This window comes from Eulemur rufifrons, chromosome 19 (assembly GCF_041146395.1).
Source record: "Eulemur rufifrons isolate Redbay chromosome 19, OSU_ERuf_1, whole genome shotgun sequence".
Lineage (NCBI taxonomy): Eukaryota > Metazoa > Chordata > Mammalia > Primates > Lemuridae > Eulemur > Eulemur rufifrons.
The window spans coordinates 102,949,228-103,071,854 of record NC_091001.1 but is presented as its reverse complement, the minus strand read 5'-3'; the positions used below and the strand labels follow the sequence as shown (position 1 = coordinate 103,071,854).

Genomic DNA, 122,627 nt, shown 5'->3' with positions numbered 1-122,627 from the left:
CAAGACTCTTGGATACCTGAGAATTATATTTTCCATTCTGTATTAAGAAGTACGACATTCAAAACTATCACAAAAATTCAGACACTTTAGTTCCTTAGCTAATAAAAATCGATTCATTTGGTATATTCTACTTCATTTTAGTTTGAAAAAGCACATGTATGTTAAAATAGTTTTAATACAAATGAGTTATAAATGTAAATTTAAAAATTAGACTTAGTAAGGTCAGTTGGAGATGTTTAAAACATTCAGCACACACTTTCCTCTTTCTGTAAATTCTTAGATAACAAAGTCAAGTTTTTGGACTTTTCATTTGGCAACTGATCTCAATTTAAGATTAAATTAGGCTTCTTCCCCCACCAAAAACAAAAACAAAACCCAGTTTTTCTCAATACCTATAGAAGTGGTTCCTGCTCTTAAAATACTGCCTTTGTTCTTAAAATGCTTCCTTTCCAATTTCATAAATATTTATTCTAATATTTATTGCTAGTAATATAAGGAATGCCTCTTGTTGATATCCAATGTGTTTTTAAATACTTTAGCACAAATTCTGGTATCAAACATAGAGAATACAGGCAGCAATCTTATTCATGTATTCTGAAAAAAAAGTTCTTAAATCCCATTTTTTACAATAGTCTACATTTGACCTTTCTAAGAAGCACAATTTTTAACATCTCTAAAATCAGTGTGTGTCCTATAATTGATGTCAGTCACCATCACCAGCTTGGCCTTGGACTCCTGTAGCCACTAGCTATTAATACTTCCCTGTTCCATGAGGAGCCACGTTCCACCCCCGGATTTCCCAGCCCTTCTCCCAACCTGGTCTGCACAGTCCCTGTAGCCTGTGTTCTCTTCTCAGCTGAGCCCAAGACTGGCGCTCTGGACTGCAAACTGAGGGCTTTTAAACCAGACAAGCATGCTGCAGGTTGGGGTGAAAAGTTGTGTCACGATCCAGTTCTGATGATGGTTACAGGCTCTGAGCTGGGTGGAGGACAGTTAAAGGATTGAGAAAAAAGTATGTCAGAGTTGGCCGTGCTGCACTGCTCTGTGGAAGTACCTTATAAATAGCATCTTAAATCTGATGAAATATAATAATTAAAAGTTACAGCCCAAATCTACATTTTTATCTTTGTGGTTAAAAATTACCTATAGGCAAGAATTTTACCTAAAGTATTCATAGTCCTGTGCAGGTCCCTCATAATTAATAAGCAAAAAATCCACCATAAACCCCTGTCCACAGACCTCCCTCGCACGCCACCCTCTGCAATGAGAAACCCCCCTCTTTGTCTATTTTTGATAATTTAACTATAGAACGTAATATTCTGGAAAAGCAAAACTAAATATAATCAGGTGCTCCAACTTTTATTTTCTTACAAAATACTATAGAAATAAACCCAAACTTAACAGATATGGACATGTATATATGTACAAAATTTTACTTCTGAAAAAGAATCTATAAAAGTAGATGGTTTAAAAAAAAACAAAAAAAAAAAAACTTAAAAAGATTTAAAACCAGTACTATGAAATTGATTTTCTTAAAGGAAAGTAATAGTAATTTAATTGCTGGTTGTAGTTAGTTTTCTAGGCTTATTTACATATTTGATTGTGGTCAGATACATAAATGAGTTTCTTTAATTTGGGAGTATTTTCAGTCTCATTTTATTATATCAAATAGTCTAAAATTTTTTTCCCTTCACAAATACTTCAATGTGAGGACAAGGCATGTTAAATTACAAATCAACTTTGGTCATCTTCTTCCTCTTGAGTCACAGGTCTGAAAGGCAATGTAGTTTGTCCTCTTTCAGGATCAGACATTCGAAGAATTCTTATCAGTTTGCTTGAAGGAAGTGAGCTAGAGAAAACAAAGTTAATTACTCAAATTTTCAGAAATGTTTTTACCGATTAAAAAAAATTCTAACACTACTTCATGAAAATATAAATTTAAATGGCTGTTACCTGCTAATAGTGGGATATGTCTATTATGTAGAGTTCTAGGAGAATTACTATTTGCAATAAGAAAATAGTTTGTTTTCATTTTTAAAAATTAACTTCCTGCTAGATTCCATGGGTATTCAAGTTTGAAGGAAAATAAAATGAAGATTTATGTACCCACTATTTTTAACTCTAGTTCTTATCTAACAAGGAAGGAGTCACCTGAATATTCCCAATTGAAATTTAAATCCCCGTATGATCACATGAGACACTTTAGAGACAGAATATTAACTCTAAGTAACATAGCGCCCAACACATTGTAGGTACTCAGTAAATGCTGACTGACAGCAGAGTAGAGCTCTTTGTTTAGAAAGACTGGTATTTGTAAGTCATCAAGAAAAGAGCCACAATGAGGGAAACCATGAATCGTTTCTTCAGTCTGAACAGAATTACTAAATTACTTTATATTAGTTGGTCGTAATAACCGCAAAGGAGCAGATTCAAAATAGAAATAGTAACAAGTTGGCTGGGCATGATGGCTCACGCCTGTATTCCTATATATACATATCAATCACAGAAAGTTTTAAAAAGTTACCTCATGCTTTGAGGGGTAAGCAAGATAAATTGTCTAAAACGCTGGGAATCTGCCATCTTAAGTATCATGTCCATGGCAATTCTTCTATTAACCATATCCTGAAGAACAAAGGCAAAAGTTAGGATTGTTGTTGTGTAAATCAATTTCTGTAAAAGCAGCATTCTGCTGGCTGATACAAACCCCTGGATTTTCATCCAGGGATTACCCATTACCTTATCTATGATAGCCAAAGAGTTTACATGGGAAAAGAGAATATCAGAAATTATCATGGGACAATAACTAAATAAATATATCTTGCAGGTGCTTTCTATAGTCAAAGTATTTATATATGCATGGCCCCCTCCCTCAAATACATGTAGCAATTAAAATAATTAGAAAATAGTCAAATGACAAAAAAATGTTACAGACTAAATCTAATTTGTACAGTAATGGTTACTCAGGGTAATGGCAACAAAAGTATCTAGTCTCAAATTCATTAAGTCTCTCATATTTTCCCTCAGTGGTTCAGGTATTTTTAAAAGGCTGCCCCTCCCCATTGCCTCTGTAATTTGTACAATGTAAACCAATTTGAATTTACAGATGAATTTCTCGAATGAATATTTAAGTTAAATAGCACATCAGAGTATAGAAAAAGAAAAATGCTTAGTTATGATAGGTTTTGAAATTAAATAAATTAGACCTATGCTTATATTTTCTGAGTTAAATAACAGTAAAAGAAAAAAGTCAAAGTATTCTTCAACCCTCTTGAAAATTCCTAAATGTTAAAATCATAAACAAATGAACACATACATTTTTAAAGGTCTTATTTGAAACAATATGTGGCAATATAGCATGGTGGCTTAGGACAAGGGCTTTGGAGTCAAAAGGGGACCCTCATCCTTGCTACATTGATCAATGGCTCTGACTATAAAAATTCCATCAGGCATATCTGCCCTGGGAGGTCTATCATTTAATAATAAAGCTGCCAATGCACCAAAAATTATTTATTTGTTTCCTTTGATTAGCTGTCAGAACTTGGGTACATTCTTCTGAATAATTCACAGGGACAAAGTGCCACTCTCATTAAAAAACTCTAAGATTCTGAAAGAGAAAAAAACCTGTTTAGAATTAAACTGGACATACAAGATAGGCAGTAAGACTGCACAATGGGCATTTTGGACAGAAACGCTGCATGGAAAGAATAATTACCTTCTGTGATTTGTGAATTAGCTTTGAAGACGATTCTCTGAGGAATTTCTAAACCACCTGCAGCGATGGTATCATAGAAAAAGTCTGGGATTCTGGACAAGAGGCTACTGCCTCAGGCACAATGTGAGGAGAAGGAGGTGGGAGCAACAGAATCTCAGTGAGGAAGGAGAAGAGGGCAGAGAGTAAAGAGAGGTCTTAAAAGAAGAGCAGAGGTCAGACTTAAAGAAGGAGGAATCACAGATAAATTAACGGTTTTGAAGTTAGGTGATTGGGTTGGTAACGAGAGTTTGCCATTAATCAAGGTAGGGAATTCAGGAAAAGGAAGAGGCTGTGAGAGGAAGACATCTTCACTCTCACCCCTGTTAAATTTGAGATCCTGGTTGTTTACGGGGTGAGGGTGATGTCTCAGGGAGCAGGGCGCATGGGTCTTGAGTACAAGAGAGGTGTCAGGATGAGGTGCTTCGAGTGGGCAGGTATCCACCCATATGCAGGTAGTAGTCTGGGGGACTGTGATTCTGTATATATGCAGGGGTAGGTAGGGTACAGAATCCAGGAAATCAACAACAGCATAACAAGCAAACAAAGAAGACCTCAAACATTCGAGGGCAATATAATTAGGGGAGGCAGCTTGGCAGATTGAGAACAAAGAGTAGGACACAGGAAAACCAGGGAAGAGGAAGGTGCGAGCTGGTAAGAAGATACATTTTAAGAGATGGAGGATAGGTCTATGGTGCCAAATACTCCAAAGAAATAAAGTAAGACTAAAAGAAAGCTCATTCATGACCTTTGTTGAAGTAGTGTAGTCTACACACAGATTACAGTGGATTCAGGAAAGGATGAGACATGAAGAAGTGAAGAAAATGGTTCCTTGAAAATTTATGAGGACTTACTATGTGCCTATACCACAGTAAGTGTATTACATGAAAGACATCATTTGAGCCTCACTCTAACCCTATAAGGTAGGAAATACTGATGACCTGCTTCTCTAGATAAAGAAACTGAGACTCAAAAGGATAAATATTTTGCCTAAAGTCATCTGAGTAACTGGTACAGATGTTGGTCTCAAATCCTGGGCATTTTAACCTCAAAGTCAAAAGCACTTGCTTCCTATGTTCTATGCACTGCTCTCCTGGGAAGTGTGGCCGGGAAGGAAGGGACAGCACACAGCAGCGAGGGGAGTGAAGCAAGGATGGCGAACTGGTTATAATACTGTGTTAAAACAAAAGAGCTTGAGTGTGTTAACAGGCTGAGGAAAATAGGCTAGGAAAGAGGCTGGAGGAGAGAAAGCCTATCTGACAGAGAGTAAGGGCGTCCATACTGGGAGAGAAGGGGATGGAGCCCAGCACAGGGTCTCCGGAGGCACCGTGTGGAAGCAAGGGTGAGAAGTCAAGTTCTTCAGTTCTTCTACCACTGACCGCAGACTAAAGTGTCAGGGCAGGATCTTTCTCTATGGGTAAAACTAAAGAAAGATTTGCTTCCTTTCAAAATGGATGTTTCAAACAAACAAACAAAGAAAATTTAGAGAATTTTAAATGTAACACTACCATATAGACATCAAACTCATCCAGGCATCTGAAAGGAGATTCGGCAATGGACCACAGGGAAAGAATGAAGCACACCGTGGAGAAGGATCGTTCACCCCCGGACAGGGCTCTCATGTCATTGAAGGCAGCTTTATTTCCCTCTCCAGGCTGAACCTTGAAGAGAATGAATTGACAAGGAACAAAAAACTAAATACGGAAAAAGATTAAATTCTTTACAACACAGGTAAAGGAAGAATGGGTTTACAGTGAAAAAAAAAAAAGAATAAAATGATTTAGTGACATGGAAATGATATCTATTCCATTCAAAATATTTTATAGTAACAGATCTATGTAATGGTGTTTTTGTTTTAATGCAAGAGAATCAAATGGAAAATTCTTTCTCATCATAACTGAATATAGCATATCAAAATTCCAAAGGCCTAATGATATGTGACTATTAGTCAAACATTTTGATCAAAATAAATAATTTAAACTACCTCTGAAACGGAGTTTCAAATATCTGAAACTGCTGAGATAATTTTTTGTTACTTGAATTACAGCGACATCTAGTGGTTAAGTTGCTTTAAAAGTAATTTTGAATGTCAAAAGGACAAAGGACCAACTTGTAGAGGCTTACACTGGCTAAAGAATGGATTGAAACACATTAAAAAACTTAAAAAAAATTCTTCTTTACTAAATAAAGGTCCAAGAGAACAATAACAAATCAATTAATAAAATAATAAAAAATATTTCACATAATTTCCTGAGAAGATAATATAAAGTAACAATAGGAAGGATTCCATTTCATTTTACAGAATTCCAGATATACATATATGCATACAACGTGAAAAAAACAGCACCAACCAGTTTTATATCAAATAACAGACACATAGCTCCCAAAATTCCAATTCACTAATTGAAAAATTATGTTGCTTTCAAGTGAGGATTCATTTATTTTTCATATTCTAATAAGGGTTATAAAAATTCTGAATTTAAACATATACTGAAATTTTACATCTACCAGCTATAAGTCTGAATCCTCTATAAAAACCCAAATGAAAAAACATTAATATTACCAATAAAAAAAACAAATCAAACCAACAACTAACCAAATAAAAATCCCCAAATAAAGCAAGAACTAAATACCAAGATGCAATCTTTTGCTCCAAAACTGCATTTTGCATCAATCTAATAAATGAAGCCCGACCTAAATTATGGAGATCTTTTACCTCTCATCTATTACTAACTCATCATGAGACTTCAGTGTCAAGTTTATCAGTAAAATAAAGAGCAGATAACTTGGAAGATTCTTAAAGCAATAATATTCTTTTGAATAACAGGGATGATAACATCAGAAAGTCTAGCTTGAGTTGTCTTGTACAGTTAGCTCTGGGGATAAATTATTCAAGCACTCCCAATACTTTCTCCCCCACCCCATTTTTATTAGAGTATAATTTAAATATAGTAAAGAACACAAAACTTAAGTGTATAGCTCAAATAATATATATACACACGCCCCTGGGTGAGCACTACTGAGATTAAGACATAGAACATTCCCAGCATCTCAGCAAACTCCCTGTATCACTACTATCCCCCAAAAGATAACCAATATTCTGACTTTAATCACTGTAGACTAATTTCACCAGCTTTTGAACTTCACACATACATACGGTATGTATATGTACACATACTATATATGCACACTGTGTGTGGCTTCTTTCACTCACCATTGTCAGTTCATCTATGTTTGTCCATTTGACTCTACAAAGACATTGGAGTTGCTCAGTTTTTGGCTATTATGAATAAAGCTCCTATTACATTTTCAAATACACCTTTTTGAGGACATAAGCTCTCATTTTTCTTGTGTTTTGCTCAAGAGTGGAGTTGCTTTAACAGACACTGACAGGTTTCCAAACTAGTTCTACCAATTATACTCCCACTAGCATTGTAACAGCGTTCTAATACCACATCCTTACCAAACAAGATATCACCAGTCTTGTTCATTTCAGTCTTCCTAATAGGGTGTGACAGTAATTTATTGTGGTATAAATTTGTGTCTCTCTGATGATTAGCAACTCTGGGTACTTTTTCATGTGCTTATTCATCATTCGAATACCTTAATTTTAAGTCTTTTGACCATTTTTATTATAAATGTGCTGTCAGTCTCTTTCTTAATATTTATTATTCTTTAAAAATTCTAGATTTGAGTCCTTTGTTGTATATATGCATTGCAAATATCTTTTCTCAGTTTGATGAAGAGAAGTTCTTAATTTTAATAAAGTCCAAATTATCAATCTTTTCCTTGGGGTAGGTTATTGCTTTTTGTGTCTTATTTTAAAATCTTCATGAAAGAACATGAGGACATTCTCTTCTAGAAGCTTCACTGTTTTACATTTAGGTCTGTGATCAATGTCTAAATTAATTTTTGTACATAATGTAATAAGGTAGGAGGGTCAAAGTTTATTTGCTATTTATTTCACCAAAAGAATATCAAGCAATTTGAACCTAATACCATTCAGAAGAAGACTGCCCTTTTTCCACAGGCTTGCAGTGGAGTCTTTGTCATTAATCAGGTAACAATATTATGTGTGGTCTGCCTTGGGGACTCTATTCTGTTTCATTGCTACTATACATTTGTTTTCTATTCTTCAATTTCTGCTCTTATATCTTCATTATATCCTTCTTTCTACTTGAGTTTATAATTGGCTTTTCTTTTTCTGGCTTCCTGATAGAACTTGGATCATTAATGTTCAGCCTTCCTTTTTTACTAATATATATATTTAGAGTTATAAATTCTCTTCTGAGAAATCCTACGGCTGTATCCTACAAGTTTTATTTTTATTGTTGTTTGGTTCAAAATTATCTTCTAATTCCCATATGATTTGTTTTTTGACCTATGGATTATTTAGAAATATGCTCCTTAATTTTCTAACATTTGGGAAATTTTAGGTTACCTTTGGTTATTACTAATTTCATTCACCTTTATAATATATTCTGTATGACATCAATCCTTTGAAATTTATCGAGATTTGTATTATGGCCAGGAAAATGGTCCATTTTGGTAAATGTTCCACAAAAACAATCTACAATCTGTGGTACTTTTGAACAGTGTTCTACATTGCTGCCAATCAGGTCAATTTGATTAATTATGTAATTTAAATTTTCTATAGCCTTATTGACTTTTAATCTGATTATTCCACCAATTACTGAGAAGTTCGTTAAAATTTCCAACTATAAATTGTTAATTCTTCTACTTTGCTTTTTGTTTCTTGACTTTTATGTATTTTGAAGCTATGTTATTAGGTACATACAAATTAAAATATCTTTTGAAATAACTTTCATCATCATGAAATGCCCCTTTTGGTCTCTAGTAATATTTCTTGCATAAAGTCTATTTTGTTTGTTATTATTACAGCTTTCTTTTGGCTAATGTTTTCACAGTCTATCTTTTCTCCATATATATATTATACTATATTATGGTATAATGTAATATACATATATATCATATATACAAATATATGTATGTATATACACCTTTTATAAATATATATATTTTTAAATAGAGATGGGGTCTCACTATGTTGCCCAAGCTGGACTCTAACTCCTGGGCTCAAGTGATCCACCCACTTCAGCCTTCTGAGTATCGAGGACTGCAGGTGCATGAGACCATGGCCGGCTTTCTTTTTTCCATAAGACCTTTCTCTGTCATTAAGTTAGTTTTTAAAGTGTCTCTTGTAAATAGCATAAAATTAGCTCTTACATTTTTCTACCCAGTCTGACATTCTTTTGTTTTTAATTTACTTAGTACACTTAAACTAGTTACTGATATATCTAGGTTGAAGCCATACCTTTGACTACTTATTTTCAATTTGTCCCATGTGTTTGTTTCTCCTATTTTGCCTTTACTTAATTTAATTTACTCTTCTTTTCCATTCCTTTTATTTGGTTTCCATTAGCTTTTTAATTATACATTCTTTTAAAATCCAGTGATTGCAATACATATCTCTAATGTTTTAGTTTATCTCAAATTAGTACTGGTATTACTTCCAGAAATGTGCAAGAAGCCTACAACAGTTCAACTCCATGTATTCCTATTTCTTTTCTGTGCTTCTGTCATATCTTTTACTTTTACAACTTTTAAACCTCTCAAGACAGTATTATTATTGCTGTTTTAGACAGCCAAAGTTAGTTTATATTCACCCACATATTTACCTTTTGCAGCGCTCTGTTTTTCCTGCAGTTCCACGTTTCCATCTGTGATCACTTTTCTTTCATCTGAAGACATTCTTTAGTATGTCTTGTGGGCCAAGCATACCAAAGAAGAATTTTTTCAGCTTTTATTTGTCTGAAAACTAAGATGTTTCATCTTCATTGTTGAAAGATAGTTTTGCTATTTACAAAATTCTTGATGGCAGTTTTTTGAAAAATCCCTTTAGCACTTTTAAGTCTGTCATGTAATATTTTACCTTCCATAATTTCCGTTAAAAGAGTTTGCCTTCAGTTTTATTGTTGCTCCTTGGAAAGTAATGCATGTATTTTCTTTTGCTACTTTTAATTATTTCTTTGCTTTTGGTTTTCAGTTATGTGACTACCTCGTGCTTAGATGTGCTTTTCTTTGTATTTATCTCACTTGGAGTTTGCTGAGGTTTCTGAATCTGGGCTGATGTATTTCAGTTTTGAAAATTCTCAACTATTACCTCTTCAAATACTCTTTCTGCCCACACTTCGTTCTATCCTACAGTGACTCCAATTACACTTATGTTAAACCTGCTGATTGTGCCCCTCATATCTCAAACTGTTTGGTGTTTTCTCTTCTGTTATTATGCTGCTCAATTTAGATATTTCCTTTTGACCTGCTTTGAATTCTGCTCATTTTGTTTTCTGTTGTGTCCAGTTAGCTGTTAAATTCTTCCAATGGGTTCTTAATTTCAGATACTGTACTCTTTAGTTTTAGAATATCCATTAATTCTTCTTATAGATTCTAATTCTATTAATATGTTGAAACTATAGATTCCAGTTCTACATTGAAACTGTATCTTTTTGTCCATTTTGTTTATTATTAACTCCATTTTCATTAACATATTAACCCTGGTTAAAATACTAATCTGCTACCTCTTGTAACTATCATCTGTGAGTCTGGCTCTATTTCCTACTTTTTAAAAAAATTATCAGTTACATTTCCATGCTTCTTCACATATCTGGTAATTTTTACAGCTTTCTGGTGAAAATGAAATACAATAAACTGTACATATTTTAAGTGTACAATCTGATACGTCCTGCATTTTTGTTCTTCCTTTTCAAAGTTGTTTTGGCTATTTCATGTCCTTTGCATTTTCCACATGAATTTTGGAATCAGCTTGTCAATTTCTATAAAAAAGCCTGTTGGCACTTTGATGGGAATTGTGTTGAATCTATAGATTAGTTTGGGAAGAAATGAAATCTTAACATTGAGTCTTCTGATCCATGAACACCATATATCTCCATTTATTTAGGTCTTCTTTAATTTCTCAGCATTTCTGTTTATGGTTTTCAGTGTACAGGTCCCGTATACTTTTTGTCAGATTTTTCCTGAAGTATTTTATATTTCTGATGCTAATATTAATATAAATAGTATTTTTTGAAATTTCAATTTCTGATCATTTGTTACAAGTACTAATATATAGAAATATTCATTTTTGTATATTGATTGTATCAGCAACCTTGCTAGCTGCACTTACTAGTTTTAGTAGCTCTTTTTGTAGATTCCATCAGATTTTCTGCATAGATAACCATGCTAGTTGTGAATAAAGAGAATTTCTATTATGTATGCCTTTTAGTTCTTTTTCTTGACTTACTGCACTGGCTAGAACGTCTAATACAATACTAAATAGAAATGGTGAACATGGACATGATTGCCTTGTTCCTGATTTTTGGGGGTGAGCACTTTGTCTTTTTTATCTTATGCTTAATATTTCGTATAAAAGGACAATGGAGGTGCCAGATGATATATTATTTCACCAAAGAGAGGCCCCTTTTCCTTCCATTAAGTTGGAGGTATGGTAGGGCTGACAGTCAATCAGGGAAAAAGCTGTGTTGGAGTTGAGTTTCACCTTTCACTCATCCCTGTTCCTTAGGCCAGCTGTGCACAACACCAGAACTCAGGAATTGATTAATTTAAAATTAGTCAGGTACCTCGCATTTCCCAAGTTTCTACTCCGTCTTGCCAGCGCTCCACTACCACCAAAAGTCCAGAATTGGCAAATGCTACCAGGAAAAAACACATCTAGTAATTGTCAGCTTACTGTGGACAGGCTCCCCAAGCCCCTGGAATTCCAATTCACCTAGTCACTGTCGCTTCTACAGCTTTCCAATGTCTTTAAAAATAGAATTTTTGTAATTTCCTTGGATTTCTCCTAGTTTGCAGTGACAACAATAAACTACCATGACATACTACCTCCCTACCAACAAGCACAATTCCTCCAAGTAGTGATTGGGTCTCCCAAATAAACGGTGGGCTCAAAGCAACACAAGTAACTTTGGAAAAAAAAAAAAAAGGTGGGTGAGGAGGATCTACTAAAGACTTATCAGTAGAAATTTAAAAAAAGGAGGGTAGGCTGGGTGCGGTGGCTCACGCCTGTAATCCTAGCACTCTGGGAGGCCAAGGCGGGAGGATCGCTCGAGGTCAGGAGTTCGAGACCAGCCTGAGCAAGAGCGAGACCCCCCTCTCTACTAAAAATAGAAAGAAATGATCTGGATAGCTAAAAATATATATAGAAAAAAAATTAGCTGGGCATGGTGGCACATGCCTGTAGTCCCAGCTACTCGGGAGGCTGAGGCAGAAGGACTGCTTGAGCCCAGGAGTTTGAGGTTGCTGTGAGCTAGGCTGATGCCGCAGCACTCTAGCCCGGGAAACACAGCAAGACTCTGTCTCAAAAAAAATTAAAAATAAATTAAAAAGGGAGGGTAAAAGTTAGCTTTCTAATATATTTAAAATGCAGAGGTTTCAAAAAACAAAGATGTTCCAAACACCTAACATTTATTCTAAGTATTAAAATAGCGGGATAAAATTTATAGTAACTAAGAGTAGGAAGCCACTATTCGGAAATTCTGCCCCAGATTACTTCGAGTGGATAGCTTCTCTTGACCTCCTGACTATACAGCTTTAACACCATATCCCCAAACCATGGCCTTCTTATAACATACATAACTACGAAAGAATCCATAGTTATATAAACATCACAAAGTTGAATGTGGTAGCTTTGTTTATTCAAAAGAGGCCAGATCTAGGGACAACTTCAAAAGTAAATAGTATAAACACAATTACATGGGGTAGAACCTTTTTGCTTCCTGAAGTGAGACCAGAGACTATGGACTTTCCATAATGTTCCACATAATTTAAAATGCTGTGTGAATTTGAAAAAGGAGCTAGTGGAGTGGAAAGACAACATTTGTCACTGAAAATAAAATTCCTAATTATTTTCCTAAAAAAATCATGTGTCTTAAAAAAAATCTAAACTAGCAGCTTTATTCAATAAGATCAATTCAATTTTCAACATGTTGGGAAATACTATCCTTCACTTAAAAATAAGGTCTTATCAATGTTTAATTAAAAGAAAAGAAAAGCAGCTAATTCTCAAGATGCAAAGAATTGAGATACTTACTGATATAGTAAGAGTTTCATTCTTGTGGTCAAAATTCATTTTTCCACAATAGGTCCGCTGAGATAGTAAGTTGTCAAAGTACAGTTTGCATCGTAAAGTCAAACACCTTAAAATAAAATTGAGCACATTAGAAAGCATATAAAGATAAAGAATTATATATTGCGCAGGATCTAAGCATGTAAGAAAACCAGATGGAAATATGCAAAAATGTTGACATTGGTTGCCCATTTAATGGTGGTAGGTTTTAGGTGATACTTTTCCCGTGTCTTTGTATTTGTTTGTGTCCTTATATTTTTACCAGTTCATTTACTTTTATAATAAACATCTATAAAATGAATAAAAGTGTCATCCCACATTTAATATACCCCATTATACCAGTCAGTACTTAGGAATGTATCAATAATTCAACTAATTAATGTAAGGCATTACCCTAATAGATAAGACAGCTATCTTGTCCTTGAGAGGATTAAACTCTAGTGGTGATATGATAAATGAATAAACTGTGTATTCATTTGCCTGTCTCCTCCCAACTTCATAGTAGCAAAGAGGCTAAGGGCAATCTCTTAATCATCATGCACCTAAAATGCCTTACACATTGCTTGGCACAACTTGAACTCTATCATTCCTTCTCTATTTATTAGATGGCATGCTACTCTAAGGAATAATTTTTCCTTCTTCCTCAATTTTTTATTTATTTATCTACCTTTGTATTTATCATGATGGAGTTGGAGATTCACATTCTATCAATTGGGTCCATTTTTATTTTATTTATATCATGCATTACTATCCTTATTTATTGTGATCCTCAAATTGTCCCATATTATGTCAAAGGGCACCCCTTCAAGCTGGCTCTTGTGTCCTTTTATCAAGACTCCACTTTTTTTTTTTTTTTTTTTTTTTTTAGCCCTTCATTTCTTTCTGGCATGGCAAGAAGCTCATCTATACCTTCCCTGCCCAGCTCTAGAATCAGTCATTTCTCCATGTGGGGAAAACAAGATCCAGGTGATAGGTCACTGGCTATTTTTCTTAACATCTTTGTTCTTTAATAAGACTAAGTCTTATTTTGGAGGAAGTATGATTTTACTCTTTTTCCTCCCATTTCCCTCCCTAAACTACATATATTCCCATACTAGGAAACACTGATAGCCTGAGATTGCTTTTGCTGCCATGGCAACCACTGCTAGGTGGTTGTCAGAATTTTCTGTTAACTTTTCTGTCTTTCAATACTTATATGTATGCTTCCATTGCTTCTATTTATGGGATGGCTAAAAGAGACTGTTATCATAAAATGGCAACATTCTCCAGAGTAAAGATATAAATGATTTAAAAAAATTGATAATTTTTATTTTTCTCCTAAGATTGGGTAAACAATATAAAAAACATGTGAGTGGTAATGAATCATATCAAGGTAATACAGGTATACCTCAAAAATATTGCAGGTTTGGTTCCAGACCACCACAATAAAGCAAATATTGTAATAAAGTGTTTTGGTTTCCCATCAATATAAAAGTTATGTTCCCACTATAGTCTATTTAAGTGTGCGATTGCATTATGTTTAAGAAAACAATATACATACCTTAATTTAAAAATATTTTATTGCTAAAAAGTGCTAACAGTCATCTGAGCCTTCAACAAGTCGTAATCTTTTTTGTTGGTGGAGGGTGTCCTGACTCAATGTTTGTGTGATGGCTGCTAACTGATCAGGGGGGCTGGCTGCTGAAAGGTTGGGGTGGCTGTGCCATTTTCTTAAAATAAGACAATGACGAAGTCTGCCGCAGCAATCAACTCTTCCTTTCATGAAAGATTTCTCCATAGCACGCAATACTGTTTGATAGCATTTTACATACAGAACTTCTTTCAAAATTGGAGTCAATCCTCTCAAATCCTGCCGCTGCTTTATCAACTAAGTTCATGTACTATTCTAAATCCTTTGTTGTCATTTCATCACTGTTCACAGCATCTTCACCAGGAATAGCTATCTCAAGAAACCACTTTCTTTGCTCATTCATAAGTAGCAACTCCTTATCTGTTAAACTTTTATCATGAGATTGCAGCAATTCAGTCACATCTTCAGGCTCTACTTCTAATTTTAGTTCTCTGGCTATTTTCACCATATCTGAAGTTACTTCCTCCACTGAAGTCTTGAACCCCTCATAGTCATCCATGAGGGTGGAATCAACTTCTTCAAACTCCTGTTAATGTTGAAATTTTGATCTCTTCCCATAAATCATGAATGTTTTAATGACATCTAGAATGGTGAATCCTTTCCAGAAGGTTTTCAATTACTTTGCCCAGATCCACCAGAGGAATCGTTATCTGGCAGTTATGGCCTTACAAAATGTATTTCTTAAATAAGAACTTAAAAGTTGAAATGACTCCTTGATCCATCAGATATTATGTTAGCAGGCATGAAAACATTAATCTCCTTGCCATCAGAGCTCTTGGATGAACAGGTGCATTGTCAATGAGCAGTAATGTTTTAAAAGAAATCTTTTTTTTCTGAGCTGCAGGTCTCAACAGTGGGCTTAAAATATTCAGTAAACCATGCTGGTAAACAGATATGCTGTCATCCAGGCTTTGTTTTTCCATTTATAGAACACAGGCAGAGTAGACTTAGCATGATTCTTAAGGGCTTTAGGATTTTTATAATGGTAAATGAGCAATCCATTCTACTTAAAGTCATCATTAGCCCCTATCAAGAGAGTCAGCCTTGTCCTTTGAAGCCAGGCATTGACTTCCTCTCTACCTATGAAAGTTCTAGATGGCATCTTCTCCCAATATAAGACTGTTTTATCTATCTTGAAAATTTGTTGTTTAGTGTAGCCACTTTAATCAATCACTTTAGAGAGATCTTTTGGATAACTTGCTGTAGTTTCTCCATCAGCACTGGCTGTTTCACCTTGTACTTTTACTTTATGGAGATGGCTTCTTTCCGTAAACTTCATGAACCTACCTCTGCTAGCTTCACACTTTTCTTTTGTAGCTTCCTCACCTTGTTCAGCATTCATAGAATTGAAGAGAGTTAGAAGCTTCCTCTGGATTAGCTTTAGCTTAAGGTAATGTTGTGGTTGGTTTGATCTTCAATCCAGACCACAAAAACTTTCTCCATATGAATAATGAGGCTGTTTCACTTTCTTATCATTCTCTGTGTTCACTGGAGTAGCACTTTTAATTTCCTTCTAGAACTTTTCCTTTGCATTCAACTTGGCTAACTATTTGGCACAAGAGGCCTCCTAGCTTTTGGCCTGTCTCAGCTTGGACACACAATTCTTCCTTTCACTTGAACAGTTAGAGGCCAGTGTAGGGCCATTAACTGGCCTAATTTTAATACTATTGTATCTCTGGCAATAGGAAAGGCCAAGGAGAGTGAGAGAGACGAGTGCATGGCCATTCAGTGCAGAAGTCAAAACATACAACATTTATTAAGTTTGCTATCTAATATGGGCACAGTTTGTGTTGTCCCCAAATAATTACAATAGTAATATCAAAGATCAATGATCACAGATCACCATAACAGATATAAGAATGAAAAAGTTTGAAATATTGCAAGAATTACCAAAATGTGACACAAGAGACATGAAGTTGGAAAAATCGTGCTGATAGACTTGAGGCAGAGTTGCCAGAAACCTTCAATTCGTAAAATAATGCAGCGTCTGCAAAGTGCAGTAAAGTGAAACACAATAAAATGAGGTATGCCTGTAAACTGTAAGACTAATGCTTTACAAAAAACATTTTAAATACCAAGTTTCTGAGCAATAATATAAAAACAAATCCTACTACATCTTGAAAAGATATATGTAGTCATAGAGATTGGGTTTATTCCTCTACTTGAAACTGAAAAACTAGACAAAATATACACAACAAGAGTTGTTAGACTTTGGATATTAGATAGAGTAGGCAGTTCTAGTCAAACAATCTCTGAAAGATGGGAAACAAACTGAGCCCCACGAATACCCCAAATTACTATTCATGGAAAGAGTAAAGGGGAGTGGAGCTGGCAGTCTTCTTATTTGACAAGACAGAGTTGGGAGTCTGGGGAGGCCAAGGAAACTTCAGAGGATCCACAAAGGGTTCTATTCTAGTCTTGAGCTGAGTACTGATCAGTGTGTATGTGTGAGGACACTACTTGAGGCTGGGAGAAGAAATACCCAAAAGAAGCACAAGCAATCCCCAAAGCTCACGCGGATCCAGGAATAGTTCATGTTCACACTGGCTAGAATGAAAATCTCGTAATTCACAAGGTATTGGTAGAGGACTCAGAAGGATACTAAAGTAGCCAACCAAGGCCTACTTTAGTCTCAACTAACAAAGCTTAAAAGTAGCCTCAAAAGGGTAAAAATTAATTCTATTTAATTCAAGTCCTAATAACATGCCTCTAAAACTAAAACAGGCATTTCAAAAACTAACCTACAGTTTAATTAAGGAATATGGTCAAACATATTTCTCTTTATGGCTTTCTCTAAATTTCCCCAAAGTATTAGAGCTAGGTATACGTTTTGTTTTTATTTCTATAGTCTTAAGATTGTAAAGTTTAGGGTACAAAAATGATTAAAAAGCATATTGCTGAGGGAATGCCACCGGGTAAAAACAGAGGCAAGTAGAAGGACGAGGGCTGCCTTGGGTCCAAGTATGTTAAGGCTCATCCCGCCCTAACAACTGTCCTCTGGTTTATTTCTGTTGCTTGTGACACCAGTTGGGGTCAATCGATCCCTGTGAATCTGTGAATCTTTGGGTGACGTTGATAATATTCTGTTTTCATGATCCTGTATTCACTTATTTAATCAATGTATATCAAGTGCTACTATATTTTAGGTACAGTTATAGACACTGGAGATACAATAGTAAACAAAACAGAGTATCTGCATTTATGGAGCTACCCCATTCTAGTCGATCATGGCAATCAACTGAGATCTGCCTCAACAGGTCCTACCAAACACTTGTATCCATTAAGAACATGCAATGTCCACGGGTAAAATAGGCTGTTTCAGAACCAATGAGTTCCTATTCAAAAGACCTAATTAAGCAATGAACTCTCTTCTATGAGTCACCTAGTAAAGCATATCTAACAGAGTGGAAAAGCTGGATAAGCTTGCTATAAAGGTCCCCTAAAATCTAGAATTCTCTGAATTATAGACTCCTAAATTATTAAATGATAAAGCAAGCACTAATAGTCTCTGCTGTAACTGAATTATATAAAGCTCTTTTAATTTGATTTTATTCTTTATAAAAGATAATGTGAAAACACAAAAAACCCACAAAAATATATAATATGTAGTAATATTTTTAAATTCACTTACCTTCTAAATTGTTGATATGTTTTATATCTATGGGTCATTATTTCTTCCAGTAATTTAATAAACTTTTTTAAAGTCCTTACTTTATTATCCAGATTAAGATAGGTTTCTCTCGCTTCTTGGTACTGCCTATTTTATGAACAAAATATTAAGTAAAAAAAAAAAAATGCCATAAATAAAATACCTAAGAAGAGTAAAATTTCAAATACATTTAACTGGGGAGAACAGGGAAGGCAAGGAGTACTAAGGTGTCCTAGCAAAACTTCCAGTCAGAATACTCCCGGAATGGAAGCGCTACAGAATGAAAGAGTGCTAACCAGACTGGGAAGGAACAAAGTCCAAGGCCTGGAGAAGGGAGAGAAAGATGTGAGTAAGTGCCCAAGTGGGCCTGGAGGGGGCAGATCTTAGAGGGTGCTAGCACACACACACCTTCTAAAAGTGAGGGGTCACACTGGAAGAAAGGTTTCCCTTAGTGACAGATGCCAATAGGGGAACTAATAGAGGAAACAGATTCTAATGCAGGCTCAGCATTAGAATCCCCTCTCCCCTATCCTAAACAAGATAAAGTCAAAGAGACAGAGAAGGCATAGCCATTCCAATACGCAATTAGAGAGGGCAACAGCCTATTACTGTAGTTAGGGAGAGAAAGATCCTGACTTAGTATGAAAGGCAACCTTGGCCAAGGCTCCCACAGCTACCCCTCCCATTCTCCTTCAAACAATCAGTCCAGGAAAATTCAACTAATTAAAAAGTCAATAACAAAAAAGACAAAAGCATAGCATTCATGTGAAGATGTTTATGGAAAAAAGGGGTGAAAAAGAACAGCAAAACCCTCCCATAGATAAAGAAAACTTAATAGAACAATGTTGCCATTAAGTAGATGAAAATTGTAATTGAATACTATAAGACAAGTACTACCAGAAAGGGATACCTCAAAAGCAGAGAGAAAAGAACTGAAAGAACAAATAAATAAAAGAACTCAAAGAATAAACAATAGAAGGTGATAACCAGACAACAGAAAGAAGTAAAGCAGAACCCAAGGTGAGGGTTAGAACACCACCACGACCACAAACACAGCAGATGTGAAGACAAAATGAGATGCTGGGGGTAAAAGAAACATGGAAAACACATTTATGGAAACTGAGAACATAAAGTTGAAAAACAAAATGGAAAAAAGATCAGATAAAATGGTCAGACAAAATGATTAACCAGAGAAGGTAAGGATATGAAACACATGTATAAATGAAGACCTCAAAAAAGAAAACAAAACAATGAAACAGAAAAATAAAAGATAAAATCCATTTCTTATACCATACACAGGAATAAACTCTAAATAGATGAGAGATCCAAATATAAAGAATGAACATATGAAAGTACTAAAAAAAAAAAAAAAAAAGGTGAATACCTCCATAATCTAGATGTAGAGAAAGGCTTTTTAACTGTAACCCCAAATCCAAATGTAATACGAAGACTGACCAGTCAAACTAAATGAACATTATCTTTTCATGGCAAAAACCCCACAAAACAACATAAACAAATTCTGAAGAGAAATGACAAATTAAGAGAAAATTTTGCAACATATGGCTATTATATATATTTTTAAAAACTTAAAATTTGAGGGAAAAATAAAAATTATAGAAAATGATATAAGATTATTAATTTACAAGGTATAAAGCTGGTTCTTAAATATAAGAAAAAAGTTGAGTTTTATTTATAATGATGGAATGTAATTAAAACTACATTACTATGCCATTTCTCAGCCATCAGACAGGCAAAAATGAAAAAGCGTAATATATACTATCTACTCCGTTAGTAACATTGTAGGGAAGCATCCTCTCTTATACAGGTTGAGCATCCCTAATCTGAAAGTCCAAAATTTGAAATGCTCCAAAATCTGAAACTTTTTGAGTACCAATATGATACTACAAGTGGAAAATCCCACATATGACCTCACATGATGGGTTGCAATCAAAACACAGACACACAACACAGTTTATTCAGTGTTCCCAAGGGAAAAAAAGACCCTACCATCCCCCCTTCAGCTGTGATACATCTTTTCTGCACATGCCAGATATTTATGTCATATTTTTTACTGTGCAATACATAAATGTGAGTAAGTGTAAGAAAATGATTGCTTATTGGTACATATAAATTCAGAGTCAGGAATGATGGTGATGCCAAACAACCAAAGATTGTCTACACGGGTGGCTTAGATAGTGACTTAGATAGAAAGCACCTTTGCTTTCTGATGGTTCAATGTACATGAACTTTGTTTCATGCACAAAATTATTAAAAATATTGTATCAAATTACCTTCAACCTATGTGTATAAGGTATACATAAAGCATAAATGAATTTCATGTTTAGAACTTGGGTCCATTCCCAAGATAGCTCATATATATGCAAATATTCCAAAATAAAAAAAAAAAAAAATCCAAAATCTGAAATACTTCTGGTCCCAGGCATTTCATATAAGGGATACTCAACTTGTACAATGCTGGTGCAAATGCAGAAATGGTACGTACCCTATAGAGAGGATTTAGCAATATCTAACAAAACCACTTATGCATTTATGCTTCAGTCTAACAAAGTCACCTCTTGGAAATTTACTGTGAAGATAGAGATAGACATCTAACAACACGAAAGCAAGCATGTGCGTGCATACACATACACAGTAGTTCACTGAAGCATTATCTGTAACTGCAAAATACTGAAAATAATCTAAATGCACGAACAGAATGACTGAATAAACTACGGTACAGTTCAATGTGTGTGTCTGTCCACTCACACAACAGAGTACTATGAAGCTGTAAAAAGAATGAGGAAGACCTCAATGAACTGATACAGAGTGATTTCTCAGGATATACTGTTGAATGATAAAAGCAAGGCAGTTGGCTATCTTTTGTGAAAGAAAGTAACAGAACTAAGGTAAAAAGAAAACTCATATGGATCTGCTTACTTTCACAAACAACAAACACCAAAAACAAAAGATAAAAAAGAATTGGTACCTACAGGGGTGGGTGTGGGGAAATGGAGTGGAAAGGACCTTATTTGATAGCACAGTAGAGGTGACTACAGTTAACAATAATATGTTTCAAAATAATTAAAAGATTTGAAATGTTCCCAACACAAAGAAATGATAAATGTTCAGGGTGATGAATATCCTAAATACCCCGATTTGATCATTACACATTTTATACATGCGTCAAAACACATGTACTCCATAAATATGTGTAATTATGTATTAATAAAAAAACAAAGAACATAATCTGTAAATAGCTTATACAGTGTACTATCTTGTTTATCTGCAAGGATGAAAAATAACATATGTCAGATTCTCACATTACTTTGGATTTGCATATAGAAACACTGAAAGCATATTTAATAAATTAATAAAATACAAGCGATGGGAAAGAAAAGCGATGGGGATGATGAAAATAGAGAAAGTGAAACTTTTCACTGTTCTTTTACACTATATTTTTAAAACATGTGATGTGTTACCTTTTTTAAAAAGAAAAAGCTCTTGTAATTTTGATGTTTCTTCCTCAATGTTTTAAAAATAAAATTGAGATCGCTCTGTTCCCAAACTTTTTTATATAGAAAGTTCTTCAGAAAATGTAATAGCTGTAATTTTCTAATGTAATTTAATCATTCTCCAACAGCTATACATTATTTCTAATTTTTCAGTATTATAAACATCTCTGAGCACAAATTGTTTTTCTCATTTTGGATTATGTTATAGTAACAAAGTACTTGGCCAGTTGAAATTTTGGTAAAATATTTTGTCAAATATTTTGACACATACTTCCTATATGTTTTTCAGAATGACTTTAATAATAACTACTACATGCTATGCTTCCTACATATTATTTACTATGGATTATTTCATTTAATCTTTATAACAGCCCTATAAGGTAACTATTATAATTATACCCATTTTATCAATGAGAAAACTAAGGCTCTGAGAGATTAGATAATTTACCAAAGTCATGTAAGTGGTAGAACTGCAATTCAAACCAAGGCATTCTTTCTTCAGAACCTGTGCTCGAATTATTCTCCAGCTTCCATTTTTGCCAAAAAATATCTGTTTCACTGAAACTTCTCTGATTTGGAGCACTAGTGTTATTTTTATCCTATTCAATGTAATGCATTTGAAAAATGGATTCTAATTAATTTGATTTGCATTTCTTTGATTACTTATGAAGTTGAACATTTTGTCTGTATAAAACTTACAGATATAAAAAAGTTATTTGTGTTAAAATGTCCTTCCATAATGAGTTTTGTAATAATTCAGAAGAAAAAAACTTACTCTATTGTTAACACACATATAAAAGACTAGTTTAGCTATAACTAGCTAAACTACTAAAACTTCAGCCAAATTTAAGATTTATATATATAAAACATTTATTTTTTATGTATTTATAATATGCGTGGGTAATGTAATAAAGTAGAAAAGCTACCAACCACTTACTTCATTATTTCTTCTCGATCTCCATGACTAGCATGTTCTGCCTGTATCTTTTGTCTTAAGCGATTAATTTCTTTGTCTAGAAGTGATGCAGATTTTTTTACTTCTATCCGCTCTGGGCAGATTTGTCTTGCTTGTGACATTTTCTCCTAGGAAAATAGATGTTTACTGTCTTTTTAAAACTCTTCTTTGATGTTAATGATCCATTACACTATTTGTGCCAAAATATGCAAAGTAAAATTCCAAACTTATACTTAAGAAATATATTTTAATTACATTTAGTATCAACTTATTTATCTAAGTTTTATATTGAAGATATAGTCTAGAGTCATTATAAATCTTCAAGAGAAAACTACACTGCTGTATATCACTTTAATAACTTGTAAGATCTCCACAACTTCCTGGTAAACAAATTTAAAATAGCAGTTACAAAAAGTGTAGCACCCAGGCCACTGAGCTCAGACCTAGCTTTCCCTGTTCTTTAGGATGGACTCTGAACACTAATAGTATTGAAAACTCAAACAAAAAGACCCTCATGTTTGTAAAAGATTAAAAAATGCAAAGCTCTTTTACACATAGTACTTATTTTATATTCACAACATTGTAAGTCTTAAATAAGAAAACAAACAAACATAAAAAGAAATGTATTACAGAGTTTAAATCATTTTCATGAAGATATATGAAAGCAAAGTTGGAATCCAACTGTTCTAGTCACGACAAGGTTGCTCTCAATTTATTCTCCTTTAAAACCAGGACCACTGCTTACAGCTGTCAATAGGCATGTCTAGCAGGCACTAAAATCCAGCCCAGCCCATACCCTCACTACTCAGAGGAAGGGGTACCTGTTTTTGACACAAAGTGGCTTTCTGCATGCCAAGCTGGGAATTTAAGGAGCTAAGTGTGCCAAGACAGAGCGCCATTTTCTAAATCACTCAGAAGCATGATATGAGACCGTTGCAGTCTTGCTTAATTTAAGTCCTCACATTTTGAGGGTCCCTAAGCCTCTTCGCTTGATTCACCCAAATACCTGTTACCTATATGAAATAGAAATTCAGACAGCTTGTCTGTTTTTGGAAATACATTAGGGAAAACACACTTTAATAATCATGACTAATGCTACAAATAAAATAATGAAAAAAAATGGTGGATAACCTCTAGCTCTTTCTCTTTCATATCCAGTTCTCGTTTCTTTTTATTTAAGGTATCCAAGTGTTCTTTCTGTTTTTCTTCATAATGCCGTTTCCCTCGTTTTTGGTTATCGACTTCAGAATCAGCAAGGTTTAATTCATCCTGTTTGAATAAAGCCAAAATAATCTATAAAGAAAAGATTGTTTAAAAAAAATTTCTGGCATAGGTATAAAACTAATTAACAACTCAACAAAGGCTGGGATTATCCAAGTGTGAGAATTCATATCTGTACATATCTGAATAGAATTGAGGAGTTTCTAAAAATTAAGAAGTCACATTATATTCAAATTCTTACATGAAGTCTCCATATATTATGGTACTTTCAACTTTACTTTGCTAAACAAAGTAGTTTTGGGGGAACCCACGTTAGCCTGAAATGCAGTGCTAGATATTTACAGAGGTCACTTGACAAAAACCACCTGTTTTTTTAAAATGTGGGTTGGGGGAGAAGGAAAGGATGCAAAGAAATTTAACAGTGATTTATTTAGTTATCATATCTGGAGGTATAACTTCACAATTTTGAGCATAAAATATAACTGTAATGAAGCTATCCCAAGATCAATTTAAAATACACAGTAGTAGAGTAGGATAAGGTAAAGACGTACATCATAATGCATAGCAGCCACTGGAAAAATAAAGCAAGAGGTACAGCTAACAAGCTAGTAGAAGAGATTAAAAAGGAATACTAAAAATTACTTGGTAATCCCAAAGGGAGGAAATAAAGAGGGAAAACAGTTCAAAAACTGGACAATTAAAACACAAATAGCAGCTACTGTTTCATGATGAAATAATGAATGCTTTCTTTTTAAGATCAAGTATAAAGCAAGAATGTCTAGTCTCCTCGCTTCTATTCAACACTGTATTAGATGTCAACATTTACTGGAGGTCCTGGCTAGTTCAATTAAAACAAGAAAAGGAAATACACAGCAAAAAAATTAGAAATAAAGAGTAAAACTGTATTTAAAAGAGAAAGGCTGGGTACAGTGGCTCATGCCTGTAATCCTAGCACTTTGGAAGGCCAAGGTGGGAAGACTGCTTGAGCTCAGGAGTTCGAGACCAGCCTGAGCAAGAGTGAGACCCCATCTCTACTAAAAATAGATACACTAGCTGGGCATCAAGGTGTGCACCTATAGTCCCAGCTACTCAGGAGGCTGAGGCAGGAGGATCGCTTGAGCCCAGGAGTTTGAGGTTGCAGCGAGCTATGATCATGCCACTGTATTCTACCCAGGGTGACAGATGAAGACTCTGTCTAAAAAAAATAAAAGAGAAATGATTGTGTATAAATTCTAAAGGAAGAGCTTTAAAAATAAGTGAGTTTAGAAATATCACTAGATACAGGTCAATACAAAATTCAGTGACACCATCAAATTGGTATTAACTGATCAACACTTAAGTGCATATATAGTAATAACATTCATCGGGTGTCGGGCACATGGGAGGGGCAAGGAGGGGATGGGTGTATACACATGTAATGGGTGCGGTGCACACTGTCTGGGGGATGGACAGTTTGAAGCTCTGACTTGGGTGGGGCAAGGGCAATATACGTAACCTAAACATTTGTACCCCTGAATATGTTAAAATAAAAAAAAATTAAAAAAAAAAAAAAGAAAAACAAACAAAAAAAATTCAGTGACATTTCTATATACTAGGAATAACTGAAAAATGAATTAAAACATTTACTATAGCATGAAAAACAGCAAACACATATCCAAAATACATAAAAAACTCTTACAACTCAAAAATAAAAGACATAACTCAATTGTTAAAAGGGCAAAGATCTGAACAGACATTTCTCCAATGAAGATAAACAAATGACCAACAAGAATATGAAATTTTTATTCAACAGCATTTAGCCACAAGGAAAATGCAAATCAAAATTACAATGAGATATCACTTCACATTCATTAAGATGTTTAACATTAAAAAGGCAGATAATAACAAGTGTTGGCAAGGATGTGGAGAAATTAAGACATTCCAACACTGTCGGTGAGAATTTAAAACAATATAGTTGCTTTGGAAAACAGTTTCAGAGTTCCACAAAATATAGCATAACCATGTAGCTTAGCAATTCCACTCCTACATATCTATTTTAGCAAATGACAATACATATCCACACAAAACTACATGAACGTTCACAGCAGCAGCACCCAAATGTCCATCAACTAATGAATGTATAAATAAAATGTAAATATTACTAGGCAATAAAAAGGAATGAAGTTCTGATATACATGCTACAACATGGATGAACCTTGAAATCATTATATCAACTGAAAGAAGTCAGTCACACAAGACCACATATTGTATGAATCTACTTATGTGTAATGTCCAGAATAAGCAAATTTATACAAATGGAAAGAAAGTAGATTAGTATTTCCAGGGACTGTGGGGATGAAACGGGGAGTCACTATTTCTTTTTCAGTGAGGAAAATGTTCTAAAATTGTGCAGATGGTTGCACAACTTGGTGAATATACTAAAAACCATTGAATTACACAGTTTAAATGGGTGAATTTTATTGAACGATATATAAATCCTATTGAGTTTTTCTATATCCTTGCTGATTCTCTGTATAGCTGTTCTATAAGTTGTTGAAGGAGTGCTATCAGATTTTGCTTCTCCTATGTTGCAGCACTGATATTTGGTGCACACATACTTAGAATTGCTACGTATGCTTGGTGGATTGACCCCTTTTGTCATTATGTTAATATAATGTCCATCTCTGCCTCTAGTAATTTTCTTTTTTTGAAGTCTACTCAATTTTAATATAGGTATTTCTGCTTTCATTTGATTATTACTTGTAAAATACATTACTTTTCATCCTTTTACTTTCAATCTGCCTATATAGCTATATTTAAAATGAGCATCTTATAGATCAGTGGTCCCCAACCTTTTTGGCACCAGGGACTGGTTTCATGGAAGATAATTTTCCATGGACCCGGGGTGTGAGGGTATGGTTTTGAAATGATTCAAGTGCATTACATTTATTATGTACTTTATTCCTATTATTTTTACATTGTAATATATAAGGAAATAATTATACAACTCATCATAATGCAGACTCTAATGCTGCCGCTGATCTGAGGGGAGGCAGAGCTCAGTTGGTGATGCAAGCAATGGGGAGCAGCTGTAAACACAGAAGAAGTTTCCCTTGCTCTTCTACCACTCACCTCCTGCTGTGAGGACCAGTACTGATCCAAGGCCTGGGGGTTGGGGACAGCAGTTATGTTTTAATCAGCTCTGGCCATATCTGTCTTTTGTTTACTTAGATCATTTACATTTAATGTAAATTATTCATATATTAGAGCTTAAGTCTGCCATTTTATTTTTTGTTTTTTTTTTTCCCTTTTGTTGTTGTTAATCTGTCTTCCTTTTCCTGCCACATGGGGGTTACTTAAGCCTTTTTTTAGGATTCCACCTTGATTCATCTATAGTATTTTTGAGTGTATCTCTTTGTATAGCTTTTTTTAGTAGATGCTGCATGTATTACATTATATACGCTTAACATTACAGCCTACTGGTATCGTTATTTTACCAGTTTAAGTACTTTATTTCAAGATGGCTTTTATAGCAGCTAATCCTTTAGTTACTAAAAAGCAAAGATGAGAAAACTCCAACGTACAAGATGTCCCTGCTCCTGGTTCTGAAAAAGAATCACAAAATAAAGAGGCAACAAAAGCTATAATCCTCTGGGGGAAACAGAGGGAAATTTGGTGATTTATTCTCCTAAAGCCATGAGCAGAAATGTTTACTATTAACTGACCTAATGATAAAGGTTTGGTTCCTACCATTCTTTACATTCCATTTTTATGTGGCTATATTTGTATTTAATCAAAAATTCACACAGGGTAACATAAAACAAATACATTACGGATATAAAACTAAAACATAAAATGCATATGTAACAGAATGCCAACAATAGATACCTTAAGTGGATCTGCTAGCTCTGATAGTTGATTAATTTTCAGTTTAATTGCATCATACTTGTTTTCTGCTTCAATTTTTAGACTTTTAAGATATTCCATATGTTCCTTTTGTTGCTCCATATTTTTCTCAACCATTTTCATTTTGCACTTATTTTCTTGAGCTTCATCTTCCTGATAATATTTAAAGAGCGTAGAGAGTTAATTAAAACACTTCAACTTATCAAACAGAAAAAATATACAAATAACTCTGAGAGAGAAGAAACTAGAGGCTATAGGTAAATCAGATCAAATACAAATACAAAGAACACTAGAATATTTCCATACCCTTAATGATAAATTAGGAAACAGAAGACAACAGATTCAAAAATACAAAGGGATAACATTTAGTAGACAAGTTAAATAATATTTTGCTTGAGATCATAACCAAAAGGAATAACTTTTATTCTATCTACTCATTTTTTTTCCCAAATATATTTAGTGTATATAAATATATACCTTGTGCCAGACACATACCTTGTATCTTAGATGCCAAGTAAATAAAAATAAGATACAGTCCATACTTTTAAGTTTAGTGTATCAATAAAAGGAATTAAAGCAGAAAAATAAAAAGTGGAAAACAAGACTACTAGTAAAAAATGAAGACAAATTTTCTCATTTGAGTAAAGCATCAGCACAAAACCTTTTTCTGTTTTGTGCACTGTTGTATTCCTTAGCATTTAATATGCTGCCCAATACAGAGCAGACACTCAATAAATATTTATTCATTTTAACAAGACTGCACTTTATCTAATTTACTATTTACTGGAACTCAGAAAAAGCTAAGCTGAATGTCATACACAAATGCCTCAAAAAAATATGGAGTAACAAATATGTGATAAATTAAAATGAAAAACCCTAATTTGGAAAAAAAGAAGAGACTACACCTAACTAAAAGATGGTCCTGACATCTGTGTTCATTCATGCTGATACTCTAAGAGTGCCTATGTGAAAACCACTATGCTTAGTAGTTTAGAATCACAATTAAGTTTTGATAAAGTTGTATTTCATGTGGTAGAAGACAAAATCAATTATTATTCATGCAAGTTATATACACAAAATATTAAGAAATTTGAAGGCTATATACCAGCTAGTTTCCACCTTAATATGGAGACAGCAATCACAGAGTAGCTTCAATTAAAAGGATTTAAAAAAAAAAAAGCTGAGAGTTTTTTGCCATTAACCTAAATGATAGTTTAATTCTTTAACATTATATTTAATTTGGAAAAAAGCATTTTACCAAGGTTGCAATGTCTACAGACTGGTGTTCTTCTATGTTCTCAAGTTCCCGAATTTCAGAAATACTTTTTCTTATTTTCATCTGAAAGAAAAGTATTTTAGTAACATAAAAATAAAAAAATAAAAAAATCTTGGAAAGGATGTATTAATCCACAAAGCTCTACTATGCTTTATGATATAGAAGGATACCATAATTAATGAAAGGGATACATCAGTAGTCTATGAACGAAAGGAGGTTATGTATAATATCTGATGTCATCACCTGATTGGTAATCCATTCCCATGAAAAAAAGATGTAAGTAATCCATCTTAGCATTTAAAATGATGATACCGTTGAGTCCACAGTCTCAAGTTATGGAAACATTATTCTAATCTAGTGGTTCTCCAAATATGATCCAAGTAACCGTTGGCAGTCTCTGAGAACCTTTCAGGGGATCCATGAAGTCAAAAATATTTTCATAAAAACACTAAGATATTATTTACCATTTCTATCATTTTCTCATGAGTGTATAGAAGGTTAATAACTACATGATGTGTAATATCACAACAGATTGAATGTAAAAGCTGATATAACTAGTTAAATTTTATTAAACCAGACACTGGAGAGTTACAAAAAAATGCCAATCTTCTCATTAAGTTCTTTAGGTTTTTCATAAAAAATATTATTTATGTCAACACAGTTTATTATTTTTAAATGAATTAATAAATATTCTTAAATTTTTGGTTTTAATTTTTAAAAATGGAAATATTGAGAGATACAGCCCACACAAATGAAAGCTCTTTGAAGAGTGTAAGGAGCATGAGACCAAAGGTTTGAGAACTACTGCTCAGCATGAATGATAGGATCTTAAAATTAACTTGGAAGTGACAAGTTGGGAAAAACAAAATGATGTTTATTTTTTTACCTTTAATTCTTTATAATGTACTTGGCACCTTTTAAGAAGTTCTTCATTGCGTTTAATATCCTTTTCAAGGGCAGACAAATGTTGTTGAAGATTTAATATCTGGGCCTTCTTATTCTCAACTTCATTTTCCAACTCACTTGATGGAAAGGAGAGGATAAAAAAATACTTCAAATCTTTTTCTCAATATTACAAATATTTTAGATGTTTATAAAGAAAGGTTTATTTGTAACAACTTATTTGCAAAATCCTATTCAGTTAAACCAGTTCTATAATCCTACCAAGTTATTAATAACATGAAAATCTATTGTAGAAATTTCAAAAAACATCTTCTAAACTGGAATCTAGTTTTACTTATTTCATTAACAAGTACAGTTAACCTTTCAACAACATGGGTTTGAACTGTGTGGGTCCACTTATACGTAGCTTTTCTTCTACCTCTGCCACCCCTGAGACAGGAAGACCAACTCTTCCTCTTCTTCCTCAGCCTACTCAATGTGAAGACAACAAGGATGAAGACCTTTAGGATGATCTACTTCCACTTGACGTGGAAGTAAATATATTTTCTCTTCCTTATGAGTTTTCTTGATAACATATTCTTTTCTCTAGCTTACTTTACTATAAGAATACAGTATATAACATACAAAATATGTGTTAATCAACTGTTTCTGTTATCAGTAAGGCCAACAGTAGGCTGTTAGTACTGGGGGAGTCAAAAGTTATACGTGGATTCTCGACTGCTAGTAGTCAGATACTGGTAGTCAGAGGTAGAAACAATTAAGGTGTGATTCCTAAAAAAGAAAAATATCAGGAGTTGTAACATTAAAATGCGAACAAGACACTATATTATATGTCCACAGTACTACAGGAACATGCGAGTGAGTCTAAGAAAAGAGACAACTAAATTGTTTTCTCTGAAGTTTTCAATCAGCTGGACCACCTAAGGGGAGAAGGCAGAAAGAAACACACAAAGGCATGGAGTGACAAAGACAGATAAAACTAATAGCTTAATATTTATTGTTGGTGAATAAATGCTAAGAATGTGTGAGGAGTGAAGGGGAAGAAGAAGAGGACAAGAAAAAGAGATGGAGAACAAAGCAAACAGATACCAAAGCCGTACCAAAGGGTCTCTATGCAGCAGAGTTAACTGGCTTCAGAAGTGATCTTTTCCTGCCCCACTGATCCAAGTACCTGTCTTCCAAAGCTGTGTGCTTGGTGGAAGAGAACCACCTTTGCAGTTAAAAAACTTTTCCCTGGTCTAGGGAATATTCCCTGGTGTTGGCCATATTCCACTAAGATGTATATTACTTCACAATTTAACATCTCTGAAATCTGAAACCATTTTCCAGTCCATGGTTCAATTAGCAGAACTGTTTTTCTTTTTTACTGGTACACAAAATGATAGTATATAAAATATTTATGGTGTATAAAATAACTGTGCTACCTTGGTAGAATTTCAAATTTAAAAAAGGCTCAATAAATGTTAGCTGAATGAATGAAAAATTAATTATAAAAATGGAGAAAGGAAGAGAAAATTCTGATAAAAATGAGGCCAGATGCAAAAATTTAATAGGCTCCTCAAGATTTAATATGAAATATTTATTTTATCATATATTAACACAGTAATTTTGCTTAAAAAAAATTGCCAAATAAACTTTGAAAACTAGAACCTAAACCAAAAATAAAAACGAAAATGAGCAAAGACAATATTCTTATTATATATTTTTCTGAATATTTAGAACAAACTTAAGCGATCAACATACTTTGCATTAATAAAATGGCTAAATTTTACAACTTCCTTTTAATGGGTAAAACTATTTTCACATAGTGTTCCTTCTTAGTTTTTAGTTTGACATGGAGAAAGAGCATTGGCTACCTAATGAAAGCTATATCAAGCCTGAGCTGAGTATGTGAGTTGTTTGTGTGGGATAAACACAACATTCCCCGACAGCCTAACTAAAATGAGTACATCCCTCATTGCCTTACCCTATGCTGGGCTCTATTTGTCTCCACAACACTGATCACCACCTGGACCTAGTATTCACTTACAAGTCTATCTCCTCCTTCTTAATTTAACCTCCATGTGTTACTTCGTTTCCTGCATCTAGATTAGTGTCTGACACATTAGGCAATCATTAAATATTTGCTGTTTGAAAGAACAAATAGAAGAATAAAATTTGAAAAACATACTTCAGAAAATTATAGGAAAATATTACTGTATTTTGACAATTCAAAAATCTGCAGGTAATTTTTTTTAATGGACCACACACGTAATTATTCTGAGAGCTTGCTTACACAGTATGTGTACTTTTATAATTGAAAACCACATTGAGATAATAAGCAAAAGCAAGGGCCATAACACCCAAGTTGCTGGTCATTCAACTTTTTCTATTGCTAAATAAGAAGTTTTACTAAACTTTCCTATATTCATTATGATTGTTTTCCTTTATTTTGCTCTCATAATCACACAAAAATGACTAATATTATTTGAAAAGGAGAAATTTATTTCAACAAAAATCTCATTTTCCCTACACGTGCAAGCATTTAGAATTATTTTTTGCTCAGTTTTCTTAGGTATTTCTTTTATTTAAGTTCTACATTCTTCTACTCAAGATCTTCTAAATCATTAATTCAGGTCCAACCCATCAATTCATCATCTGAATTAGTTCAGTCAGGAAATCATGATTTTTGGCACCAAAAATTCTTTTTGCATGATCTTGAAATATCATTAAGTATACTTCTTAGTTTCATTTAATTACTCAATTTGTCTCTTCCAGCAGCTGTTTTCCTAGGAAGGTGTTCTAATTGTGTCAACTAATCTTCTTTCTACAATAGTGAAACTCAAAGTAACAGTCATAAACATAATAAGGACCTTGAGCCAGAACGTAAACCAGCCCTCTGTACCCTCTCTGGGACAAACTGGCAGAACTAAACAATGGGCACAGTGATATGGCTGATTTACATTCTGAGTTAAGCTCCTTATCTCCTTGAGGACAAGTAATGAACAATGTGTAGATCAGCCAGTTGAGGGAATACTACATTGCGTTCTCAGTCCTGAACACTGTTGTCAAACTGACAATGCAAAATAACTGACAACCTAGAATTCTACATCCAGCTAAGTGATCTTTTAAAACAAAGTACTGAGATAGATTACTCGTAGTTCTTCACTGAAATAACCACTAAAAGAGTAATAAGAAAGAATCTGAACCCTAAAGGAAGCAGCGGAAATAATATAGTACAGCTAAACTTGACTCCAACCTTATTTCAGAATCCACATCTCTGCTTAGGAACTTAGGTCTTGTATTTTCAGATGAATAATAACGTCCTGCAAAAACTTGATCACCATCAGCAGTAAAAGCTTCTCTACAATTTTTGGGTGGCTTTTGGGACTGCATGACTTTACGAGCTACAGAATTATTCTAAAAAAAAACAGGAGAAAATACATTTTAAAACTATAAGAAAGCATTCCTGATGTACATAATTTCAAAATGCTACCTATCCTTCTTATATTAATTCAAGGATTCTTATTTAAATATTCAAATGAAATAATTCCGTAAATATAAGAATTTCATGAACAACTTTCAAGGTTCAAAGAGTTAAAACTATTTAAAAAGTCTCTAAACAATTCTTCAGGAAAATGTACTTTATTTTTAAATTCTAGTATTGCTATCCATTTAAAATTAAAAAATATTTTAAGTACCTTTTTAGGTGAAAATATTTACTTTAGCCCAGTTCATACAGATTATTTTTTCTAAATGACTTTTACACCCTAGAAAAGACATGAGTGAATAGCAAATTCCAATAAAAGATTAGTATATCAAATTAAGTAGGGAAAGCATGGAAATATTTAAGCCCCAAAGAAAGTAAAAAGAGGATTAGGTTTAATCAAGGCCTCCTCAACCTCTCTAAGGACAGACGTTTGCAACAGGGCTTTATTATTTTCTTTTAAGTATGCTTCTAAAATGAGAGCGCCAAACCCACAATTACAATATTAACATACGTATATAACACATTTGAGTTACTGAGATCATAACTTTTTAGTTTCTATGAATTGAAAAACAGGCTACAGACTCATTTATGCTTGTCTTGATTACAAATTTGTTTTGAATCTATTTGTCCCATCTCAGCAAATTTATGTCAACAGATGAAAAAGTATGGTGATCTAATAAGTACATAAAAATACATACACAGATGAAAAGTAAATATCGATTTATTTTACAGAGTGCAAAGTTACATCAGAAAGAATTTGTAAAATATCAAGCAAAGTACTTCAGTTAAAAACTAGAACAATAATAATGTATGTATGTAAGGGCAAATAAAAAATGATTTGGCAGTCAATCAAGAAAAAATGAACAAAATAAATTTTATAGCACCATACACCAAAAAAATAATATCCATTTGTGAAATTTTTTTACAAAGAATAGCTGAAAGTTATAAAGTTCCCTGGGGCAGAAAATGCACAAACCAACCAGCTTTATATTATCCTATAGATTTTCCTGTGAGGTAAAAGTGTAATGGTGAAACATATCAATAACTCTACGATAAAAGGGGACCAGAAATTTATATAAGCATCTTCAGTTTTAAACATTTAAAGAAAACGTAAAACACAGCAAGGACCTGGTCTTACTTTGATTAGTAGCACGGTCTCTATGCTCCTCATGTCAATTAGGCTATTTGCAACAACTGCATTATCTATTTCTAAAGCTGTCAGAACTGTTGGAAACTCTGGATGATAAGCAGCTCTAGGAGACAAAAATATAGAAAGATTAACCATCAAATTTTAATTTAGCAAACATTTATATTATACTATGTGCTAAACACTGTTCTAAGCATATTACAAATATTAGCTCATTTAATCCTCATAACAATCATATAAGATAGATACAATTATTCTCTCCACTTTTTGTCAAATGAGGATGCTTCAGAGAGTTCAATGTGTTTCCCCAACATCATAAAGCTAGTTAAGTGGCCAGGCTAGGATTAAAACCAAGCAGCTCTAGAGCCCAGATTCTTAATCATTATGCCCACCTGCATGTTATAATTAATAATTACAATTTCCTTAAATCTTATACTGCTATCATACATAAATGTAAAAAAGTCAAATAATTAAAATACATTTTAAATAGCTAAACAGTTCACCCACTGATAAGACAAGAAAATCTGAAATAAAGTTTACTATCAACATACAGGATTTAGGAGAGAAAAGATATTATTATGAACTGTAATTTGGGCTCCTTAAATGACATTCAATTTTTCAACTAAAATTTAAACATCTGAGCTACTAACAGCACTGAGGAATGGACATACTAAGAATAGTAGCTACAGGAGCAATGAAAGGCTAACGGGAAGATGTCGGTAGTATTCTTAGTGCTTTCTTAGTCTTAGAATTCTAAAATAAAGTTTTCTTAGTCCTAGAATTCCAAAATAAACAAAGTATCTTTGCATATATGTTTTATACCTATTCATCTATTAATTCGGAAAACATGTATTTACTGAGCACCTACTAGATAGCAGGTGCTGTTCAGAGTGGTACACAAAACAGACTACATCCTTTTCCCCATGGAGCTTACATTTTATTTAAGGGAGAAGGAGAATAAAGCAAAAGAAAGAATACAAAAGTAGCACATACTGCTTTTATACACAAAAAAGGTCAGGAAAAGCCTTATTTAGGTGACACTAGATAGACACCTCAGAAAATGGGATAGTCACGTAAGTATCCTGAAGAAGAGCATTTCAGACACAGGAAATAGCAATCACAAAGGCCCTGAGGGGGACGTCACAGAAGCAAGGAGGCCAGAGTGCTGTGGTGGACTAAGCAGGGCAGGGCGCAGGCCTAGAGGTCACAGTCAGGCCTACAATAAAAGAGAGAGATGGGAAAGCTTAGGGCACTCTTAGCAGAGGAATGACACGATCTGACTACGCTGGCTACTTAGACTGTGGTGGCAGGGAACCAGAAGCAGAGAGGTCAGCCTGCGCAATACTCCTGTGAAACATGATGATGTCTTGAACCAAGTGTGGTTGCCACACAAGTGGTCAGATCCTGGATATATTTTTAAAGTACAGTTGATAGGATGTAGGTTAGCAGAGAGGCATCAAGGATGACTGGATGACTTGGATGACTATGGTGTTTGGCTTGAGCAACTGAGAAATGAAGATGGAGAAAATTATAGAAGGAGCAGATTTGGGGGTGGAAATCAGGAGTTTGGCTTTTACACATTAAGTTTGAAATGCCTATTGGATATCGAAGTGGAAAATACATATCGATTTGGTGCTTTAGAGCAAAATATATACCTAGGATAGAGTTCAAGTGGAAGTGAAAACAAGTATAGGAAAGAATAGGGCATGGGTACTCTAGAAAGGTCAAGCAGTCCATGAAACAAAGTAGGGAATGAGGATAAAGAAAGGGAGTGGGAGGATGTGGCAGAAGATTATGGTGAAATGCAGGCTCTGGACAGTCCACTGAGAGCACAGGTTTCTATGCTAGGAAGGAGTAAATATTTTTCAGCACGCACATGTCATCATTAGATGGAGTTGCTATTACTAGTTTGCTCTAAAGCGCCAAGTCACAACCACCCCTTCCTTTTGCTATTCTTCCCTGGGACTGATTTCATACTGGCTTATATTACAATTAATGGTATGTTAAGAGATGCCATAAAACCAGTCTAGGAGAATGCAAAGTAGAAAAGAATATTAGCAATGAGATGTCAGTGACAAGATACAAGGAGAGGATAATATGAAATCATTTTGCCAAACAATGTTAAGCAGAAAGCCTAATAGAACAGAAGAAGGAAAGGAAAAATCACTCACAAAATCTAGGCAAGTATAATAGGCCTCACTGGTAAGAGGAGTTACAGAACAAAATGATTTTATGATCCTAATTAAGCTTAAAAGAAATCATTGAATATAAACATGGGATTTCTAAAGCTAAGTAAAAGGAAAGATACCACAAATTAAAATACGGAAAAAATATGCTTAAAATTTGGTGCATTTTTAATGTCTCCAAACATAAGAAGAATACATAAAGTGAGAAGGGATAACAACCCAAGAACAGAGCTGTGGGGAGTACCGTAATCAAAGGAGTAGATAAAGAAAAGCCCACAAAACAGGCTGAGAAACACCTGAAGGGCAGGAGAACCAAGAAACTGGTGTCATAGTAACAAAAGGAGTACAAAGTTTTAAGGAAGTCAAGCAAAGTGTCTCTAAGGTCTACCAGAAGATAATACATACATACAATATACACATATACTCACTGGATTGGCAACAAGGAAATAAATGGAGAATTAACGAGCATTTCAGGGACCAGAGAGAATAGTGGGTCAAGGAGTAAATGCACAGTCACCCCAGGAGGAGTTTGTTTTTAAGACAAGAGAGGCAATCAGTGACCTAGTATGTATAAAGGGGAGACAAGTCAATGGAATAGGAAAGTGTAAGGCCCAGGAGAGGGTTGAAATAATTTTAAAAAATGGTTTATGAGTCAGGTAAGAAGTAAATATGCAATTCAGCGCACAAGTAGAGTAGCTTTAGAAGAATATTTCTTCTACTGAGATGGGGCAAGAAGTGCAAATGCAAACACGGTTCTGGGTGGGTCACAACAAGATGAGTAGTTCAGTCACTTCTACTTCTACTGTAAAGAAGGAGACAAGGCCAGGAGGAGAAGAAACTATATTTCCTGAATACCTCTCTGGGAGCTAGGCACTTTCCTAGGTACCTGTGCTGACGTTATCTAAAGTAAGCCTAAATGAATAAAACGAGTCCTACATATCTGATACATTCTAATAATATTTCATTGTTCTTTTCTACATTAAGATATCCAATTTCAAACTGTAGCATTAGAACCATAATTTATATTGACAAAAATTCTTCACATTCACAAAATAAATCATCCCTTCAAAATGTTGATAAGGCAGCGAAAGTAAATGGAATATTAAACACTTTCCAGACTCTTGTCAACACACAAAAGAATTAGAATCTAACGTGCTTCAGCAAACTACCCTTGAAGCCAAAATATGGATTTTGTCATCACCTAGACCTGTTCCCTTCAATTCTCAATTCTCTTACCACAAGCCCCTCTCCTTACAGGCTTGTCATGCCTGTTAAACCTGCTCTCTAACTTCATTAAGGCGGGTCTATAATGAAGGCTCCCAGGGCTCATCTCTGGACTACTCTCTCAACAGCACACTGAATTGCTTCCCTCCTCTTCTTCTGTAATATCCACCCACTCTAAAAAAATTCTGATAGAGTATTAATCCAACAATACATACTCTCCACTCATATCTATAAGTAAACAAACATTAGTGAAAAATCCTGCAGGCATCATAGGTTTTTGTGTCTAAAGTGGACTTTGAGTCAGCTTCTTCTCTCATTCTCCTTGCCAGCTACTTTAAACCCTTAAATAGGATTACTCCCAAACTCCCTGCCCAACTCCCTGTTCTGGGCACATAAACTCACCTACTTCCAAGAAAACTGGCATTATACTGCACAAACCTAGCTCACCTTCGTACCCCTTCATAGGATACTGTGTGCCACGTGTGTTACACTGCTAAGTGACTGAAAACACATGTGCCAGCAAGGCAGTGCTAGGCATTCTCCCCCTTCATGGGAGTCCTTGTGGGAGTTCACAGAACAGGCCATCCAGCTGTCTAGGACTGCACTTTCTGGTCTTAAAATGACAGTTCAGGTTCAAGGAGGATATTCCTCACAGAAGCCAGCATCTTGCATAATGATTTCACAGGAATGGTTTCTGAGCTCTACACAGGGGAAATGCCCAATTACAAGACTTACCATAATGGCATCCCACCACGTTTAGAGTTCTCCTAGTTCAGGTGCAACTAACCTGTCAGGGCTCATTTTTACCATAAGCAATGTTGTCTGGTAGCAAAATTGAAATTTCACTTTTATCAGGTTTTTGAAACCTGGAATCAGAGCTAGAAATTAAATTAACGTCAAATTCTCATGCAGACAGAGAAAACCCTTTACCCCTAACTCTCAAATACTTATCTCTGGCCTAAAAGCTCAAAATTAACAATTCTAAAATAGGATTTATATACTTTTGATTAATCTATTTTTTTAAAATTATAATTCTAAATTAATTGATGGCATATCCTTCAGCTAATTACTACAGACAGAAACCTAGGAGTCATCATTCTCCCTTCTCTTACATTCAATTAACAAGTTTTATTGATTTTGTCCTAAATGTCTGTCAATCTTTCCCTCCTATCAAAATTGCAAATACCATTTTTTGCAAAATAACTTACAATGTCATGCCTCCATAGGTTTTGCACACAGAATTCTATTTATCTAGAAGGCAATTAACCTTTTCTGTCACTTGACAAACTCATCAGTTAAAAGATTAATCATTTATCATCTCTTCTCTGAATTCTTCCCTGAGCTACCTACTGAAATATGAGTTAATTACTGTCATTTGAACTACATCTGCATCTTGTGATTCAATTTAATCTATGCCCACAAAGAATATATGAAGCAATTACTGTTCATACACAAATTTACTCAAATACCAGGGACATAGCATTAGACTTAATTTAAACAAAAAAAAAAAAAAAAAAAAGCAAAAATATGGTAGGCACAGTGGCTCACACCTATAATCCTAGCACTCTGGGAGGCTGAGGTGGGAGGACTGCTTGAGTTCAGGAGTTTAAGACCCTGTCTCTACAAAATACTAGCCAGTTGTGGTGGTACATGCCTGTACTTCCAGCCCCTTGGGAGGTTGAGGCAGGAGGATCACTTGAGCCCAGGAGTCTGAGGTTGCAGTGAGCTATGATGATGCTACTGCACCTACTCAGGTGACAGAGAAAGACTCTGTCTCAAAAAAAAAAAAAAAAGCAAAAATAGCTTTATTATACATTAAAAAAAGTAGAGATGGGAGAAAAAAAATTTTTAAATGCAATCTGGGGATAGACACATATATCTATTTTTAAAGTAAAGTGATTAATCAGCAGTTAGCAAAGAGACCACCTTGAGTATTGAGTTCTTAAAAGACTTGTTAGGGTCATCAAATAAAATAATTACAGATCTTTATAGAGTCTATGAAACTGTGAGTAATGAATGCCACTGTTCTTCCTCAGGACCTTCCTGTTAATTTGGTTATGTCTGCATCATTTCCCCCATTGGTATAATTTCTATGCCATACTACATCTGTTTCCCCATACTGTCTTCCACATGTCAGGACCTCAAGGGCAGGGGATATCTCTTAGCAATCTTTGTTTCTCCAATGCCTAGAACCAATGCCTAGACAGAAATTAAAGTGGGTTGATAAAATTTTACAAATCAGTAGTAAAGATATGATTAAAATTAAAACTCTTTTAACTCTTTCCAATCTTGCGCATGATTAAGCAAAACTAGAAACAGTATTTAATTACTGATGCTTTACCTGTGTCTTACATCATACATCTCATTCCGAAATTCAGAAACTATGATCTGTGGCCGTGAGGTCCCAGGTAAATAAAACCGTTTCATCAGTGCCTGAAGAACTCTTTCATCAGAATGATTATGGCAACAATAGGCTTGTAGAAGTCCTTTCAAACAAGATTCAATAGCCAAAGCAAGCTCAGGGTCCCGAAGATGAATGCAAGCTCCTAAAAGTTGGAGAAAATGATAGAAGTATAAATAGAAGTATAAATACTTATTTTGAAACAGTAATGTAACTATCTTTTTATTATATTTCATAAATGACTTACAATATTTTCATGTAAAGTAGTTTAAATGATATTACAGATCTTATTTTAACAAAGTAGGAAGTCCCCATATACCCACTGGATACACTAAAGAGAAAAATCCACAAAATCCTGTGAAAAAAATTATCCCATTCTAATGTAAATCAAGAGTGGCTTTTCTACCTAAGTTTATATTATTCCAGCCTCTCAATGGTGTTTTGAAAATCAAGTCAAAAGATTTACAGATTCTTTGTTATTTTCTGTAAAACTAATATTGAGATTTTAGATTTAGCTATGGGGAAAAAAGCCTCATTCATTGAAATAGATCTTGTTGTAAAGGTGCATATCATTTAAATAAAGAGCCATCACTGCAATACTTAAATGTTATACTTTACTAACGAGATACATTCATATCATAGAATCATTTTCACCTAACGATGTACAGAATTAGAGATAATTTCCAAGGAGAAACTAATATCTTTTAAAATACCAGAAATATATGGGAATAATTAAATAACCATAGATTTTAAAGCTGGAAGAGAAGTTAGAAATCATGTTGTCTGACCTAAACAGAAACTAAGAAAGTCATTTTACAGAGCTTACAAAAATTCCAGAGTGTTCTTTTGACTATATCTTGATGATACTAGATTTTCTGGTTAATCAATCATATTCAAGTTAGTTCATTCATTTATTCACTCAGAAGAAAAATAAGAACCAGATTATTCAACTCTATAATTACTTTTCCTTTTCCTAAGTTCTCTTTCTTTTAGCTATTTTATGCTTTATACAAAATAAAAGCTATGAAGTTTAACATTTTATCACTTTTTTTTTTAAATATATACAATTAAAAGTCACATATAACTATACAGGTCTTTGATAATAGAGTTTAAAACTAGATTCAATAGATCCCTTTCTGAAAATAAACTTATTTCTAATGTTTATTATATCCTCACTAAATCACGACAAATACCTAAAGGGCCTACAGGTTTATAGGTAAAATGTCCTCGTCTATAAGCATCATCTATTGCTTCAAGAAGAGCTGGAACATGAGGGCCAAATCTTTTTAGTCGATCAGTTTTACTATCTTTCAATTCTTTCAGTTGCCTCTGATTATAGTTCAATGCATCCTTCACATCTAATTCTTCCCTCCTGAAAAACAAAAGTAGATAAACAGGACAGATACGTGATACAGTTATATAGAAATACTCAGCTTTTGCCCATAATACCAGCAATGACCCAGCTACCCTAAAAACTAAAGCAGAATTCTTTATTTGAAAATAATTGTGTTACCAGAGAAAAACAGTCAGAAGTCCTCAAAACTTGGCATGAAAAAAGTGACACAACAGTTATGGACTAGGAATCCCGGAACAAGTGTAAGAAAAGTCTTTTAAAAAGTGATTTTAACACATTGAGTGCCACATTAGAAAAAAAATTTTTTTCCTTGGGGCCATGGTGTTTTATTAAAATAGAATAAAAACTTCAAAAACAGAATAATACTTTCTAATTTAATGAAAAACTTGTTATATTTTATTTTTTTCTGTGCATGAGTTATATGCAACTTGAAAAATAGTTCTCGCAGCTCCCAAGATGAAGAGATGTGTGTTACATTATGTTTCACAAGGCCCTGGGCTCAAAACTTGTGTGAGTTAAACAGAACTCTCATGGCAGTTATTCTATGCAGAGAAAATAACAACAAAAATTCTCTCTTCATATAGAGAGCAAAACTATATGATGTTCAACTAATTGAAAAAATCACTCTAAGGTTGTTGCAACTTACTTAATTCTGGTATATTCTTCTTTGTCCTTTTCTATGGCTTGCTGAAACTGTTCAATCTCTTGATTGACTGAATTTTCTTGATCTTGTAAGGCTTTTACTCGCTCTTTTAACCAAGATATTTTTTTTTGCCTTTCCAACCGCTCAGGTTCCAAAGATTGATCAGTACTAACAGTAAATAATACAAAGTGAAAAGTGTTAAATGAAAAACCTAACATTTAAAAAACACAAACCAATGTAATAAAATTCCATTAATAATAATACAGAAAATACTCTATTGCACCTAGATTACTTTATTACAAAATGAAGTAATCATGAAAACTGCAAAGTAACTATCTTACCTTTTTTTAAGTTCTTCAATTCTTTTACAAAGCTGCTCATCATCTTTCTTTAATGCTTTATATTCATTTAGGGAACGGTTATACAAAACCTAACAAAAAATTAGACATGCTTTAATACAATGAAAGCATGAATATCCCAGTCAAGTCCAATTTTGCCCAATCTTCAAATCAGAGGCTGAATATGTACAGGATTATATTTTTAAAAATAAAATATATAAATGGCCATTTGAAACCATTACATTTTTTTAAAGTCTGAAAGCAACAGAGATTTTAACACAGGTATAGAACATTTATTTTTAAAATTGATGAATAGTCTTTATATTTGCTATAGAGCTTTTAATATTCCAGGTTAGAAAATTTCTCTCACCTCAGCTTCATTATAGGCCCTTTTCTTAGCAGTGACATCTGCTTTCAATGCCATACATTCTGGTGCTCGTGCATTTGTCTCTTGACTAATCTTTTCTAGTTTATCTTGAATATCCTTGTACTTTTGTTCTGCTTCATTAAGTCTGACCTTTAAGAAAATGATAGTATTGGAGTACATTTTATTTTTCTTTAATAAGGAGAGAAAAATTAAAAATAATTACATACAGTTCATATCCCAAGAATAAATTTAATTTCATTCAAGACATTAGATAAACAAACATAATCATATAAAATACTAAAATATAATTTAATTTTAACTCACATTTAGTTATCCAACAAATTTGCTATCCTCTGGGAATACAAAGACACAATAACAATTGTCCTTAACACAATTAAAAGGAGAGTGACACAATTTAGCAGAGAAGTAACATAAACTAATGATACAGTTTGTATATAACAATGCTTACATAGGGTATATCTATTTATAATTGTGGTAGCACAGAGAAAGAAACCATAGGTCTGCTAGAAAAAGTCAAGAATACCTTCAAAAGAAAGTAGCATTTAGGCTGAGAGTTGAAAGATCAACCAAAGTATATACCAGGAGATAATTTAGGGAAGGGTATTAGAGACAGATGGAAAAGCATGTGCAAAGGTATTAATATCTACTTTAGATATTAACAATTTTGCTGGACTTAAGAGAATAATGCTGGAAGATGAGAGGAAGGGATAGAAGGGCCCTGAATTCCATAATGAATGGCTTACAACTTAATCCTCTAGACAAAGGGAGACAAAAATATGACCAAATCTGCATGTTAGATCACTCGGGAAGTACTTGGAAGACAAGATAGAGGGAAAAATTAAAGGAAAAGATTTCAGTAAGCCTTTTATGATAAAAACGCTTAACAAAATAGGCATTGATGGAACCTACCTAAAAATGATACAAGCCATATATGACAAACCCACAGCCAACATCATACTGAATGGGGAAAAACTGAAAGCACTCCCACTTAGAACTGGAACCAGACAGGGCTGCCCATTGTCTCCATTACTTTTCAACATAGTATTGGAAGTCCTTGCGAGAGCTATCAGGCAAGAGAGCAAAATCAAGGGAGTCCAAATAGGGAAGGAAGAGATCAAACTCTCACTTTTTGCTGATGATATGATGTTATATCTGGAAAACCCCCAGGATTCAACCAAGAGACTCCTGGAATTGATTAACGAATACAGCAAAGTCTCAGGCTACAAAATTAATATACACAAATCAGAGGCATTTATATATGCCAATAACAGTCAATCGGAAAACCAAATTAAAGACTCAATACCCTTCAAAATAGCAACAAAGAAAATAAAATATCTAGGTATATATCTAACTAAAGAGGTAAAGGACCTCTATAAGGAAAACTATGAAACACTGAGAAAAGAAATAGCAGAACTTGCAAATAGATGGAAAAATATACCATGCTCGTGGATCGGAAGAATCAACATTGTTAAAATGTCTATACTACCCAAAGTGATCTACAAATTCAATGCAATCCCTATTAAATTACCAACATCATTCTTTACAGACATAGAGAAAATAATTATACAATTTGTATGGAATCAAAGAAGACCCCGTATAGCAAAAGCAATTTTAAGCAATAAAAACAAAATGGGAGGTATTAATTTGCCAGACCTCAAACTATATTACAAGGCCGTGGTTCTTAAAACAGCCTGGTATTGGCACAAGTGCAGGGACACAGACCAGTGGAACACAACAGAAAATCCAAATATAGAACCATCCTCATATAGTCACCTAATTTTTGACAAAGCGGGAAAGAATATACTCCGGGGACAAGAATCCCTATTCAACAAATGGTGCTGGGAGAATTGGTTAGCCACTTGCAGAAGAATGAAACAGGACCCACAGCTTTCACCTCTCACAAAAATCAAATCACGGTGGATAACAGACTTAAACCTTAGGCGTGATACAATCAGAATTCTAGAAGAAAATGTAGGAAAGACTCTTACAGACATTGGCCTAGGCAGAGAATTTATGAAGAAGACCCCCAAGGCAATCACAGCAGCAACAAAAATAAATGAATGGGACATGATTAAACTAAAAAGCTTCTGCACAGCCAAAGAAACAGTCCAGAGAATAAACAGATCACCTACAGAATGGGAAAAAATTTTTGCATACTACACATCAGATAAAGGACTGATAACAAGAATCTATTTAGAACTCAGGAAAATCAGCAAGAAAAAATCAAGCAACCCTATCAAAAAGTGGGCAAAGGACATGAATAGAAATTTTTCAAAAGAAGATATAAAAATGGCTAACAAACATATGAAAAAGTGTTCAACATCTCTAATCATCAGGGAAATGCAAATCAAAACCACAATGAGATATCACTTAACCCCAGTGAGAATGGCCTTTATCAAAAAAACCCAAAACAACACATGTTGGCGTGGGTGTGGAGAGACAGGAACACTAATACACTGCTGGTGGGACTGCAAACTAGTGCAACCCCTGTGGAAAGCATTATGGAGGTATCTTAAACAGATTCAAGTAGACCTGCCATTTGACCCAGCAATCCCATTACTGGGCATATACCCAAAGGAAAAAAGGTCATTCTATAACAAAGGCACGTGTACCCAAATGTTTATAGCAGCACAATTCACAATAGCAAAGATGTGGAAACAACCCAAATGCCCATCAATACATGATTGGATTAGTAAGCTGTGGTATATGTATACCATGGAATATTACTCAGCTATAAGGAATGATGAAGATACGACATCTCTATGGTTCTCCTGGAGAGAGTTGGAACCCATTATATTAAGTGAAGTATCCCAAGAATGGAAAGGCAAGCATCACATGTACTCACCAGAAAATTGGTTTCCCTGATCATCACCTGGATACAGGTCTGGGAATGACACCAGTTGGACATCAGACTGAGGTGGGGGGTGGGGGAGGGGATGGGGGTATGCCTACACAATGAGTGCATTGCGCACCGTTTGGGGAGTGGTAACACTTGAAGGTGCTGACTCGGGAAAGGGGGGGTGGGGAAAAAAATATGAAACTATTGTTTTTAACTTGCACTGTTCACTTAATAATTTATCATGAATATTTCCCATATTATTTCATATCATTGTACAAGAAATAATGTATACATTATGAGGACATACTGTATCTAACAAGATATACTGTTGGACTCTTTGATTCTGTAAAACTAAATTGAAAAAAAAATATATATATAATAAAAAAATAATAAAAAAAAAAAAATATAAAATAGAAGGTTTTATAAAAAAAAAAAAAAAAAAAGAAAAGATTTCAGTAAGAAGTTAATATAATATTATGGAGCAAAAATAATTAGGGACCAAAATGAGGACATTGACAGTAGGGATGGATTAGAAGGGACAAATATAAAAACTATTTAGATCAGCGGTTGGCAAATTTTTTCTATAAAGAGCTAGACAGTGTATGGCTTTGTGCTCCATGTGGTCTCTGTCATAGCCACTTGAGTCTGCCATCGTAACATGAAAGCAACGAAGATAATATATAAAAAAATAAATTTTTTATAAAAATTAAAGTTGGATCCAGGTGTTATATAAACTAAACATAATTCATATATTTGCAGTTTTGAATTAGGTTAACACAAGTTTAAAATCTGCTTTAGATACTATTTCTTCAGAAACCTTCCATTTAATAGTCATTCTACCAGCAATAATCAAGCACATGCTATGTGAAAGCCTTCATGTAAGACATGGTGAGAAGAATGTAAATATAAAATAAGATAGTACTTACTCTTCAGAAATTTGCCATTTACTACAGAGTGCCCAAATGTGTCAGTGCAGAAAAAGGACTATAGAACTAAATATTGCCTAGGCTTATGATCCTCCTTTTTCCATTTGAAAAAGAGGTAAGCATATATTACTTAGACTGGATTCTATTTTAGACTGGGAAATGTCTAAGGAGGGATGTACTTAAGGCCTTTCCCAATAACAAGCTGAGAAATGAGGCTGAGAAGAGAAAAATATTTGGCAAAAATTTCTGAATATTCTCTCAGAAATAAAAATTTGAGGTGAGAGTTGGGAAGGATTGAATTTCCATTTACTACCTGAAGAGGGAGTAAGAAACTCAGCCCAGAGATCACTAAGTAAATGTACTACCTTCACCATTTGATTATTTTTACATACTCACCTATTGTCTTTGATAAATTAACATAGCACTTAAAAGGAGAAAGGAAAAGCTATTTAACTTGGAGCCAGACAGGAAAAAACAAGCTGGAGAAGATTACATCCTATATCACAGTCAAGCTTGAAGGCCAGAAAGAAATTCCTAAGCAAAGTAGAACAAAATACTAAGAGGTAAGCTACATTGTCACAGAGTACATTTTGGGGTGGGGGAGTAAAGAGCGAGCTAGGAGTTCTACTTCTGGCATGACAGCATGAGAATCTCCACCCTGGTAGCTGCTCAACCTTGTGAATACACTAAAACCCACTGAATTGTACACTTTAAATGGGTTAATTATATGGTATATGAATTATATCTTAATAAAACTGTTTAAAAAAGAAAGGCTAGTATAAAGAGTGGATCTACTGACCAGTAAAAAAATCCACGTGGAAACCCCCAACACAACTATCACTCAACCAACTTCTACTGTACCTGTAGGCCCATGTGGAAGACTTTTGCAACTTCCTTAAATTTTAGATAAACATAGTAGTTTCTACCTGTGCTGTTAGATGTCAGATTGAAATTAACCTTAACAGACTAACAAATTTATCCTACATGTATTCCACCTATATGAAATCCTCTGACAGGCCATTTTTGTTCTGGACCCTAAAACTCAGCTCCTTGCAAGTTCCATTAGCAATCTCTGGGCATTGTTTTCAGTTCTGAATTCTTATACTTCCTAATATTTAGCTTTAATGCTATTCCAATTGACTATTATCCTAGCATCCTTTTATTTCTCAGGTCTTTTTGTGTTTCAGCTCCTTAATGAATCCAGGAGTAAAAGCTTGACATTACAGTATTTCTAGTCAGTAACAAAGTCCCATTGTCCACATTCATGAGAGTTCTACAGCCCTAGCATCAGACAAGCTTATCACGGCCAAACACAGTAGCCTTTTCAAAAGACAGCTGCTGGCCAGATGCCTATAATCCTAGCACTTTGGGAGGCCAAGATGGGAAGATTGCTTGAGGTTAGGAGTTTGAGACCAACTTCAACAAGAACGAGACCCCCATTTCTACTAAAAATAGAAAAATTAGCCAGGCACAGTGGCAAGCACCTGTAGTCCCAACTACTCCGGAGGCTGAGGCAGGAGGATCGCTTGAGCCCAGGAGTTTGCGGTTACAGTGAGCTATGATGATGCCACTGCACTCTAGCCTGGGCGACAGGGTGAGACTCTGCCTCAAAAAAAAAAAAAAAAAAAAAGAGTTGCCAAACAGGCCTTGGAAAAACTCTGCTTCACCTGAATAATAAATTCAAATATAGACATAGATACGGGTTGAAACTGTCACTTTTGTGGGTTCATTAATAGACTAATATCAGCAATTTCATACGATTCAACCTACTAAATCTTTAAAAAACTATAATTACCTGCTGGTCTTCCATTTTCCTGTCAAGTCTAGCAGCACGCTCTTCTCCAATTTTGATATTATCTCTGATAGCATTCAATTGTTTTTCAATTTCATTGACCTGAAGAAGAAATCATACAGCACATCACTGATAAGATGAACAATAACCAAATATATTCAAAGATATTCTATGTATCACAAATATATGTGAACAAGTAATTAAGTGAAAATTACCACTGCCCAAGCCATTTCATGTTTCAAGTACTCTAAATTAGTCTTCATTGTACTTAAACCAGCAATACTTTGAAAACGTTCCTCTTTCTCCAAACACTGGCGCTTTAGTTCAGTAAGCCGCTTAAAAAAGAAAAAAAGAAAGGATATATTTCTTATTGACATTAAAAAGACATTTTGCAAATGTGTTTCTTTTGAAAACAATGCCTAAACAAGTACTACCATAAAGATTTGTTAGGATATGACTTCTTTAAAGTGGAAATGAAAATATTTTTGGGTCTTTGGTATACTTTTAATAGGTACAATAATTTTGCTAATTTCTACACTATAAAAATGTTGGCCATTTCATCAGATGAAGAAAAGCAAAGGAATTAAAGGTTCAAGACCATACAAGTATAGTTAAATGCCAAAACTCACTTTCCCGTTTTCCCTCTTTATTCCATATCTGATAAACACACTGGTCTGTTCTTCCAAAATATAATAAGTATATATTCCAAAGAAAATGAAGGATCACAAGGAATATATTTCTAAAATTGAAACAAATTATAATTTTTCTAAGTTCTCTTTTAATAATTAATAAATAAAATCACCAAATATTAAGTATCATAACATTGGAACAGCTTCTAAAGTGGCTTTTAGACATCATATTCTGTATACTTAGGTAGACAGCCTCTCCTCTTCATTCATGCTTATCATATTTAACTAGGGCCTTAACACTACGGATCTTACTTCGTTTCCCTAGCCAATTCAGTTTCCCATTCTCCAGGATGATTTCGACCCAATACCACTCTCCAAACCTCATACACACACTGCCACCTTATTCCCTCATTCATTTTCTATCTCCAGCTTCAGAGAATTTAGAAGCCATCAGAAAGAAACTCCCTCCAACCTCCAACAACCTGATCTACAAAATCTAAAGCAGTCATCTCTTCCTTCTGTAACAAAAGAGAGGTGGCCTCATAATATTTAAGACTAGTCCCCATCCCCTATCTATATCTTGGACCCCACCTTTTTCCTTCTCAAAGATCTAGAGCCACTGATCTTCCATCCCATCTTTTTGTTTCCACTTCACCCTCTTAAGTCTTTTCCATTACCATGTTTGTCTCTACTTGCTTTTCATTCTAACTTTCAAACAAAACCACTACTACCCATGCCTTGGCACCCACTCCTCCTCTAAAACTTTTCCTCCCTTTCCATCCAAGTTTCATGAACATTATCTTTATCTTCTCCATTTCCTCACAGTTTTCAGTCCCACAAATTTGGCTTCTGTTTTCACCCATTTTGCCATAGTCATCTATGATTATGTCACTAAATACAATGAGTGTGGTCAATTCTTACAGTGCTTGACCACACAGTACATCTCACAGTCCTGACTTGTTCCTTCTCAAATTCTCTCTTCCCTTGGCTTCTTATGGCTTCCATGAGTATTTCTAATGGTTCAAGCCTAGGCCCACTTTTTGTCTTCCCCTCACCAATTACAGCTCAGATACTAATAATATACTGATGACTCCCAAATTTTCACCGAGGCCAGACTTGACTTCTGTAATCCTAACTCATATTTCCAACTTCCCTGTTGACATTTCCATTTGGATGGTTTTTAAGCACCTTAAAATTAATGTGTTCAAATGGAATTCATCTTTCTTTAAAAAAAAAAAAAAAGAAAGAAAAAAAATGAAACAAAACAAAACTGGCTCCTCTCACCACGCTTCCTACCTCAATAAACTTACTCTACTGCTGAGGTTATTAATCTGGAGGTCTTGGGCCACCCTGGAAGCCTCTGTCTTAACTTTATCCCTCCATGTCCCCTACAACATCTTTCCAGATCATTTCAAAGTTCTCTTTCCCTTACTACTGCCAGTACACTAACTTACATAATCATCATCTCTTTGGACAATGATAATACCTTCTTTGCTACTCTCTCTACATCTGTTCTTTCCTTACAGCAGTTCACTCTCTTCTACAGCAGAATAATCTATTGAACATACCCAATTAATGAAGTCACCCACTTTCATGTCTTCTACTGTCATTAAGTTTTACAAGGTCCTCCATAGTCTGGCCTCTCATCTCTCAGTCTTGTGTTCTTCACTCTAGCCAATCCAGAATTCTTCCAGTTTTTTTTTAAAGGAACTACATGCTTTGTTGCCCCTGAGACTTTCAGACATGCTATTTCTTGGAGCACCTTTCCTTACTCTCACCATCTTTTACCTGGTATTATTCATTCTTCAGTTCTCATCTTAGACATCACTTCCTTAATAACTTCCCCCTGTCATTAATTTCCCCACCCCCCACTACTAGTACCCTACACTAAGTGCTTTTGCACAAACCAATCTATAACTACTTTAGTAGTACTCACCATACTCAAATTATTTGCCATATGTGTTTCCTGCTAAATAGTCAGGTCCATAATCCCAATAATCCTGATATTTATTTGTCATTATATGCCCAATGGCCAAAGCAAAATGCTAGTAGGCATATGGTAGGAATTTAATATTTGTCGACGGAATGACTTCTAGTTTCTAATCTTCACATGACTATTTCTTAAAGATTTAACTATTCAAACCCAGAGTTTATTTTGAGAATATAAGGCATTTAATCAATTAGGAAAAATGTTCTTATTAAGTGTATAGGAAGTATCAGGAACTCTGCTACACAATATAGGGAAATGCTTCTTAAACTTCATAATCAAAATATTTTTAATTATTGAGGACAAAGTACACCATGGAGAAAGTGTGTGCTTAACCCCAGAGGTCTGAAGCAAACAAATTTCTTCAAAGTCCCTATTTATTATTTTTAAAATAATAAATGTAACAACTATGTATGACTTGTTTAAATATACAAATATTTCCTCTTTCCCCAATAATAACACTGATACTCCAAAAAAATGTACTGTATTAATTCTGTGGTTTATAGTAGCTCCTTGCACACCAACATGTAATCCAGGCTTGAAAGGATGATGTGGGGAATAAAAATATACCCATTCCTGATTTTTGAGTTTTCACTTAATGAACCACACAATTAGAGACCTAATTTACAATATGTATTCCTCAAAAATTTGAAGTAAAAAGTTCAGTGTAACACCTAATGAATTTGACTTCAGTCAATTATTAGTAAAATTAGACCTCAAAAGCATAAGCTAAAAAGCAGATGAAAGCTCAACTGGCTGTATAATACTGACTAACAAAAGAACAAAATCTGGAATCATGTAAAATTGGTGGGACTTAATGTACTAGATAAATAGCTATAATGTAAGCCTTATGACTCTGAAGTCTCTGATTATCAGATAAAAGTTTGGATCATCAGGAATCTGAAGGAGAAGGTATAAGAACAAAATACAGCACATGTAAAAACAAATTTAAATAAGTCATGGTCGGCATGAGTGATCTAAAATTCAAGCAAATTTGTACAGCTGCCAAGCTAGTGAGTAACATGATGTGACAGTTGCTACTAAGCTATCAGCTGCTTAAGGAATGTTAACATTTTACCAGTGTAATGGAAGAGTCACCTCTATAAATGCATACCATGTTTACTATTAGTGTGAGTCTTGTGCTTATTCTCCCAGCAAAAGAAATGCTATAGTTTCAAACTGCTTATAGTGAGAGTTAGTGATACCTTACTATAGAACCAATTAGTCATACATCAAGGGATAAGTACATAAGATGCTGCCCTGTCTTCTAGCTTATAGTCTAATAGTGGAAGTAAGTCATGTTCACATCCATTATTACAAAGCAAAAAAGTAAAGGTTAATAAATACCCTGAATATAAAAACCATACTTCATCATATACTTCATAGAGTGATATAAAAATGTTATTATTTTTATAAAAGATACAGATACATAATTTTACAATATCATTTAAGTATTACAGGAAATTTGGTTGATCTCAAAAAGATTTATATTAATTGTTTACAAACCTCTTCTCCTTGATTTATTTGCTCTTTTGTTCTTTCTTTTGTTTCCATAATGTATGAATAATCCTCCTTCATTTGTTCAAGTTGGGTTGCTTTCATGAAGAACTATATCAACAAGAAAAACACAATTAGGAGTTTGTAAACTTCCATGGAACTGTGAAAAAGAAAAGGAAAAATTTGGTCTCTGAAAACTTTCAGACCAATTATGTAAAAAGACATTAAAAACATAAGCAAATACACATAAACACAAAAGAACACATCTTATTAGGTCATTAAGTATGAAACATCTGATTTCCTTAAGTCCTAAGTTTCACAGTTGATATCTGACATTTCACTTTGACACTTCTTGGTTTTTTTCCCCCTATTGTGAAGGTACATCCTCAGTTTTTCAAATGTACACTTTGGCTTGTGATGATCTTTCACATTTTTGTAAGAGCAATTTTTGTGAAACCATGGATAAGTAAAAAATTTGTGTTATTTTTTAAGATGAGTTTCGTCGTGGAACCAATGCAGAGCAGACAGCTTGAAATATCATTAAAGTGTTTGGCAAAGATGTGGCTAATGAACTCACAGTATGTCGATGGTTTGAGAAGTTCCTTTTGGTGATTTTAATTTTGAAAGTGAGCCATGTGGGTGACCTGAGTCCAAGGTGAATAATGATAAGCTGAAAGCTGTAGTGGAAGCGAATCCATCTCAACCTATGCGTGAATTAGCAGCAAGGTTTGACATTACAATTCCAACAATGTTGGACCATTTGAAACAAATCGGCAAGGTAAAGAAGCTGGACAGATGGGTACCACATGAATTAAACACGTGTCAGAAGAGAAACTGTCTCGAAGCTTGCCTTTCTTTGCTGTCACGACATAAAGGCAAACCATTTCTATACCATATTATTACATGTGATGAAAAACAGATTCTTTTTTAAAATTGCAAGCATTCAACACAATGGTTGGATAAAGTGCCAAAACACAGTACAAAACCAAATATGCATCAAAAAAAGTTAATGGTGTCTGTTTGGTGCTCCAACACTGGTATAAAACCTGGTCAATCGATTACAGTGGATGTCTACTGCAACCAATTGGACGAAATGATGAGGATGCTTGCCATTAAGCAGCCAAGAAGCCAAGATAGGTCAATAGAGACAGGCCAACCCTCTTGCAAGGCAACACTCTGTCACATGTTGCACAAACAACACTGCTCAAACTACAGAGACTGGACTTGGAAACTCTCTGTCATCCACCATATTCACCAGATCTTGCACCAGCTGACTACCACCTTTTTCCTCCAGGCTTTGGACCACTTCTTGCAAGGAAAAATATTCAATTCTCAACAGGCTATGGAAAACGCCTTTTTCATCACCACTGGCTCTCCAGGCTTCTTCACTGCTAGTATAAACAAGCTATCATTAAGATGGCAAAACTGTGTCGATAGTTTAGGTGCATATTTTGATTAATCGTACTGCTTCTTATTTGAGATATAATAAACTAAACTTTTGCTTCAAAATCAGACATTTCATATTTAATGACCTAATATTTCAGTCAAATTTACTGAACTGCTGCTATGCTCGCTCACATTTGCAAAAACTCTTAAAACTCCATGAAAGAAAGTACTATTTTGAAAGCTCATTTTTACTAATTCTTCAATTCTTTAAGCAAAAATGACTACAAACACTTGCAGCTTTGATCTTAGTGCATCTTAAATTTTTAGAATAGTAAATACCAAGACTCATTCAAAAGGCTACGCAGTTTAATAGTAGTCAAATATTTTGTTAGCTTTTAAAATTTTAACTAGTTTAAGGTTTACAAATTATTACATATTATGGCCAACTGTTACCTTGTATTTCCTTAAAGATTAAGAATTAAAAGCCAAAAAGTGAAAACAAGGATTTACCAAAACTACACTCCCATTTTACTTAACAATTTCTAATCTAGTCCTACAATATTACTTTCAATAGGTGGCTTTAAGAAAAAAACAAAACAAAATTCAGTCTCTATCATGTAAGAAATATATCTAAATCTATTCTTTTTGGGTAGATTCATATTTCCTTTGGTGCCCCTTACTTTGTATTTGTCTCCCTCATTTTTGGACTGTAAGAACTGCTTGCTCATCTCTTGTGTTAAAACAGAAACTGGATTATCCACCTGAAATAAACCAAAAGTATTCTTGAATATTTCATTTTAATGCTTTAAAGATAAATATAACTGAAATATACATTACAATTGACTTATGCTACCACCAAGAAGGCTAAGTACTAGCCAAAGGTTATAGCATTAAAGTAAAAGTATAATGAAAAAAATGTTAGAAATTTTTAATGCAGAGAAAAATGTTTCAAATTTTCACTGTATCAAATATTATAGTCAAAATTCAATATTCTACCATTACATGAAGGAACAAGCACGAGACCCGCTGAGGAAGTATTTTTATTAGAAAGTTTTTCACATCTTCCACCTGTTTTATAGATTATCAACTCTTATGCCACTAGTTCATCATAGGACAACAGAGCAGAAATAGTTCTAGCATGGAAATTAACTACCCTGGGTTCTTATTTGGGCTCTATCCCCAACCTCCCAAGTAGCCTTGAGCAAGTCTCTTAGATTCTTCAATTAAACACAAAAAGTCCAACTCAATTATTTCTCATCAGAATTATGACAACAAGTATTGTTTATTTTTCTTATAGAAGTTCCTCAGATTTCCCATGTGTCTTTACTCCTTCATGAGGATATTGCAAAACAAATGGAAATAATGAAGTCACTTCTATCTTTTGGAAGTAGAATCATTTTAAGTAAGCCATTGCTTGAATGGAAACTACCCTTGCTAACAAGACTATCAAAATACACTTGGAAAAGTATTAAAAAAAATAACTTGTTTCAGAAAGATTCAGGGTCATTATGCAATTACATCTTTGGTACTAACAAATCAATAAATATGTTAAAAAATAATCTTATTCATAGGTTATAGATATATGAAAAAAAAACTTTAAACACTTCATTTTTACCTTCTAAAAATACAGACTGCATAACTTGGTATACCAATGGTTAAAATATTCCTTTTAAGTAAGATGTTGGGCCCTCTCCTCTAAGATAATAAAACACATTTATGTACTTATAAAAATTTTGACATGTGACATATTTATTTCATAGATATACCAGACTCCAACTGTCACATATACTTTATGAAGTCTCCCTGGATCTTAACTTCACACTGCATCTGACATCTTAAAAGACCTAATGCAGTAAATTTAATGGCAGATATCTTACTACCAACTCTGGATACATAGCTTCACCAAAGTTTATATTCTTTCTCTTATATCCTTTTGACTGTTTCTGAAATGAGGTTTCTAGTTTCTATACTACTTTTGGGATTATTTAAGAATCTTGTAAGCTTTAACTGTCAGGATCCTGGAAAAAGCAAAAACTAAGCACAAACAGGTAAACTTCAGAAAAAGAATTAAGAAAGGGAGGAGGCACAGGAGGCAAACATAATCAGTACTTAAAGACATTAAATATTCTTCTTCCTCTTGGTTATTCTAGACCAGCACTATCCAATAGAAATACAATAGAAGTCACAAACACAATTTTAAATTTTTTAGTAGCCACATTAAAAATATATTAATAAAAGTAAACAGGTAAAATTAATAATATATTTTTAATCCATTGTTTCCTAGATACTATCATTTTAACATGTGAGCAAATATAAAAAACGGAGTTATTCCTTTGTATTAAGTCTTCAAAATCTGGTATTTCACATTACAACACAACTTAATTTGAATTACTCACATTTCAAGTACTCAATATGTGCCTGGGGCTGGCTACTGGATAACACAGCTCTAGACCTTCTGTATCAGTGAACCTGTATCTTTCATTATGGGTTAACTGCACCATGCAACAAGAGGACTAAAGGAGGTATAATAATCTTCAAATATTTCAATACAGAATAAATATGTTTTACACTCCCTGAGGAAGTGGGAGCTTCCAGAAACAGGCTTTATTCAACTTTCCCATAATGAAAACTTTCTCATAACTACAGCTGTCCACAGAAGGAGTAAGAAGCCTCTGAGAGAAGTGATGTCCCTAGGACTAGCCTTTCAAGTACCCGCTACAGGAATACCTGGTAGAGATTCTACACAGGTCAAGTACAGAGGGTGGTAACTATAGTGGATGCCCTTCACTATTCTCCCAACACCTATGATTCCATAAACTCTTAACTTTTGGCTTTCCTGATTCTAACAAATTGTCTAGAATTAAGCATGCTAGTCTGAAATTTATTTGCTGTATCTGCTTTTCTCTATATTTTAATAATTATTTTTCCTAAACTTGGCTATCTGACATGCAATCCCACTTGTCACATATGGCTTTTTCTACTTAAGTAAAATTATAATTAAAAATTCAATTTCTCAGTCACACATTTCAAGTGGTCAAGAGCCACATCTGGCTAGTGGTTACTCACTAGACAGCATAAATACAGAACATTTCTACCATCACAGAAAGACATTCTGGACACCTTTGTTTTAAACCAAACTGGGAAAGAGACCCGGTCTCCTAATTGTTCTTTCTCTTTGGTAACTAGTCTTGGTGTTCCTAGTTCTGGAACAAGGCAGTGTGGCACAATGGATGAAACAGAGATGCCCAGTCCAGGCTCTACCAACAACCACACCTAGACAACTTTAAGTACAAATTTTATTTTTTCTGGCTCCCTGTTTCTTATCTGCAAAATAAAGGTCCTAATCAGGTGAGCTCTAAAGACAATTCCAGTGCTAATATTAATAGGCCTATATATGCCCTATTTCTAATTAATTCAGCCAAAGCTTAGCAGAAAAGACTCAAGCTTTGCTTTATCTTTCTAAAATAAATTTTCTTTCTTCAAAAATTTAGCAATTGAGTTTAGAGAACAATGATGCCATTTTACCTAGTATAGTAAGAAGCAAAGAAGCTTTACAGCCTTATTTACATAAATTTTAACACATACCAGTATAAACTAGATGTTCTTGACTGCTGCATCAAATTAAAGGTGTTATATTATGTATTAACAATTTGTGTTGAACTAATAACTTTTAAAGAACTTCACTAATAATAGTTACACATATTCTTCCTGAGGTCAATTTACTAACATGAGACCATTAAAATTTTTTCTACACTGCCGGTGAAATCACACCAAAAAACAACCAGTTGTATGAATTAATCTGAAACACAAACTTAGCAATTACCTGGATGTTAAAATGATCAAGAATTGCAATCAGTTCTTCTTTCTTAGTAGAAACCACGCTTCCTAGTTATGAGAAACATATAAAATGACCAGATTGTTTCTAGAACAATATACAGAAAAAAATGTATATTTATAACATATAAATATTAATTATCTTTCATTGTGTCATCAAGAAAGGTACCATTGAATAGGTGTAAATCTGAATGAACATGGCACAAGAATACAGTGGAAGAGAAAGTACCCAGATGTGGTAATAGTGCTTATCTTTTTCCCATAGCTAAACATTTTGCCATTTTGCTCCTCAACTAACTATCTCTTTTTTTTTTGAGACAGAGTTTCACTCTGTTGCCCAGGCTAGAGTGCAGTGGTGTCATCATAGCTCACTCACTGCAACCTCAAACTCCTGGGCTCAAGCAATTCTCCTGCCTCAGTCACCCGAGTAGCTGGGACTACAGGAGCATGCCACCACATCCGGTTAATTTTTTTCTATTTTTTACAGAGACGGGGTCTTGCTCTAGTTCATGTTGGTCCCAAACTCCTAGCCTCAAACAATCCTCTCACTTCAGCTTCCTAGAGTGCTACGATTATGGGCATGACCCACTGCACCAGGCTCTTCTTTTCAATAAACACTCACCTCTCCCTTTACACCATTTTCCACCATTTGCTAACCATCTCTTTCTATATCCTATAGAAATTATACAGATGAAAGGAAGTCTGTAGGCCAGAACAAAATGGCATAGCCTGTTTCAAACTGACCCAAATTCTGCTAATCATGGTTTTGTTGCTGGAATGTCCAGTGCTAAAACAACTACATGTAACACGTGCATGTATCTATACATACACACATATATCCAACCACCAATCATGTAACAAGAAAAAGGTTTCAAGAGACAAAAAGTGCCTTTTTAATTAATACCAGCATGGTTACCTACCAACTGTTTTTAATTGAGTATACTAATATTTTATAAGAAATGAAAAGAGAATCATAACAAACCTGTTTCACTTTTTAGTTTATAAGATCGACTTCCATCCATGCTGATGTGTTGTTGCACAACTATAGAGTCACCATATACATTTGCTTTAAAGGCATCATCTCCTCTGTTCCTTAATGTTATTGAGATATCTGCCGAGCTAAAACAATGAGGGTAAGCTAAGTCACATGAAGGTACAGTGCAATTATAATGCCAGGTTACCAGAATTTTCAAAATCATCAAATAATTTGGCTAATTTATTTGAATATTAGCTTTACATCACCAGCCGATGGCTGATAATCTACTACAGAATAAAGATATCATGCCTAACAGAAAAATAAAGTTGACAATAAGTGAAGCTTCATAAAAAATAATTGACTATTTTATCCCTAATAGAAATACTACATTTGCACAAAAACTATTAAGTTTTGGTTGTTTCAAGTCATGTAGATAAGTTATACATTTTCCTATAAAAACCAAGTAATCAGGCCGGGCGCGGTGGCTCACGCCTGTAATCCTAGCACTCTGGGAGGCCGAGGTGGGCGGATCGTTTGAGCTCAGGAGTTCGAGACCAGCCTGAGCAAGAGCGAGACCCCACCTCTACTAAAAATAGAAAGAAATTATATGGACAGCTAAAAATATATATAGGAAAAAAAAAAAAATTAGCCGGGCATGGTGGCGCATGCCTGTAGTCCCAGCTACTCGGGAGGCTGAGACAGGAGGATCGCTTGAGCTCAGGAGTTTGAGGTTGCTGTGAGCTAGGCTGACGCCACGGCACTCACTCTAGCCTGGGCAACAGAGTGAGACTCTGCCTCAAAAAAAAAAAAAAAAACCAAGTAATCAATGTTATACTGGTTGACTACTGTGAATTACATAATAAAGCCTCATGCTGACAGTAGGCCTTTAAGAATGATGAAGAAGAATTAGGTAAAGTAACAACATTTTCTAAGAAAATTAGAATCAAGGGAAGCAATTTTAATTTTTTAATTACTTGCCAATAAAAAATAAAAGTTTTTGATATCAAGAAATATAAACTAAAGTCCAAAAATTCTTAAAGCTTTATTAGCATTAAGAATTATTTAAAAATATATAATGCAGCTAAACGCACATACAAAATGTTAAGAGTATAAATCTGCCTGATAGCCTCTGTTACAGTTTTTAAAGTTTTAAAGATGTTTTAGACACTTATAGCCATGCCTATTTTAAGATACAGGGGAAAAAAATCAGTCTTTGTGCATTCTAACTTCTGTTAAAATAAGAATTGGTAGAAATATAAAAAAGATGTTGATGGAGGACATTAATAAATACATACTTATAATTTCTTTATATATAAAAGCAGACTTTTTTTTATTTTCTCTGGTTCATTTGAGTATCTGCCAAAATCCTAGAGTCCTGTTTCAAAACTGTTTTAATTGGTAATTAAATGAAAGCTTCAGCAGAATGAACTTGTTTTTATGTATTTGTAGTAATACTCCCAAACTATTCCCATTTGCAGGAAATGTCGGAAAAAATACTCAAGATGAATTTCACTATAAACTATTGGAATGATAGCAGACACTCTAAAGTGTTTGCACCACTCCGGCTCCCCCACCCTCTTCTTTGCAAGTACCCTAGAGAATGAAGGGTCTTAGCAATCGCATCAGTCCCCATCCCAGCCTCCTGGGATTGAGCTACATATAAAAATCTGGACTAACTGAGAAATCAGATTCTATTCTTTGAAAGTTTAAACTAAGAAAAACTGGTAAAATTTTTAAAAAGGTCTGTTTAATTAATATTATTCCAATGTTAACTGCGTAGCTTTGGTAAATGCATCTTAGCTATGTAAAATATCTACATAAAGGAAAATTGGGTGAGGCATATATAAGAAACTCTGCACTATCTTTGAAACACTTCTGTAAACCTAAAATTATTTCAAAATAAAAAGTTTTTTAAAAAATTCCAATTAAGACATGACATCCTTATTTCATTAAGGTTGCTTACAGCTACAAAGTTATGAGGCCTCTAGAATTAGAGGAAACAATTTAAGGCATTATACTCAGATGAAAAATTCAAAGTCTACAGAGAGAAGCCAGGAGCATAGAACAGACAAGCTCTTGGGAAACCACCAAGACAGACTGACAAAAAGAGTCACATACCCTACAGATACTGGCAGTGAATCAGAGACACAGAGAATACAAGATCATTTCTCTATACACACATATGCACAGACTAAGACAGTAAGACATAAGTAGCTGCACACACAAAGACACGTACAGTATAAAGACTTAGCTAAAATATAAGAAAGTACACTTATTTCAGAGACAATGAGAGAGAAAAACACACTCACCTGCACCCTTGTCATAAGAAGAGATAGGAGAGAGGAAAGGGCACACACAGAAGTACAACCAATTAAGTTAGGAGAGGGGGGAGGTGGTATAGAGGAAGAGTTGCAGAACAGACCAAAGGAAGAGAGAGACAGTGGCATAGAGACAAAGACACACAGAGATAGCCAGAGACATAAAGAAGAAAGCCCCAGAGACAGAAGATACTTGGTTCCTGTGGGGTCTCAGTCTGGTCCCTCAGGGCTGTGGTCCCCAACTCATGGGCCATGGCCCAGTATGGGTCCATGGCCTGTTGGGAAACAGGCTGTGCATCACTGCCTGAGCTCCAAAACAGGCCCCCCAACCCATGACACTCCCCATCCCACCCCCAGGCCATGGAAAAATTGTCTTCCATGAAACTGGTTCCTGGTACCAAAAAGGACAGGGACCGCTGCCTTAGGGAACCCAGCTGCACTTCTTCCCTGCACTTTCCAAGATATATATTTGATCCCTGCATCTTTGGGATATCCTTTTCTAGAACTACCTTGAGAGGATTGATTGTGGTGGGTTTTTTTTGTTTTTTTTTTTAACAAAATTACCTAATTAAGACCGATATGCTCCTGAAAAATTGTACACAGGATTTTTAAAAAGCTTCCCAGGTTGATTCTAATGAACAGTCAATGTTGAGAACCACTACCTAAAGTATGACAGGGGAAGGACAGCTAGCCTTATAATATAAATGAAGCAAACAAATATTTTATTTCATTAACTAGTATGATTATCTAGTATTGAAGTACATCATGAAAATATTTAAAAAATTACTACATATATTTGCTCTCTGAATTATCAAATATCTCTCTTGATTCACAAACATCTACTTTATTATCTTTATTCTTAGCTATTCCTTGTATTTTAGAGTTTTTTTAGTACAGTGAAAATTTTGGAGGTACTAGGTATCCTACTACTATATTAATTTAGTAAATAGAAGAAAAGTACTTTAAAAATTAACATTTGTGAAAAAAGCCTCATAATCACTGCTCAAAAAACAAACAACAACAACAAAAATGTGTGCAAGGAGACAGAGACAAATGAGCTGGGCACTAGCCCTGCAGTCTCCTCAACTATGCTGATGGGATCTTTGCTGATGCTGAATTTCAGGTCAAGAGCCACAGAGCACAATGTCTATAATACAGCAGAGCCTTAAGGAAAAAGAAAGACTATCAGTGAAAGCTCTTTCAGAATGACAACACAAACAAGTGGTGCCACGGTAAGAATTTGGTTTCTTTCTCAACTCCAGAAGAACCTATCTACACAGAGATAAATGGCAGCAGCACACACTGATGGGACCAAGGAACAAGTCATAAAAAAAAAATGTATCTGCTCCTTCTCTGGGTAGCCAGTTCATCTGCAATAGGTTCTGTATCCTTCACTAAACCAGGAACAGAAAACAGGTGTGTGAGTTTTTGTCCTTTTATAATAATCCTTGTGCCACAGCTGATGTCAAAAACAGGAATACTGCAACAATCCCAAGGCCACCACACCAGGGTTAGTATCAGGAAGGCCAAGAGAGGGAACAGTGAACTGAACATGTTCAAAGAGAATCTAAGTAGCAAGAGGTCTGAGACCTTAGGTCACCAAGAGAGGTTTTCATGTGAAGAGATACATTAAGAGAATTCATTCACTGTCTCTGTGCCACTGCAAAGGACTGGTGGATAACCACAGGGCTAGGCCCCAGGCAAAGTATCTCGGGCACAGTCCTCTAGCTTCTCCTAACCACGCTAGGTAAGCATCTGTAAGGAGAGCTGAAACACACCAAGCCAGGAAGCCCACAGGCCACAGCCCAGGTGTAACAAATGGAGAGTGTGATGTTTAAGATGAGGGATAGGAAGGCGAGTCCTTAGGACTACCTTGAACTTCTGCCAGACTGCCAGTCATCCTAAAGTAGGATGGCTGCATAGATTTTACATGTGGAATAGAATAAGAATAGAACTGAAAACCTCAATGAGCTGATTCTGTGAAAAAGTGATGACAGAATCAGAGACTATAAAACAAGGCAAATTTTATAGATACCAAATGTGTTAAATGAGGGAGAGGATGATAAGCAGAATAGTAATGGATTTGGAAAATCTCTGCTTTTAGCTACTTTTTTAGAAAAGGTCAGTAAAAAGCAGAGTGAGCTCAGGTTAAAATGTTTAACCTGTTATTAACCATTTTAAAACATATTAATGTTACCTTCCACAGGCAGCCATGTCCTTAAAAGTCAGTGATCTGTGTTAGTCTTTTTTTTTTAAAAACAAAACAAAACAAATAAAACAGTATTCAAAGGACAGGTCTCCGAAAGAAGTTTCTACTTTGGTCTAAATACTTCTCAAATGAAAGAAAATAGAAAGTATTTAACTGAGACAGAAAACATTTAATGGTACATAAAGAATAATTTCTTTCTGAAGCTTATATTTGAAAGATACATGTCTTATTTGGCCAAGTAGACTAGATGATTAGACAACAAAGAAACGAATAGTTAAGTATAATGAATTGAAATACTGTTGAGACCATTATCTTAAAAGTGTTAAAACAACTAATTTTTTTACTTTAGACACAATTTTGTTTGGGGGTGGGAAGAAAATCTTGCTGGGCTGGGGCCCAAACAAGTGCAGACAGAAACTCTGCTGAAGAATTGTTATCAAATAGTTCTTTTCCAAGGCCATAGAGCATGGGAAATGATTTTCTGTGTATCTTTTCCCCTTCTCCTCAGGCAATTTGGAATCTTGGCTTAAGGTTAAGATTCCTAAAGCTTCTGCACAATACATAAGAAGGCTGCAGGCCTGATTCATATTTGTATTTTTTAGTAATAAAATAGGGAGAAGTTAAATGGATAAAACACTGAGCAGAGGGAAAGTCTATTATGTGAGAAAAAAGACATCAGTGGCAATTATGAAAGTTTCAAAAGTTCCAGGCACTGGGTGTGTAATAGAATGAGCAGTGGGAAAAGCCTCATGCTGGGAGATGTACGACAGAATTTGGGACATTCAGTTGGTATGAAAAACAAGGACCCTTTCAGAGGTATATGGGGAAGGATGAAAAATAAAGAGATAAGCCTAAAGAGAAAGCTGCTAGTGGGCAAAAGGCAATGAGTCCTAGATGATGCAAAGTGGACAACTAATATTAAATCAAATACTCAATACCTTTCACAATAGCTACAGAGAAGATAAAATACCTAGGAATATATTTAACCAAGGAGGAGAAAGATCTCTACAAAAAGAAGTACGAATCACTGAGGAAGGAAACTGCAGATGATGTAAACAAATGGGAAAACATATCATGGTCATGGATTGGCAGAATCAATTTTGTAAAAATGTCCATACTACTCAAAGTGATTTACAGATTCAATGCAATCCCCATCAAAGTACCAACATCATTTTCCGCAGATCTAGAAAAAATAATTCTACACTTCATTTGAAACCAGAAAAGAGCCCGAACAGCCAAAGCAAATTTAAGCAAAAGGAACAAATCTGGAGGCATCACTTTACCACACTTTACACTATGCTACAAGGCTATAGTAACCAAAACAGCATGGTACTAGCACAAAAATAGAGACACAGACCAATGGAACAGAACAGAGAACTCAGATATAAAAACATCCACACACTGCCATCTGATCTTTGACAAGGTAGACAGCAACATACACTGGAGAAGAGAATCTGTTACTCAATAAATGATGCTGGGAAAATTGGACAGCCACATGCAGAAGATTGAAACAGGATCCATATCTCTCACCACTCACAAAAATTTTTTTAAGATGCATAACAGACTTAAATCTAACACATGAAACCTTAAGAATTCTAGAAGAGGCCGGGCGCGGTGGCTCACGCCTGTAATCCTAGCACTCTGGGAGGCCGAGGTGGGCGGATCGTTTGAGCTCAGGAGTTCGAGACCAGCCTGAGCAAGAGCGAGACCCCATCTCTACTAAAAATAGAAAGAAATTATATGGACAGCTAAAAATATATATATAGAAAAAATTAGCCGGGCATGGTGGTGCATGCCTGTAGTCCCAGCTACTCGGGAGGCTGAGACAGGAGGATCGCTTGAGCTCAGGAGTTTGAGGTTGCTGTGAGCTAGGCTAACGCCACGGCACTCACTCTAGCCTGGGCAACAGAGTGAGACTCTGTCTCAAAAAAAAAAAAAAAAAAAAAAAAAAAAGAATTCTAGAAGAAAATGTTGGAAAAACTCTTCTAGGTATCAGCCTAGACAAAGAATTTATGAAGAAGACCCCAAGGGCAATCACAGCAACAACAAAAGTAAATAAGTGGGACTTGATTAAATTAAAAAAAAAGCTTCTGCACAGCCAAGGAAACAATCAACAGAGCAAACAGACAATCTACAGAATGGGAGAAAATATTTGCATGCTATACAGCCAATAAAGGGCTAATAACCAGAATCTACAAAGAACTTAAGCAAATCATCAAGAAAAAATCAAACAACCCCATTAAAAAGTGGGCAAAAAATACAAACAGAAGCTTTTCAAAAGAAGATAGACTAATGGCCAATAAACATATGCAAAAATGCTCAATGTCACTAATCATCAGAGAAATGCAAATCAAAACCACAACGAAATATTACCTAACCCCAGTAAGAATGGCATTTATCAAAAAGTCCCAAAACAATAGATGCTGGTGTAGATAAGAAAAGAAAGGAACACTCATATACTTTTGGTGAGACTGCAAACTAGTGCAACCTCTATGGAAAATAGTATGGAGATTCCACAAAGAACTAAAAGCAGACCTACCATTTGATCCAGCAATCGCACTACTGGGTACTTACCCAAAGGAAAAGTCATTTTATCAAAAAGACACTTGCACTAGAATGTTTACTGCAACACAATTCACAATTGCAACAATATGGAATCAACCCAAGTGCTCGTCAATTCATGAGTGAATTAATAAAATGTAGTATATGTATACCATGAAGTACTACCCAGTCATAAAAAAAATTAATACCTTTTGCAACAATCTAGATGGAACTGGAGACCATCCTCCTAAGTGAAGTATCACAAAGAATGGAAAAATACCACATGTACTCACTATTAAATTGGAACTAACTGATGAGCACTTAATGTGCACACATGGAAGTAAAAATCAACGGAAATTATGCAAGTGGGAGGGGGCAGAAAGGAATAGGTGAAATCATACCTAACAGGTTCAATGTATACTATCTGGGTGATGGGCACACTTAACTTTGACTCAAGCAGTACAAAAGCAATCCATGTAACCAAAACATTTGTACCTCTGTAAGATTCTGAAATTTTTAAAAAATGCTCTTGCCCTCAAGCCACTATATTTTGTGTACTGCCAATAAAGAAAATTTCTCCAAAAACAATATATAGCTATGTGAAGGCAACCTATGACAATTTGATGCAAAGAAATATAAATGTAAAGCCAAAGAGTCGTGATATGACCATTCATCAAGGGTTCAGAGGGACCACAAATAAACTTGTGATTGTGGTCCTCAAATCAAACTCAACCCACCTGGGTAAAGAGTCAGAAATTTTTGGAATTCTTAGCTGAAAACAGCTCTCCCCTGTCATATCAACGTGGACTTGCTGAGGCTGGGTTTGGGTTAAGAGTCAGGATTATGCAATGTTTCTAAATACTTCTTTAAACAGAGAACATAGAACTATCACTGCCATTTATTCCAGAAAGGTAACAGAAGCATAAGTGTAAGTGGCTAGGTACATGACAGTAAGTTACACAAGCTATCTGTTTTGAGAGGATAACAGTCAACAGTGGGCCATGCTGGTAACAAGGGGCAAGAGAAAGGAAAGATATGATACCTCTGCTTCTATTTTTGGAAGGTACTTTATTTCCAGTAATGTCTACATAAATTTGGAATCTAAAGTAGCTGCTTCTTACTAAAGAATTGAAAATAGATGGCAGAAAGCAAACACTTACCTCTGTCCATCTTTCACAAAACCTTTTAAAGAAGATCCTCTATTAGTAGTGATTGCTTTTCCACCAAGACCAACTATGAGAGCCGTCAGTACTGCACTCTTCCCACCTAAGGAAACAGATGTTGAAGAAATCACATTCATTAAAGAAAAGAAAAGGCTGACTCCTACAATTTGATCCAAAAAGGTTTCTGAATGCATTACTTTCATCCTAAAATAAAATATTATAATTCAATTATAATTTTCTTGCAGTGCCAAAGCAGAAACTTTAAAAAAAAGTTGTATATGTCATGAGATATTTAGCTGCCACTATTAGGAAAAAAATTAGTACATTTCAGGAGTCAAATTTTTGCCACTAACAAGGAAATGGAAAAAACTGTTGTGATACTTTCCCAACCTGAAACTTCCATTGCATCACCATGACCCATCAGCCTAATAAATGAACTTACTATTTACACTATATAAATACATACTGATTTTTATTACATTCTGATTTAATTACAGTTACTATTCACTTTTTTCATAAATTTTCAGATATCAAAAACTGTTTTTGACATCCCTCGAATATATGTTCCATGTGGACAGGAATGTTGTCTCTTTCATTCAATGCTATATCCCCAATATCAGAACATATTAGGTACTTATACATATTGGTTGAATGAATGAATGAACTTAAATAGGAAAAAATGAGCAAAGTTACATAGATATTTTTATGTAATATTATGGCACTTATTGTTTCTATTTGAATAGTATTAACTTTCTAGCCTTTAGCAAAGTGTACTTTTTATCCTAACAAGTATAAAATATGATAAGCTGAAAAATTTCAAAATCTCTAACAATTACGCAGAATATGTTAACCATTTTCTGAACTTCATGATCAACCAATCCAAGCAACTCTTATCAGCCCACTATCTCCCACAATATACCCCAAGTAAGCAAAATACACCATTGATTAACCCAATTTAGTTCCTAGAATGCTTTTTAAGTTCCTATTCCAACTTCCTTTTCTTCATTACCAAATGCCCTGCCTCCACTATTTGCATTATTTTCCATTTTATTAAGTTTTATTAATAAAATCAGTGTTTCAAAAAATTTTTAAAAAAGACCTAACTTCAGAACCCCCTAGTATTTCTTTGCTGCTTCTCCCATGTGACCCCTCTGAAGCACTGATCCCTTTATCTGTTCATCCTCTCCTAAAAACACTTTCTTCTTAACTGAATGATAGAGTAAGAAAAACAGAACAAAACAGACTGTGGTGCTACACACACCTAGCTTCCTATTCTAGCACTGTCACCAGTTGGTAGACTCTGGCAAGCCTCCTTTCCTTGGGTCCATCTCAGGCCAGCAGTCAGTCTCTCATGCCTGGCTGGCCTATCACAGAACTGCCTCACCTATTTTCCCATTTCTAACCCATCCTCCACAATGTGGCTGGTTTGTTTCATTCCCTTACTCAAAAACTAATTGGGTCCCCAATGACTTTTGAATAAAACTCCAAAATCTTTATCATGACATACAAGATCCTCAACAGTATCACCTACAGCATGACTCTCCAGAGTCAGCTTCTGCCCCTCCCCACTGTGCACCATACAATAAAACATGTAAGGTTATTCACCGTGCCCCATACACATCTTCTTCTACTCCTCCAAACCTTTGCAGATGAGCAATTTTTGCCTGGAACATCTCAGCTTCTTCTTCCCTAATGAGACCTACAGAATCTATAATTTTCGTTCAAGTAATGGCACAAATACCTCCTCCTCTTAAAGCTTTCATTGGCCATAACGGTGAGAATTACTTACTTTCATGTTTGCATTGCCAAGGTAATTCATTTGTGCTCTATTACGATTTTTAGTCAAGATAAAAAACAGGGCTGCCTCAATCACAGTGAGGATTCCTTGTCTCCCCTTCTATGCTATGGATTCCAAGGTAAATGAATGAAAAACATAAGCAGGAAATGTTTATCCCTACCACTTAAATAATAAACCTAGAGTTAACTCAATATTTTCTTTAAGTGTACACTGGCAGCAAATACTGAAAATATTCATAATCACAAGTCCTAGATCTATAAACCAAATACTTATCAACACTAGTAGTCACCTATTTCAAAAAGTTAATGTATTCTAATCTCAAAGTACTGTTCCCAGTCAAATGAGGAAGGCAAAAGCACTTACTTCCATTGTTGCCAACAACAAAGTTGACATTAGAACCAAATTTAAAGGGTCCAAGCATCGAATGACACATGAAGTTTTTTAGCTGAATACTCTCAATTATTCCAACTTCTGCTGCAGTCTATTAATAAGAAACAATGGAAGAAAACAGTCAATCTGTCTAATTCACTTATTATAATCATCCAAGCATTGCTGGCGGCAGAAAGACTAGCAATATTACCAATAAAAACAGTTACAGAACGTGAATAATGGCAACTTCAAAACGGGAACCTTCTATGAGTCAGCACTCATTCTAGAATCTTTAAAGATCTAATAAATGTATCACAAGGTTTCTTAATATTGACAATATTGGCATTTTGGGTCTGATAATTTTTTGTTGGTGGGGGAATCTGTCCTGTGCATTGCAGAATGTTTAGCAGCATCCCCAGCCTCTAGCTATTTGACTCCAATAGTACACACCTTTTCCAGTTGTGACAACCAAAAACAGATCCAGACATTGCTAAATGTCCCCAGGGGGCAGAAGCAGACTCCCCCTGGTTGAGAGGAGTTTACTATTATAGTAAAACTTCCTGAAAAATACAGAACTATGTTTAGACATCCCTGAAAGATGATTATTCAGCCATGGTTTGAACACTGAATTCCCTATCTGACATTCAGAATCTCAATTCAAAGAGCAGAGTACACATCTTAAAAAGTAAAGCCTGCTCTTCTTGTGACTTTCTGCGTCTGTCATTTATTATGACAGCTGTGTGACTTTTGGTAATGTATAAAGAATACACAGCTTCCAAATCTGAAAAACAGGAATAAATCCTATACTGTAAATATATGTCAACATTAAATTAGAGAGAGCTTATAAATGGTTTAACTGAGAATGTGGCACACAGTATTCACTTGCACGGTGTAGTTATCTAAGTACCAGAACAAATCAGCTTTATTTTATCAGAATAAATTTCAATTTTTTTGAAGACCACTTTCATGCTGCTAGCTATTTTAATGGTTTATTTAAAAACTCTCCGGCTCTATTCTTCCAGACATACATCTTATTAAAAAGCAGAAAACATTTACATCCTTATATGAGGAGAATACTGGAAATCATGGTTGAAGAATTTTTAAATACATTTTTATTTTGAGATAATTACAAATTCACAGGCAGTTGTTAAGAAATATCTTGCATACATGTACTACACGAACAATAGTATAAAATCACAACCAAGATACTGATATTGATATAGTCAAAATACAGAATATTTCCATTATCACAAGGATCTCTCACATTGCCTCTTTATAACCATATCCACATCCCACCTTAACCCTTCCCTAACCCATGACGGTAACTGTTGTCATTTCAAGAATGTTAAATAAATGGAAACAGACAAAATGTAACCTTTTGGGATTAGTTTCTTTCACTCAGCCTAATTAGTATAATTTTGTAATTTCGTACTCACCAAAGTGGAGGTACCATTAGTGAAAGAAACTGTACATTCGTCTTCATCACCATCTTTATCAAAATCCTCCAATTCTTCTTGTCTTGGTCTTTTGGCATTTTCAGGAGAGAAGAAATTTTCTTCCTTTCTTTTGGCCATGAGGTCTGAATAAACATTTATAGTAACAATGAAGTAAATCAAATATAGCATCTATTTGGTTGTTATTTACATTAAACTTAACAAAATAAGTCACATGAAGCTTATCAAATTTTAAGTATTATGTCCATCTATTTTTACTTTAAAAAATAAAGTAAATTAGTGTTCCATTCAGCATGGAGGAAGAGGACCATGAGTCAAAGAATGCTAGTTAAAGGCAAGGAAACAGATTTTCCCCAAAGCCTCCACAAAGAACACAGCTCTACTAACACTTTGATTTTGCACAGTGACACCTGTATTGGACTTCTACTCTACAGAAGTGTAAGATAATAAATTTGTGCTGCTTTCAAACAAATCATCCACATACTCTACACTAGTTGATTTTACTTCAGAGTAAAATTCGCCAAGATTTTATCAATCTGAGTCTACCTAAATGTTTTGACTCCTAAACTCACAAAAGGTAAAAGATTTTGTGAAACTGTGGCTTCTAGTTTCCTAAATCTATTAACAGATTACCTCCAAAGTTGATACTGAACCTCCAAAGTTGATAGCCCATGACTGAAATTAATCTTTATGACTACTTTGATTGTGCTTTCATTTTTTTCTTTAGAACACATTTAAGACCTAAAATGATAGCTACCCAATAATTGCTTGCTGAATAAATGGAGAGAAATATCCCTGACATACATAAGTTCTAGGCTCAATGCATTTAAGTCCCCCAAATATTAGAACACAGTAGCCCTGTCTGTACCACGTACCTGGCTCCTTTCTCCCTAACAGTAGATTGAATGAGATTTCCTCTCAAGAATTTGGACTCAAAGATTCTAGTCAATCCTCACTGACATGATAGCTCTAGCTCATGATACGTCACAGGCCAATAAGCCCAGTCTAAAGTGTGTGTAACTTGGGAGCATGGGGGCTACTGGAGTGGTATTAGAGAAAGAACATGAGGTAGACATGCAGAAACAGAATAGGGACTCTGGAGAAGGAACGCAAGAGAAAAGGAGAGCAGAAGAGACAGAGACATTCACAAATAGGGTTTAATTTTTTAATCTACCGGTTTCCAAACTTATATTGACAGAACCAATTTTGTGGAAATGTTAAATACCTACACATATTTTGGAGGAACCATTTTTGGGAACTGTCCTTGTCAAGTTTTGGTATTATGACAATGCATGCTTCAGTAAGTGAACTGAGTAGTTTGCACATCTTTTTAATGCTCTAAAATTGCTTTGATGGCATGACATTTAAATATTTTTAGAAAGTGAGAAAGAATTAAGGTCAAACTTATTAGATAGTATAAATTATCTTATATTTTGTAAAATCCTCATCTGTAGTCATGATTTTACACAGACTCTAATTAAGTTTGAGAGCTATTTTAAACATTGTCTCCAAACTAGTTCTTTCCTTTATCAAATCTAGTTTTTCTTTCATGAGAATATTTTTATATTTATTCACATATTTTTATAAAACTAAATATAAGGGGTATGCTGTGGCATAAAGTTCAGTCTCTAATTCCTTCTCCTGAAATACAAGTTAAAAAAGAAATGAGAGACTTTGCTTCCAGGAAGATGGAATAAATGTCCTTTTTCCTATTCTTTCTGCTAAGTGAAATAAAAACCTTGGACATTATATATAAAACAAACATAAGAAGACTCTGAAAGGTGAAGAGAAGAAGGCAGACCCAAGGAACAACACAGTAGTTAAGTTCTTTGAGTTTTCCTTTTTTCTCAAATACCCCAGACTTGGAGAAGCAAGCAAGTGGGAAACACCAACAAACAGGTGGGGGGAAATAAAGGCCTCAAGGAAAGCTTGCTCTCTCTAGCCAAAGGCCCAGGAAAAGGGCAGCCTAATAAGACAAAAAAGTTTTAGACAATAACTGCTCTACTCCCCCCAACCACTGAAAAAACTGGCTCCTCCCCAATCCATGCAAGCAAAGGCAAGTGGGTAGCCTGGACTTCCACCCTGGTAAGGCTGTCCGTAAGGTGGCATCTCAACACCCCAACTGGTGTAGTGTCAGAGAAGGCTAACTAGGCCAAGTAGGGGCCCATGATAATGGTGTCAGTGGAGATCACTTAAAGAGCCTAGACTTCCACCCATACCAAGCAGTAATAGGGTGCTACTTACTCCCTCTTCCTTGGCTGGTGTCAAAGGAGGCCTAGTGGAAAGTCAGGACTTTTACCATTGCCCAGAGGTGAGAAGACCACTCTCACTGCAATGGCATTGGAGACCATGTGGGGAAGAGAAACTATCACTCCAGCCCAGTAGTCACTGTGACTAAGGAAACAGCTCTGATTAAGTTCCAGAACTGAATCTTTGTGTCCATGGTCCAGTATGTACGAGGGCAGCTCTCAAAGGTTGTGATCTCTTAAAAAGTACTAATGACCTCAAAGAGTTTTTGCTTATATCTATCGATATTTACCATATTAGAAACTAAAGCTAAGAAACTTTTAAAACAAAGCACACAAGTACACATTCCATCAGTCAGAGCAATGCCCTCTCACAAGTCATATAACCTCTGGAAAACTCCGCTGCACACTCTTAAGAGAACAAGAGCAAAAAAGGTAAATAACATCTTATGATGATTATGATTATTATGAAAACAATTCTGGCCTTGTAGACCCCTTGCAAGAATCTCATGGATTCCCTGGACAACACTTTACAAACTGCTGCTACAGGGGATACTATAAGCAAGTCCATGATACTGTGCCATAAATTGTAAGGCATAGTCAACAAGCAATAAAGTTAGAGCAGTGGGGAAAGAATGGACCACAGATGGACTTGTAGACTCCTCATATTCAAAGCGTGGTCCAAGGATCAGCAAGCAGCATCTATGTCTTCCCAGAACTTATTAGATATTCAGAACTGCAGGCCCAACTCTAGGCCAACTGAATCAGAATCTTTAACAAGACTTCAAGTGATTCACAAGCACATTAAAGTTTGGGAAGAATTGCTGTAAACCACAAAAAACAACTGGGACTTTTTATCCTATCCTGAAGGCAACAAAGAGCCTATTGTGATAAATAAAATACCATTCAAAAGGTATATTAATTAACATCCAAAGGACATTTAACCTAAACAAATGCCTTTCAAGACAATATTACCATTACAGTCACAACTACAAAATATTCAGTATCATTTTTACAAATAATTTAATGCTTATTCTGAACCTCTTGAAGAAGTCAAAAACTTCAAATCAAACATATTTTCAAACTGTTTAATAACAAGAATCAACATATATTAGTTTCAGCTTATTGTTAAATTTCGTAAGATACTACCAGGCTATTATTTTTCCAGTGACACTTTCTTCTTTACTACTCATCCTCTATTCCCTTCTCAATTAATGAGAAATAATTTATTTATTATAGAAAAGCAAAGAGAAAGCATTACTTTTTGGTTTTCCCAACATTAAATGCCCTTTTAAACACTGTTTTTATTAATGCCTAATATATAATCTTACAGTTAACAGGCACTCAGCTGACTGATACGTACAAGGGAAAATGTGGTGTGCTTCTCACAATGAATGTGAGATTCTATACTACAGAAAAGATAGTACACTCGAACACTACCTGATGATAATGTTTTTTATTTGCTGAGCATGACATGGGATTTGCAGTTTGCTATTAGGTTGCCAAGGTAACTTGTATCTAACAGACACTGATGGATCCTACCTTTTAAAACAGGAATCAATTTGTAATTTAATGATGGATTTTCAAAAACAGATATAAATAACAGAGTTAGATAGAAATTTAAAGAGTAAAATTGTTTCCAATATGCTAAAGAGACCTATTTCTAGATGCAAAGGAATACACAAAAGCTTCTCTGGGAGTTTCAATAGATCCATAAAGCTCTTCATAGTTTTTAATATTTGCTTAATTAGTTATTTATAATTTAAAAACATTAGACTTAAAGAACAATATTATTTCCCCTTACAAGAAAAGGCAGGGACAATGAAGATCATCAATAAAATAATAAGCTCAAAAAGAAAAATCAACAACCATGAGTTCATTACAGCACATAGATGCACAGGAAATTTGATAGAAATCAAATGCATTTTAACAGAATCCTAAATTTTAAAAAGTATCTAATAATTCATACTTCCCATTAATATCATTGTAGGAAGTAAGAATAGTGACAAGCATAACAGAATTATCAATAGAAAATGGTGGTTTTGTTTTTTAAAAAAGGTAAATTACTGTTACTTCTGAATGTGCCCTGGACTGTGTCTATCTCATCCTCAATTCTGCTCTTCCCACCACAAGACATTTATTCTACATTAAACTCTCACTTTTAATGTACTGAATTAAGTATACTGCTTGGAATACATCACAAAATCATGAGACTCACCAGACAAGAAATAATATAAATATTTACGTAAAAAAATTTGTAAGTCCATCCATCAAAGAAAGATTTCAGGATCAGCAAAAGCACAGTATTTCAAATAACAAAATTTGAACAGTTAAATTTGTGTTTTGAAAACACCTCTGTGGCCTCAATGTAGAGGACAGATGAAACAGTAAGAACAGTGGCAGAAGAGATCAGTTTCTAAATGATGAGGGGCTAGACAAAAGCTGTGGTAGCATCAGGGATGAAAGGAAGAAATGAAACCAAGAGATTTAAAGACTGGGTAAAATGGCTGAGTAGAATTAACATTTGTTGAATAACTATTACTTAGCTTTTGAGATGAACACTTTATTTCCTTTGACCCTCAACATTCTTATGAACTAAATATTGCCCTTATTTTACAAAAGGGGAAACTGAAGCTCAAGTGAACGACTTGAAGTTAAATAGCTACAACTTAGCTCTAACTTATAAAGGATTATATGGCCATCACTTAGCAAAGCCCAGATTCAAATCCAGGTTTGTCAAAACCCAAAGTCAAACCCCTTTAATGTCCAAGTTCCTACTGGCATAAACAACTGAGTTTAATTGACAGTTTAATTATTCACAGGCAGGGGAAATTGGCTATTAATCTGTTCTTCATCTTCCCGTTTATTCTTCATTAAAACTACAAAAAGGATTTTATTATCATGTGTCCTTCTAACGTGGCCATTAAAGTCAATCAAGTCTTTGAGCTTGCTTTTTAAAATTTCATTTTGTGTTTCATCTTCACACTAATGCCAAATGCCATTATAAGTAGACAGAGCAAGTTCAGCAAAGACAGAGGAAAAAATAAGTTTTGTTTGAAAACACTAAGTTGGAAATGCTCCTAGGATACTGATATAGAGAGGCCAATAGGTAGTAAAATATATTCTGCGATAGAGGAGGATGTGGAAGTGGAACTAAGCTAGCTATACGTTGAATTTGGTGACCACGGAAAGTACGTTTGAGTGAGGAGAAATATAACTTATTCAACTGGTGAATCAAAAATGCTAACATTAATATAAGTGACTACCCCTGACCCTCAGTCAGCTGGACACAAGTTTGTATACATATAACTGTGGCATTTAATTATGTCTTAAATATAATGCATAGTATTATGGTAAAATTTTGAGTCATTTATTAATTCTGAAAGTAAGCCAAGGACATCTTTGATTAATTTTCCTAACTGTGGTCTAAAAATGATACTCAAGATTTAGGCAGGTTTTATTTGTAATTCTACAGACTAGGCACTCAGCCAAATACAGTGAGCAAAATAAACCTTTAGGGAATAAAACTTGATTGTCACTATAACAACTTTAACATACCATTTTTACTTTTTGCCAGGCTCAATACTAAATGTTTTATACTAATTGTAGATAGATAGATGTCTAACTATGTAACTTTCTCTTCCTCTCTCTGTCTCCAACCTGTTAGGTACAGTCATCCCTCAGTATCCATCGGAGATTAGGAGATTAGTTCCAGGATGATACACCCCCACCCTCTCGGATACCCAAATCCACAGATGTTCAAGTCCCTTATATAAAGTGGCATAGTATTTGCATATAACCTATGCTCATCATATACTTTAAGTCATTTCTATATTACTTATGATACCTAATACAAGGCAAATGCCATGTAAATCGTTGCTATACCATATTGTTTAGGGAATAATGACCCAAAAGTCTGTACAAGTTCAGTACAAATGCAACCATCCATTTTTCTTTCCTCTGGAATACTTTCGATCCCTTGGTTAAACAACATACTAACGGTCTCCAAACTTTTTTGTACTTGCATTCATTAAGGAAAAGAAATTTTGAATACACATTCCAATACAAAACTATTATTCTGCATACTTCACACAGTAATAGAAATGACATGAGGTAAATCTTAAGTATAAATTTCTAATATGCTCCCTCCCCACCCGTATACCCATGGAACTGACTGCAGGCCATTGCACATGCTGTTGAACATTTTAAGATTACACAGCAGCCATCCAAGTCAGGGAATCCGTAAAAGTCCAAAGTAGCTTGTCTTTAAAACACTGGCGTTTAGTCTATTCATGAAACATACATAGAGTAGTAAGAGCTCACATAACTTCTGTCTTCAGGCTTAAACATCACATTGTTGCTGTTTATGAGAATTATCCCAGTATTATCTCAAGCCCTCCTTCAGCCCGTTCCCTACTCTGGTGTCCTGTTTTCTGTTTCCAAATTAGGGAAAAGAAATGCCATCAAAAAACCTTCAAACATCACGATTTAATTTTTCTAGATAACACAGTTTGCGTTTTCATGAAACTGGGATTTAACGACAAATTCAACTTGGTGGTATTTGCATATACCCTTTAAACACTTAAGTTGCTGCCTGTGAGGTATCGTCAGATACGTGACAAGAGCCCACTTCCTGATCCCAACTTCACCCCAGACCCTGACCCCCTCAAGCTCCCTGCCAAAGCCCGAGGGCCGTCTGGTGACTGGCCAAGAGGGAAGGAGGGGCCCCGTACAGACCGCCAAGTTTCCCTCGGCTGAGACCTGAGCCGTCTGCGGAGAGCGCGCGAAGATCCCGCCGGCCGCCCGGCCAGCTCTAGGGACCTGCGTCTCCTGTCCAGGCTCACCGCGGGGCCCCTAGACACCGCCGCAGCTCCGATGACCCGGCCGCTCCCAGGTGCGCTGGGGGTCGCCAGCCAAGGAGGCGCGGGCGGGGGATGAACCCCGGGGCAAGGGAAAGCGACAGCGCGCGCCTTCACCCTACCGCCAACAAGTCGTAATCTCTCAAAGGAACCCGATCGGCGGGGCTGTCGTGGTGCGACCGGACGCTTAGGCCACCCTGAGGGCGTCTCGGCCTCGGCTGAGCGCCGCTGGCCCACCAGGAACCGCGCGCCCGCAACCGAAGGCAGGAGTCCGGCCGCCCCGGCGCCCACCGCGGGACAGTCCGCGCCTGCGCCCCGCCCTGCCTCCCCCGCGGGACTCCGCCCGCGCCTGCGCAGTTCAGGCACTTCGCGCCACTGGAGTCTGAGAACGGGCCGGAAGTGCCCCTGGGCGGGTGGGGGAACGAGTAGGTGCGCACGGGTCAGGGCGGTTGGACGCGGGTGAGGCGGCTAATTTGCCTAAGTGAAAGGGAAGACAACTGGGCGCCCCCAGCAACAGGTCCACGCATGCGTCCACCGAGCTAGCTGGAAGCCGGGAAGCGAAAACCGAGAGCGCGCCCCCCGGGGCAGGGGGAGAAGGGGACAGTCACTTCCCGGAAGGGGCGGAGCCTCATGGACTGGGGCGCCGAATTCGAAAGTCTTCTAGGAGCTTCTGAGGCCGGGCCGCTTCCCAACGCTAGTCTTGCTTGGGAAAGAAAAGAGGACTTTTTTCAGAAAATTCAGAAACTTGGAGGCAGCAGTAGTTAGGATTCAGGCCACACTGGTAAATGACGAAGGGGCTTCTTCCAAAGCCAAGGAGGAAGTGTTCGGGTAAGTCCCGGGGGACGGTGAAGAGACAGCACCTCCGGGGTCCTGCTGGTTCCTTTGACACACGGGGAGGGGCGACCTTTGTGTTCGCCGCCCCTCTAAAGACCCCGTCAGCGGCTCCCTTTGAATAAAATTGAAGTCCAAAACGAGCTACCGGGCGGCGATCTCGCCCCTGCTTCCCGAGCCTGGTCTCTCGCACCGGCCCTGCGGGCTGCCTCCGCCGGGGGAGCATGCGAGTTCTCCGGCCGCGACGCGCTGGGCCTAACGGCTGGGTCCACATTGTCCTTCCCCAGGGCGCACGATGGGGCTAACCCACGCCTCGTTAAGCCCATTCCGAGCGAGCAGTCCCTGATCCCCATCGGCAAACTTGGTGTTCTGTTTTCAGTGTTAACATTGTATTTTGGTACTCTGAATGTACTATGTTCACTTAAAAAAAAAACCTGTACTTTGTAAATAGTTCTATTATAGTACTTAAGGCATTGTAGTTTATTTACAGTCTTCCTTTCCCTTGTGCTAGCCTAGAATATAAACCTCAATAAATATCATAACTAATGAAGTTTAACTTTCTTGGCTTAGCTTTCAGTGCCCTTCTCAATCCGTCACTAACCTACCCCTTCAGTCTTTGCACAACCCTTCGCATGAATATGCTGATGTTGCCAAGTAACCTACTTTCTGTACTCCAAAATCTTCTCTTCTTGATGGGTAAAAAATGCCATTTACTTCCACCTCACTCCGCCCCAAATAAATTGATGTTAAGCCTCTGGCCTCCAGTAATGGAATTCCTTCCATTAAAGTCACCTTTTATTTCTAATACTAACCAAGTATTATATATCAGTATATTATATTCCTATTGTGGCTCTAGCCATGGATGAATGAAAAGTATGACAGTCAGAATAGATTGAAACATTTGCCCTATGTGGTCCTTGTTGGTCACCAATGGGAAACACAGTTGGGAGGTCCCTACTTAGATGTCACTTCCTTCAGGAAGCCTTCCTTGATGCCCAAGACTTAGGCAGGGCACCTCTTTCTTATATAATCCCATAGCTTGCTCTTCTTACCTCTGGACCTGTACCCATCACATGGTTATAATGGCCCCCCTTTAACTGGCAGTCTCACTTACCCTACTAAGGTTCTTAATGCACTGCTTGATCTTCCATCCTTGTAGGTCCAGCACCTTCAAACAAACATTCCTGGTAAATAGTAGGCATTTAATAAGTATTTATAGATAACAAGTTAAGCCTAGGTTATATTATGCCTCAAAGTTTAAGCTAAATTCATATGAAAATAAAACTGAAAAAATAATTTTAAATAACAGCATTAATTAGTGAAATTATGTTTTAAATCCTATGCAGTACAATCTTGCACTGAAATAAAGTTTACACCATTTATCAACTTTTGTATGAAAATATGCTCACCTTAATGGGAAAGTATTTCCTGCTTTATTGTCAATATAGATTTTCTAATGTTTTTGCTTAAAGCTGAAATAAATTGGAAACTGTTGCTTTAATAAAATGTGTATTTTTACATAAATCAAGCCACTGACCTCTTTATGTTCTTTAAATTTGATTCATTAGTGGAATTAACAACGTTCTGTGTTTTTCTCACCTCATTCAGTTTTATAATTAACCAATAAAAGCTTATTAGCTTTTAAGGAAGTTTTAGGAGCATAAATTGATTTATGGGCACCATATGGTTACATCAAAGGATTTGTTTTGTTTTAACTTGAAGTGGATTTTTAAGCCATTTCTTTAAGCTAGAAATTTACGTTCTTTCTACCAAGCAAAAATTTCTAAAATAGTGATTTCTTTTTTACTCTAAGCTGCCAAAATTGGTCATGAGATTCAAAGGATATTAGGATCTTGTAATTCATCTGGTTTATTTTAATACCTCTCATTTTGTAGAAAGGTTAAATGTCTCCCCAAGGTCATACAGCTGATCAGTTGTATATCCAAGACCAAAATCCTAGGCTTTCTATCCCAAGTCCAGTGCTCTTTTCATTAAATTAAATTAATTAAAACCACTCATAGGTTATAAAGTTGTTTGTTATGTGTTCTGACATTGATTCACATAAGTAAGCTAAATAAATTGAAGCCGTTAATGGGTTATACAGTTACTTGCTGTGTGTTATTCTGATTTTTTTGATTCACATAAGTATTCTTGTGTCACAAATACTTCTTAGAAATTGTAAGGATGTTAGGAGACTCTTCTTTTTATATGTAATATATATTGTTTAACCAGATCGACATGAATAAAATTACATTATAAAAGATTTGAGTAGGGACTCAACAAATCCCACATTGCAAATTTCAAATTTCACTCTATTACAAAATAGAAAGCAAAAAAGATTTACATAGTTTTTGGTGGATTTAATATGTGTAGTGTTTTTAAATTTTATTTAATGCTGAGCTATTTCCAAGTAACTATATCAGGTTATTTATTACCTCATTCAAGAATCGTCTGTTCTCTTTCAGTGTAGTCATACTTTAATATCTTTAAAGCTGTTGCATTCTGTCCTTTTGTGGAATTTTATATGTTTTTACAGTCTTAACTACTTAATTGCTACTTTATATCACTTCAGAGGAACTGCTGGTGCAAAGAAAATGTAACAAGGAATAGAAAACAATAGATGATGGAAATAGAAATTTTGGATTAACTGCATTCTTAAAGTATGGAACTCTTTTTAATAAAATTTACATTTCAGTTAAGTTTTCTTTCAGAACTATTGAAGTATTCTTTTAATGTCCTGCTTTTATGAGTGTTCTGCAGAACAAGCATGCATTTTTAACCTTAAACAACTTAGGGTGTAGATCTATTGAAGATAATGCTTAAATAGTATTTTAAAAGAATATATTACATTTTGGAACACATAAAATTTTACATTAACATTTTTTATATTTTGCAACTGTTTATAAGATATATGGGCCCTGTAGGTTAAAGTTTCAAAATTGTTTAAAAGGCTTTGAGATAGATTAAAGAATATGGTGACCAGAAGGACTGGTAATAAAAGACATTTTTCTAGAAAATGTCACATAACTAAGGGAAAGTGGAGAAGAGGACACTTTAGGACAGAGTGAAACTCAAGTTTTACTTTCTGGGAACCAACAAATGATTCTGTTACAGACTTTTTCTTTTTTTTTTTTTTTGCCTATGTCATTTATACCAGTTGTGTTTAAATAGCCATTATTATAGCTTTGTAGTCTTTACATTTTTTAAATATAGCCAAAATAGATGTCCTAGGTATATGTCTCAGGTAGACATTGTCCAGCTGCCATTATTAATTATTTTATAACATAATCATGATTAGTCATTCCTTAAACCAGGTTTATTTCTGACAAAAACTAATGTAAAAAATGAAGTTTTATATGTAATATATTAAAGATATTATTTATGGGCTTAGTTAAAAGCTCTCTTTATCTTGCTGAAGGGATCCAATAATACAATCAGTTTGAGACTTACTTTTTTTTCCAGGAATGGCTACCCCTAGTGAAAAATATATACCAATAGAGTCTTTACAGAATGACGCTAATATATTTGAAATATTTTGAGAACTACAGTTTGTAATGTCAAGCATCTACCTCATCAGTGTTTCTCTAATTTCTTTTTACCATAACCCTCAAAAGGAATACAAATTCTATCATTGTTCTATATAAAATGTATGTTTATGTGTGCCATCTTAACACTGCACTAGGTGGCAATCATCATTACTATTTATATATGTATAGTCAACTGATGTAATGAAACAATGGAGACATGGTAGAAATGACTGAACCTTTGAACTGGAAGGACCAGAGAAAAGATGTGCCTTGCCCAAGTTCACACAACTAGTTCCTAGCCATTAGGCAATCTGAAGGAAACCAGAAAATGTGAATCTCTCTTCCCTCAAAAGGTCATATTGAAGTAGTATTTAATATTTAAGTACTCAAAATTTTGGAGAATATTGCTTTTTAATTTGACCCATGAATTATACGCAAGTTTGTCACTTACTTAAGCAGCAAACCATTTAAAGATTTCTAGTTCATTTCCTTAACTCCTTATAGATAAGGTCACATTTTTTAAATTTTTTTTTAATTTGAAAAGTAATACATACATATGGTTATTAAAAAAATATAACAACCCAAAGGGATATATTTTAAAGAGTAATTCTTGCCATCCCTGAACTGCAATCATCACTAATATCTATTTTATACTTGTTTTCATTTTCAAACTTGGAGACTTTTATTAGTACGTATAGGTCTAGTTTTTATTTGCTATATCATCTAATCCATTGTTTGAACATACCATAATTTACTTAATTAGTCTTCTAATGGAGATTTGGTTCTTCTCAGTGTCTTACTATTACAAACAATGCTACAGTGAATATTGTATATAAATCTGTACACACCTAATAGCATATCTTAAAAATAAATTCCCAGAAGAGGTATTGCTAAATCAGAAGATAACCTGCGTTTCAAGTTTTGACCTCTAGAGTTGCAGTAACATTTAAATGAAATAAGATCAGTTATGATAACTCCAGAGAGAGGAATTGCATAATTTTCTTCGACAGCAGTCTACAGTATCCAACGTGAGCCACAAAAGGAAAGCAAAAGTATCAACAAGAACTTGCCCCTCAAACTTAATTTCTGAGTTTTACATGTTCTGATGATTAATACTTTAAAAGTGTCATTTCCCTTTATAATAATGCCTTAGAAAATATATGCACTTATACTCTCTTTGCAGAATTAACCACAGCTTTTCACATTAATTCTGAATCTATAACACAAGGCTACACTCAAGCAATGGGGCTTTATTATGTGAAATAGACAATATTAGCACTGGGCCACCATTAACTGCTTTCTTTCTCATAGTTTAAATCTGTATAGTTTTCTTTGTAAAGTTGCATCCGCGGGTATTTGTGCACTTCAAAAAAATGAATGTGTAGAATAATACTTAATGGTGGCACTAGCCACATTATAAAATTAAGATTCAGAAAAGCACTGAGAAAATGACAGCAACATTTCCAGCATTTATTTTCTTTGCACCCATATGCAATTTGAGAAAATTTACTTTTAGAATGGACTCTTTAAAGGAACAGACAATAATACAGTACTTTTTATTCAAAAGGTTTCTGCATAAAGGTGATAACGTTTTGACTTATATTTTTGTCTCCTTCCTTCTGTTTTTGGAATGAATTAAAGTCATTCAGAGGATAATCTGGCTGGGCGCCGTGGCTCACGCCCGTAATCCTAGCATTCTGGGAGGATAGCTGCAGCTCAGGGGTTCGACACCAGCCTGCGCTCAGTGAGATCCCATCTCTAGAAACATGAAACAAAAAAAAAGACAAAGAAAATTCACAAAACCAGAGGATAATAATCTGGACTGTGTATGTGTAGTCAGACTGAATCTTCATTGCAAATGCTATATAATATCTTTATCAAATAATAACAAAGGAACAGAAAAGCAGATACAGATGTTTAATAAGGAAAAGCTGGCCTATAGAAAATAGCAAAGTATGTTCACAGTAGCAGAGTTGAAGCCAATTTTGTTTTTAAAATGTCATGTACATAGAAAAAAAGTTTAACAGTTTTCTTTGAATAGTGGAACTATAGGTGATTTTAAAAAGTTTTTTCCTTACATTTTTATTTTTTCACAGTGAACATGTATGACCTTTCAATTTAAAAAGCCAATGCCCTTTTAAAAAAGATAATTCCACATTCCTCCAACTCCTCATTTTCTGTCTCTTATTTCTTCTTCCCTCACTTCTCTATCAACATTTTCCTTCATTAACCCCCTTGTTTCTTTAGTTTGCTTGTTTGCATGCTTCCTTGCTTTTGCTTTTTGTTTTTCCTGATTATCATAGAGAACTATTCCTATTCTCTCTTTAGGTCTGTAAATCAAGGAATGAATTCTCAAGTAGACAAATATGATTTAAAGCATCCTTGTATTTTCTACCTATCTCTGCATTTGTTAGCTGTTTTATTAGCTGAAACAAAGCAAGTTACCACCATTCTTAATGTTTCAGACATTCTTGATTTATTTTGAAAAGCTGACTAATGAAAGAAATAAGAAGAATCCTCTATTTATGAATTATCCTGAACTGGCTCGTAATGTATTGTTTGAATTACTGTTCTGAGCTTCTGTTTCTTTTAACAATATTTTGTAAAGTGTATTTCAAATGACAGCAGATAATCACCAGAATGGGAGTGAATGACTTGTGGCAAATTCTGGAGCCTGTTAAGCAACACATCCACTTGCATGATCTCAGCGGGAAAACCATTGCAGTTGATCTGAGTCTCTGGGTGTGTGAGGCACAGACAGTCAAAAAAATGATTGGAACCGTCATGAAGCCCCACCTCAGGTAGAGTAAAACTTCTTGGAGTAGAAATATGTGATTGTATAAACAGTCTTGGTGTCTTGGTTTTGTTTCAGTTTTTGTTGTTGTTGTTGTTGTTATTCTTTTACATTTTGAGATTTTCAAATATATATGTCAAGCAAGATCTGCCATCTTAGTATTGACCCTTCGCAGATTTGTACCTCTTCCCCTTTGAGCTCCAGATTCACATATCTATCTCCTGCTTCACGTATCCACTAGGATACATCAGTTATTAAGAGCCAGAAACTGGGGAGACATTGTCTCTCCCCCACATCCAGTCCATCAGTAAGTCTTGCCAATTCTACTTCCAAAATAGACTTTGTGTTCACAAACTTCTCTCAGTGTTCAGAGGCACCACCTCAGTATATGCAAACCTCATCTCTCATCTGTACTGCTGGAATGCCACCTTCCCTAGTTTCCCTCTCTCTGCTCTTGGCCTCCTCCTCCAAACCATTTTCCACGTAGCAATCAGAATAATCATAAATCCCTCTTGCTTAAAAACATTCAGTGGTTTTCCATTCCACTTAAAATCTTAATAAATGAAATGTTATTGCATATAACATTTTGGGTATAAGTCTAATGTTCTTGCCTTTATGTCATATTGCTATTTTGACTTTTGCTATCAGTATATGATGATTAATATATTACTAATTTATGTATTTCAGGAACTTATTTTTTCGTATCTCATATTTAATGCAAATGGATGTAAAACTGATTTTTGTTATGGAAGGGGAGCCACCAAAGCTGAAAGCTGATGTCATAAACAAGAGGAATCAGATTCGGTACGGGCCTTCTGAAAAAACATGGTCTCAAAGAACAGGGAGATCACATTTTAAATCCGTCTTACGAGAGGTGAGTATTCAGATTTGATTTAATGATTCTGATTTGAATTAAAGAGTACATTTTACTCTAACAAGTTTGTTATTTATCATCTTTAATACTCAGTAACCTTATTGTGCCTAGAAGTCCAATGTGGATAGAGAAAAGTTTGTGTTTTAGAGTGAAACTGACATGAGTTCAAGTCCTAACACTAGAGTCATAACTTGTAATATTTATGCAACATGTTCAAAGCTATCAGTCATTCCCCTGTTGTATACATCATTTGCTTTTTTAGTTTTTGTGTATTATACATGAAACTATGATGAACTTTTTTGTGTGTAAATAACTTTTTCTTGTGATTGAGGTTTTAGATAAAATTACCCACAGTTGGATTGATAGACCAAAGTTTTGGAATGATTTTATAGCTCTTGCTAATTACTTTCTACCACAGATGTGAGATAAGCAATTTTGGTACACCCACAAGAACACTGGATGTTAGGAGATTTATCTTGGTACTATTTAGTGTGCAGCAACAAAGATAATTCATTTAATATGTATTTGACTTTTAATGGTGAGGTTAAACATTTCACCTATTTTTAGTCCCTCTTTAGGTAATGACCCTCGTGTCCTTTACCTACTTAATCTCTTGAGGTTTTAATTTTTCTTTCGTGCAAGTTCTTTTATTTAAGGATAAAAACCTTTTATCACATTTGCTTTGAGTTTATTTCCCTGTTTTTCTCTTTAACGTTGCTTACAAATTACATTTCTTTTAGAAGGTATTGCATACATTGTCATTGTTCTCCTCTTCTGAAATTTTTTCTATTTTTCCATGCTTATGTGATTTTTTAAAATAATTTTCAATTAGTGAATATTCCAACTTAATGACTATCAGTAGTTGAAGAAAATATCTGTGCCATATTCTAATCATTTTTCATATAATCAGTTCCTGGAAATATCCATTGTCCTCAAACTTAAGACATTAAATGAAAAAGGATGTATAAAACAAAAAGCAATGTCCATCTCTTCTTAAGAAAATTGCTCCTTTCCTATTTCTTTATTGCAGTAATTATAGTTTTCTTAGGCATTTTGCGTCAGTTCAGTATTTCCTATCTATTATACATTTTCATATTTCTGTATTCTCAGTAGGCCATACTACCTCCTAATCCATGGCCATCTTTTAGATATAATCATGAAAAGCAAAGATTAGTCCTTCTCCAACACTACTTCCAACCTCCATCCCAAACATAGGGGAGGAAAAATTGCAACCAGTCTCATAGCAAATTCTGAGCTTATTCTTTGAAAAAAGTTGTAATGACAAATAGTGCAAGAAACTAAAAGAACGTTATTGTGAAAATATACCTCTTATCTAGGGTTAAGTTAAAAGCAACACTTGTAACAAAACTATCTCCCTAAATTCACCTGGCCAAAGTCCTGAAAAGTAATTTCTTTCAACTTAGTACTTTGTCTTTTTGAACTTTGTCCACCTTGGGCAGCATCTGGCAGAGGTTTTTATTATGTAATATAGCATGTAAGCAGTTAGTCAAAGCAAGAGATGATATTTATTCTATCAGTTTAAAGAAACTACAAGTAAATAGCCTTTATTCCCCTGCCATACTCAGTATTCCCAATACAAAGAGAATTCATATTCCCAATACAGAAAGAATCCATACACAGAGAATGAACTAGATTGTAAGGCTAAACCACAAGCTACTCAGCTGGCTTAAAATCGTAACCAAAAGAAAACACATAGCAGATTCTTTGTGCATCAGCAAAATGATACAATCATCCTAAACAGACATTTGGTTTCCTAGGAGGATACCAACAACTGACCCCTATGTGAGTTCCCACAATATGAGAATTTCATTGTATAGGGGAGGCAAAATGAGAAAAAGAAGAAAACTTTAAGGCCTCAAGCCCAAATTGTGTAATAGTATCTTTTTTGGAAGCACTCATATTGGGCTGACTATCATATGAGAAAAATTATTATAGCTTTATAGATATAAATCTTCATGTGATTATTATTTAAGGATATTTCCAAAATCTGAATAGCATGAACAAAACAATGAAAAGCAAATACGGATTATTTTGTAGTTGACATTAAAAATTTAACTTTTTATTATAGAAAATTTTAAATGAATACAAAAGTAACCCACCATCAATCTTAAACAGTTATCAGCTCTTGGCTCATCTTGTTTCATCTACACCCTTACCCACTTCCATACTCCCGTATTATTTTGAAGCAAATCCCAGCCATAATTGTATCACTTTCAATATTTCAGTACCATTCTCTAAAAGATGACTCTTAAAAAATAGAAAGAAATATAACCATGGTGTAATTTTTATCACAACTAAAAGTTCAGCGGTTATTTAATGTTATCAAGTATTCAATCAGTGTTCAAATTTCCAAGTGTTTCTTCAATATCATAATTTTTAAAACACCTAAATAGTTACCATTAATATAATATATTAATATATAATATATGATTAATACATTAATATATATTATTCTATATTATAATATAGAAGTTAAACACTGAAATTAGCAGTAAAAACATTGTTTAACTTCTTCCACCTACTTTTTGTTTACAGTGCCTCGATATGCTAGAATGCTTAGGAATCCCCTGGGTTCAAGCTGCTGGGGAAGCTGAAGCCATGTGTGCTTACCTCAATGCTGGTGGTCAGGCAGATGGCTGCCTCACCAATGATGGAGATGCCTTCCTTTATGGGGCCCAGACTGTTTATAGGAATTTCACTATGAATACAAAGGTAATTTTTTCTTTCTCTTTTTCAGCATTTGTTTACAAAATATCTGCCTTTTTAAAAGGGCTGATTAAATGAAATAGTACACGTAAAATACTATAATGCCTGGCACATAGCAGTTACTAAATAAAATGTTTACTGTTATTAAAAAATCATTGTACATAGTTCATTCTCTTTGAAATGTGGATTTATCTCCTGAGGACTTGACTTGTTTGTCTCACATGGTTTAATTATAAATCAGTTTCAATAATACATCACAAAATTGCATATGAAATATATTGCTTTGACCCAGAATCTCTAGTTTTAGTATTTCATTCTCAAAAACATCTCCAAATATGCAAGGAGAGATATACAAAGATGTTCCTTCTAGCATTGTTAATCATTACAGAAATTTGGCAAACAATCCAAAAGCTCATTCATAGGGAAATGGTTAAATACTTTATAGTCCAGGTTCTCAGGCAGAGAGGTACTGCCAGGGGACATTTTGGTTGTAACAATTCAGTGTTGGTCAAGGGTGACTATAGACTTTGGTGGATTGGGGCCAGGCAGGCTAAACTTGCAGCAAATTGTGTTCTCTCTCCCAAAATGCTAATAGTAACCCCATTGAGAAACATTGCCCCGGGGTCCATATGATGTAATACTAAGCAGTCATTAAAAAGCATATGTATTATTGACATAAAAGATATCCAGACATATTAGTGGGGAAAAAAATGTTACAAAAGAGTATGTTTATATATTCCTACTTTTACTTAAAAATAAACTAATAATAAATATTAGTATATAAGTGTCAAGTAAATGAAGTTTTTGGAAGAATATGTACTGAGCTACTAATGATAGTTAACTTTAGGAAATGGCAATTACAGGGAATGTTTACTGCACATAATATATTTTACAATGTTTAATTTTGTAAGATGGAAACAGATTCTTTTTTTAGACACCAAAAAGCAATAAAATAGAACAAATTGATGACTATAGTTTATTGTTTAAGCGTTTTTTGAAACTATGACTCTATTTCCATATATTGAAGTATCAGATTTTATGAAGATTCTGGTGATCAGGATAATTTTCCTATTTAAATTTTCATGAATAATTAAATATTTAAAGATAACTTCAACATTTTTTTTGTAATGTTGTTTTAATATATAAATATTTTTGGAGATAAATAAATCTGTACTTTCTTTAGGATCCACATGTTGACTGTTATACAATATCCTCTATCAAGAGTAAACTAGGTTTGGATAGAGATGCTCTGGTTGGACTAGCAATACTTCTTGGCTGTGATTATCTCCCAAAGGTAAGCTGAAATTCTATTAATTTACTATTCACAATGTCTTTTTGGTACCTTATATGCTGTATAAATATGAATATAATATCGCTATATGATTAGGAATCTAATTTAAAATATAACTTTAGACATAATAGCCTATTCAGTGACTAAAATAATCAGCATTTCAGATGGCATTGAAGAGCTGACTTGTGGCACTGAATGTTATAAGAAAGAATAGAATAATAAGTAGTACCACAACTTGAATCTCAATAAACCATTACTATAGATTAAGAGATTCACATTCAAGTTCAACTACCCTTTTAAAGAAATATAGAAATTACTCTTTGCTTGTATAATTCCAATGTTAATTTCTATCACTATTTTGTCTGGTTTTTAGTTTTCAATATCAGTTGTAGCTTTCCAGCTGTGCACATGCTTAAAGTTATTACTGTTGCTAAGCAACATGATTATTGGGGTAAGCCATTCATACTTCCATGCCTCTCAGCGTTGCATTAGGTTTTATTCATAAAAACATTTAATTTATATCTTAAGATGCACAATCTAGTACTCTGTAACAAATAAATATAATAGGTGACTGATGAACTAAGAATTATGAGGATAATCCCATTTTGTTAAATACGATGTTTAAAAATATAAAATGACTGGTATTTTAGGTCTTATTGTATAGTCTTGTAATTATGTTCCTACTGATCATATCTGTATCCTTACAAATCCTTCATTTTACTTCTGTTCCCAAAAGAAGTATAACAGAGAATGGCATATAATTTTTTTTTCACCCAAACTTAGGAGAAAGGAAAATAAAGCAGGATAGTAAAATTATAACATCAGTGGCCAATAGAGAAATCAACAATTTTTTTTAACTGATAAGAAAATAGGAGGAAAGAAATGTTTTAAATACCACAAATCATTACTTTACTGTAATTCTCCCTCTGAAATAGAAGACTCCCATTTCCCATACATAGTTATATCATGATTAAAATCTAGCAATAGCCCAATGTTTAATTTAAGAAAAAATTACTAACTTGAACTCACAGAAACCAACTTTAGCCACAATGGTGTTTATACTGTACATTAGCCTTAGCTATTTTGAACTTCTATATCCTTTTTAATTAAAACTGTTATCTATGTACATTGTTTTACTTACAGATTTTTTAGGCTGTGTACTAACATGGTTTGCCTTCAAAAAATTAAAGATGTAGCTGAATGTTAATACAGGAAGAATGATATTCAAAATATCTAACAACCTGTATGTCGAAGACATAGGCTGTAGATAAGGAAGAAACTTCTGGGTGCCCTCTGCTGTGCCACTGACTAGCTTCTTAGTAACCGGATCCTGGGTATAAGTGGGTAGTGGGGCATTCAGCTTAGAAAGGAGACCCTTGTGCAACCAGGCACTCAGGATGTTTGGGCAGTGGCTATTTACTAACCCGTTCAAAAGTATTTTAACACTGGTGTGTCTATCCTAGTGCATACTGGCTAAATAGCAGCCCTGCTTATAAGTACATATTCAAAAACTTTTATAGGAGCTGGAAAATTTAATTTAAACCAGAGATTATGACATGAATACACATTTATGCTATAATCTTCGTGTGTTGGAAATTCACACTTGTTTTAATTTATTTAAGTTTTTAATATCAGGGGTTAACTTGGAACTCTCCCTTGTTCTCTTTCGATATCCTGGTCTTTAAATATTAAATGTTCATATAATTAAGTGAACTTGCTTTTTTCATGATTACAAATATAACAAAGTTATGTCAAATTAAAATATTATCAAAATGATTAACATGGTGAAAGCCCTCTAGAATTATATCCCTCCTTTCCCTAAAATAAACACTTATCAGTGGTTTGGTATACAACCCTCTGAATATTTTGTTTACATAAACTAATGATGTAATTGTCACTTAATTTACAAATATAGATCATAACATATTCGTTTTACACATAGCAGTGTATTTGGTACATCTTTTCCTATCCTTACTTAGAGTTACCTCATTCTTTCTTTCAGCTGCACGATATTCCATTGAATTAATGGACTATACTTTTAACTATTCCTAGAGACTAACATTTGCAATTTTTTCCCCCACTTCCTGAAAGGGAGTCCCTGGAGTTGGAAAAGAGCAAGCATTAAAACTTATACAGATTTTGAAAGGACAAAGTTTACTTCAGAGGTAAGTAAAAATTACTTTTTCTTGTGACATTGGACTTTTATTCTTTTTGAACTTAACAGTAAATATTACAAAAAAGGATATGTTTTCCCAAAAAGGGTTTTGATATTTTTAAACTATATTTTCATTTAAAATAATTTATTTTTTCTGAAGTTTTCCAAAGAAAGGATGGAAATATATGCTCTAAGCCATACTATATTTTAAAAAAATATATTATTAGCTCACTAAACACAATTAGTATAATGTCAAATGCATTTATTTGTAAACATTGGCATTTTACCACTGCCTATTTTAGACTATTTTGCCACCAGGTAAAAATAAACATGACATTGAAATAATTTTGCCTTTTCTACTTTGATATTGTATTTACTTTCCATAAATGAAATGTCTGTGGCATGTTGCAAATATTTCATCTTAAGCAACATTTGATCAAAAATGTACTTGACTATCCTTTGTTCTATAGCCACACATTTAGTAATACATTAATTCATTTAGACTCTACAATTTGAGGATTTAAAACAAGATACAGATTATATTGAAGTTTATAAACTGCTATTTACTGTCTTAAAAATGTGAATTATATTTACTTAATGAAAGCAATGGTTTATGAAAATTAACATTAATGATGATAAGGTATAGAATAAGTAAGAAAGGAGATAGGACACTGGGAAATGTAAAACAGTCTCGGCCTCCAATAGATTTGAGTTGGCAAGTGCTAGAAAAGAAATGTTAAGAGGTAGAAATGAAAAAGGAATGACCATGAAAAATATTTCCAATCACAGTACTCTTTCTTATAATGCTTTTCTTTCAGTTGTAAATCTGTTGATAAATCTAAGACTTCAATAAATCCATTATTGACATGAGTGATTACTGTGCCAAAGCAGGAAAGAAAAGGTATACTTGGCATGGGGTGAGTTAAGGAATCATTTGGGAATTGTGAAGAATAATAAAAAGAAGGAAAAGCAAGTAAATATGGTACTTGGCTAACTCCAAACCATTCTTATTGAAAGAGTTTCAGCAAATATGTATTTTTGGCAACATTTCATTAAGTGTTTGCCTTAACACTTAACAATAATAAAATGATGTCTTTTATAATTATCCATTCTAATTTTTATTGAGACTGACTTTTCTCCTAGTTACTTTTAGTTTTTAAAGTTCTATTTATTATTTATCCAGCAGCAATTAATGCTAATTTTTAGCAAGCTGTACTTAGTCTTTATAGTAGATGAGCTAGAAATTCCATAAGTACCAGATACTACACAATGAACTAAAGAGAGAATTTAGCTTTTTATTAAAACTTTAAACTCTTTAAGTAGAAGAACATAATTCAGAACACTTATGTTTTATGATTAATACCTAACCATGCCATTGGTGCTTTTATGTTAACCTGGAACTTTAGCTAAAAATGAAATTAACTTTTAATTAGTAGATACCTTAACAGTATATATATCTCTCTTAAAATCTTTTATTAAACAGGTAATAGTATTTTGCTATTTGCATAAGAGATGAAGAAATCATTTCAGATGTCCTAGATTTTTGAAACAGTTTTTACCAAGAAGATTAATGTTTTATTTAATTTTTTCTATCTCTCTTTACCCTTATTTCTGATATAAAAAAATGTTCATGTTCAAGATTGTGTTTGTTTTATACTCTGGCACGGAGAGTAGAGATCAAAAACAGACATTTACAAATCATTCTACTCAAATTGCTGACTAACAAGATTCTCTTTTTAAAAAAGGCTGAATTGATATATATTAATACATTTATGTAGAGATATAGACATATAGATATACACACACATTTTCCTGTTTTGTAGTTCTGCTATCCTTGGGCCACATTTAAAACTTGTGACTGCCTAACTTGGTGCATGCCTGTAGTCCCAGCTACTCGGGAGGATCTTATGAGCCCAGGAATTCTGGGCTGTAAGTGCGCTATGCCAATCGGGTGTCCGCACTACATTGGTCATCAATATGATGACCTCCCGGGAGTGGGGGACCACCAGGTTGCCTAAGGAGGGGTAAACTGGCTCAGGTCGGAAACGGAGCAGGTCAAAACTCGTGTGCTGATCAATAGTGAGATCATTCCTGTGAATCTGTACTCTAGCCTGGGCAACATAGCAAGACCCCGTCTAAAAAAAAACACAAACAAACTTGTGACTGAGGGTTTTCCTAGGCTAGGCCAGCAACGTTATCTACCACCAAAGGGAAAATAATTAGGCAGATGAAAGGGAATAGAGCAGACTGATATTTGAGATCATAGCATTTTTGTGACCTTATTTTTTTTCTTTTTTAAAAAACCATTTTCTATTAAGGTTTAATCAGTGGAGTGAAACATCTTGTTACTCTAACCCACAACCACAGGTTGCTAAAAAACCAGCTCATTGCTCTGTGTGTTCCCATCCAGGTAAGCAGACATAGGGAATATTTCTAGAATATCAATGTCTGACACCCATGTTTTCATTCCTGTTCTTATAGCACTTTTTCCATACCTATATTAATAGCACCTTGAAGGGTTTCACATTGTCTTCCCCACTAGACTGGGAATTGCTTGGAGTCAGGTGTTGTGTTATATACACATAGCAGGTACTCAATAAATGTTTATTGAATGCAGTAATGTGATATAAGTGCAGTTTCAAACTATAATGCCAAAATACTTAAATCTTAAAATTATCATCTTTTTAGTATAGAAATCCATTTTAAATATTTATATACTGTTAAGTATATATATAAATGATATATTTTATATATATTATATATTAATATATGTTATATATATTATACGATAAGTCTTTGGGGAAAACGGAACTGAAACCATTTGTTTTTGTATCAGTGATTTATATTTACATGTTTAAATGCTTCGTCATTGTCCTATAATGCATTTTTATTGTATGTGAAGATAGTGACTTTATTAAAACTAATATCTAAGAGATGTTCACTATTATTGAAAATAGCTTGGATTTTCTTCATTAGACTTGGTAAGAAAAGATATCACTGAACATATACTGGATCAAAAAGGCCTTTCATTGCTAAAAGAGATTAGGATATCATGTTAGCTCATCTTTTAAGAGAAATGCTGCTTTATTGGTTTGCCTTAATATGTTTTTGTTAATATTGTTAAATTATGGATGAAATGGAGGAAAATTAATGTTTTTATAAACAAGATACCATTCTGTAGTTTTTTGGTACCTTATAATTGACAATTTTAGGTCATATCAAGTATGAATGCTTTTCCATGTTCTCAAAACAATGTTGAAGATAATCACACTTTCCTTCTAAAGAGGACTAGGTCCCCACACTCATGCTGCAGTTATAATTTGTTTATGTTCCAAACATAGTTTAGAAATAATTATACACATAACTGAGAACTAGATACTAGCAGAGGTAATTAACTACTATGTTCTTTTAATATTCTCATTTAAAAAAAACATTCTATTAGAATTACTCTATTAAGTAAATAATCTTTTTTGCTAATAATTACATTCTACTTTTCTTGCATGTAGCTTCCACTTAAGCCAGAAAGTGTTCTATTGCTGATTATTGTAATTTATTATTTCAAGTTACATATTAACACTTTCAGATGGAAGAGTAATTTTTTTTAAAGTGTCATGTGATAGTAATAGCTCAAGATCTACTCTATCCTAAGGATTCCTATGGTGTCCATTACTCTATTAAACCTAAATGTGTTGAAAGCCTTCTATATGTTAGGTAATGTGCTAGGCAATATTGATTCTTGAAAATTTGGATAAAGGACAAAAAATGTACATAGCAGGTAATTGTAAAGAGCAGTAAAAATCATACTTTTTTGTATCTCCATAAAGGTTCACCTAAGGATCACGAACGTAATGGATGCAAATTATGTAAAAGTGATAGATATTGTGAACCACATGATTATGAATACTGCTGTCCTTGTGAGTGGCACCGTACAGAACATGATAGGCAACTAAATGGAGTAGAGAACAATATTAAGAGGTAAGTTTTTTTTTTAAGACTCATTTTTTTCTGGCACAACCTGTATATACACCCACATGTCTAGACTAGTCACATGTTTCACAAAATCCTCTTCTTGATTCTGTTCAAGAATTCAGCTATTGCAGGAGATAGTAATGTAATAGTTATTCAAAGAGAAGCTTGATGACTGAGATACTATACATGGACATTTCTTATTAAAATGGAAGCAGGTGATTTCAAAGTCTGTCCAAAACTGCCTGATTATAGTAATAACATGTATATAATTTATTTTCAGGAAAGCTTGCAATTGTGAGGGATTCCCATTCCATGAGGTAATAACCAATAATTCAACTGTGTGTTTATTTTAGAAACTTTCTAAGAAGTTTGAAGTCTCAATTCCTATTTTCTATTTTTTTTTCTAGGTTATTCAAGAATTCCTTTTGAATAAGGATAAATTGGTGAAGGTAATCAGGTACCAAAGACCTGATTTACTATTGTTTCAGGTATCTGAAAATAAATTCTTACTTTACAGTATGAAGTTAGATACTGGAAAGGTAGGAAGAGATATTCACTTTGATTGATCTGAGAGGAGGTTTAAAAATTAAAGCAGGCACCTGTAATCCTAGCACTTTGGGAGGCTGAGGCGGGAAGATTGCTTGAGCTTAGGAGTTCAAGACCAGCCTGAGCAAGAGCAAGATCCCGTCTCTACTAAAAATAGAAAGAAATGATCTGTACAGCTAAAAATATATAGAAAAAATTAGCCGGGCATGGTGGCACATGCCTGTTGTCCCAGCTACCTGGGAGGCTGAGAGAGAAGGATTGCTTGAGCCCAGGATTTTGAGGTTGCTGTGAGCTAGGCTGATGCCACAGCACTCTAGCCCAGGCAACAGAGCGAGACTCTGTCTCAACAACAAAAAAAAAAAATTAAAGCAGGCAACTATTGACTGACCATATATTTTTCAGTGTTTATTTCTAATCCTCTGTCCTTTGCCACACAGTGGCCATACTTTGCAGACCATACAACAAACTACATTATGCTATTCTTTAGAAGAAGCCTTAATTATCATATACAGATATATTATATCCAGGGATATGTTGAAGGAAGAGGGGCTAATAAACAGAAAATATCAGGGTGAAGTATATTATTATAGAAGGCAATGTAGTTTATAAAAGTATTGGGATTTTGGAGTCAGTGATTTAAATTTAAATTTGGACAGTATTTCATTTACTTTGTGACCCTGGATATGTATTGTCCACAAAATAGAAATAATATTACTTATCTCATGAAGTCACCATGAATATTAAATGAGATTATTTATGTTAACTTTTAATATAGTGGCTAGGGGCACAGAGTGGCTCGATAAATTGAAGCTACCTATAATTTATCGCTACCAACAACCGTATTAATAATGACAGCCAACGTTTATTGCACACTTAAAATTTACTGTTATATTTAACACTTTATATGTAATCTCACTTAATCTTCATAATCTTTGAGCTGGGTTATATTATTTCTACTTTACAGATGGAAAAACTGGGGCTAAGAGAGGTTAACTAAATTACCCAACATCTAGGAAATATCAAACTGGCATTCAAACTGAGAACCCTCACCTTTAATCATTATATAGGACTTCCTCCTTAGAGGCTTGTCGTTCTTTCTCAGAATATTCTAATTGATACTGTTTTAACTAGTATTAATTCCAAAGGAAAAAGTAGTATCCCCTAAGAGTACTATTTGTCTCCAAGAGATAACAAAATCTTGTTGTTTTGTTTTTATTATGTTTACAGAGATTTACTCTTGAAAAAATGGAGTGGCCCAATCACTATGCATGTGAGAAATTGTTGGTGATTTTGACCCATTATGACATGACAGAAAGAAAGCTTGGTAGAAGGAACTCTGATCAACTACAGCCGATTCGGTAATATAATTTAAAGTATGGTGTGATGAAGACTCTGTTTCCAATTGCATGTCTTATGATCTAAAATATTCTTAATAATAGATTATAAAAAGAAATAATTATAAAAAGATATAACCAGGCTTAACAAGATAACTATTTCAATGTACCAGAAAAGGAATAAAAATGTAAAGTGAATGTTGGGACTGAAACTGGTTTTGCCGAGCCTTAGATCTGGGAACAGCAATATCATCCCAGAGGTAAGTCCCTGCAGGGTAAAAGAAAAACAGGGACCAAAAGTGCAAGAGTCAGGCTTATTTCTTAAAACCAAATAGCTAGGGTGGAATTCCGCTGTTCCTATCAGGAGATTAGAGGCTGGGGTAGACTAAATGCTGCCTGAAGCCCAGAAAGCCTGCTGGAAACTACTCAAAAAGAGAGGTAGAAGTGAGGACAGCTAAAATATAAAAGAACAGAAGAAAAAAAAGCTTAACATATGATGAAATATAGTATTTTAAAAATCAACAATTGGATCATGAATTCATTTCTGGTTAAAGTAGTTTCATAAAACAATCTGGCAAAAGTTTTTTTTTTTTTGGCTTTTCAGAATGCTGGGATGCTTAATGAAATGGACAAAGACATATATCCATAAGCAACAGAAGGTGAAATTATAAAACAAAAATGGGTAGAAATAATTTTAAATGGATGGATGTAAAAAGTGAACTATTTGGAATCTTAAGAAAAATAGTTGAAATAAAAAGCAATAATAGATGGGACTCTAGGCTGAACTTGATCAAAAAGAATTAGTGAATTGGAAGATAGTACTAATCAAGTCACACAGAAGGTATCTCGACTCTCAGATAAAAATATACTTCAGAGCAGTTTTAACATAGAGAATAATTTGAGTTTCAGATTTATTTCTAAAAGCTAATAGAAGGAAAGGTGAAGTAATTTTTAAAGAGATGGCATCTGACAGTTTTCCAAAATTTGAGAAAGATAGTTCTCAGAAAAACTTATACTCCAACTATAAACACACTAAATAAAAATAAGTCCATACCGAGACATATTATAAACATTAAGGATAAAAGGAAAATTTTAAAAATTACCAAATCAATTGGGCAAGAATTATCAGTGGATGTTAAAACCATTGGGTAAAGATTGCTAGAGAAAAAGAATAGTCATTGTCAAGTATAATTCTACAGATTAATTACCAAGGAAATATGGTATTGTCAAAAGTGGAGAAATCCAGTGGACATCAGCTTGATTAAATGATTAATGACCAATAATAGGCCAATAGACTGATATCATGTGCCTCCTAAAATGATAATCTGAGAAAAACACCACATCACCTGTATAATATTTTTGCCAGAAGTATTTAATCTGAATCTAATCATGAGGAAACAATCTAATGAATCCAAAACATGGAACATTCTATAGAAATACCATCCTGGACTCAAAAATATGTGTCATAAAAAAAGCTAGACAGTTTTTCTGAATTAAAAGAGATTGAAGGGACATGACAATTCAAGCAATTTGTTGTGATCCTGATTGGATTCTGAATTTTTTTTCTTTTTAGCCATAAAAGATTTTTTTTAGGACAATTGGGGAAATTTGAATATGGGCCAGATAATGTATAAATTTCCTGAGTGTGATAGCTATATTGTGGCTATGTAGGAGAATACATAGAATAGACTGCAATATTTAGGGATGATGTGTCATGAGACATGTTTGCAACTAACTTTCAAATGGAGAAAGTAAATGTGGCAAAATATTAACAGTTGGTGAATCTCTGTGAAGGCATGTGAGTATTCATGGCACTATTCTTGCAACTTTTCTAAAGGTTTGAAGATTTTTAAAATAAAAACTTTGGTGGGGAAATAGCAAAGAAAAAAGATAACTACAAAGGAATGACAATCTGATAGCACACATCTTTCACAACATCTAATCATGGGAAAGATGATGGAGTGATGTTTCAAAGTACTGAGTAAAAATAATTTTCAACCTTGAAATCATTAAAACATTGTTCACAGGAAAGGCATTTTCAAGACATATGAAGACTAAGAGAGTTTACCACTCATATGCCCTCATTAAAAGCATTATTAAAGAATATACTTCTGCAAGAAAAAAATGAACCCAAAGGGAAGATGTAGATTATGAGAATCAGTGGTCAATACAGAAATTGATAAAATGTATTTCACTAATTTAATAAACTGACTAGAAAAAATTATGTATATAAGTATTTACAAAATGTTTAATATATGATGATGATGATAAACTAAAACTCCCAAAGTATACATTTAAACACTTAAGAGTACTTATTAAAAATACAGGTCAGGCACGGTGGCTCACGCCTGTAATCCTAGCACACTGGGCCACTGAGGCTAGAAGATCACTCAAGCTCAGGAGTTCAAGACCAGCCTGAGCAAGAGGAAGACCTCGTCTCTACTAAAAATAGAAAAGATTAGCTGGGCGTGATGGCACGTGCATGTAGGCCTAGCTACTCAGGAAGCTGAGGCAGGAGGATCACTTGAGCCCAGGAATTTGAGGTTACAGTGAGCTATGATGACACCACTGCACTCTAGCTGGGGCAACAGGCGAGAATCTTGTCTACAAAAAAAAAAAGAAAAGAAATACAACTTCTGTTTTCCCAACCAACACAATTAAAAAAGGAAAGTAAAGCTACATGCCAAAAGAATACAGGAATGAGGAAGGGGAAGTAGCAACCAAAAAGCTGGTAATAGAAAACACAAAATAAGATACATGAATGAGTCCAGCTATATCAGTAATCACAATAAATATAAGTGGATTAAACTCATTTATTAAAAGACAGATTATATGGGATAAATAAATAAAATAAAGCAATATTCTGTTTATAAGACACATGTAGAATAAGATATTCCAAGTTTGAAAATAGATTTAAGGGCCGGGCGCGGTGGCTCACGCCTATAATCCTAGCACTCTGGGAGGCCGAGGTGGGCGGATCATTTGAGCTCAGGAGTTCGAGACCAGCCTGAGCAAGAACGAGACCCCATCTCTACTAAAAATAGAAAGAAATTATATGGACAGCTAAAAATATATAGAAAAAAAATTAGCCGGGCATGGTGGTGCATGCCTGTAGTCCCAGCTACTCGGGAGGCTGAGACAGGAGGATCCCTTGAGCTCAGGAGTTTGAGGTTGCTGTGAGCTAGGCTGACGCCACGGCACTCACTCTAGCCTGGGCAACAGAGAGAGACTCTGTCTCAAAAAAAAAAAAAGAAAATAGATTTAAGAAGACTTACTAGGCAAATACTGTACTTATCAAAGTCATATAGCAAAGTAGACCTTAAAACAAAATTTATTGTTATGAAAAAGAGGAACACTGCATAAGAAGGAAAGGAACAATCTACTGACAATATCTAACAATTGTAAACTCTGTGCACCTAACAATAAAATTATCTTTTGTATTAACTAGTCAAAGGCTTAACAAGGTAGTAATTCCTTAACATATTTTTACTTAGATAAAAATAAATAGAAATTAAATTATTCAGGTTACTAATTGAAAATTTCCAAATAACTTAAGCAATTAGATGTCATTAATGAATTTGTTTTTCAGAATTGTTAGGACCCGAATCAGAAATGGAGTTCATTGCTTTGAAATAGAATGGGAAAAGCCTGGTATGTATTTACTTTAAGTAAAATGTTTAATTAAAAACATTTAAAAAATATATATATATGTATATATATACATACACACATATATACACCCAACACGTGTGTGAAGAATAAAGATCAAACCTGTCTCATGCACTGTGGATTAATTTCATATTAATTAATATGAGGTGTATGAGCCTGTGTTATCTTAAATAGACTTTGACCAATAGTAAATATGATAAACTTTAAGTGATTTTATTTTAATGTCCTAATTTGACATTTCTTTTTTAATGTTTAAGAAAATAATACCAAAATAGTTTTGATTTATATTTCTCAAGAAAATGCTTCAACAGATGGTTGGTCATTGGATTTCATATGTAGCTGCGTCTCAAGAAATTGAAATTGCTGAATAGCACCTGGGGTACATGTCCTCTCCTCTATTTACTTTCTTTAGTTTTCATGGGAATTTATAATTGTCAAATTGCTCTTTTTTTTTTTTTTTTCCTACAGACAGAGATACAGTGAACTCTGAATTAGCTCCCAAACTGGAGACAAAAGAAGCACAGATAATCTATAATGGAAAATGATACCAAGTTGTTTTCTATTTGGCTTTGAAATTAGATTATATGATTCTATTTGAATGAGTAAGAGAATAGATTTGTCAATGAAAGTTTAAGCTGTAGGATTAACTTTGAAGGATAAAATTATAAAGAAATAGATAAACTATTCTAAGTAGTAATAGGAAGATAGAAGGCTGAAGAATTTTGAAAACTGTTTAAGAACAATTCCACCAACAGTATATTTTCAGGAAAGAAAATTATATTAACCCAGATTGGCAGTACATCTCTCTTCTGTCTAGAACTGAAGATCAAATACCCATTTTCACTCATCCTTATGGGAACTCTCTCTTAAGGGAGAAAATGTACCCCAAGCTAGTTTTAACTAAGAAACACTTTAAGATCACCTATTTCCTTTGTTTCTGCTTAAACTTATCAATATTTTCATTATAATTTGGCTTCTTACATAGTTTTGCCCACAGATAGAATAAGCACAAAAATCTAGAGTACTTTTTATATATCATATTATAAATTTACATATAAACATTCTCATTTTCATTTATCAGCTGCTTGTGAGTCTAGTAAGACTGAGGTCAATCGATAACTTATGAAACAAAAATCTGAAAAACAGTAATATTTTTGATGATCCTTTCAATTCTGTTCTTTTCAGAAGCCATCACCAAAGAAAGCTGATGTTAAGTCTATTTCATTCCTTACCTGAAATTTTAACACTCACTAAACTAAATTAAAACCAACCTTATCTAAACAAAGTGTTCTCTAAGCTGCTATTACCATCTCTGAAGCAAGAGAATTTAAATTTCTAATTTAAAAAGAATCTCCCACCAGTTCTTGCCAGGCAAAAGAAAATACATTCTGTACTAGCATCAATAGATTTTTAGAATAGAGATTTTACAAAGCAATATTTGCAGTGAATTTTCCATTTGCAGATGACTTAGTTTGCCTGGTAAACTTAGTTACCTGGAAAGACTGAATTTTTAAGATTTGTAATTAAGGCTGCTTTGCTGTATTTTTAATTTTTTAGAACATTATGCTATAGAAGATAAACAACATGAAGAATCAGTTCTAACAATTGAAGAAGAATCATTGTTTGAAGCAGCCTATCCTGAGATTGTTGCTGTTTATCAAAAACAAAAGTTAGAAATTAAAAAGAAGAAACAAAAAAGTAAGTATTGGGTTTGGTATCTATTTATGTCACACACAAATGTCACAGAAGAGCCACCTATTCTGTTAGAATCTATTTTGTCTAAATTCTACTGAAAGTTTTAAAAAATCAAGAGTTAGAGTTGTACTCTTATTTCTTTGTGAAATACTTTCTTTCAAAGGTGCAAAGCCAGGAGTAAACCATCCTGCTCTGTGTCTACTAACTTAACCACGTGTTAATAGTAATAATGATATTAACCAATTATTAAGCAACTACTGTGTATAACATAATTTGGGTTTTAAATACATTTTCTTTATTTCCCAGAACTCAGTGAGGAAAACAACTCATTTATAACATTGTTTCCATCCCTAGTGGTCTAGTGGGTAGGAAAAAAAGGGGAAAAAAACATTGTTTCCAGAGGAAAATATTTTATATATATTTCTAGGAATGCACTGAGACAAAACACAGGCAGAAAAACTGCTCATATAGAAGATTTCCAATCTGAACTCTTTATTTTTTAAATCCAAGGTAAGGAAAAGAAAATAGATGTTAATTATATATTTTTTTCTTTTTAGGTATGAAAATTATGCCCAAAGAAAACAATTTGCCAGAACCAGATGATGTAATGAGTTTTCAGTCATGCATGACTTTAAAACCCACATGTGAAATCTTTCCTAAGCCAAATTCCAAGTTAACTTTGGAAATTTCTCCTGATTCTACATTACCACAGGAATCTATTTCTGCCTCATTGAACAGCTTGCTTTTACCTGAAAATGCTCCCTGTTTGAATACACAAGAACAACAGTTCACATCTTCTCCAAGACCTTTAGCTATACAGCAAATTAAAGCTGTCAATAAGTCTTTAACTTCAGAACATAGTCAACCCAGTACCTCATCTCATAATATGTCTGTGATTGCTGATCTACACTTGAGCACCATTGACTGGGAAGGTACTTCTTTTAGTAATTCTCCAGCTATTCAAAGGAACACGTTCTCTCATGGTTTAAAATCAGAACTTGAATCAGAGCTATCAGTCATCCCCAGTGGCTTTGAAAATATCCCAGAACAATTGTTACGTGAATCAGGAACAAGCACCACAAACATCAATAAAGTGTTGAATTGGGATCTTCATAAGATTAGTCCTGAAGAGCATCTACTTTCTGGCATTAGAGATTTATGTCTTCAGGATTTGCCTTTAAAGGAACGAATATATATAAAATCATCATATACTCAGGATAATGTATGGCCAGATACCAACCTGAAAACATCCCTACTCAATGTAAAAGAATCTTGTATTGGTAACAGTAGTTCTGATTGTCCATCATGTCTTTCAAAGGATCAGCTGCTTCAAGGAAACTATAAAGTCAATACTTCTATACCTTATTTTAATAACCCAGTTATGAAGACCTCCACTGTTACAGTTGGGCCACCAAACACTGTTTTAGATCATAGAAGAAAAATTGATATGGAAAACACTCAGAAAATTGTAATCAAGAAGAGTGTTTGCCTTGACAGACATTCCTCTGATGAAGAAAGTGCCTCAGTGTTTGGGAAAGCTAAGTACACAGCTCAAAAAGTGAAGCACAGATCTCAGAAGCACAATCCAGCACAATTCAAAGAAACTGAGCATAAGTTGAGTAGCCCTAAGATACATATCAAAGAAACTGAACTGTGTGTCAGATCTTATAAACCAGCTGGAAATGAAGAAAACTGTTTCCAAGATCCAGCAAAAAGTTCTCTGAGTTTTCTACAATATCATAAGAAAGAAGACAACTCTAGTACTTGTTTGGATAGTCCTCTTCCTTTAAGCCAGAGATTAAAACTAAGGTTCCAAAGCACTTGAAATGCAATCGAAAATACTTAAGTATAACTCATTATTCTAGTACTGTCAGCATTAGCAGAGGCAGAGGGATGGTGTCTAGTTAATGTTTGGTAGAGAAATTTAATGTTCTGTATGTCATGAAACACTTGCCATTTTAATCAAAATTGTAATAAAATATGTTACCTAAAACTTTGGTTTTAAAAGACAATCCTCTGTGATGAAAACTTCAGATAATGTATATTTTTATAAAACATTTTTTGTCATTTTTAATATCCTTATTTTCTTTAGTTATATTTTATAAATGTTAGTACTTGACCTGAGTTCCAAGATGGTTCAATGGGGAAACAACAGTCAAGAAATAGTCTGCTGGAACTCTTGGATATCCACATGAAAAAGAATGACATTGATCCCTACCTAACACTATATAAAAAATTATCTCAAAATGGATCAAAGACATAAATTAAGAGCTGAAACTATAAAACTCTCAGAAGAAAACCTAGGCATAAGTCTTTGTGACTTTGGATTAGGCAAGGGTTTCTTAAATGTGACACCAAAAGCATAGGCAACCAAAGAAAAAACATACAAACTGGAATTCATCAAAACTAAAAGCTTTTATGTTTCAAAGGACACCATCAAGAAAGTGAACAAACAGCCTGTGGAATGGGAGACATATTTGCAAATCACAAATGTGAGAAGGGACTTGTATCTTTTGGGACTTGTATAAAGAACTCTTACAATAATAAAAAGACAACTTAAAAATGGACAAAATATCTGAACTGATACTTCTCCAAGGAAGATATACAAATGGCCAATAAGTACATTTTAAAATTCTCAATACTGGCCAGGCGTGGTGGCTCACACCTGTAATCCTCGAGAGGCCATCGCAGGAATGTGGATTGAGGTCAGGAGTTTGAGACTAGCCTGAGCAAGAGTGAGACCTGTCTCTACTAAAGAATAGTAAAAATTAGCTGGGTGTGGTGGTGTGCACCTGTAGTCTAGCTACTCGGGAGCTGGGACAAGAGGATTGCTTGAGCCCAGGAGTTTAAGGTTGCTGTGAGCTAGGCTGACACCACACACTCTAGCCCAGGGCGACAGAGTGAGACTCTCAAAAAAAAAAAAAAAAAAATTCTCAATATCATTAATCATCAGGAAACTGCAAATCAAACCATAAGATACCACTTCACACCCAATAGAATGGTTAGAATAAAAAAGATAATAACTAATGTTGATGAGGATATGGAGAAACTGGAACCCTCATAACTTACTGCTAGAAATGTAAAATGGGGCAGCCACTTTAGAAAAAGTCTGGAAATTTTTCAAATGGTTAAACACAGAGTTACCGTATGATCCAGCAGTTCTACTCCCAGGTATATACTGAAGAGAAATGAAAACATACATCCACATGAAAACCTAGGCACAAATGGCCATAGCAGCATAATATGTAATAGCCAAAAAGTGGAAGCACCCCAAATTGCTGAGAAAGGGGAAAAACTAACATATATTGAATACCTACTATGTGCTGAGTGCTCAACTAGGTTCTTTACAAACTTTTTATCATGTTAACAACTCCATAAGGACTGTATTGCAGAGTTTTAAATGCTTAGAAAAAATCCCTATTAAAACACTCCTCCAGAGTTCTGCTTATCTTGATTTGTTCAGTCCGGGCTATGATACTAATAGTATCATCCAGTCCAGGTAATTATTAATACTCACAACAATATCCAGAGGTGTTTTTAACTTGAGATTTTATGAGCTGAAAATAACAAAATTACTTCACAGGTCTAGATTCATTTTGATATATAGCTAATACAGTCATAAATGTCTAATTTCACTTCTTCCTCAAGGATTTCTGTTTTCCTTGTCCAGGTTATACCAATCCTTTTCAAAACATTTCATGTTGTTCATGTTCCTTGCTAATCTGGTCATGATGTCACTTCTATATCAAATTTTTTTTTTATTTCAGCGTATTACGGAGGTACAAATGTTTAGGTTACATATATTGCCTTTGCCCCACGAGAGTCAGAGCTTCAAGCATGTCCATCCCTCAGACGGTGGGCACTGCACCCATTAGGTGTGAATATACCCATCCCCTCCTCCCCACTCCCACCTGCCCAACACCCGATGAATGTTACTACTATATGTGCACTTAAGTGTTGGTCAGTTAATTTTATCATAAGTTGCTGCCTAAGTATTTGCTTATCACTTCATTGACTGTCTTGTTGAGGATGCCTTGCTTCCCTCTGAAATACTCTGCCAAAGATCTGTCTCCAGCCACTAGGATCCTGCAATTGGTTTCTTTCGGTTGGCTCCGCACTAAGATCCTACTCTGGCTTTAGTATTACCAGTCTTAAGACCTTGGTTTTTCTTCCAGATTTCATAATGAGGACAACCCAACTTTTTTTTTTGGGTAGCATGCCTCAAGCCTTCTTGTCAGTTTCAAATTCTTTTAAAACTGCCTAGTTTCAAATTCTTTTCTGCCAACAGGTATTCTCTGTGACCTTGGAGACATTTTCTAACTTTTCTGAGACTCGTTTATTCAAATATTTATGTAATATCATCTATTGTGTGACAAGCATTTGCTAGACCCTAGAGATACAGCAGTGAGTGGTATCCTATAAGGTTTTTTTAATATCCATAAAGTGGCCACCACCACTGACACATTAGAGGCACTCAGTAAATGGTAGCTATGTCAGTTATCATCATTTGGAAAGAGAACTTTCAGATTTGGATTCCAGCTGAATACAGCCAAGCACTGCCCTTTACATAAAAATGTGGATACCGTAACACTCTAATAAGGGGCAGTGTGAGGGTGGAAGAGGTGTTTTCAGAAAAAGGAAACTGTCTAGGTTAGCATGATTGCACAACAGATCCTAACAGATGTGGCATTTGACCTAAGGTTATAATACTGCAAAAAGAATAAAGTATTTGTTTAAATATAATTTGGTTATTAATATTCATCTAATCACCCAACATTTGTTGAGCACCAACTTTGTGCAAAGCTCTTATGCTTTTCTATGTATAACAGCCAGCTGGAGGCCCAGTGAGTTTAAAATAATTTTTCCAGGTCACCCAACTAGAAAAGGCTGAAGCTGGAACTAGAACTCAGATCTCCTAATTCACTAGTAAAGGCAGTTCCGTGTATTTATATTTCCATACTTCATTCAGATCTTGACTCAAATATCAGCTCAGAGAGTCTTTCCTAATCTTTTTATCTCCTGACATTAAAAATGTTGGTTTTGTTTGTTATTTCATTGTCTATTTCCCAAACTAGAGTGCAAATTTAATAAGGACAAAGATTTAGTCCTTTCTGTTCATAGAATTCTAGAATAGTGCTTGGCACAATAACTACTAAATGTACAATTGACCCTCTCACCCCTCCCCATGGAGCCTGTACTGGCAGTGGCTGCACTTTCCTTGCAGAATGTGGTCTCAGTACTTCAGCATGGCCCCAACCTGTCTCTTCAGCTTCGGACATTCACAGCCATGAACCTCGGCTGTAGCCACCTAAGACCTTTTGTTATTTCCTGAACAGATGTCTCTGCCTGAAATGCTTGCTTCTTCTTTATTGGCTCAACAAACACCTCTTCATCTATGAAGAACCAGCTCAAATGTCATAACTTTCCTCTAATTGCAAGCAGAATTAATTGCTCTATTTGTGTTCCCAAAGGAATTGCACATATTTCCATGACAGTATTTACCACATTTCATTCATTCATTCAACAAATACTAGTTAATGCCTACCATGTAGGAGGCACAATATTCCTTTTTTTTTTTAAAGAATGCCTCTCTCGCTCCCTCAGTTAAGACATCTCTTTGAGCAAAGGGAACAAATATTTTTTTATTCCCCAGCTCCCTACCCAGGATGCTTCTGCTTCACAAACTTACTTGACCATCAAGATTCAGTGTAAACATGATCTTCTCTAAGAAAAGCTTCTATTGCTTCTATGGATCCCTACCAGTCCCTATAGACTTCTAAAATGTTACCTGTAAATAGTTTCATGTTAGTTTACATTTGTGTCTCCCATACAGTGTGTGAGCATCCCAAGGGCAGAGAAACCATTTTGTACTTCTGAATCTGTAGCAACCTAGCAGAGGGGCTGGCACAGAAAGCCTTCAGTGACTGGGCGCTAATTGATGATGAATTCAGGGTCTTAGTTCTTCAGTTCTTTGTAGAGAAAGACCAAATCCAGTTGGATGGATTAGCTTGGTCACTAGTCGAAGTCAGGCATTTCAAGATGCCCTGGTGAGATGCCTGCTTTCTGAAGGTGAAGAAGCTCAATCGGCGGCTGTTCCTGTTATGCTGGTAGCACTTAGGGTAAAACAGCTTAAATAATATTACCGAAGGCAGCCTCCTTTCATCTGCAGATTAACGGGCAATGTTTATCACCTTCTTAGCCAGGAAAAGCTTTTATCAGGCTCAGCTAACAGCTTGCATTAGCCTCTTTCAAGGACTTGCCACATTGCCTTCAAACTGACATGCTACAGAGTCAGCTCTAGCAATAGTCAAAAAAAATGGTACTTTTTTTTTTTTTTTTTTTGATGATTGTCAGAATGAATAGCTTATTTAGCCCCAGGCCAGATAAATTCAACAAATTGCCTGTGTGGCAACGGAAGGGAAGATGATCATCATTCTGTGGTCAGAATGACTTTGAATACTTTGCTAATGTTTAGAAGAATTCTTTTTGTAAGCACCAAAGCAGAACTTCTTTAATAGGGATTGTCTGGCTTCCTCAGCATTATTCTGTGCCAAAACCCAGAAAGGAAAATGTTGACCTCCAAAATGGCAAAAAATACTCATGTTCAGAAGTCTCTGATCAAAGACCTAATGAAAGCATTCTGTAGTACTTGCATCATCACAACGTAAATCTCTTCATCTATCACTCAACAGATACCTGCCTTTCAACTGTGAGTGAAGTCTGAAAGGCCTGTTCTTACAAATGCTTTGAATCTGAAGGTGAGAATGAGTGATTTATGAAACACCCACGTGAAGGTAGACTACAAGTCCCTTTGCCTTTTTGTTTTCAAGCAGTAGTGGTTGGGGTTAACTGCTTGTAATTATTGCTAAAATCATTTACGTTTTTGTTAAACTGAGAATGCTAACTCTGTGAATGCCGGTGTCAGAAGGCTTATTTTACAGGGTTTTCCAAACACAGACGTCTCTAGGCCAGGCCCTGTGAAGGCCCCGCAACTTCACAGCTGAGAGAGTTCTATGAGAGGTGTCAAAGGACTGGGTACAACCAGGTCTACATCCTGTGAAACAGACTAACGGACATTTTCTTAAAGCTGGGAGGCGGTGGTCTGAGGAATGGTCCTGGTTCTGACAGAGACTAGCTACCCTGGGCAAACCTCCCTGGGCTTCAGCTTCCTGATATTTCGTTCAGGAATGATATTTCATTCTCTCTTCACTCTCAATTACATTTGAGAGACATATATCAATATATAAATTCAGTATTACTGATTTTTATTTGCCAGATCCACTGATGAACCACAAATTCTGTCTTTAAAATGTGTCCCATTATAATCTGTATAATTTTTTGAGAAGGGAATTGTCTCTACATATGAAAAAAAAAAGAAACAAAGTTCACTGGGCACTAAGGAGTATGAGTAGGTTTACACAGTTTGAAAAGTCTCTTATGCAAAACATTAGTGAATCTTGGGGGAAGGCTGATGTATATTGAATGTTTACTATGTGCCTCACACTACTATTTTTTTAAATTCCTCATCTGTGCCCCATAAAAACTGAAAACTGAAAGACAGAAACTTTTATCCTCTATTTACATTTAAGGCTAAGAGAAGTTAAGGAACTTATCCAAGGTCAACATCTAGCAAACAGCAGGACCAGGATTTGAACCCAGAGCTAGTCTAACTCCAAAGCTCACTCACTCTCCCCCCACTCCTTCCTGCTTCTTTGGCAAGAATTAAGGCTTCTACCGTGTACTCCACATCTCTCTAAATCCATGGCACTTTTAAAGTGCCATTCATCAGAGAGACACAATGACCTCTACCTATCTGATTTATAGAAAACTGACCACTAAATAAGAGTAGTTCAGAGTCCCAGGAAAGCAGTCTTGTGAACCCTCAAGAAATTATCCCAGAATTTATTTTAGTTTCAGAATTAAAAAATAATTATCGCCATCAACGTTCAGGGCAAGTGGGGGGGTTTGGTATGAGGAAGGAATGAGATGAGAGGGACAGGCAGGGTTCTAAATCTACCAGAAGCTTCGTTCCCCTCCAAAGCTTTAACTACAGGGACAGAGTCCTCAGACCTAGGCTGTCTGCAAGTTCTTAGCGGAGCATTAGTTAAGAGCATCTCCTTTTCAGTGTTCTCACTTTTGCACACTGCCTGCAAAAGGCCCTGTGCTAATCGTGTTTACATTCTTAGTCATCTTGAAATCAACCCAGGGAAGTAAAGCAACATGCCTGAGATCACATGGTCAGTACACAAATCGCTTCCCAGTTGCATTGTCACCTCCAAAGGACAAGTTCCATCGTCTCTTGCAAAAGCCACTAAAACAGCCTTCTACTTGATCTTGCTTCAAAGCGCTCGTGCCCTTCTGTACTGCACACATCAGGCAGGTAAATCTACTGAAAACGCAAATCACATTCTAACCTCCCCCTGTGCAAAAGCTTCCCGTGGCTTCCCATCACCCTGGGTATAAAGCCCAGCGTCCTTGACAGTGCCCCCAGGTCCCACGTGGTTGTTGCCTCCCTCACCTTCTTCCCTCCTCTCCCTCTGCTCACCCTGCTCCAGCTGCACCAAGCTTGTGCCGCATTCTGGCTCTGGCACTTGCTGCCCCCTCTGCCTGACTTCCCACAGGCTTTAGGAAAGTAAGCTCTTTCAGTCTCAACTTTTCAGCCGGTTCTTTTGTGACCACATTAGCTAAGTAGCCAACTTCCACCCCGACCACGCCCCACAATTGCCTCTCACCCTGCATTATTTTCTTCACAAATTATTAGATATTTTTGTCTGCCTCCTATCACTAGAATAACAGCACAAGAGAATAAACTTTGTCTGGTTCTTTGTCGTATCCCCAGAGCTTTGAACAGTACCTAACACATAGTATGCATTTAATACATACTTGTTGAACGAATGAATGGATGAAGGTAACCTTTGAACCCAAATTTTTCTGATGCCAAAGCCCATGCTTTGACCACCAACATGCTGCAATTTTTTATTGAAGTCTTAAGATGGATTCAGTCCTGGGATAAGCATGGTGCAGAGTACACAGCAATAATACCTGCTCCTTCCCTTCAAGATGTTTATAATGTAGTTGTGATACCAGACTCATTTGTTCTTGAGATAAATACAGTAAGTGCAGGATGATGGGAATGGTCTTACAGGGCCTCAAAAGGCAGAAGAGAGTGGCCGGTGAAGAACCAGATGTTCCTAGAGATGAGCATCTTGATAGGAGCCTTGGACGGGGGATGTCTGGTCTTGGATAAGACTTAGAGAGAGTTGGTGAGTTCATCCAGGAGAAAGTACAATATATGACATGTGTTTTAGAGCATTCTAGGCTGGGGATATTTGTTAGTTCTTTTGTCTGGGGAAAAACTCTACTTACAAATAGAGTTTTTTGAGAAAACAGGGCCGGCAAGAGAAGAGGAAAGGAGGAAGGGGAAAGCAAGGAAGTGGGGTTCCTTGTTTCCGACTTACGGCCATGGTTGGGGTGGGGACGAGATGGGCCAAGACCTGGAACAACAGTGGGTGTCAGATATTTATTGCCCCTCTTACTCTTGAAGGTCTCCTCTGTGGGGTTTGCCTGGAATTTCCACACTTTCTCCAGAAATAAATCGTTGACTATGGGACTCATAAGAGGAGGCCACTTCTCTGGGACGAGCAGTAGGGCAAAGCTGCTCGGCAGCACACACAGCCCAGGCCACGGGCTGCACAGAGCCTGGCCATTGGCAGAGACTGTCCAGACCCTCCAAGAGTTTCTCAGAGGGTCCCAGCTGCCCTGCATGAGGACTGCCCCTCTCATGGCTCCCAGAGAAATATAGTGCGAGGGGATCCCTGAGAACTAAGTCACCGGATAGTGAAGATGATTATGCTTATGATTAACATCCGTCCCTCCATCCATCCAGCAAGCAGGTACTCTATGCCAAGAATCTTGCACATTACAGGGGCTACAGCCAGGGTTGGGCTGCAGTAAAGGTTAGACAAGTTTCCTTTCCTTGAGGAACTTGTGGTCTATTCACAAAGAAAACCATATGCAGTTAGTTTCTACCCATGTTTCCAGATTTGGTTTGAAAGAAACATTTATCACATACCCAGGCTTGGCCACAAAACCACATTAAACCAAACCAAAACATTCCATGAAGGGAAAGACTATAATTACGCTTTCCTCGAAAGCCCTTCCCAGAAAGGTGATAATGAAAGATTTGGTCTCAACTGAGCCACAGGCAGGGGATTTGCATTTTAAAGTTTGACAGATATTTATAGGTCTTTTGATCTCTTCTCCTCTCTACTACCCACCCCAGCCTCGCTGCCTCCCCCTCCCCTACCCCCTAAGTTCTCTACCCATCTTCAGAAATGATGGGTCCAGGCCCAGAGGCTCCTGGGATACGTGCGCTGGTGCGATGTGCCTGTAGCCACATAGCTCTTATTTATCCAATACCAGCTATACACCAACAATTTTTCTTACTTCCTAACCTCAATAATCACCCTGTAAGGTTTATATTATTTACTTTTTTTTAAGTGAAGAGGAAAATGAGGTTCAGAGAGGTGAAGTAACCTGCCCAAAATCACTAATAGGAATTAGGAGAGAGAACAAAAACTCAGATCTGTGGACATCCAAACCTAGGACCTTTGCGTTAAACCAAGCTGACTCCACTAGACAACGCTGGTTATTGTAGGCTGCTTAGCTAAGATCCTTCTTGGAAAAGGTAATCTTGCATTCCAGTTTTTCTTGCTGGTGTTATTCTTGAAATAGCCCAATAAATGTCACAATTTGATTTACTCGAGGACAAACTTGCAGCTGTCTTTTCCTTTGGAGCTCTTCTTGGGCCTGACGTTTTCCTCTCCTTCTACTCATCTTTCACACAGACTGCTGCAGCCCAACAGCTGCACATCTTAGCTTTGGACCTTCATCTACAGCCCCATGGGATCTGTTCTCCAACCAAAGAAACCCAATTGAAAACAAGCTCAGAGTCTCAGACTCTAATATTTTTGCAGCTGGAGGGAATCCCTAAAGCCATCTAGGAAACTGAGGTTCAAAGAGTGACTTGTGCATTATAACTGGTGTCAAATTTATTAGGATACTACAGATTTGCTATGTCAAAGTAAAAGACAAAGGAAACAAGTTAGATTAATGAATACCTAACTGTGCTAGGGCTTTGTCTCATTTATTCTTCACTACAACCCAGTGAGGTAATAAAAAAAAATTAATTTTTATCCTTTGTTCCAGATGAGCCCTGGCTCAGAGAAATAACTGACTCAAATGAGTAGCTAGTGAGGTCAGGATCTCAACTCAAGTAATTGTAGCAGACCCTTTCCCACAGCGTGTGGTGGGGTGGGGTGTGACAAGGCACACAACAAATCTGCTGGCTGATGTGGAGTGACTGGCCCATGAAATTTGTTCCTATGCTAAAGAGCAAAGAGCCAACAGAACAAAGAAACGACCTCAATCATTTTGTGGACTCAATGAGGCCAACCAAGTCAGTTAACCTAAATTCATCTAGCGTTCACAACAAGCTGGGTCATATTTTGACCAAGAGGGACTCCCCTGAAAAACAGGGGCTATTCGCAGACCTACCACCTCTTCTAAAGCTTTCTGAGACTCTGTTACCAGCCAGAAGCTTGTGTAAGTTCCCTTCCTCCTTGGAAAATCCGTCACCCCCCTCAAAGAGGGGGCCTTAGAAGTGCCAAATTGGAAGTCATAAGAAAGCTGATGCTGGTTTCCGAGTCTTCCGGTTGAGGTTGAGAGATCAGGTTCAAAGCTCAAGCTACAGCTCCCACACCCCACACTCCCCACTCCCCACCCCATCTCCAATCTGGACAGGGAATGGTCCTTCCCTTCCCCCACTACAGTTTCTTGTAAAAACCTCTGGATTGTGCTCAGCTGGGGGCAGATTGGGAGTTTGAGGCATCCTTTCTGCTCTCTCCAGATCGACCCCAACCTCACGGAGGCACTTGGGAAAGTTCCTCTCCAGGAAGAATGACTGCAGAAGCGGAAATCTCCCCTCCTTGAACTCAGGGTAGATTTGGGTGTGGATTGGGCTGCTCCTAAGAAAGCTTTTTTTCTCAGTGATTCCTTGTCAACTATGCAGCTGTGGGTCCAGCATTCAGAACAACAGGGGTAAGAGGTGACACTGGTCTAATGGCCTCAAGTCTTACCCAGCAAGCCCTGGCCCAACTGCTCTTCAAGGTACAACTCACAACCCATTTCTATTAAGACATTTTTCTTGACTATCTGTTCAAATTAACCTCATTCTCCTTAGAAATGAGGTATACCCACCCATAATTATCATGAGAACAGGCTGTTATCAAGTGGCAATTGAGTTGTGCCTCCAGAGACACCTTTGAGCTCCCACTTAAGGACACTTTTCTGCATTTTGATACCCGTTCCACAGCTTATAGTTGACTTGCTCCTGACAGTGTTACTAAGGATCCCGACTTGCCTTCATTTTACTGGCTTGTAGGTGAGGACCTTTTTTCTTATTTGGAAGCATTCATCATTTTCATCAATCTAGCTTAGCCTTTTTGGAGTTATGCAAAACCTTTAAAATCTTATGATATCTATAGATCTCCTTACCAGTAAAGTACATGTGGGCAAGTATACCATTTTTGTTGCACGTCTTAAGCCCATTCCTGACCTCTCTTGCACTAAGGACTCCTGTTCTAAACAGTGAGCTTCCCAAAATAGGGACTTTGTCTGGTTCCCTGTATGTCTCCAGTGTGTAGGAGAGTTTCTGATAAACCATAAATACAGTACTTGGGAAATTTATGTTGCATGCTGAATGCATTAACCAATCTGGAAACGTCAAGTTTTTGAGAACAAAGTTGGCTTGATGGTACCCCATCAAGGAGCTAGTTGCCTTCTGCCCCAGTAAGAACAGCATTGACTGACACCATGCGCGACTCAAAGTAAGCTCCAAGGCTGCACTTAGGGCAGAAATGAGAGTGGGTAGGACAACGAAGCTGACCAGCGTTGAAAAGGAAAATACCTTGGGATGGGACAGGATAGTGTGTACTGGATCAGGTGACAGGTAAGTAAACCTGGGGATTATAAACCTCCAAACCAATAGCTCTCAAATTTAGCCTTCCTAGAACTCATTTAAGGAGTGTGTTATAAAAACAAATTATTGGTGCCCACACTAATAGATTCTGATTCAGGTGGTCTTTGGATCACACTTAGAGAAACACTGCTGTAGATCAGAGAGAGATGTGGGGGGCCGAAGGAGAAAAGGAGAGATGAAAAATAATAGTGGTTTTTGGTACCAATTCATTCACCAAGCTCAGTCAGAATAACAAATCTCTCTTCTTCTCTCCCTCTGTCTCATTCTACCTTCTTCCTTTTAATCTACTATGGCTACAAAGAGCTTTTGAAAGTATAAAGAGCTTTTTGATCACTGTCCAGAGTGATCAAATATTACCCTGCAGAAATTTTTTTTCTTTTTCTTTTTTTTCTTTTTTTTTTTTTTTTTTTTGGTGAAATCAGCAGTCCTGACAGAGGCCTGTCACTGTGTACCTAGGAAGTGCAACTTAACAAGTAATTTAGTTGGCAATTGAGGAAAGTACAAGACTACAAAGTCCTCCTTTTTCTGCTCCCACAGGGGAAACAAGCAGACCCACCCAGCAGCTCATGACTGAGCTATCTTTTCCAAGCTCTGTATTTCAGGTGCTTCTCACTTGGTTCTTCTCCTCAAAGGACACACCAGAAGCTACCATAGGTACCTCTAGTTGTGGATTATGGAAAGCCCACTGAGGCTGGCCTCTCAAGGCTCACAGATTACCATTTGCACCCAGGGTTTCCAAACATTTCCTGGACTGGGGTCAGATGAACTGCAGGATGATCACCCAAGGAAGTCCAGACAGGGACGTCTGGGCTTCACACACATTTATCCTGGCTTATGAGATTTGAGGCAAACCCAGGAATCTATACTGTTATTCTGTTGGGCAATGGGATTTAGAAACAAGGGAGGACCCTAGCACCACAAAATCTGTTCCCGTTTTCCAATTTGCTGAGGTCAAAATCCCCATCCTAGATCTGGGTGTGGATACCTCCAGTCCTTTTCCCTACAATCCTATTTCAAGACCCAGTTCTGATGCCACTTTTTCCTGAAAGTTTTCCTGGGTCCCCCAATTGAAATTTATTTCTCCCTTCTGTCTCCTGTCACAGCACATTTTTGGCTGGCTGTGTTTCAAGAGCTCAAGAGCCACATGTGGCCAGTGGATGCCATGTCAAAGAGCACAGTACTGGCTTTTTAAGGGCAAGTCTGTGACTCTTGTCTCTGGATCCTCAGACTAAGCACAGTCCTCTGGCCCAGGATAAGTGGGTGGGAAATATCTGTTTAAGCCAATTCAAATGCAGATTCCTCTCAGAGAGTACTCTTTGGCCTTTGTTTAGCTGGCTGTTTTAAGGTACAGTATCTTCAGAGGTAAGAGCAGGTAACAGATACATCTATTTCAAGAAAGGTGGAAGCAATCCAATCCAGAGCAGGATTCATTTGAGAGGAGTCAGGTGAGAAGAAGCTGGGAGCACAGGACACTTTGGGGAGCAGAAAAAGGCAATTGAACCAAAGAGGCCGGTACCAGTTACCTTCTCCATCCTGCGCTGCAGGATCAATCAGACACTGCAGACAAAGGGAGTGGTCACTCCGAACCACATATTCAGCTTCCTTAAGCCGCCTGAAGAATACTGGCTGCCAACGGATTCAATTGGGGTGTAATGTGATCACTTAAATCTCTAAAAAACAGTTGCAGCCAAAATGTGCTTTCAGCAAAGATTTCTTCTGGAAACAGGTCGAACCTGTTCATACCATGGCCACAGACATCCCAGGAGAGTTCTTGGGCTTACCTCATAATTCAGGCATAATCGGTTCAATTAAGAAAAGAGTTATCACTTTTGCCCATATAGAATTGCCTCCAAGGTGATGCCCACAGATATATGATCTCTCAGATAGCTTTCTAGGAAACAGACATCTCTTGAGGAAATGAGAGTTCAGTCCCCAATTCCCTGGGTCCTCTGAGGTCAAATAATCAATGTACAGAGGTACAGTGAATGGAGTTGGGAACTCCCCCAGCTGGTTGTCACCAGCAGTGTAATACTTTTCAACTAAGAACCTAAGGAGGACCAAACCCTGGGTGGGATCATATCGTTCCTATATGAGGCCCTAGGATATGGTGGCAAGAGCCCAGCTATCGGAGAGGAACACTCTGTTTTCCAAATGCCAGCTCACCAATTTATTTGAAACATCCATTATACTAGCACTCTTAACTCGCATACTTCCTAAAAGGGATTTTTGGTGGTGTATGCAAAGCATTGTGGGAAACCATTAAGGCCTTGGACCACTAGCACATGACCTCGAGCAAGTTACTTTACCTCTTTCAGCCTCAGGTTCCTCGGCTGTGAAACATGGGCAGTATCGTGAGTGTTGATGAAGCCGTGAGATAGAGCACTGATCAAAATTCATGGAAAGTGCTCCATAAAAGTTCATAACTACTTGAAAATTGTACCTCTCACAAAGCGGGATAATTGAAAGCAGAAAAATGAGTTTAAAAGAGTAGAGAAATACTCTCAAGCGAGCGAATGCTAAACGCACATCATGTACAGAGCAAGTGATGGCCCCTGAGGGTAACTGGCAGGAAGGCAGAGCCTCCATTTGTCCCAAGCTCCTAGCCTAGCTGAGGGGACGATCCCAGAGGAGGAAAAAACCCTGTGTCAAGCTGTGCAGGGCCAACTATAAGCACAATGGAGGCCACCAAGGGGTTGACTGGGAGTCAGAGTAGATCAGAAGAAACAATTAGGATTTGGATAGGCAGTGGGAGGACAACTCACCCTAGGCAGGAAACCTACACCAGCCAAGGCACAGCAATGGGATGCGCAGCCCGTCTTCCAAGGACAGTGAGAAAGGAAAGTCCAGACTGAGGAAAGGGAAAGGGGGAGAAGGAGTAGGAAGCTTTAGTGACCCTTAAGATGGGTAATGAGATGATCAAAGGGAACAACAGGCCGAGGATTCACCGTAGGCACAGTCCCAATGGTATCAGAAAACAATGCTAAGAGCTGTAAGATAGCAACAACTCGCATTGTGGGAAAGGGACAGGAGAAGGGAGGGAGGGCAGTGGGGAAATGTCCTCTGATTCCGTGTCTGTTCCTTAGCACAGGCACTGCCAGGGCTCCCCAGCTCTGCCAAGAGCACTTTGCTGCAGTGCCTGTCACAATCGCTCTCACAAATAACTGAAAGAAAGGGTCGTGCAGCCCCCAGAGACTCTCCTCTCTTTCCTTAGGAATGCTCTGCAAAGGCTAGTTTCAGGCACTTACCTTCTCTCTGCTTGGCTTTCTCACTTGTACTTGCCAAACCGGGTCTTCCTATAAGGGATAATTAGATTATATCTTTAGAACATTTTGAGCTATGCGAAGAGAGAACATCGTGCACATACATACAGGCACAGTCATTATGACAGGATTCCATTTCCTCTGTTCTGTTTGAATCCATCTCCTGGCAACAGCTGTCCGGCTTCCTAAAGCCAGCAACAGCTGCAATAATGAGCCTACCCTTTATTTGAGTGTGTGGATGACAGTCTTGGCCCCACAGTGCAGCTGTTCTTTAAAGTCTGCTGTCTTGACCCTCCCTCGGGTCTGGACAACAAAGAAAGCCATTCATTAAACCCCCATGTTTCAAGTTTTCATATGGAAAAATCCCCTATTCCTCTTACCAGTGGTACAGTCTTTTAATTCTGCCACTTACTGGTAGTTTTACCATAGGCAAGCACAAAAAACCTTGTGGAACTTTGGTTTTCTTAACTCTCCAATGGAGATAATAATATTACCAACCTCATGAGGTTGTTGTGATGCTCCAAAGATGTAATAGATGTGAAAATCTTTTGCAAACTATAATAAAATATTCCTGTAATCGTAATTAGGGTCCTTGTTCCTAAACTTAAAAAGTAAAAAAAAATTACTAAAAATATAGCACACTACAGTCAACTTCTGACTTGGGCTGCACAGGTGAATGGTCACTGAGGACTGGAGGAGGCAGAGAGTGTTTCTGGGGGAGGTGGTTGGCCTTGGCTTAGAAGGACACACAGATTCTGAGAGGTGGTCAAGAGAAAAGAAGGGACAGCCAGGTGAGGGACACAGCCCAGGCAAAGGCTGAAAACAGAAAATGTAGCATAGGGACAGTGTAGAGCCACCCTGGAGTCAGGCAGAGAATGGGCCTGGGACCAGGCGTACACAAAGTTCAGAGTCAGGATGGGCCAGACTGTGAATAGTCTCTGTTGACAGGCAGGGAAGTTATAAGAGATTTTAGTGTCATGAAAAAGTCAAGGAGTTATAAAGGTCTGGAGATCACCTAGTCCTGCTCCCTGTTCCTGTGATTTTATCTCTGTTCAACAATCTAGGCAGAGGGGCCTGCTCTGGGTGTGCTCTTGGCATCCTGGTGCCTGGCTCCGTTGCTCTTGTACCCCGGCAGGTCTTCAATCTGTACAAGCATCAGTGTCTCCTTCCCTGCTTATTAAAAAGAGACGACCAGCTCCAGCCCAGACTTACCAAATCAGACTCTTTAGGAGAGGGACCTGGGAAAATTCTATTTTTGAAAATTTGCTTCCCCTCTCCCCAGGTGATTCTTGCTACCAGGGAAGTGTGGCCATGGTATAGCTGTGCACTATATGATTCCCTGCGGAGGGAGGCTCATCCGGGGTCTTCATACCTGCTGGGGCTGGAGGATGACTGCTCAGTCTCCAAAGGGCTGGAAAGGGTCACTCAACTGCTCAGTAGCTACACTTCTGGAACAGAAAAGACTGGAAGCTTTTCTTCATAGAACAATTTTTCCTCTCTTCTACCTTTCTTATTACCCTTCCCTGAATCTTTTCTCTGGTTCTTTCTACTCCGTGCAAACTAAACACGGAGCTCCAGCAAGGACCCAGCAAACTCTACTGTATCCTGCCTGCCGATGTCCTGTTCCTTTTTGCAGGAGTCCTTCCCCATTAATCCTCCCTTCCTTCCTCCCTCCTTCCCTTCCTTCCCATCTTTTCTTTTTTTATTTCTAAATAAGTGTACTACCCAGATTTCTTTGATTCAGCTTGAGGGCGCCTGTGATTCCTGAGTCTTTTTCATTTATACATGGACCTACTCAGGCCAGACTTGCCTAGTCACTGCTTTGATTCCAAATTCTAAATTTTAAATTAATAATTTCTTTAAATTTAGAAAATACTGACAACTGTAAAACATAATAGCAACAGCTGAGTACCTACTCTGTCTGAGGCCAGGTATGACACCTCTTGACGTGTATTAATCTTCACAACAGTTCTGTAAAGTAGATACTGTCATGATTCCCATATTACAAATAGAGAAACCGAGACACAGAGAAATGAAGTTACCTATAAGGTTTGAGCCTCAAGGTTTGAGCCTAAGAACTCAGGCTCCAGAGTTTTCTATGCTTCCAGCCATGACACCAGACCACCCCCTCAAGAAGAAATAAGAGGAGTGAAGAGAAAATTATTCCCAAGTCCTATTACCAGAAATAGCCACTCTTACCACTGAGTCATTTTTCTATGAGAAAGAAATTTTAATTGGATGAAAGTATTAACTTTATATATCCTGCTTAAAAACTCTAATCCTAGATTATATTTCCTATATTAAGAGTTCTTCATAAATATGTTTTCTTTATCAACTATGTAATACTCCATCACATGAAGAGGACATAATTTATATAATCACCTCTTTATTCAATATTTAGGTTGTTCATAATGTTTTACCATCATAACACTATAGCAAATATTCTCATTCATAAATATTTGACGGTAACTTTATTTAGTTCTACACAGCAAAGTCTTTGTATCAAAAGTACTTTTAAATCTAAAATGCATTTTAGAGACTTCAAAATGTTTAGAAAATTGAACCAGTTGACTCTCCCACAAGCAGTGTGTGGGAAGGACTTCCTCACCCTCTTGCCAACTTTGCCAATTTGGGAGGTGAAAAATGGCCTTGCCTTGTTGTTTCCATTTACATGTCTTTGATTACTAGTGAGGTGGACTTTTCTTCTATGTTTATTAGCCACTTGTAATTCTTCTTTTGTGGGCTGTTTATTTATGCCTTTGTTCATTTTCCCAACGGCAAGCTTGTGTTTTCCTTATCTGTATGAGTTCTTCACAGCTTTTGACTGCCATCTTTGGCTATCCCATATCAAAATATTGAGAAATATTTTTCTAAATTTGTTCTTTGCTTTATATGTGTTTTTAGGTGTCAGTTAACTTGCAAATATGGAAATCTGAATTAAAAACGGTCAGAAGCAGAGGCCAAAGTTTGTGAATATAAGCAGGCTTATTACGCAGACATC

At 35.6% G+C, this 122,627-nt stretch overlaps 2 protein-coding genes across 2 annotated transcripts; one reads left to right on the top strand and one right to left on the bottom strand.

Annotated features, from left to right (window-relative positions):
- Window positions 1-1,559: 1,559 nt before the first annotated feature.
- Window positions 1,560-78,203, bottom strand: SMC6 (structural maintenance of chromosomes 6). The gene is made up of 27 exons (XM_069493892.1): window positions 78,038-78,203; window positions 70,793-70,935; window positions 69,351-69,468; window positions 67,187-67,292; window positions 58,965-59,101; window positions 57,972-58,033; window positions 54,829-54,909; window positions 52,772-52,873; window positions 48,865-48,984; window positions 48,653-48,751; window positions 43,075-43,221; window positions 42,708-42,796; window positions 42,370-42,534; window positions 41,563-41,741; window positions 40,310-40,514; window positions 34,550-34,664; window positions 33,181-33,341; window positions 29,926-30,061; window positions 29,022-29,102; window positions 27,746-27,916; window positions 23,789-23,926; window positions 22,640-22,785; window positions 18,173-18,298; window positions 12,876-12,981; window positions 5,257-5,409; window positions 2,525-2,622; window positions 1,560-1,849 (listed from the first exon to the last, which is right to left on the bottom strand). Exons 2-27 carry the CDS (start codon window positions 70,928-70,930, stop codon window positions 1,735-1,737), a joined length of 3,294 nt encoding a protein of 1,097 aa, XP_069349993.1. The 5' UTR covers window positions 70,931-70,935; window positions 78,038-78,203; the 3' UTR covers window positions 1,560-1,734.
- Window positions 78,204-84,913: 6,710 nt separating this feature from the next.
- Window positions 84,914-105,152, top strand: GEN1 (GEN1 Holliday junction 5' flap endonuclease). Its single transcript, XM_069494893.1, has 13 exons — window positions 84,914-85,074; window positions 85,755-85,941; window positions 88,498-88,674; window positions 89,852-89,962; window positions 92,051-92,124; window positions 94,433-94,524; window positions 95,939-96,089; window positions 96,364-96,400; window positions 96,491-96,571; window positions 97,857-97,987; window positions 101,553-101,614; window positions 103,190-103,330; window positions 103,885-105,152. Exons 1-13 carry the CDS (start codon window positions 84,914-84,916, stop codon window positions 105,150-105,152), a joined length of 2,673 nt encoding a protein of 890 aa, XP_069350994.1.
- Window positions 105,153-122,627: the final 17,475 nt, after the last annotated feature.

Coding starts and splice junctions, on each gene's coding strand:
- GEN1 (XM_069494893.1), top strand. CDS start 84,914: ATGGGAGTGAATGACTTGTGGCAAATTCTGGAGCCTGTTAAGCAACAC. Junction 94,525..95,938: donor CTCTGTGTGTTCCCATCCAG/GTAAGCAGACAT, acceptor ATCTCCATAAAG/GTTCACCTAAGGATCACGAA. Junction 96,572..97,856: donor CTGATTTACTATTGTTTCAG/GTATCTGAAAAT, acceptor TTATGTTTACAG/AGATTTACTCTTGAAAAAAT.
- SMC6 (XM_069493892.1), bottom strand. CDS start 70,930: ATGGCCAAAAGAAAGGAAGAAAATTTCTTCTCTCCTGAAAATGCCAAA. Junction 42,797..43,074: donor GGGCCTATAATGAAGCTGAG/GTGAGAGAAATT, acceptor ATTTTTTGTTAG/GTTTTGTATAACCGTTCCCT. Junction 1,850..2,524: donor CTTACCCCTCAAAGCATGAG/GTAACTTTTTAA, acceptor TGTTTTCTCTAG/CTCACTTCCTTCAAGCAAAC.